The following is a 144,179-nucleotide window of genomic DNA, read 5'->3' as shown; positions in this document are numbered from 1 at the left end:
ATTGTTTCTATAAATATAATTTTGCCCCTCCATCACACTTTTGTTTCTCCTATGTCCCTGTTAACAGAAAGATTAACTCCAGCAGACCTTTGGTTTCATTCTGGCTCCAGTAAAGTCCCAAAATCCAGAACCTCCTCAAGCATAGCAGTCTATTTAAAGCAAGGTAGAGACTAAACACCTCTCCTCTCAAGACTGTTCTTTGTGATTCTCTAACTACCTATATTTTCAACCTTAGTGCTTATCTACATCCATCCTGACTACATTGTACTAATATGCAATTGTCTATACACTCTTGACTACATTTGAATACCTAGCTGATCTCTTCATCATGAATTCATCTTCTTACCTTCACAAAGAATCATCATTTCTATAAGCCAAAATTGGAACACAAAAACTATACAGGCAGAATGACCATTATCCCCCATCTCAGACCCCCCAACACACACACACACATACTCACAGAGGCACACATGCTTGAACAGATTTCCAATGATCTATACATGTTAGAATAGGGGAAAACAATAGTCCAGGAGGACTGGGATTCAACAAGATCCTATAATGGTGAATCAGCAGAGGCTAAGTGAGGTAGTGATGTCAAAGATGTAACTAGGCGGTAAAAGCAACACTACACTCATCAGCTTCCATCTGGGAGACTTGGCAAGCTAGAGAAAAAATGTCACTGAAGGACATTTTTTTCTGCCTGTTCTGAGTTATATAGACAGGCTTCCTTACTACCATGTCATTCAGTCTATACTAACCTCTATGCCTCCTTACTTCTGTCATCTACAGACTTCCATGTAACTCCCTCTCATTCACTGAAGCCTTTAGTGTCTGACTCATGGTTTTCATCTCAGCCTCAATTTTCTTTTTAAAATTGAAAAGAAATGTGGAGATCTCTTCTAGTGCTACACCTACTGCTTCCTTGGCTCTCTGCCTCCCATGACCTTTTCTTCCACTTAACTTCAGTCACAAGCTCCCAATGCCATATCCTGGGATTTATCATCACCTGACATTCCTCCATCTCTGAAATCTGGACTTGAAAGCCCCACTCTGAGCACAGTCTCACTCTCCCAGCTCTCTCAATCTGTTACTTTCCTTAAACATTAAGTTTTACTTCACAGTGACCTCTGTTCTCTTGAAACCACTTCTATGAACTCCTTTTGATATTCATTTCTTTTGTAACACTTTAGCTTCCAATGACTTTTTTTTTTTTTAATAGTACAAGTCCTACAAGTCTATCACTTAAATAGTTTGGGAATCTGCACTCCTCTTTCTATCCCACTTCACCACCTGTGCATTTCAAGTCACCATTACCTTTCATACAGATTAACTAACAGTATCCACATAGCTCTTCCTGGCCCTGGTGCTTCCAAATTTCCCTCCAGCCCATTCTCGAAACTGTAGCCAGAGTGATCTTTCTACAATACACATCTGATCATGTCAGTCCCCTCTTTAAACCACTGAATGAATTGTAGTTGCTTCAAGAATAAACTGTAGGAGCACCTGGGTGGCTCAGTGGTTGAGCGTCTGCCTTTGACTCAGGTCATGATACCAGGGTGCTGGGAGTCCCGCATTGGGCTCCCTGAGGGGAAGCCTGCTTTCTCCCTCTGCCTATGTCTTCTGCCTCTCTCTCTGTGTCTCTCATGAATATATATTTTTAAAAGAATAAACTACAAATTCCCAAGTATCACTTCTACATTTTTCATGATCTAGAAACTACTTTCTTCACACCTTTCTCTCTCTAATTAACTAACTTTCTCACTCCACCTTACTCCATATTTCAGGTGGACTGAGTTATTTTGGGTTTACTGAATTTGCCATGCCCTCTCCCATCTAGAGGCTTTTGCATGGCTGGCTTCTCTTCCTGGAGCATTCCTCTGTACTTTATTCCCTTCCTCTGTTAAGTCTCAAATCCTAACCATTCTTCAAGTTTCACCTTAGATATCACATTTCTCAGGAAGCTTTCCCTGACCTCCCACGTCTGAATTACATACCCTTTCCTATGTGCTTGTCATTCCTTATCACAGCACTTAACACAGTATCTCAGGACTCTAGTTTGGCACATCCCATTACATTGAGAGAGGTAAAGATGGGATAGTATCCCCATGGCCTAGCAGAGTATGAAATCCATTAGCTACTGAATAAATATTAAGTGAATGAAAAATAATCCCAACTCAAAGAATCAGAAATGGAGACATAGAGACACTAAATTAAGTAAACATGACCCTAAATCAGGATATTAAATTAAGAAACTAAAGGATTCCTATGAGATCATGTACCTGGAAATAGAGAGTCTTATCTGCCATCCTTGAAGGTTACTGGAAAGAAATCAGTACTTCCAAAATGATTATTAAAATTAAAGAAGGATTTATAATCCCAGAATTCTACCCTTTTTAAAATCCATGTTGAGAATTGCATATGTAATCTCCCTGTTCAGCATGTGTACATTATTACCATTATAAATCACTCTCATGATTTCAAATCAGTATATTTCCTGAAGAGATTCCTTTTACATTTTTGCCTCAACATGATGGAAGGTGACATCTCGGGCACAAAAAATGGGCTTATATCAAATCTCTGATGACTTGCCTGATGATATACTGCAGGTCCCATTGGACTGTCTAGGATTTCTTTCTTTCTGTTTTTTTTTAATAATAAATTTATTTTTTATTGGTGTTCAATTTGCCAACATACAGAATAACACCCAGTGCTCATCCCGTCAAGTGCCTCCCTCAGTGCCTGTCACCCAGTCACCCCAACCCCTGCCCACCTCCCCTTCCACCACCCCTTGTTCCTTTCCCACAGTTAGGAATCTTTCATGTTCTGTCTCCCTTTCTGATATTTCCCACACATTTCTTCTCCCTTCCCTTATATTCCCTTTCACTATTATTTATATTCCCCAAATGAATAAGAACATATAATGTTTGTCCTTCTCCGATTGACTTATTTCACTCAGCATAATATCCTCCAGTTCCATCCACGTTGAAGCAAATGGTGGGTATTTGTCATTTCTAATGGCTGAGTAATATTCCATTGTATACATAGACCACATCTTCTTTATCCATTCATCTTTCAATGGACACCGAGGCTCCTTCCACAGTTTGGCTATTGTGGACCTTGCTGCTAGAAACATCGGGGTGCAGGTGTCCCGGCGTTTCATTGCATCTGTATCTTTGGGGTAAATCCCCAACAGTGTCATTGCTGGGTCGTAGGGCAGGTCTATTTTTAACTCTTTGAGGAACCTCCACACAGTTTTCCAGAGTGGCTGCACCAGTTCACATTCCCACCAACAGTGTAAGAGGGTTCCCTTTTCTCCGCATCCTCTCCAACATTTGTGGTTTCCTGCCTTGTTAATTTTCCCCAATCTTACTGGTGTGAGGTGGTATCTCATTGTGGTTATGATTTGTATTTCCCTGATGGTAAGTGATGCAGAGCATTTTCTCATGTGCATGTTGGCCATGTCTATGTCTTCCTTGGTGAAATTTCTGTTCATGTCTTTTGCCCATTTCATGATTGGATTGTTTATTTCTTGGGTGTTGAGTTTAATCAGTTCTTTATAGATCTTGGAAACTAGCCCTTTATCTGATACGTCATTTGCAAATATCTTCTCCCATTCTGTAGGTTGTCTTTTGGTTTTGTTGACTGTATCCTTTGCTGTGCAAAAGCTTCTTATCTTGATGAAGTCCCAATAGTTCATTTTTGCTTTTGTTTCTTTTACCTTCATGGATGTATCTTGCAAGAAGTTACTGTGGTTGAGTTCAAAAAAGGTGTTGCCTGTGTTCTCCTCTAGGATTTTGATGGAATCTTGTCTCACATTTAGATCTTTCATCCATTTTGAGTTGATCTTTGTGTATGGTGAAAGAGAGTGGTCTAGTTTCATTCTTCTGCATGTGGATGTCCAATTTTCCCAGCACCGTTTACTGAAGAGACTGTCTTTCTTCCAATGGATAGTCTTTCCTCCTTTATCGAATATTAGTTGACCATAAAGTTCAGGGTTCACTTCTGGGTTCTCTATTCTGTTCCACTGATCTATGTGTCTGTTTTCGCGCCAGTACCACACTGTCTTGATGACCACAGCTTTGTAGTACAACCTGAAATCTGGCATTGTGATGCCCCCAGCTATGGTTTTCTTTTTTAAAATTCCCCTGGCTAACCGGGGTCTTTTCTGATTCCACACAAATCTTAAAATAATTTGTTCTAACTCTCTGAAGAAAGTCCATGGTATTTTGATAGGGATTGCATTAAACATGTAAATTGCCCTGGGGAACATTGACATTTTCACGATATTAATTCTTCCAATCCATGAGCATGGAATATTTTTCCATCTCTTTGTGTCTTCCTCATTTCTTTCAGAAGTGTTCTGTAGTTTTTAGGGTATAGATCCTTTACCTCTTTGGTTAGGTTTATTCCTAGGTATCTTATGCTTTTGGGTGCAATTGTAAATGGGATTGACTCCTTAATTTCTCTTTCTTCATTCTCATTGTTAGTGTATAGAAATGCCACTGACTTCTGGGCATTGATTTCGTATCCTGCAACACTGCCGAATTGCTGTATGAGTTCTAGCAATCTTGGGGTGGAGGCTTTTGGGTTTTCTATGTAGAGTATCATGTCATCGGTGAAGAGGGAGAGTTTGACATCTAGGATTTCTGACAGATTCTCAATCTTTCGCACAGTTTTGGTTTTATGTAAGTGTAGTAAGTGCCACAGTCTTGTCTCCGTAAAGCCTCAATGCCAACCTGCTCAGGCCATAAATGTGTGAGTTGACAGAGAACACTGATATTCCCTTGCAAGTCTCCTTTTCCTGCAAAAATGGAAGTGTCAGATTATGATAATTCTCTCTCCATCAAATGACTATAAAAGGAAGACAAATTGAGGGAAGATAAAAGTTAGCAAGCAGTATGTAAGAATAAAAGAGAAAATATCAAGCTGTTAAGCTCTCCAAGGCTGTCGCAACTGCTGTCATTTTGATAACATAGTTCTTGCAGACCATCAGGCCATATCCAGCTTCTTCCAGCTGACAAGTCTGAGGTTCCTGCTGCTCTTACAATTGAGAGATGTGTCTGCGTGGAGAGAATAGCCCAAAATGGCTTTGTCCTCTTATCATAATCACAAGTAGTTTGGGGAAGTCAATCGACATCAGTAGTTTCAAACACAAGAGATCATATTTGGGGGACGTGGGTATTATACAAGTTCCTGAATCCCACCCCCTAATTCTGAATCACTAGATCTATTTTTGTTCATTTTATTTTGTATTTCTCTAATGTTTTATTAAAGTAAAATTTTATATAAAATGAAATGCATAAATTTCTTTCTTGCCCTCCTTTGGGTTAATTATTAATTATCATTCTATTTTAAATCTTTTTGTCTTTTAGCTTCACCTGTTTTTATTTTTTCAGTAATTTATATATAATTACCATATAAATCTTTATCAGTTGACTTGAGTTAATATTTTTCCATTTGAATTAAAATGCTAGAGCCTAACAGCATGACTCCATTTATCTCCACTTTCTCTGTTATTGTTGACATGTATTTCAAACCCATATACATTATAAGCCCCACAATGTAACCTTATAATATCTGCATCAAAAGGCAGTGGTCTTTTATTTTTTTTAAAGGTTTTATTTATTTATTCATGAGAGACATGGAGAGAGAGGCAGAGACACAGGCAGAGGGAGAAGCAGGCTCCACGCAGGGAGCCCGATATGGAATTCGATCCCAGGACCCTGGGATCACGCCGTGGGCCAAAGGCAGATGCTCAACCGCTGAGCTACTCAGGCATCCCGGCAGTGGTCTTTTAATACAAAGAAGTTAAAGGAGGAAGAAAAAGATATTCTTTCACATATATGGACATATTTATCTTTTCTGCTGCTCTTCCATCCTTCCTGAAGATCTGAGTTTGCTAGTTACTATTTTTCTTGAAACTGAAGAAAATCCTTTACCACTTCATGTAGTGCCAGTCTGCTGGTAGGACGTTATCAGCTTTTACTTTGCCTTTATTTTTGAGAAATATTTTTTCTGAAGACAGAATTCTGAGTTGAGAGAATTCCCTTTCAGCACTTTAAAGATTTTTGTTGCATTGTCTTCTAGCCTCCACTATTTTTGGTGGTATTTTAATCATCTTTGGGTCATTGTTTCCTTTTATATAATATTCCACCACACACACACACACACACACACACACACACACTACTGACTTCTTTCAACATTTTCTCTTTATTTTTGTTCTCAGCAGTTTGATTATGATGTGTACACTTACAGTTTTCTATGTTTTAATTATACTAGGAATTCTTTAAAATTTTGAAAACTAAAGTATATGTTTTTTACCAAATTTGGAAAATTTCAGACATTATATTTTTCATACATATTCCTCCCCCTTATCTCTCTTCCTGTCAGCTGTGATTTCATGTATACATACAATAGATGACTTGATATTATCCCACATATGTCTGAATGTCTGTTTCTTGTCTTTAATCTTTTTTTTCTTTGTTCTTTAAACTGGATAATTTTTAGTGATCATCTGCCATCTTTACTGCTTAATCCATTGTGTGTCATTTTTATTTTAGATATTTTAGTTTTCAGCTCTAAAATTTACAGTACATTCTGTCTTAGGGTCAGCATTTTTTTGCTGAGATTCTCCACATGTTCACTCAGTATGCCTATATTTTTTGTTCAGCCCTTAAACACATTTATGAGAGGTTTTAAAGGTGCTTTTAAAGTTAATTAAAATTAAATTTTATTTAAATAAATTAAAATTATTAAAATAATTCCAGCATCTTATCTATCTCTGAGCCTGTTAGTCTGTTTCTATTGGCTGCTTTTCCTCTTGATTTAGTGTCATAATTTTATTTTGCATATATGGTTATATTTGTTATATTCTAAACATGGTGGATAACACATTGAGAAACTGGCTTCTATATTATTCTCTGAGTGCTACTTTTTACCCCCCCTAGCAGTCACATTATTGGTTGCTCACCTTGCACTTGTAAATGCTTGCTTTTACATATTGTTAAGGTAGGCCTAATTTTAGATTGTTTATGTATCAGGGAAAATCCCAAAGGGAAAATCCTACAAAATACAGTTTTTATTCTGCAAGTATGGTGCTTGAATAAAAAAACCCAAGGTATTTATTAAACCTTTTAATTTGCCACCTGATTCTCACTCCAAATATTTGTCTTCCCTGTGGTAGGCAGTAGCTAACATCTCCACTGAGCCTTTCAAACTTCCAAGCTATTGCTTACCACTCATCTCCTTGGACTTCCCTTATGCTTACACAGTTACCAAGAATTTTAGAAAAGTTTATATTTATAATGTGGTGCTCCCTCCTTTATAACTCTTTCCTTACTGGGGGGACATTCTCAGACACACAGGCAGCCCTACATCCTGTCTCTTGACACACAAATCAAGACTATTGCAGCTCTCTGCTTGAGAGCTGTCTCTTGCTACCCTGTACTATGCAAAGTAGCGGAAAAGAAGGACAAATACAGTCCCCTTATGTCAAGGGTCATATTCTGCTTTGGTCGTTCTCCAGTGGCTTCATCATTTTTCTTTAAGATTTTGTAATTTATAACTCTGTGAGGTGATAGATATTAAGCAAAACTTATGGTGGTAATCATTTCATAATATATACATATATCAAATCATTCTGCTGTACATCTTAAACTTATATAATGTATTTAAATTATATTTAAAAAAACAGGAAAAAAAGATTTTATAATTGTTACACAAAGTGCGGGGGGTGACTGTGAATCAAATACAACCTACTCTACCATTACCATATTCAATTGGTCAGTTGGCTGGTTGGCTTTTAAATAAAGCTTCTCTTTTCTTCATTCATCAAACGAATTTTTATTTGCTGGGCACATCTTACATGCTGGTCACTCTTCCTGATTCTGCCCATGCAGCAGTGAACAAAATAGATAAATTCCCCATTTTGAGAGTTGAAATTCTAGTGAAGAAGGGAGATGCTGTATTTTCATTTTACCTCAATTGCTCCATGTGTCACACATAAGTAAAACTGTGTGTACAAGAACCACTATGAGAATAAATATATAAATTTCTTAATTAGAGAATTCTTTTGTACTACCATAGTCCAAAATTATTCCCTATGGCTATTGCTAAAGTGCATGATGAAGCAGTAATGTCTGTTTTGTTTTTGTTTTTTCAAAAATAAGCTATGGAAAATAAGTCACTTTCTATATGGCTTGGTTTGTGTGACAGGATGCAATATTAGATCGATGAGACAACTGTTATTGATTTAAGCTCCGAGGGGCTCTGCCATTATTGCTGCATTCCTCCCTTTTGTGTCCCACAGGATGAGAACAGTGAGGGTTAGCTACTCACAGGAGAAGCAGCATGGGATACCCAGTGCAAATCCATCCCTACTTTTGGAAACAACTTGAATTGCATGCCCTTTGTGACTGCTCTGGTCATGTTTGCCCTTGTCCTTAGTTCTGCTTTGTATCCAGGGAGTCTGACCCCTGCAGTCTGCTTTTCCCAGGCTCCAAGACCAACTGCAGAAGGAAGGGAAAAACCAAGGAGCTCCACATATTGCTTGCCTAAATAAATTATGAGATTTTATATCAACATTCCTTCCTTTGTAGATTCAATCACACAATGCCTGCCACATAGTAGGTGCTAAAAGGTGTATTACTATAAGTGATCCAATACATGAACTGACATGGCCTGTCAGATACATGTTCTGCGTTCTCCTAAAATTGCTAGTAAAAACATTGCAAACAGTTCAGAATTGCAGTAAAACTTTGTAAGAGCTTCCAATAGCTTTCAAGTTAACCCAAATCCAAAACTGAGGTTATAAATAGGAAAAGAAACAATGAATGGACTCATACACCCACTCAAGCTTACTAATGAGAGATAAAGACAAGAAGGCCTCATTATTTCTTATCCATATTTTTAGCACATATTTGCCCTTGATTAAAGTATTAACTATAAGAAGCACAAGTTTTTATTTTTAAATTTGTAATTATTAAGGTAAAGTGAATATTATAGATAGTCGAACACATTTTTAAAAATCTATTCCTATTTTTGGGTGGATTTTTGGTGATCCTACAGGTCTTGAATGTTCAAGTAGTCCTATTAAGACGTGTTTTAGGAACAGATCAGAATTCATTAGGTAGAAAGCTCACACAGGCTTATTTTAAGAGCCCCTCTTAGGTCTTCAAAACCAGTGCATGAAAACTTGGCAGACAAGCCATTTTTGCTTCCTATTCAGTCAATGCTCCCCTGAGGAAATGAAATGCAGAACTTGGATTTACTTAAATTGTGGATGATCAGTCAGTGGGGGGGGGGGGGGGGGGGGGTAGGGGTGGCGGGCATAAATAAAAAAGAAACATAAATCATAACCTCAAAACATTATCCAGCTTCAAAAATATTTAAGAAAAGTAATGATTTGGGAATAATTAAATTTTGTTCTGCCGATTTACTGAGTTGTTTCCATTAGTTATAATAATTTTCCAGTTAATTCTTGGATTTTCTAATATAGAATTTTTTGTATGCATTTAAAAATTTTTTTTTAATTTTTATTTATTTATGATAGTCACAGAGAGAGAGAGAGAGAGAGAGAGGCAGAGGCATAGGCAGAGGGAGAAGCAGGCTCCATGCACTGGGAGCCCAACGTGGGATTCGATCCCGGGTCTCCAGGATCGCGCCCTGAGCCAAAGGCAGGCGCTAAACCGATGCGCCACCCAGGGATCCCGTGTATTTAAATTTTATATATTTTTTATAAATTTATTTTATTGGTGTTCAATTTGCCAACATATAGAATAACACCCAGTGCTCATCCGATCAAGTTTCCCCCTCAGTGCCCATCACCCAGTCACCCCCACCCCCCGCCCACCTCCCCTTCCACCACCCCTAGTTCGTTTCCCAGAGTTAGGAGATAAATTTTATATTTTATTTCTCTATGTTTATACTACTGGATCTGCTTCATAACTTAATATATCAGCCATAATCACCAGAATCCTAAAATGCTATAGAATGATTTCATATATTTTTCCTAAATAAAACAAAAAGATTTCCTATAATTCTCTATTGGTTATGATGTTTATGATGTTAACTATAGTTATGAAAGAGAGAGTCCTTATTATAAGAGATCAATAGAAAGGAATAGAAACTTTGGTTACAGACAATATACAGGATTTTATTTTTGTTTTGGTTCAGTTTTACATACGCTAGGGGTGGCATTCTAGTAAACTGGGAAAATTGCAGTCTTAACTCCGGTCTTACACCAAAATATAGTCTAGGTAGATCAAAGATATAAAAGGAAAGGATCAGACTATCAAAGTCCTTAAATAAAATTATGGGATAAATATGCTTTTCTTAGAAGTCTAAGAAATTTCTAGATATGATATAATAACAAGTTATTTAATCCTAAATAAGTATTGGAAAAGATTATACAATGTAGTTTCTCATAATGAATTTTAACCTGATTTATTTTTAAAATGTATTATTCTAATTCCAGTATTAACATACACTATTAGTTTCAGGTGTAAATACAATGATTTAACAATTCTACACAATTCTACACATTACTGAGTGCTCATCATGATAACTGTACTCTTAATCCTCTTCACCTATTTCACCCATCCCCCAGCAATCTCCCCTCTGGGAAGCACCAGTTTGTTTTCTATAGTTAAGAGTTGACTTTTTGTTTTGGTCCGTTGGAATTCCTTCTTTACTCCTCTCCCCTCCATATTTTAAGTATACAGTGTCATCTTTTACATCCTTTTGTTTTGTGAATTCCTTGATTTTTAAAGATTTATTTTTAGAGGTGGGGAAGAGCAGAGGGAGATGGAGATGGAGAGAAAATTTCTGGTGAACTCACCACTGAGTGAGGAGTGCAATGCAGGTTTCTATCCCATCACCCTGAGATCACTACTGGAGCTGAAATTGAAAGTTGGATGCTTAACAGATTGAGCCAATGAGGTGCCCCTTCCTTGATCCATTTTTATAGGTATACTTAATTTTACTGCTTTTGTGTTTCCTACTTTTCTTATTCCTGCTTATGGTCTTTCCAAAGAATCTCCCTTAAACATTCCTTGTGAGGCTGGTTTAGTGGTGATGAATTCCTTCAACTTTTGTTTATTTGAGACACTATATCTCTTCTTCTTTTCTGAATGAAACCTTGCTGGAGAGAGTATTTTTGGTTGTAGATTTCCTTTCAGCGCTTTGAACATTTTGTGCTGCTCCCTTCTGGCCTTCAGTTTGCTGAAAAATCAGCTGACGCCCTATGGGATTTCCCTTGTATGTAACTGCTGCTTTCTCTTGCTGCTTTTAAATTTTTCTTAATCATTCTTTTTTGCCATTTTAATTTCTACATGTCTTGGTGTGGACCTCCTTGGATTGATTTTGTTGAGGGCTCTCTGCCTCCTGGATCTGGATTTCTGTTTCCGTCCCCATTTTTGGATAGTTTTCAGCTATTGTGTCTTTAAATACATTTTCTGCTCCCTTTTCTCTCTCTTCTGGGATTCCTACAATGGGAATATTAAGCTTAATGGTGTCACTGAGTTCTATTTTCATTTATTATTATTTTTTCTCTCCTGTTCAGCCTGGTTGCTCTCCATTACTCTCTTTTCAAGGTTACTCATTCATTCTTCTGCTTCCTCTAGCCTATTGATTCCATCTAGTGTATTTTTAATTTCACTTGAGTTCTTCATCTTTTTTGTTTTCTTTTTGTTGAGGGTCTCACTGAGGTCCTCCACTCTTTTGTCAAGTCCAGTGAATTATCTTCATGACCAATACTTTAAATATTATCTGTGTTTTATTTAACTCTCATACTGTGATTCTTTCCTCTTTTTTCATTTGGTACATATTCCTCTGTCTCATTTTATTTAACCGTGTTTCTGTGTTAGGAGAGTCAGCTATGTCTCCTGATTTTGCAACTTAAGTGGCCTAATAAAGAATAGGCCCTATAGTGCCTTGCAGTGCAATGTCTCCTGATCATTAGAACCCGGTGATTCAGCGGTGTTTTATGTTCCTTGCTATTGAGGCTGATCTGTATTTGCCTTCAGCCCTGTCATCCAATGGTTCTGTTTGTTTATTGTGAGCAATAGTTTGGTCCCTGTGTTGTTAACAGGTCAATCTAGGGCCATCTTCGGCTTGAGTCAGATCAGGCACCTGCCCGAAATGCAGTACTACTGGATTTCAGGGAATTTTTCCTGTATTGCCCCTTGAGAAACTTTTGTTGGTGGGTGGGGTCTGCAGTCAGACCAGATGTCTGTCCCCAGCCCACTGCTATGGCCACAGTTGGACAACTGTCTATGATTATCTTTCCCTCTCCACAAGGTAGGAGTCACTTTGGAGTTATGCTGGCCCTGTTAGGGCTGCTTGCTTTCAGCCAGACTTGTGACACTCCTTTGGATGGGCTCCAGCCAACAGTGTATCAGAGTGTATCACTGCTGGAGAACACAGGGGCAGGGCACATGTTGTGAGCAAGTTTTGTGCAGGCCCGTTGTGAGATGGGACCTCAAGCTGCTTTAGAAAACTCCTGCCACAGGGTTGGAGGCAAGAGTCTTCAGGAGAATATGGGGGCAGGGCAGAGTGCTAGCGAAGTCCTTGCCAGTTTGCTGTGTGAGGAGAAAACTCCCACCAGGTGCTGGATCGGAGAAAGCATATCCACGGGGCACACTGTTAGCAAGCTAGGTGGAGAGTTGTGGCACTGAGCTGCTTCCCATAGGTGTCCATTGCTAGGCTGGGGGGAAGGGGAGGGATATGTGACCCACCAGCTCCTTTGTTCCTCAAGTTTCCTAAAGTTCCCTGTTCCTCTAGCACATGCTCTGAGATTAGTAAACAAATCTACCTTCCATATAGCCCAGTTATTTTTCAGACTTCTATGCTGTTTTTCTGGGGGGCTATTTGTTGTGCTATTTCTTTAAGAGTGGAAACTCCGTTTCCTCTCACCTTCTAGGCTCTCCCAGAGCAGAGCCTGCTCATTTTTAAAGCTCCATGTGTTAAGCCCCATAGATGGTGGGGCTGCTTTTCAAAACCAAATGTTATAGATTTGTCTTCCCTGTACCTGGGGTGTCTGGCTTGAGGATCTGTCCTCTCCCCTCTCCACGTCTGCAGCATCCCTCTGTTATTGACAGTCCCATGGGTCCCTTTTGCTCTTGACCACGTCTCCACCTTTCCTACACACTTTATGTGGCGTCTTCTCTACATTTAGCTGTGGAGTTTGTTCTGCCAGTCTTTTGCTTGTTTTCTGGGTTAATTACACTAATACAGGCGTCATCTAGTTGTATCCATGGGACGAGGTGAGATTAGGATCTTCCTATCCAACTTCTTCCCTGAAAGTTCCAATCTGATTCATTTTAATCAAATAATATCTCATTTCTAAGAAAAGGGCTGAAAGAAGAAAATAACATATTGGGGAGAATCAGAGTTTCAAATAAATACCTTGAGACAGGAGAGAGGTCTCATCAATTGTTATGTGTGGTGAGAAATACATAGAGTAATTGATATGATGAAGGTGTTAACTAATGCTATGGAAGTAATCATTTTGTAATCACACATCAACACATTGTACGCCTTAAATTTACACAATGTTATATGTCTGGACTTTAAAAAAGGATGATTAAAGAACAAATAGGCAACCATCAAACTAAATTAGACTATCTCTTCCTCTGCTCTTTTGAAATAGTCAGTATTAAACAAATTAACTTTAACACATTTTTTCTTATATGAAGGAACACATCTATAAAATATTTTGCTATTTTGTTCTATTACTACAGAAGACCAAAATACGGTATTTAGGACAAAGTTGCAAATCATTTTTGTTATTTTGATTTAATTTGTGTGGGAAATTTAAAGACCAAATATATTTGCATGTGGGATCAGAAAATGAAGATTTCTAAAACCTTAAGAAGGGTTTTCTGCTGACCTTAATTAAAATGGTTTGCGCTAATTTTATAACAGATACCCTGATCAGTTTTACAAAAGCATCTTTAATTCTTACAAAAGTTCACTGCAGAAGGCAGGTAGTTAATAATGCTTGAAAAGATGATAAATCTATTTATACCCGAACCTGGAAAAAAATGCAGCCCTATGGAATCAAAAGTTCCTAAACTTATTTAAATTCATGCCTCGTTTTCAAATTTTAGATGAGGGATCCCTGGGTGGCGCAGTGGTTTAGCGCCTGCCTTTGGCCCAGGGCGTGATCCTGGAGACCCGGGATCGAATCCCACGTCGGGCTCCCGGTGCATGGAGCCTGCTTCTCCCTCTGCCTATGTCTCTGCTTCTGTGTGTGTGTGTGTGTGTGTGTGTGTGTGTGTGTGACTATCATAAATAAATAAAAATTAAAAAAAACAAATTTTAGATGAATACTGGCTTTCCAATAGACACAGTTTGTTGTTTTAGACTACTTATCAGGAGAAGAATGGGAAAGAACAAGGACAATTTGGTTTGTGTTTAGTGCAAGACTAATCTCATAGAACTTTAGATACTTTTACTCAGATTTACTTGGGATCAAAAGGGGTTGCTCTCTAAAAAGATATGGAGAATGGCTATATAGAAAAACTGGTTAGTATTCTGACATTCTTCATCATACTCATGACTTGAATGTTATACATGTGATACAAAGTGCTTGCAGTCTAAAACATATCTCTGTTACATGTACAGTAAGTTTTTATTTGGCATCACAAGCCCAAATTCATCCCCTTTTCCTTGTGGAAAGCAATTTCAAATACATTTCATATGGAGGAATAAAGAAATCCAAAGTATACAACTCATATACATCTGCTCAGTATCAGTGAAACAGAAAAAGTTGAGTATTGCAGAAAAGATCTAATGGATTATTTTCTGCCTATCAAATTCAAAACTGCTAAAGTGAAGGCAATGACATATCAATTATCATAATTTTATGAGTAAGGCTTAAATGGCCTACTGCAAGCAAAAATTTGAATTTCTTTGGTTATTTCAAGTGTAAGTGTTATTTTCTCTGTAGCATGATTTTGATATCTATTTAAGGGTGTAGCAAAATTTAATCACTGAAATCATGGCCCAATTCACATAAAAAAGGCAGCAAAAATTCCTGTCAAATATCTTAAGATTAACTTGAACATCTATTCATCCACAAATTCCTAACAAAAATTAACCCTTTCACGACCAAGGACATAAGAAATAATAAATTCTGCTTAATGTTAATCTTATAAAAATGTGTTTCTTATTTTACACAATTTTAACTTAAAATCAGCAATGATTTCCTTGAATTATGCAGTACATATAGAAGCCCAGTGGAATCAAGAGTTTTTCTAATGATAATTGTGAATTGGTATTTCAACTATTTAATAACATCTTTAAATGGGATTTTCAGTATAATTAAAAATGATAGACCATACATAGTATTCTACTTTATTGAATAGATATTAAATTAGTGATCTTACATAAGTTCTGAAGAGCCAAAGCATTAGCAATATACTAGAGTTCTTCCATTTTCTTATCAATTCTCTCTGGAGACATTTGATTAATTTTAACATAATGCCTCTTGGTTGAAAAATGGAAATACCAAAAACCAGAGTGCTCTTTTTATTCATTTCTCTTTATCTTAGAGAGTAGCAATATGTGAAGACTACCACAAATGCTGATACATTGAGATTGCTTTTCTCAAGCTGCTTCAGAAAACTACTTTTATTCTGTTAGGGTCTCTTCTCAACTATGCATAAAGTCAGTAAAGTTACAATATGTTTATGCTTTAGTCTAAATATGAGTTGACACATGATCCTCCTAGGATTCTGAAAAAATATAAACAGGTTCAAAAAAGGAAACAGAGACCAAAATCCCAAACTGTTAGCATTCTGATTGGTTCTGCCTGTAATTTTTGGCATGTCTGTGATTTTGAGGGAAGAGACTGTTTTGTTTACTGCTGCATTCCCAATTTCCTTCTCATCACAGTGCTCTGAACAAAGTAAATCCTCAGTGAAATTTGCTCACTGAATAAATGCATTTGATTTACATACTGAGATGGGGCCAAACTCTTAATACACTTTTTTTTTCATGTAATGAGAAAGTTCTAAAACATGATCTTTGAAGGTTGTATTATATTCTTTTTTTTAATGCGATCAGTAATTTATCTAATCAGTATTCTGGGGACATCATAGTTGTTTCTATTTTTTTCAACATTATTTTTTGGACATTATAGCCATTCTCAATTTTTCATAGTTCATAAAAGAGGAAGAACTGACAGCAAAGGACAGTTTTTAAAAAGCTCTAAATTAGGACGTCTGGGTGGTTCAGCGGTTGAGCGTCTCCCTTTGGCTTAGGGCGTGATCCCATGGTCCCAGGATCCAGTCCCACATTGGCTTCCCTGCATGGTGCCTGCTTCTCCCTCTGCCTACATCTCTGTGTCTCTCATGAATAAATAAGTAAAATCTTAAAAAAAATAAAAAGCTTTAAATTTGTGCCACTTAATAACTTTACAGAAAAAGTTCAACTCCTAACAATATATGAAGGTGTTTTTTAAAGATATATCTTCAGAAAAAGAATTTCTAATACATACATGGGAACAAGTGAGCACAGTACTTTTTATCTATTGTCACTGGGTGAAGGGCCTTTTGAAGGTTTCCTCATGACCCCCTAAACTGGAAAGAGGTATATTCTAAATAAATATTGAAACATCATATTTATCTCATCTATTTAATTCATACCACCTACCACATACATAGAATCATACTTTTGAATTCTTTCTACAAACAGAGAAAATCAAATTAATTATTGTTCCAAGGCTAGACGAAGTACCTAAGAGAATCTGGAGCAGGTTAATATCACCATCTGGACACTATAGAAGTGCATTACAAATTGTAAAGGGTAATTCAAATGTACATTATTTATTTAAGACTGCAATTTTCCAGGGACGCCTGGGTGGCTCAGTGGTTGGGCATCTGCCTTCGGCTCAGGGTGTGATCCTGGGATCCAGTATTGGGTCCCTGTATCGGGCTCCCCGCAGGGAGCCTGCTTCTCCCTCTGCCTGTGTCTCTGCCTATCTCTCTTGCTGTGTCTCTCATGAATAAATAAATCTTTAAAAAAAAGAAGACTGCAATTTCCATTTAAAGTATTGCCTGCTTCTTAAATGAACTGCCAGGAACTTAAACTTAATGATTACATTTTGGTTGGCCAGAATACTAGTGTTTGACCTACTAAGATTGAAATCAATAGAAAAACAAAACAAAAAAACCCTCCATTCAGATGAAGAAAGAGCTAAGTAATTGATTGTCTTCTTTCTTAAAACTGAAATGACTGTGAACAATTTAAAGTTCTCCAAGAAAGATCTTTTGGATGTAAAGAGATATTCTCATTTTGGAAAAATAAATAAATAATCTTACAAATCATGATTGACTGGTTTACAATCTGAATTTCTGAACTATTGGAGGACTTTAGAAAAGCAACAGGTAGAACGTAAGGTTTTTAAATTATGTTCTACATTTCAAAAAGCTTTAAATATTGTACAATTACCCATGAGAAATCTGAGCTGACTCCTTGCTTTTGCTTAGGATTAGATGGATTTAATTAGTACTAGTTATATTAATCAGACCAAGAGGTACAAATCAGGTTACAAATGTTTGCAGGATTGGCTTCCCTTTATAAATGAAATAACTGGATTGTACCATGTAGTTTAACGTCCTCTGCCATGATCCTGCAGGCATGGTCCTGTTTGAAAGATTTGTCTTATCACAGTCTTAGGATAACCAAATGTATCATAAAGCCTGAGGAATACATGGAAGCCAGGTTTCAGTAAATTTGAAGTACCTACCATGTATCCTTATAAGAACCAAATCTTATTTTCTGAGGCAGATAAATTATGATATATGTGACATGCCCTTTCTGTGACCTTAGAGTAGAAAGTAATTTTGCACATTCAATATTGGAAATTCAGTGCTTTCAAATAGGTGTCAGTTATGGTCTGTAGAACCATAAAATAAGCATTAAAGTACTCACCAAATATCCTGGCATAAAAAATGCATCTTGATTTGCATTTAGATTTAACTAAAACCATAGGGATTCAACACTAGTAGTGTATTACATCATTATTCTTTGTTTAAATCTCTATTATAAGAAGAGACAGGTACACGGAGTCATATAAGCCTATTCTAAAATTAGATTCTACCAAATGTTAAGAAAAAACTTCCCTGATGCCTTTCTGAAAAACAAGTGATGGCTAGTAAATTACATTAAATATAATTGCTTTTGAATAATAAAAGCACTGGGAAATCCATAGCTTTATTTGTATTTTAGTTTTAAGCAACTCAAACAAAAATGAAGAGATTTTTATAAACTGACGATACTGCCAAAGAATTTCGACATAAAATTTACACGTGACATTTTCTTCCTTTTTTACCATTGTTTGAGTTGTTTTTTAATCAGAACAAAAATATTTTCATTCTTTTTTAGTGCTTGCACACTGCGCTATTTTCAGATTCTTCCACTTGTTACTCAGTCAAGCTATCCTCTACTTTAAAGTTAAGTACTGGCACACATGATGAATGTTTATCTTGAGTTTTTTTTTTTATTTCTCTTCCTTCCCACAGTAAGAATGAGATTTTGAGAAAATGGCATTTGGAAAAAAAAAAAAAACTATCCAAAATGACCACCTCAAGAGAGGATGCTTTGGTCAATTGGTCCAATGTTATTCACTCCATTCCATTCCCATTTTTGTAGCAGCTTCACTAGATTGGGCCTGAAATGACTCATGTATGTAGCCATTTCCCTTGTCACTGCAGCATCTAGGTTTGCTTGGACATTAAGAAATCAGCAAAATAGAATAAAATAAATCCCAAATCTTCTTTATAAGAGAGTAGCAGTAAAGATGATTTGTTTTTCTCACCGAAACTTAGTAATCCTATCTAAGCCTTTATGAGTGTCTCCTGTGTGCCAGATTCTAAGTGTTTTACACATATAATTTCATTTCATCTACCTTGGACCCTCTATGGTCTTCTGAGGTAGGCACTATGAGTATTCACAGTTTCCCAGAGAGGATAACCAACTTGCCTAAGGTCAAAAAGCTATTAAGAGTGTAGCCAGAGATTGAATCTGTGCAGTCTCAAGCAAGAGCTGAGGGTGACATACCAGGATCTACTACTTTGAAAGTTCCTTCTCTAGATGATTAGAATATGAAGCCAAGGTTAACGAACCACTGGCTGATCCAGATGCTACATCAAGGTACTTCAACTCAAATGCTTTCAGGATCAGGCAGGTTAATATAATGTTTGAAGCACGCAGATACAGAATTCATATTCTTAACTTCCAGAATAATGGTACTAAATCTTTTACCTGCCAAAGAACCACCTGAGGAGATTGTTAAAAATGCAAATTATTAAACCTCAGCCCCATAAAATCTTTTTTCAGTCTGCAACAAAATTACCTTGGTTTTATTTTTAAATGCAAATTTCTGGGTCTATGGTAACCACTGCTCTAAAATCACTTTACATGCGAATTACATTCTAGAATTCTCAGATTTTGATTCTGGGCTGTCTAATACGAGATGATCATTTTATTCATTCTAGAAATAGGTACTGGGTAATAGCAAGGAATAAATCCAACTCCTTTCCCAAGGAGTTCATATGCTGCTGGGGAAGGGAAAAAGTATGAGCAAATAAGTATGTATCACATGGGTAGGTGTAATGGAGAAAAGTAAGTCAGGGGTAGGTTTTCTGATAAGGTCACATTGGTACAAAGGATGTGAGAGAGTGAACCATCAACCCTGCAACAGCTCAACAATGTTCAGACTAAGGTAACAACAGAAAAGTCTGTGAAGGGAGAGTTTGCCTGGCATATTGCAAAAACAAGGAGACCAGTGTTTGGACAAGAGTAAGAAAGTAGAAAAGTAATAGTATAAGATGACGGAGAAGTAGTAAGGAAGTAGATCACATGGAGTGCTGAAGGCCATATAATTTCAATTCCATGTGACATTGGAAAACACTGAAAAATTATATTATCTGCTTTATGTTTTAACAGATCATCCTAGCTACAGTATAGAGGATATACTGTGTGAGGAAACTTTGTAGGAGCAGGAAGACCAATTGGGGAGCTATGGCTGTAGTTAAGGCAAGAAAAGATGGTAGTATGGCCAGCATGGTGGTAGAGGAAGTATTAAGAAGTAGTCAAATTCTGGATATATTTTAATGAGTGCACCATGACGATTTTTCAAATGGATTGGATATGGGCCATGTATAAGAGGGATCAAGGATGACTAGATCTAATGTTTGGGCATTCAGAGATTAATAAATTTGGCATAAGTAAAATACTCTCTCAGCAAATTCCTACCTGGGCACCAGTGTGAAGTTTGTTTTACGATTTAGGCAACACCTTCCATGGAGCACTGAAGGCAAAAGAGTATATTATCCTCTAAATAACCATGATTCATTAAAACATAAATTCTTCCTGACAAGAAACATTGAAAATAAGACAATTATTTCATTATCAGTAATTAGAATAGGACAAGGTAAGATTTTCTCAGTGATATTTATATGACTTTTAAATACATATTTTGCACTCTGTACTTATTCCTAACTTCCATTCAAGCTTTGATCATTGTGTAGAAATATTTGTCAATGATTCCAAAATTTAAGTGCAAATTTATTGCTCCTAACCTAATCTAATGGGAATAAACATACAGGATTTCCTATCCAGCCAAATAAAATCACAACCATGCCTATCCACTGCAAGCTATGCTTTCATGTGACTCACAAGTTAATACTTTTCTTTTCTTTTTTTTTTTTAATGCTTTTCATTTTAAAATATGTTGTCTTTCCTACTTCCTGTTCTGGAAGCTTGAGACAGAAAGTCATTTAAAGAAAGCTAACTTGGTACAAAATTTTAAATTCTAGGACTGTGCCCTCAAATGCAGGACAAAAATCTGCTGAGGGATAGAGTCATATGTAAAAACAAACTGGCTTTTATCTGCGAGTTCATATTTCAAAGAAGGGAAAAATCATTCTGAAGGTATAGGAGAAAAGAAAAAGAAAGTATATACCAGAGATTCAGGCTTGTATATAAAAACTCTTGTTTAGAAACTGTACAATATTTGATGGAATATATCGATAGATGATAAAGAGGTTTTTCAATGAACACATGCTCCAAATCTTCAGAATACTGTGAACAAATGAAATAAAAGAGAAGCTGAAAATGTCTCTTTGGTAGTTGTGGACTAGGTTGTCAGATAAATTCTAATATAATAACCTGCAAAGTGAACTCAAAGAAAATAAAAGCAAGCACTTGCACTCACATACACATATACACACGCACGCTATGCCAATGTGCCTTTACGACCTAGACTTCAAGGGGAAAAAGATAGACATTCATTAAGATGCTGCTACAGTCTAGAAATAGCAGAAGAGTCCCTGAACTATCCGTGTTTCACCAGCTGGCACATCTGAGGGAGAGCTCCCATATACATTAATGCATTATCCTTATCACTGTAATTGATACCTAACACTTCTCAACCCATCAAATGCAGTCCTGAATGGAAGGACATTTATCTCCATCTAAGATGACCATCACTTTGAAACCCTAAGTGATCTCAAATTTCTTAACAGCTTAAATCACAATACTGCAGAGAAAAATAATACATGGTGCTACTGATTCATTTCCCGGATGCCAAAGGAAGATGTGATCTCACATACCTGAGCACACTGGTGATGACTTCCTGTTTAGGGAGTTCTGATAACATTTCCAAGTACCAGAGGGAAGAGAAGAAAGATCACTAAGCCCAGACTTTACCTTCACAGACTACTACTAGCTCTTTTTCCTGGAGTGGGTAGGAAGCTTTGATGCCATCCAGTGATCTTGCAGGGCAAGCACAGGAAGAGATATCTTTATTTCCACTCAAATGATGTTTTACAACTTTAGGGTGACTCATCATGGCTGGTTCTATGATGTAATGAAAAGCATTACAGGACTCATTCTCCTTTCTTACATTAACATAAACTCATTTCTCTTACAATGAGTCCTTTGAAGCATGAAAGAACATTTCAAGATGATTGTGTCATGGTAGAGTCCTAATCTGTACCAGGAGTTGGATAGGTCTTCAAAATTCTGATCATCTAAGAACCTCCAGTAGATATAATGAAACCAGGTCCCAGGAGCTTCAGATTTACTTAAAGGGAAAATAACACCAGACAAAAGACAGACTAAAGTAATAATAATATTATTATGAATAATGATAAGGCAATAAAATCAACAAAACAAGTAATCTGAATGCATTCCTATAAAAATATAAAATTCCAAAATTGTTACAATAAGAAATAGAACACTTAAATATGCCAAAAACCACGATAAAAATAGAAATAAATAATCAGAGAATTCCTACTTATGCTGAATAATTACAAATAAGTTTGTCCTTCTCTGTGTATTTATATAAAATACAAAGTCTACTTTATAAAGTGACAAAAGCAAGTTGCAGAAATATATTTATAGCATGAGCTATTTTTAAAAGCATATATACATATATTTACCCATTCATAGGGAAAATAGTCCGCAAAATTATATACCAAACGCCCTCTGGGGTACTAGTTAGAGTAAGAATTAATGTTCAACTTCATATGCTTTATATTGTTTCAATTCATACCAATACAATTACTTTTATTTCAAGAAATTCTGGATACAAACAAAACTTAGTGAAATACATGGCCAAAATTCAAAACACTGAAAATAATCAGAAGAATCTAGCTATTTTCCCAGATATCAAGGAAAGGTGCCAGAAAGTGTAGAAGAGAATCATCTGGCTTGAGAGTCACAAGTCATGACAAACTCATGCTTTGACTTTGGAAACACAAAAGCACAGCTGGTTAGATTCTGGCCTATCTCTGGGACCTGCAAGTAGCTACAACATGGGAGCTACACGGACTCAAAAATTGTGCAGCCAGTACCCTATTGTGTGGAGATTGCTTTCTTAGGTAGACAGAGGTGTATTCAGCGTCTATTCCATTAACACCAGTCTTTCTATATTCATTCAGAAACAGTTCCCAACATGCAACATGACCAGGGGTTAAAAAAAGGGGTGGGGGGAAGAAGGAATGATGCATCTCATCTTGGCCTGTGTAGTTCCCTTAAATAGCAGTGTAATGGAGGGTAGGGAAAGAAAGAGCCTCGGTGTCCATTGAAAGATGAATGGATAAAGATGTGGTCTATGTATACAATGGAATATTACTCAGCCATTAGAAATGACAAATACCCACCATTTGCTTCGACGTGGATGGAACTGGAGGGTATTATGCTGAGTGAAATAAGTCAATCGGAGAAGGACAAACATTACATGGTCTCATTCATTTGGGGAATATAAAAAATAGTGAAAGGGAATAAACGGGAAAGGAGAAAAAATGAGTGGGAAATATCAGAAAGGGAGACAGAACATGAGAGACTCCTAACTCTGGGAAACGAACTAGGGGTGGTAGAAAGGGAGGTGGGCAGGAGGTGGGGGTGACTGGGTGATGGGCACTGAGGGGGGCACTTGATGGGATGACCACTGGGTGTTATTCTATATGTTGGAAAATTGAACATCAATAAAAAATAAATTTATTAAAAAAAAAAGCGTGTGAGCAGTGCATTTTTCATTATTGTGTAATTGACTACCTCAGATTTTCTAAGCTACGCCCTCTCTTCCTCATATAGAACAGTGCAGGGGTGACAAGAGACAATCCAGTAGTAGCTAATGGATGCTGCAGAGACTGGAAATTGAGCAAGAAGTTGTGCACAAACTACATTCTTAAATTTATGTAATTTTAAATCTGACATGAAGACTACTGGTATTCACATGAACAGGAAAGAGGACATGGCTCAAATCAGAGCACAGTGAACTACCATCTACTTGTTCCAGAAATAGAATTCTCCTAGCATTCTGCGTTCCTGCTTCATGGTAAGGTGCATACATCATCACTGTATAAGCACTAGGTGTTGAGAGACCAGTTCTTGTTACAAGCTGAAAGGTTAAAAAACAAACAAATGATGACAATGTGGGGGAGTTTATTAAAAAAAAAGAAAAGAAAAGAAAGGAGACAGCACTGTGACCTGCTGTACCTTCTGACCCCTCCTCTTCTAGACTGGGTGTTTCCTGAAGAGGAAATGGCTCTCTCGCCTTCAGATCCCCGCATACCACTGATACTGAAATCGATCTGTTCTTTTATACAGTTCCTAAAACTTTTCTCTGAAGATGTTTTGAACCAAAGTTTATATCCCCAAACCAGCAGCATCAGCCTCTTTTTCTACCATCTCCAACAAGCTGATAATTCAGTGATGAGAGACGGGTAATTAGGTCTGGGGATAGGCTAATGTACTCAGAAACTAGAATTTGGAGTTGTTATGAGCAGAGGAAATCAGATATTTGACCCTTTCTTGGCCAATAAAATGTTAAAAGCCTTTTGATAGTCTAAGAAAACATAACATGGACTCCTCTCATAATTTATTTCCAATGTTACTTCAAATATTTAAGGAAGGTCTCATTTGTAGAAAATCCCATGCTAGCTTTTGCCCCAGAATCCTGGAGTGGTTAATAGTGCAGCCTCTGAACACAGATTACCTGAATTCGAGTACTGACTAGCATTTAATAACTGTGTGAACTTAGTGAAGTCAGCTCATCAATCAAGCCTCAGTTTTATCAGGAAAATGATTGTTGTGAAACTCAAATATAGTTAAATGCTTTGCACAGTACCTAGTATATAGACAATCTTAAATATCTTCTATATGGACACTCCTGTGTGATTCTTTGCCTCTAATCATGCTTCAACTCAACACAGAGCAAATAAAGAAAACAGGTGTAATATGTGTATTAATTTATTCTTCACTAATATTGAACTAGGTAGATCTGTATGTCTCAGTATTTACCAAATAATATACGCAAGTCTATACATATATACAAATATTTGTATATTTGTATAAAACTGAATATTCACGATTCTAAATTTCACAACCACTGTCATATAAAAAGTAGACTACCATATAAATATCTCATTCTATGTTCAATCTGAAATATAGATATATATTACACAAGACAATTTTAAAAAAGGTAATATAAGTCACTAACACTGTAAAATCTGACTGCTTTATTAGATCAAGGTGGACTGCAATACCTTCTAATACCATGTAGAGACGCAAGCAATCAGAAGTACATAATTCAGGTCTTAAAAAAACAGATTTATCCTAAATTGGTTTACAGCACTGAAAGAAAGCAATCCTGCCACATACACTAAAGTGAATCAGTCCTGTAAGCGTGCTGTCATCAGTCAGAAGAGCACTGATGAGTGCTCTTTAAGCAGCAAGAGTACTTCTTTAAGCAGATCTGTTGTACAAAACCAAATCAAACCACTAGCCGCTACATGCCTCGCACTTAGTAAAAGCAGAATGAGTTAATGTAAGGACATTTTCTAACCCCATATCCATGCTAAAATCATTAACACTGCTGATATAAAAATCAGGGCAGGAAAAGAAGGTCAAGTATAGATAGAGGCTGGCAGATAAATCACTGGCTGACCCATGGAAAAACCAATAAGGAAAGTGATTTTTAGTGTAGAGTATCAGAACAATTTCTCTGAAAGGGCTACTAGGGGTAAACAAAGACAGTCCTACTTATTCTCCTTTCTCCTTTATACCCCTAGCAACCACCATACTGGAAATTTTGAGCCAAAGAAATATTTTTAACTTACTCACAAGAAGGCAGTAAGATAACATAATGTCTATTTGTGGAAAAAAAATTAAATGTGGTTAAAATGGAAAGATAAACTATACAGTTAAACTATGTGTTTGATAACAATCTCACAGAAAATTATGTTTTCTAAAATTATAATATTTTACATATGCTAAGCTAAATGACAATATTAGATTATATCTTCTGCAACTGTGGTGTCAAAAATCTGATAGCAAATTTGCTGCTCTGTTCCACTTGTGACATTATACGACTTGATGAAGCATTCCAACCATGGATATGCATCTACAAATGAGAAAAAAAAAAGTTATTTAACTGTTAACGTTAAACAAGTATCTCTGAAATATGTATCTAAGTATAATGCTTAGCTAGAAAAATTAACATTTAATTTAGCTTGAAAAGTAAATAAATACACTTTAAATTTAATATTATCTACTCTTCCATTATACACTGGGTTCTTGTTACTGTTTTGCAACAATCCTAACTAATTTGATTTTTTTTTTCCCAACAGAAAACAATAATTAAATGTGGGATTTTCCAAACATTTGACAGCAAAGGTAGCAGTCATCTCATTCTGAACTTTTCTTCCTGCTGCTTACTGACCTCCCCAGATTTTTGTTTTTTGCTTTTCCTTTTTTTTTCTTGGTTGACTGCAAAGAAACTGTGAGATTCACATCAGCTGCTCAGGCTCTTATACTTGTCTAGCTGAAACTCCCATCAGGTACCAGGCTCTGAGTTCAGACAATGTTGGCACCTGAGGTGCTATTTCTAACCTTTGGTCAAGACCACAATAAATCTATTTAAAACTTCTAGAAAAGTTTCTTAATGCTTCTTCATATTCAAGTTTGAAAGACACTTAATATAGTCAATACTGGCAAGAGTCAAGCAAGACAGGCATTCTCCTCTCCTTATATTTCTGGTAGAACTATAAATAGGTAAAATATTCTTGAAAAGCAACCTGGCAACATTTATCAAAAGCCTACCAAGCCCGTGCTCTTTGATATGAAAGTTTTATTTCCAGAAATTTATCTAAAAGAATTAAAACCAAAATTTAAAGCTGACATCAAATAAAAGTATGTAAGTTAAACCTAGCTACAGATTTATATAAAAGCTATCTTTTTGGAATTGTTATAAAATGCAGACTGACCAGGGGATAATAAAGTCTGATTAAAAATAACCTAAACAGGGCAGCCCCGGTAGCCCAGCGGTTTAGCGCCACCTTCAGCTCGGGGTGTGATCCTGGAGACCCAGGATCGAGTCCCACGTTGGGCTCCATGCATGGAGCCTGCTTCTCCCTCTGCCTGTGTCTCTGCCTCTCTCTTTCTCTCGGTGTCTATCGTGAATAAACAAATAAAATCTTTTTTAAAAAAATAACCTAATAAGTTAAAGTGACAGCAGCTAAATCTGCAGCTGGTGAAATTGGTTATTGATGAGAAATTGTTAGGGGAGTCAAGCTGTTTTTCTATGATGGAGGTCTGTAAATTTCTTTCTCCTTCCTTTCCTTCCTTCCTTCCTTCCTTTCTTCCTTCTTTCTTTCTTTCTTTCTTTCTTTCTTTCTTTCTTTCTTTCTTTCTTTCTTTCTCTCTTCTTTCTTTCTTTCTTTTTCTTTCTTTCTTTCTTTCTTTCTTTTTTCTTTTTTCTTTTCTTCCTTCCTTCCTTCCTTCCTTCCTTCCTTCCTTCCTTCCTTCCTTCCTTCCTTCCTTCCTTCCTTCCTTCCTTTCCTTCCTTCCTTCCTTCCTTCCTTCCTTCCTTCCTTCCTTCCTTCCTTCCTTCCTTCCTCCCCTCCCTTCCTTTTCTTTTTTCTTTTCTTTTTTTAAAGATTTTATTCATCTGTTTGAGAGAGAGAGAGAGAGAGAGAGAGAGAGGGAGAAGCAGATTCCCTAACTCAGCAGGAAGCCTGAAACCATGACCTGAGCAGAAGGCAGATGCTTAACTGACTGAGTCATCCAGGTACCCCTAAGGTCTGCAAATTTCAAATAAACAGAAATGATGGCCACAAAAGGAAGTCAGTGGCAGTAAATGTAATCAACATGCTTTGATCTGAAGATCTGTTTAATGCATAAGATGTTATCCAGAGAACAAGTAAAGCTGACAGAAAACAATTAATAAAATAAAAATGTATAAAATCTAAAACTAGTTACTACTAAGCAGAAATTCATGAATGAATTAAACTGGCTAAATGAAGTGTTATAGAAAATGTCTCTTGTCAAAATTTCATCTCTTGGTATAATCTCAACAAAAATATTTGTATGCATAAACACAGTATCAAATGTGCTTGTGATCAAAACTACCTCCCTTTTATTATATTTCAAAAGATTTTAAAAATCTTTTCATTTCATGAATTCTGATTCTTACCTATTTTCTCCCTGCTGTCTTCATCAAAAGGTAAACCAGACAATAGATTATTTAGATCCAGACTTCCAAGTTTTCATACCTCTATTTTCTTCTTTTTAAAGATTTTATTTATTTATTTATGAGAGACACAGGGGGAGAGAGAGAGAGAAGCAGAGACACAGACTGAGGGAGCAGCAGGCTCCATGCAGGGAGCCCGACATGGGACTTGGTCCCGGGACTCCAGGATCACACACCCTGTCCCGAAGGCAGACGCTCAACCGCTGAGCCACCCAGGCATCCCCTTTTCATGCCTCTAAATCTACATATTAGATACATGTCAAGTACTGTTTCAAAAAAAGAATGAATGTTAAAAATATTATTGCCTACCAATTTTTATTCCTGAAGGACAAAACATATCCATGATCGAATCCATACTCTGCTGAAGGTCATCATTGATGAGGATTTCTGATGCTGGGATCTGGAAGAATTTGTCCTTGAAAAAATTTAGAGGAAAAAAGGAAATTAATCTTTTTTATTTTTTTGAAGATTTTATTTATTTGAGATAGAGAGAGCACTGGGGTTGGGTGCAGGGAGAGGGAGAGGCAGGCTCTGCTGAGCAGGGAGCTGGACGAGGCCTTGATCCCAGGACCGAGATCATGATCTGAGCCAAAGGTAGAAGTTTAACCGACTCTGCTACCCAGATGCCCCAGAAGTTAATTTTTTAAAAAGTTATAATAAAAGTATTTCATTATTATCTAATTAAAATAATCGAGACTATTTTACTCTACCAATATTGTAGAATTCATAGAGTTCTTGTCTGAATTCTTAAAATCTGATTTACTACTGGAATCTAAAGACAGCATAGAGGTGTGTGTGTGTGTGTGTGTGTGTGTGTGTGTATAATCCAATTAAACTGCTTTGACTTAATGATAAGAATAATGGTATTTAGGAAAGAGTGGGGTCTATCATTCTCCTTGTGTATAGGAAAAAAATCTAGTGTTAAAGTTTAAAAGAGTATTACACATGATGAAGTGTATTCATTTTTCCCTCCTCTATCAGATTATAAGATTATACTTTCTTAAAAGAAAAGATTTTGTTTGCTTTGTTTTGTTCACTGCTATAACCTCATCACATACAACAGTACCTGGCACATAGCAAGTGCTCATTAAATATTCATTCAATAACTGGACAAATGAATTGTTTAAGTGGGAGGGAAAATTCTCTCAGCGTTACCCCAGACTGTTTCCCAATGTGTGCAGTAAAAATATTCAACCTTACTGCTAACAGAAATCTGGCCTCTGCTGTTGGCTTCTGGAAATAATCTCTCAGCCTTAGAAAATGCCTGTTAGGAATGTCCATGTTTGTTACACTAGAGGTTTAGGTTGTGAGTTTGGGGCATGTGGTATTTACTTGATCTCTGAGGGGCTGAAAACTGAGATCAGCCATATGGGCTAATTAACCATGAATGACAGAGTCCCAATAAAAACTCTAGACGCTAAGGCTCAGTGAGGCTTCCCTGCTGGCAAAACTCCATGTGTAACATTACACATCATATAAGGCTGGTAACACTGTCTGCTACTCCATGGGAAGAGAACCACTAGAAGCTTCATGTTTGGAACTTCCTGGACTCTGTCCTATGCACCTCTTCCCCTGGATGATTTTAATTTGTATCCTTTAGGTATAATAAACCATAATAGCACAGTAACTTACAGAAAGTTAACAGGAGTCTTTCTAGCACATTATCAAAACTTCAGGGTGGTCCTAGGAACCCCCAAACTTAGAACTGTTGTTAAAAATGAGGGAGGTTTGTGGATAGCTCCCTAGCTACACACAATATAACCATCTCCCTTCTGAAGTAATTTAGTTCTCTCTAATATGGACATATGGAGACTTAAAAAACCTCGTAAAATGGTGCTAGATAATGTCTAGAAGTTGTGGTCATACTTCTGCCTCTGGCTCCTGGAGTAAACCTTCTGAAGACTCTCTCTTCAAATTCCTATTCTTCAATTTTTCATGATTTGGATATTAAATTTACAGAGTCAAAGCAAGACAGGATAAATATATAGACACTTCAAGATTTATGTGCTTGTATTTTATTTTTTTAAGTTGCCTTAAATCCTCTCAGTAATAAAGTAGGTATGAATCCATACATTAGAATTTAAAAAAAATTTTTTTTTGTTATAAATACCTATACCAACTCTGTTACTTACAGAATCCATGAGATAAGCTTCCAATACTCCTGTTCCATCATCAAGAGTAAATGTCATTACAAACACATGTTGAAGGGGTACAATACCCAGTACTAGTGAAGGGAAAAAAAGATCAAACTATGTGAATCTTCTATTCCTTATAATCAAAGTGAAGTAAAAATTGTCTTATGCTGTTATGTTTTGTTTACTAAAATAATTTAAGATAAAAAGTTATATATGTGACTTTCGTTCTTTAATAACAGTATATTATATTCATTTAGCAGGTCCAATTTAGAACATTACATTATACCTATGTAGGGACAATGACTCATAAGCAATTGCTTCTATTTTTTTGATTAAATATTAGCATAATATATCATTAAAATGAGTTGCTAACTTGATAGAAAACATAAAAACTGATTCATGAACTACAATTCACTGTATGTCTGCCTCATGAAAGACAAAATTAAAATTCAGAATGTTCTAAAAAAATAGTATACAGTTTAATATTTATGATTCTGTAACATGTCTCTCCCCTCTGTATTATAAACATGGGGATCACTTATTTTTTAAGATATCATCTGGTTCAATGGACAAAAATATCAGAAGATGAGATTTCATAATTTGGTAAGATGAGGAAGAAGAAATTAAAGAGAGATACTAAATGATATGAAAATTCATAGGTTAAAATGGTACTTTGTATTTGGAGATAGGAGACATTTAAAATTTATAAAATGAAATACTGTCTTCCATTTGTGGAATCCATATTTAAAAGGAGTAATTAAGAATAAATTAGGATAGAGAGAAATGAATTATGGCATGCAGACATGACAAAAATTGTTACTATAGAAGAACTGATTTTTAGGATTCTAAAGGTCTCCATAGGTTAAAACTAAGCTAAAACCAAGAAGGGTGACCATAAAATCCACCCTGAGGGACCTACCTAAACAAAGAACTGCATTAAGAATGGGATAGGGAGACCACACTGTAAAGCAGGGAGCTCACATGAAAGTAACCTGGAATTGCATGGACCACAAACAAAATGTGAGGTAGCAATATCATATAGCTAGATTACAAAAGAAAGAAAATAAAACCAAGTATACAAATAAATATCTACACAATAAAATTTTCAGGCTAGTAGAAACAAAGTGTCCAATTTTAGAGAAATAAAGGTTTTCTTTATATGCTCAACTGGATAACATTTGCAGCCCTATTTGCAGCTTTAAATGATAAACTTTGAGAAGAACAGTGGTAAAGTGAAATGTTTACTAAGGAGGAGAAATGAAATAGTAAGGAATGTGAGAAAATACCAAATGAAGTGAGGGTATGTACCTAGCTGGAGAAATAAAAACTTGGTGAAGGCTTGATGGGGATCTTTAAATGCACAAAGCCGGTTAATCTTATTGAAGACATGTACTCTAATTATAGTTGACAGAACATGGTTTATATTAAAATTTTAAAGAGGCAGATTTTGCTTAAAAATTAAGGGCATATGTTGCTTTGCAATGTAATGAGTCCTCTGTCACTGAAAGAGTTTTACGCCGCAGCTGGATGATCACAGTTGAAGAATATGATATAAGAAGTTTTTGTTCCAGCTAAAAAATGTATATTGGGTAAAGAGCTGTGTAATAGCCATCATTAAAACTGTTTTTAATCCTAAAATACTGTGAACTGGAGAGATTTTTCAGAATCTGTATCTGTAATTAATAATTAAAACTGAAACAAATTATTGAAGATTAAAATGTAATGGTTAAAGATATTGGTAGATGCTTGAAAGCAAGTTTTCAAATATTTTAAACTTCACTTTATACTTTTATTATAACCACTGATAAAACTGGTTATAAAATCACCATAAAAATGGTTTTGCCTAAGTAAAGTTAAACTATAGCTCAGTCTTTGCTCCGGTTTTACTATACCCACAAACACTGAAATATAATCAGTGAGGTCACAGTTGCACGACACACAAATTTAGCTCACCTTCAGCCACAGAAGATGGAATCCATTGTGTTTTATCAACCAGGGAATTTAGATTTTGAATTGGTCTCAAAGTAGAACATTGTTTACATCTGAAATTAATGATAGAAAAAAACCACAGGCATTTAAAAATAATTATTATAACTCATTTATTATACTTTATTTTTGTTGTTCAAACAAGCAGTTTAAAAAGTTAAATAGTGTTGTACCTTCCCTACTGTAATGCACAGAGTATAAGCCAAATTATAAAAATATAAGCTTTTTACAGTAGAAGCAATTGAAAAGAAAGAATGGTTCAGAATAAGGAACTAGGTTGAGAATAAGAGAGAGGGTCCAGATCCAGATTGTTAATTTGGCTGATTTCTTTATTTGGTAAAATGAAAAAGTGTGAAAGAGACAATCTCTAAGGACTCTTTCATTTGATGGCTCTGTGATAATAGTTACGGTCTTAGGTAAATATAACCAATAGGAAAAAATCATTCTCACTAAAGAAGTCAATGAGACTTTGGATAATATATTCAGTGAGCACATACTTAGATTTAGAGGTTCACAGTTTCTAACACCTACTACAATACTTATCTTTCATAATAAAATCAATGTGAAACTACACAATCTACTAAAACTGCACATTATTTAGTAGAGGTATTTTGCTTTATTTATATACAAACATACTTTAAGTACAAATAATTGTTTTTTTTTTATTATATATCATCGTAAGATTAGGAGATGTTGATAAGAAAATATCCTTGAATAAAAATATAAAAATCAATGTCCAAAAGGTTCATGCAGACTCCTTTTTTTTTTTTTTTTTTTTTTTTCAGACTCCTTTTCACTTATAATCTAGGGAAAGATAGAGGGTACTTATATTAAATATTATCTCCTCCCACCCTTCAAATACATAGATATTTCTTCAACAGAAAAAGGGAATATTGAATGAAGGCATATTATTTCCTAAAAAACGGGCTGTGATAATAACTTTAGACATTGATAAAGTATGCAAATTAAAAATTAAATATACAGATTAAAATATAAGGGTAACATAAAAATTAAGTACAGAATTCATTACTTCCAAAGTAGCAAAAGAGGAAAAAGGGGAAAAATCAAGAACATTTTTATAAATAAATCTAACAGAATACTAGAGGGAAAAAAAAAGCTAAACAATAACAAAAAAAGGTGGGGAGGGGAAAGAGTAATAGTTTTTTTTTTATTTTTTTTTAAGAGTAATAGTTTAAATAGACAACATAAAATGTAGAAACAAAACCTAAATATATCAGTAATTAACATATTTTAAACTCATTTAAACATATTTTAAAATAACTAAAATCTAGTCCTAATTATTTATGAGACTTCCTAAAATATAACAAAGAAACATGAAAGCTAACCAGCAAAGAGCCCTGAAATCTACAAAAAAATCCTGATAAAAAAAAAAGATCATAAACCTACAACCACTGAGGATATTAAGCAATCACTCTCTCAGAAGTGATTAAATAGACAAAGTTACAAAGGAAAAAGAAGTTTTGAATATGATTAACAAGCTTGTCTACTGGACATAACACTATTAAATACTAAACACAATTACTAAAAAATACATGTTCTTTTTAAAATATAGGCAATATATACAAAATCTGAACAAATATCCTGGGATACAGCAAAGCTAAGTGAAGCTTATAGAATCATTATGAAATGTATCAAGCTATGTGGTTAAAAAGTAATCCAAATAAAATACAAAAAAACACAGCACCTAAAATGTGTGTGTGAAGATTTAAAAATACACAGCTAAATAATTAATGGGCCTAAGAAGAAATCACAATGAGAATTAGGAAACATTTAGAAGAGACAAAACACAACAAAAACACACAAAAAACTCACTACATATCAAATCCTGGGTTAAAGCTATGGCCATTTTCTCAGGGGAAATATTAGGGGCCTAAATGTAAATATTGAAAAATATACTAAAAATTAATGAGTTAACTGAGGTAAGCATTCAATTAAAAATGCTTGAAAAAGAAAAACTGAAGAAATCTTAAAAAAGTAAATGCAGAAAATAAAAATACAAACAATAATAAAACAATAGGGAGTGTTAACAAAACAAAAGCTATTTGCTTTGGCAAAAAAGGTCAAGAAAAAAAGGTGGCAATAATATTAAGTGGATTCAGGAACAAAGTGGAGATTTAAAAATCATCAAAAGCACTATGAACAAGTTTATGTCAACAAATTTAAATTTACATGAGACAAAAACTTTTCTGAAAAAAATTTCATTAGTAAAAGAGTCAAGAAATAAAAAACCATAAAAGATGTGTTACTATTAAAGAAACTGAAGCATTAGTTTTTTAAAAATATTTTTATTTATTTTTTAAAGATTTTATTTATTTGAGAGTGAGAGAGCACATGAAAGTGAGCAGGAGCGGGCTGAGGGGCAGCGGGAGGAGGAGATAATGGGCTTCACATGGGGCTCAATCCCTGGACTTCAAGATCATGACCTGAGCCAATGGCAGATGCTTAACCAACTGAGCAACCCAGATGACCATGAAGCAATTACTTTAAATTCTGCTTTTTAAAAAAGAATCAGGTCCAGAAATCTGAGTAAAGTAACTAAAACCTAAGTAAGTAAAACCTTTAAGGTTTCACAAGCATTTTGATAAACATAATATTTTAAATTTGTAAAACAGAAGAAACTATAAAGTTAAAAAGGTACAAGACAGACTACAAATTACTTGATATGCATGCCTGTTTCTAGTTCCTAATATATCCTGATTATCTTCCAGTTCCTCAGTGGCAACAAATCTGGTACAGAAATTTTGGAATTCAATCACTTAACTTCTAGTAGGATACAGCTCTAAACCATCTTTGCACGAGTATCTAAATCTTTGTGAAAGAAAACAAATGAATATTAGCCTCTGGGTGAGCCTTATACTTGGCACATTGTAGGTAATTGACACATATGCTATCAAAAGAATAAATATATACCAGAAAAATCTAGTACCTATAAGTTGGTATTCAAAGAGTATCCACTGAATATACAGCAACTAGTGGGATAAAGTAATAAAAGTTATTTCTATGCAGTTTTTAATTCTCAAAATTCTCAGATTTGAAAGCATACCCATAGTGATGAATTTTCCCTTGTATAAGGAATGGTGCTGAAAGATCAAGGACTTCCAGGTCTTCATGGCCAGATCTCACAGGAATTACACTATGAAACTTGTCTGCGAGTTTGCAGATTTCACTGAGTGTACCTCCTATTAACAAAGAATAAATAAATCCTTTAAGTAGTACAAATACAATGAAGGCAAAGTTGAGTGTCTATTAAGTAACACATGAGGTATAGCAAAAGACTAAGGGGATTGCAAGAAAAAGACAATGAAGGCATGAATTTAGATGATTAATACATTTATACATTGTAAAATACAGTAATTTGTAAACTTAGTATACTGCCCTGATCACAGAAACCAATGCACAAAAATGCCAGGACTTGAGCAAAACACAAGGCTTGTGAAATTTTAACCATTTCCCTAAATTTTTTTTTTATTTTTAAAATTTATTCGAGAGAGACAGAGAGAGAGAGAGAGAGAGAGAGAGAGAGAGGCAGAGAAACAGGTAGAGGGAGAAGCAGGCTCCATGCAGGGAGCCTGATGTGGAACTTGATCCCGGGACTCCAGGACCACGCCCCTGGGCCGAAGGCAGGCGCTAAACTGCTGAGCCACCCAGGGATCCCCCATTTCTCTAAATTTTTATACAAATTGCTCTTTTATGCCAGAACAGTTTGGTTCAAGTATTCAAAAGAAAATTGAGAGCCGAAGTTTAACAGGATTCTCATTATTAAATTTGCTATGTCTAAGTAAATCTAATATTGGGTTTGAAATAAATCTTTTAAACTTTTAGGTTATTATATTTAAATATAGATGCAAACAGTCTGTGTAATAAGGATTCAAATATAGTGTTTGTTTTTCCTGAAAAATCCTCAAACTTCCATTAAAGCCATCATGTTGGCAGAGAAGAGTGAGCATGCCCAGTGGTGTACTACCACAAGGCACCGATATCTATAATAACTCAAACCTACTGGTACCTTTTCTGGGTGCACTTTTCACCTAGATTGATAATTCTCCCTCTCCAGGGAAAGAGAATATGATTTAAAAAATATTTCTGTGTATTTCCTAAAATCTGTAATGTTAAATTCAATTTTGAGGGGGAAGCACTTCCCGCACAGCAGAGTAAGGACATCCAAAAATACACTTCTCCAGAATAGGAAAAAGAACAAAGGCAAAAACTGTCAAATTTGACTTTTTCAGAACCCCATTAATTAGCCAAATTCTTGAAACAATCCAAGAAGCGTTTATTCAGAGAAAAGAGATAAATCTTGGTAAGGACAGCAAGGTCTGTGGTGTTTTAATGTGCCCAGGTCCCATTCCTCTTTTCACAGCTTTGTGAGGCTGGAAATCACAGTTCTGCTATGTCATACTGCAGTTAGGTAGGCCTTAGCCTATGATTAGGGTTATAATACGATAAAATAAAAATAATTTTATTAAAGTGCTTTCAGATATATTTTCATTAGCATCTTATTAAAAAGCTCTGTAAGTGTTATTACTCTGGATTACCTATTTACTCAATATATATTTACTGAGAACCAGTTGCATATCTCTACTGTTATACCCTCGGAGCTAAAGATCCATAGATTAAAATAAACACATATCCTGTATTAGTTACATACTGATAAGCAAACAAGTCTATAAACAGATATAATGCAAATATAATACAAAAAGAAAAGTGATCCACTGAAAGTTCATACACCATGCAGTAAGAACCACTCAAATCTGCCTGGTGAATCAGAAGAGTGCTTGGTACGTGTAAGTGCTCATTAAATATTTCACATGAACTGCTGAGTAAAGGGAATTATTGCGTTACTTATGAACATGTACTGGAGCATGGAGAATAGCGATGGAATGGCAAAGAGGCACAGAGAAATATCCTGGGTTTAGGAATTGCTACCAGTTTGATATAGCTGGAGGGTGGAATGAGGATCGAGAAATTGTAGGAGTTGAGACTGATAGGTTGTGAGATGAGTGATAATTAAAGACAGGATCAGGAACTAAAGGTACTTCTTCATTCAAGCTTCCTTGGGACCCTCAAGTTTCATTTGGCTTCAGCACAGAATTGTGGGAGGCCATATAACATAGGAGAACTCTAAGACACAGGATATCCTTTTAGCCCTACAAGGAGAGTTCTTATAGAACCTGATAGATCCAGGGCTTTATTTTATTTTTAGGGCTTACAAATAGTCTTATCCATTTTATTGTGTGTGCATGTGTTTGTGTGTTTTGTTTTTATATCTATTTCCTGGTAGAGATTAAAATATTGCTAATGGAGTAAGATACCACATTTCAGTCACTAAAGTAGACAAATTTTCTTAAGTGCTAGTGTATGATGATGTGGATGGGGAAACAGATAATCTCATATACTACTAAATCATATGAACCAAGATAGCTTTATTGGAAAGTAACTAGGCAACATTTACTTTATTCCATGTGTCCTCCTAATTACACTTCACCCAGAGGGAAGATAAAGTTCATCATAGAGTTACTATGTCAAAAAACAGGAAACAATTCAGTTCCACTTACTACCTGTACTGGGAAAGATCTAAAACTTCTCTATGATTCAGTTTTCTCATATATAAAAAACAGCTTTTAATAGTACCAACTGAATAGGATTATTGTGATGATTAAGTACATAGAAATTAAAATTATTTCTGGTACACTATAAACGTGTTAAAAATGTCACAAAAATAATACCAATGGTAAAATTCATGTGTATTCATATATATATATGAATATATATATGAATATATATACTAACAATTTACATATTACTTTTATAAATAGAAAAATGTCAGTAACAAAAATGATCATAAGTAATAAAGATCAGTTCATTTATAAAATGAAACTAAAGATTTTCTGCAAATTAAAGATGATGTTTCCTTTTATTATAGAATATTCTCAAGGAAAATAATAAAACTTTAAATTTGGCATGGGAAAAGAATGTGGTGTGTGTGTGTGTGTGTGTGTATATATATATATATGAAATAAACATCAGATTAAAATTAGACAAAAGTGGAAAGGAAATGCAAAAATAAATGACTCGATTTCAGTCTTTTAAAACATGTCAAGTCTTCTTTACTCATTTCAAGGGTCCCTTCCTTGACTTACATATCAAGAGATGACTTTCTTCTACTTTTATGGAACAACAGTGACATCCAGAGGCTAAGACAGCAGCAACTGTACATAACAAGCAGCCTCTTGATTAACACTACTCAGCTTGAGAATGAGCTTGAATCTGTTTAAGATTATATCTAAAATCCAAGATGGACAAATGCAAACACTTGAGTTCAATGTATAATCTCAAAAGGTCATTCAGATTAATTTGTGTGTGTGTGTGTGTGTGTGTGTATGTGTATATATATATTTAAATCTACCTGTTATATATATTCCATTTTATCGAATTGTCCTAGGTTGCCCTAAAATATATTTAATGATCATTAATCAAAGAAAGACATAGACAAAAGCTGTATTCTAATAAAACAGTAATTTAAATACCTTCTATCAAAATCAGACAGTCACTTGAAAGTGGAAGAATACCATTATTTTTTACAAAATGAACAGCCACATTTCGTTCTCCTTGATCTGTAGTGGTCCACATTTTTGAATCATATAATGATGTATTTTGTAGTTTGGTATCTGGGGTCTTACTTGCACCCTCTTGTAAAATTATATCCATATCACCCTCATGTGGAACTTCTTGCCTAAAATCATCAATGACGAAATACAAACCAATTGGTATAAACTTAGAAATTCAAATTTAACAAATTATCCAATTAAAAAAATTTTGTTTATATGCTGATGAGCCAGCTACTTATTTTAAAATATGGAGATAATTCACTTTGCAGATTGAATGACTTATTCAACAAAAAAGATACATTTGATGATACTTCACGTCTGAGTAGATCTATCATAATTACATTAACCACCAGCAATTTCCTTATCTGGTTTAGTAATAACAAGGATCTTATAACTATTTCTAACACCAATTCATTCTCCTTTTGTAAAGAATGTTAAACTTCTCTGTGGGGGGAAAAAAGACAGTTGCCCATTAAATATCCACTTACCTAACCTAAGTAATCCCCCTTTCGTAGGGCACCTACTTTACAAACCGATATTCCCTTCGATTACATTTAACCTAGAATAATAATTTTAAAAAGCTGCATGCTAAAGTATGTATACGAAATAAATGACATGATCCAGAATCAAAAGGTCTATGTCCTCATCCTGGTTCTGTCCCCAACCTGTTGTGTAACTTAAGGTAAGTTTAAGGTAACACCTTTAGCCTTTCTGAGATGATTTTATTTGTTTAAAAAAATGCTCAGAGAGGATGGCTTTGTTTGGCAAAGCTATACAACTTTACAGAATTTGACAAGCTTTAACTTAATATTTCAATAATTACCTAAAATCTGTATTTTAATTCCAACTACCATTTCAAGCTCAAATGGGTAGCAAATGGCCCCCCCATTTTATATGAGGAAGTCTGATGATCAAAAATCTCTACAAATAGCACTATTTTGTAATGTAATTAGTATTAGTGTACACAGATGCACACAAATATATATACACACAAATATGTATTTTAAAATGGAAATGTACTTTATTTACACATTATATATTTAGAGGGAAGACAAATTGCATGAAAAAGGAAAAGAGATTAAATATAATTTCAGAATATGTCTTGACCTAATAAGTACATATTCATTCTAATGTCTTATAAAGTTACTTACATATGTATAATAATTGATGTTTGGAATAAAGTCTGCTGTACTGAGAAGTTCTCAATGATTAGTAAAAATTTAAGTTATGAATACTATATTGTAAGACAGAAATATTATCAACAAGGCTTTCTTTATCATTTATTTAGAAATTTCATCTAAACAGAATTCTTCTCTATTTAAGAGTTTTAGTTACTAAAGGTTTACTTTTAAGAAGTTCTTTTGTGAAAAATGAGAAAGTCTCCCCAAGTATTTTTATAGTTTGTTTGCATGAATCAGAAATACTAAATAGAATTTCAGATTTCAAAAAAGCACTCACTTTTATTTATAATTACTAAGAAATATCAGAAGGATTTACTTTTTAAAAATTTAGTATTTTTTCTTAAAAATGTTACCAGTGTTTCAAAATACAATACACAGTCACAATTTACTCATTGCCAGGACTTAAAGTGATATATAAGAAAGCATAAATATTATGAAATAAAAACTTTTGTTTTATTACAGAAAATACTTACAGTGCATGACATTTAGGACAATGGAGTTTAACAGACTGAAAGAGTCTTCTGGGCTTATATGACCTTAATTTGGCTCGGATACGATACTGCTGAGGAGCTTTTTGTTTCAAAATAGTACATATTGGGGTTTTCTCCAAATACTGATGATCTGTAAGTACTTAAAAGAATTTTTAGATTAAATTAGAATAATCTACAAGAATAAGAATATTCATAATATGAACTCCCCCCAAAACAGATACAAAAGTGAATTATTTAAGGCATATTGTCAGCCTTGTTAATATTTTACCACATTTATCATCTCCATCTGTCTTTAGCTCTCTCTTCATATATATATAACTCCTTATAGATTCATATATACACATATGGATCATTGTAGATTAATTTCCAGATATCATGCTCCTTTATCTCTAAATATTTCAGTGTATATTTCACAAGAAATTTCATTGACCTATCACAGTGCAATTTTCAACCTAAAAACATATAACATTGATGTAATATTATCACTGAATCAACAGATATTATTCAAATTTCTTCAACTGTCCCTATAATGTTGTTTAGAATTTTATTTTCAGGTCCAGAATCCAATCCTGAACCATGTATTGCATTTAATTTTCCTATCTCTTTGGACTTTTTTTTTTTTTTTAAGATTTTATTTATTTATTCATGAGAGACAGAGACAGAGACAGAGAGAGAGAGAGAAGCAGAGACACAAGCAGAGGGAGAAGTAGGCTCCATGCAGGGAGCCAGATGTGGGACTCGATCCCGCATCTCCAGGATCACGCCCTGGGCTGAAGGCAGCGCTAAGCCACTGGGCCACTGGGGCTGCCCCTCTTTGGAATTTTTTAATGTAGAAGGTCCCTCAGTTTTTCTTGGTCTTTCATGACACTGATAGATTTGAGGAGCAGAGGCCATTTATTTGGGTGTGTCTGATTCTGCTCATGATCAGATGCAGACCAGGCATTTTTGGCAGTATATTATACTGTAAGTAGTGATACAAACATCCTCTGAATTGTATCAAGAGATACATATATATTATTGATGTTTTCATTCCTGTGGATGTTAACTTGGCTCAGTTGGTTATGCTGGTGGTGTTCAACAGGTTTCTCCACTATAAATTCATTATTTTCCCCTTTATAATAAGAAAGTACTTGGGGAAGTATAAATATCCCATTCTTCAGTAAACATTTAGGATCCTGATAGTTTAGAATCCACTGATGATTTACAATTAAATCAATTATTACCATCATGGTTGCAAAATGATTTTTCCCCCCAACTTCATCAGTCCTTTTACATTTATTAGTCGTCATTCTATTATAAGTAAGAGCTTTCCATTCAATCTCATTTAATTGTTCATTTGTTCTTTTATTTAACTATCCACATGGACTAATGGATTCCTACTTTATTCAGTTTTATTCAATTACTAGTATTTTTTATTTTGATGCTCCAATTGTATCAGATTTGACATGCTCCATCATTACCTGAGAACTTCTTTACCTTCTGGCACAAGATGTTCCAGACTCATAATTCTCCTGCCCCAATCCTGGAGTCTGCTATTTCTATAAGCAGCCCTGACTCCTTTTAAGGGAGAATATTATTTATCAGCCAAGATTCATGCACTAGGTACATTCATTGCTACTGGGCCATGCCATTACTTTGAAGCCCTTTAGCTGGACAGAATTGGGTGTATATGCACATGTGTTCATACCTATACTTACACACATGCACCTGTATATATATGAATATATATGTAAAAAGACACATTTACATCTACTTCTATATCTATAAAACCATGAATACATACTAACACTTCCTATTCCAATAACACCACCATAAGCTTCTTTCTTCTAGCTTTCCCCTGTTTCATAGCTGTATGTTCTTTCTCCAGTAATGAGAAACTCATATTTCTTAAGAGTATATTATACAGAATTTCACTTAATAGGCTTGTGCTTAAAAATATTTTTTTCTTAAATTATTTTATCTTAGCTAAAGTAACAGAAAGAGGTATCTGACAGATTTACTATCATTGCTAACATTAAAGTTTTGGGGTATATTGTAAGGAGCTCCTTTATAGGCAGATGGCTAAATGAACAGCGTGAAAAGATAAAAATTATGTCATATTTTACATTCTCAAAATAAAATAAGCCCCACTCTACTGTTAAATGGAATATGTTTTATAAACCTTACAGATATATGACTTAAAACATATAGTCAATGTAAAACCATGTATCTTTCTGGGTTCCCATTTTATGCCACTTAGGATGAAGTAGGGAAATAAAATATAAATAGGGATACATTTTTGCCCTCATGGATCTCTGTTCTCAATATCAGATAGGAACAAATTAGTTGGTAAGACAATTTTATTATGCACACTATCACACTCATATTTTAAAAATGAACTGATCTTACTTGTAGCTGATAGTTGCTGACATCTTTCTATTTCATACAGTGATACTGATCCAGAGCCTACACGAAGGAGAAGGGAAAAAGAATTAAACAATTTTAAAATCCGTTAAAAATTCCATGTAGCACTGAAAAATTGCTGACAGGAACTGAAGAAAATCTAAACAAGAGTAAAATATGCTATGTTCATGGACTGGAAGGCTCAAAACTGTTAAGACATCAATTCTCCCCAAATTGATCTATAGATTCAATACAATCCTAATCAAAATTGCAGAGACTGTATTGCAGAAAAAGACAAGAGATTCTATCACTCAGGTATAAATGGGAAGAATCTAAAATATAAAATATAATCCTGAAAAAGAACAAAACTGAAGGACTTATTCTACTTGAATTCAAGACTTATTATAAAGCCATAGTAATCAAGGTAATATGATACTGGCATGAAGACTCACAAACCTATCAAGAGAATTACAAAGGAAGCCTAGAAATAAACCTGCATTTCATTTTTGATAAAGGCAGCAAAGCAATCCAAAGGGAGAGCAAAACTCTGGTACTGCAACAACTGGAAATTAGTATGAGGGAAACAAATGTTTACTCACACCATACTACTGAGAACTTCTGACTGGAAAGCCCAGAAATAAATCCACATTTACACTCATTTGATTTTTGACAAAGACACCCAAGGCATTTTACAGAAAAAAAGGAAATTAATGGTGCTATAATGATTGGAAATTCATCTTTAAAAAAAAGTCTACCTCTAATACATGCGATGTGGATGAATTTCAAAAACATATAGTACATAAAAGAGTATGTAACATATTATTCCATTTATTTGAAATTCTGGAAGAAGCACAATTATCTATGGTGGAAAAAAATCAGAACTTATGGGGTTGTAATGGGGATGACGATTGACTGGGAAGGAGCATGAGGGAACTTTCTGCAACAAGGGTGATGTTTTAGATTTTTAAAGGGATTTATTTTATTTTATTTTTTAAAGATTTATTTATTTATTCACGAGACAGGCAGAGACATAGGCAGAGGGAGAAGCAGGCTCCATGCAGGGAGCCCAATGTGGGGCTCGATCCCAGATCCCAGAATCACTCCCTGAGCTGAAGGCAGACGCTTAACAGCTGAGCCACCCAGGCGTCCCTAAGGGGATTCAAGTTACACCACGAATTGGCCAAAGCTCATGGACTGGTACACTCAGGTTGTCCATTTCACTGCATATAACTTTACACCAAAAATAAAAAGGGTCAACAAATATTGAATTCTAGTTAACGATATTCATTGGAAAATGTTTAGGAGGTGTATTTATGCCTGCAACTTTGAATTGTATCAGAATATAAGACAGACTGATGGATTAAAAGACAGAAGGATAGAACAGAGGAAAGAGAATCCAGATAGAATGTATATGAGTATTCACTGTACAACTGTTTTGGTTTTTCTGTATGTTTGAAAATTTTTATTATTTTGGAAAAACACACTGTGAAAGAAATGAAAACAGAAATGGATAAGATAATAAACTTACTCTATTGAACAGGATGACTGGATGAAGACCGTAAGATAGGATTTTACTTTAACAAGAAAGTAGAAGTAATGAATGTAGCAATAGGTTTTAATAGTGCTTTCTAAAATGAAGAATTTGAGACTAAAAAGTACTCATATTTTGCAATTACTTTAGCTTACATTCTATTATATAGAACAGCATAGTATGTTTCTATAATTTATGTGGCATCATATACAAACATATGCATTAATTGTCCTTCTTTCTCAACATCACTAATAAATGGCATAAGAATCAATGACAAGAGAACCTGAATGGAATCTTAAGCTGGCAAAATATAATTTCAATGAATCTGATTACTTAGCATCAGCTGTTCTGCATGAAGTGAAAATAATGGCAAAAACTTTAAAACTTTCAAATAATATGAAAATTAGTGTAAAATATATATTCATGGTCTCCCACAAACTGATAAGATGGTTAAAAAAAACCAACAGAAAAATCAGATAAAGAATAAGAACAGATAAACCAAAAAAGAGGAAGTAAAATGGCCGATGAATATATAGTATTTTCAAGTTTCCAAGTACTCAAGGAAACTAAATAAGATATCGCCTTATACCTGCCAAACTGTCAAAATTTACATACACTGCTGACCTCCAATACCACTTGAGAATGTAAGGAAAGGACATTTTCCTACAAGTGCTATTTGCATATGAATCCTATGACATTCTGTCATATAATCTGACAGCATCTCTTAAAATACAAAGATGTGCTTACCCCTTGATCTATCAATCCCTCTTTTAGGAGTTTATTATAGAGAAAGAAAAGCAGGAATGTACAATTGTTCAAGGATGGTTTCTAAAGCATTGTTTGTAAGAGCAAAAAATTGCAAACAACTTGAATGTCCATGAAATGAAAAACAGCTGAATTTATAAAGTTAGATTCACATTATAAAATATGTAATTATTAAAAGAATGAGTTTGAGGAACATGGACTAGCCCATAGGTCTATGGTGTGTACTAATAAAGAAAGCAACTGTATAGTATGTACATTTTTGTAAAAAAAAAAAAAATTTTTTTTAAAGCATGGAGCCCAACACAGGACTTGACTCACAACCCTGAGATCAAGGCCTGATATGAAATCAAGAGTCATACGCTAAAACAACTGAGCCATCAGGCACCTCATTCTTTTTTTTTTTTTTTTTAAAGATTTTATTTATTTATTCATGAGAGATACAGAAAGAGAGAGAGAGAGAAGCAGAGACACAGGCAGAGGGAGAAGCAGGCTCCATGCAGGGAGCTTGATGTGGAACTCGATCCCAGGACTCTAGGACCACGCCCCTGGGCTGAAGGCAGGCACTAAACCGCTGAGGCACACAGGGATCCCCTGGGCACCTCATTTTGATATTTTAAAGAGGGGAAAGTCATGTTTGTTTATGTACAAGTGTATATATATTTGTATAAGCATGAAAGTGTTGAAGAAACTACACTACACTAAACTGTTAACGTGACCTCAGGAGTGGACACAAGGGCATGGGGAAGCTGTGTAACTTGATATCACGACACGTATTAACTTTATAATTTAAAAAAGATTTAAAAATCTTTGTAAAAGGAGAAAAGGGATTTCATAAAGGATAATTACAAATTATGCTGTCCCCACATGACTGTCAGGTAAAGTAAATTAGCCTGCTAGTGGGAGTTTAAGTAATCACAGATCAGGCTAAAATGCCATCACCAAGGCACTAAGAAATGTGGAGTTTTAAGGCAGGATAAAGAAATAAATTTAAAATATGTACAAAAAATTAAATAACCTGTAGTTGAATCTGACTTTGCCATCAGTTAATAGCTAAGTAACTCTGGGAAAATTACATGATCCCTATCACTCAAAGCCTCAGGTACCTTTCTGTAAAAGGGACAAAATAATTTCAAGCTGAAAGGAATGCTGTTAGGATTAAATAATAATGCACGTAGGCACCAAGCAATACAGGTTAATTTTAATGCTTGTCATTACTGGTATAGAAAGAGAAAATACTCATAAAATAGTTTATATCATAATAGGGAAGGAGTTAGATTGAAAAAAAATATGGGATAAAAATATGAGATAGATTCTAGGTCCCAGAATGTACAAGAAGATATTAAAGCAAAATGGTAAAGGAGAAAATCTTACAGATTTTTAAAATTTAGACTTGAACTGTCACCTTTCAGGTAGACAATAATATAAATACAGAACCAAATATTTAAGATCTTGCAACTAGGTACCTGATGAACTTGATAAAGATTGGGAATCAGGGTTACCTGGGTGGCTCAGTGTTGAGCATCTGCCTTCAGCTCAGGGCGTGATCCCAGAGTCCTGGGACTGAGTCCCACATTAGGTTCCCCACAGGGAGCCTGCATCTCCCTTTTGTCTCTGTCTCTGCCTCTCTCTGTCTTTCGTGAATAAATAAAATTAAAAAAAAAAAAAAAAAAAGACCGGGAACCATGTGTATATCTAAAATATGTGTGATCAAAAAATAATCTAGCTTTTTGAAATAAAATAGCAAAAACAATCACCGTTCATTTTAGAAACTGACAAAGTGGTTGCCTAGGAAATACAGAATTTTAATGAATATACAAACACACATATGTATCACACATATGTATACATATATACACACATATAAACATATATACATAAATACTACATATACCACCAATCAGTATATATCATCCCAATTTGAAAATGCAATTAAATAATTAAGGGAGAAATAATGTTAACCTCTGCACAGGATACAGATAATAGATTTAGCCTGTTCCTTTACAATGAATACGGATTTAACAAAAAAAGCTAGGCAGAGATAGGAAAGTATTAAAAAAGAGAATACTGATAAAGCCATTTTACTTAGCAAAGATTAAACCGTTAACATTAAACACTGTCCTTACTCGAAAGAGTCCGAAGGCTGTCCTCCTGTTCTGAATGACATATAGCATCGGAACACTGACTGGCTGTCAAATCTGCAGATTCTAAAACCCTGTAATTGAAAGAACATAATTTCACATCAAATTGCATAAAATAGTCAATATGACTAGTTTAATTCTATTCTTAGAAAACAAGAAATCACTAAAATTGTGTAAAAGATTATGTGTGTGTGTATCTTCTTCAGTAGAAGGTCTACAGCTTTCCTCAGACTATCTGAGGTTCTAAGGTCCCCCACGTTTAAAAAATCTGATCCTCGAAATATAGGAGTAAAACAACATGATGATGAAATGCTGCAAACAAAAATTAACTGGGAATTTAATGATGGCATTCTGTCAAAACAATCTCATTCCAGAATCAAAAAGTGAAATATTGTGCTCTATATATGGCAATATGAGAAATAAAGAAGTAAAACTGATACAGGATTATAAAAATAGCTTATTGGTTTTAAAAGTCATACTGATTTCAACATATTAAAACTTAGAAATATTCCTTCATTTCAACTTACCAAATGGGTTTACTTAGTTACTTATCCAGAATATTGTACACAGTGAGCAGTAGAGATACTTTACAAAAATGAGAGCTGCATGTATAGCAGGACTTAAGATACAATTCACTTCCTGGGCACATCTGTAAGTTTTTAAAATAGGATACTCCAAAACATTTCTGTCACCTGTTTTATCAGTCATAAGCACTTTAAAAAGGTAATATTCTTTCATGGCAGGATTAAGTATGTCTGGAATTCTAGATATGTATCAAGTTTTCCAAACTTTAGCTAAGCTCCAATTTCAACTGTTTGTTGGTATGCTTGGGAAATGTGCCAAATGGTGGAAAAAGAGCATAAGCACACTGTAGATATAAGTGCACAAGTCACTACTGGAAACCATACACAATACCCTGCCGGGCTCTGCTACTACTTATCTATTTGAACTTACAATCATTTAACTTCTGTTTCATTTGGTTCATCTATTGAAACAAATGGATAACTGGCACAGTAGATTATGAGGATCAATTACAAAGAACTCATTGGATCCATCTGCCCCAATCTAGAACAACAGCATCTTGGAAATCAGCTTAATTAATACCTTATTTGAAATTTCTAAATAGGCATATGATATGCTTACTTTTTCAGTTGATCCACATCAGAGTTACTCTCTGGCAAGACTCTGATTCCCCGGCCGTAACTGGTACCCCCATGGAGATGAAACTCTAGAGCTAACAACGTTGCCTGGTTCTCTGAATTCAGTGACTGAAGTTTGGTATGGAGGCTATAAATTCTAAGAAAGCTTCCAACCTAAAAATACATTATTTATTATTTAGAAAATGAAGAAAAATCAAACAATTTCTGATATATAAAATACTTAGCCAAAATGGGGCATAAGACCAATAATCAGGAGTGCAGAAAGAATCCTGGTATGTTATCCTGGTGTGTACAGAGTATCACCCCAAGGACACTGTATCAAAACTAAAACGTGTTCGTTCGTGTGTGATGTGCACACGCACATGTATATATACAAATGTACGCGCGCGTGTGTGTATATATATATGCATGTATATATGTATACCTAGACCCATGGATATACATCTACATTAAATATGTAAGTGCATATATATATATATTCATATATATCCATCTATATATGTTTTTTTCAAATGGAAGACATATATCCATGTCTGAGATATTCAAGTGTGACATAAGATTGAGTCTTAGCATTGATAAAATACAATAGTTAAGAAACCCACTATGTAAATCAAACTCAAGCCCTCTATTTAATTTAGAAAACTGAGTCTTCTGAAAATAACTTGTTTTAGCTACTTAAAGGTAAGATTTAATTAAATACGATTGCTAAAATACTCTCATTATGCAAATACTAGAAAAATTTTTAATGTAATATAAAAATATCCCCCTATTCCACAAGTAATAATAAATATCCCCCTAGTCCACAAGTTTTATGGAAAGAAAACTTTTGTAATAAGCACTGTGTCTTTACACCATAACGTGAAACACATTCTAAAATGAGTTCAAATACAAGATTAAACCATTATAATTTTGAACTAAATGTTCCGTAATTTTAGGTCTTGTTTAGTCTTAAAAATGTCTTTATAGAGTATTTGATATTCTTTTAATGTAGAAGACTTAAAATGACAGATGCAGAATGTTTATCAAAGAAATTGACACCTACTCAAAGGAAGAAGCTATATAACTTTTTTTCCTCTCAGTCATGTTTTTGTGAGGAGGAGGTAGGGATTTAGGTCTTTTTGTCTCTGATTCTTCCACTGACATCTACCCTGCAGGGGAGCAGGGTAAAAAGTCAGAGAAGGAAAATACAGAAAGCAAAAAATAAAAGAGAAAACTGATTTTCCTCATGGTCTCCAAAGTATGATACTGGAAAAAAAAAAATCAGTCTACTTCTATTCACTCTTTCCAACGTTTATTATTCTATGATTCTTTTTAAATATAGGTTATACACTAATACAGGACATGTTTATACAAAGCACTGAAAATGGGCCGAAACACATGCGGGTATGTGGCTGGCTCAGTCAGTATAGCTTGTGACTCTTAATCTTGGGGTCATGAGTTCCAGACCCAAGTTTTGGGAAGATATACTTAAAAAAAAAAAAAAAAATTAAAAACCACCTCCCTCTAAATAAAATGCTCTGTATAGATATAAAAAAAAGTTTAGGGGCGCCTGGGTGGCTCAGTCTGTTAAGCGTCTGCCTTCAGCTCAGGTTATGATCCTGGGGTCCTGGGATCCGAGCCCTGCTTCCAACTTTCTGCTCAGCAGGGAGCCTGCTTCTTCCTGTCCCTGCCACTCCACCTGCTTGTGCTTTCTTTCTCTCTGTCAAATAAATAAAATCCCTAAACACGTGGAGAAAGATATCATATTCATAAATGAAAAGTTTCAACATTATAAAGATAGCAATCCTCCCCCAATGAATTAATCTTTAAAATCAGTGTAATTTCAATCAAAATCTCCACGGTCTTTAATGGAATTTGAAAAGCTGATCTGAAAATGTATATGGATATGAAGCACAAGTCAAGTTTGAAGACTAAACTGGGGTGGGGAGGAAGTTTGCTTGATCTACAGAATATCATTTAAAGACTAAGCTATAAAAAATAAAAATAAAGCTGTAATAATTAAGACCCTGTGGTATTAATGCAAACACATATATGAACACGGATAGATCTTAAAAGTATAACATCAAAGAAAGAAAGCAAATTACAGAATAATACATATTCCATATGCATTTTTCAGAGATGAATACATAAAAGTATAATAAACATGTGTACATACCTACATATTAGGATAAAAAGAAAGAAGATACTAGGGAGCAAAATTTAGAATGAACAGACGTACAAAGAAGATTCAAAATGTAGAGATTTATGTCCTAAAAATTAAAAGTACCTGAAATTAGTGTGGCAAAAACATTTAAAAATGTTAAGTTTAGATGACATGCACATGGGTATTTATTGCATTAACTTTTCTACTACTGTCTTTCATAATAAAACAGTAAAGATTAAGAAAGAATTTATTTATATAAATAGCCTATCAAGATGACAAACTGTTATTTCCAGAAATTCCTTCTGGAGGCAGCATTGTATTTTTTTTAAGCTTGCTAAATATACTATGAAATGTGCCAGATGCTCTACTATAATAGATACATATTGCCTCATCTTGTCAGTAATGTGGTAAGATTCTAAAAATGTGAGTCATAATCAAAAATTATAAAAATATACTTTCAAAAATTGTGATAAAAGTCCATTTCAGTAAACATAAAAAATAAAGCAAATATAGCTATCAAGAAATTGCTATCCCTTTAGAAATAATTTTAATCTTCCACAAACTCTCAAGAAATTCCGTTTAAGTTTAACGTTTTAATTACTTGTGTATGTCTGAAAACAATCAGTTGAACTGAGAGTCAGCTCTTGGGACACTGAAGGCTAAAAAATAATTAAGACTATATATTTTTTATAATTACTTTTAAATTGTGTCAGGATAAGACTAATGATTGGGAATACACTGCTTTAATTTCTAGACAAAAACTTTGAATTGGAAGTTTGTGTGTGTGTGTGTGTGCGCGCGCGCATGCATGTGTGCCCATATATATGTGGGTTTGTGCATGTATGCTTGTGTAACACTTTTAAAAAGCAAAATTTAGGAGAAATGTTAAAGGCAATTTCAATTATAAAATGTATTATATATAAAAGACAATTATTCTTTAAGATTGCCTTAACTATTTTATTAAAAAATATTTTTTCCCTGTTCCTATTCAATAAAAATCTGTTCCATGTATTTCAGTATCAATTTCAAACAGTTGTCACCAAGTGCTGATAAGAATTCATTTATATCAAGGTCATCTAACTCTGGGGATTTCTTAAATTAATATCAAATGGTTGTCTTAGAACAAATAAAATGGGATGTCAATATACATTTAATAAAAGCCAACAGATGCATTACTTACACAGAGAAAATCCTTTTCATTTTCCTATTACATTGCAGATAAATAATATGATATCTTTTGAAAAAGATGAAGTGTACTATATTTCTAATAATGTGTGCTCAGAGCACCCTCTAGTGGGTGAGATAAAGCAGACAAAAAGGGAGCTGAATAAAAATTTGAAAATTCAGTGCTCACTGATTCATTCACTACTAGCAGATATTATTCACTTCATCCTTACTAAAAGGAAAACACTGTGCTAGGCGGTATTCAATAACTTAGACAAGGAAATCAGGACAAGCAAGGGGGGATAACAGAAAGACCTATAAAAGCAGCATAAAGAGAGAAGGGAATTACATTGTGAAAGTAGAATTTAACAGAAAATGTAAACCTTTTTCATTCATAAGAACTCGATATATTTTTTTTAAGATTTTATTTATTTTATTTGAGACAGAGTGAGAACGAGGCGGTGGGTGGGGCGTAAGCAGAGGGAGAAACAGACTCCCTACTGAGCAGGGATCTACTGCAGGACCCTGAGATCATGACCTGAGCCCAAGACAGATGTTTAACCAACTGAGCCGCCCAGGTGCCCCAGAACTCTATCTGCATTTAAAAGACTTTGAGTTAGCTTTATCATTACATTTATTTTTAAAATAAAGTAATCCGTGTAGAGAAAATCAGGGAAAAGCATCAAAACATGTATTTTCAAAAGCCAATTTTCTCTTGATATTTAGGTATGAAAACATGTACACACACACACAAAGGACAAGAAAGTTCAGTTATCACTTTCCTCACTTTAACCTAAATTTATTGACTTGAGTTGGATGGGCTTATTTGTAATGCAGTGTAGGAGGAACTATTTCCTTTTCCAAGAACATTTATTTACAAGGGAAAACAGGGCATAAAATTCAGATCTAAAACAACTGCAATTCACTTTTACTGTTTTCGTCCGATAAGCGGGCCATATAACTTTCTATAAGTAGGTTGTATAATTCCCTAAAGGTAGAATGGAAACTATTTGCAATAAACAGAAATCATTTCTTTATACTGCTTTAAAAGGACTGGCTTTGGATGCAACAACTAGATTCAAATACTGGCTTCATCCACATAGCCATGAAATCTTGGGCTTAAGATTACCTTAACTATTCTTTATTAAAAAAACTTGCTCGGTTTTCTAATTTGTAAAATAGGAATGGTGACAATGGTGACCAACTACACAGGATAGTGCTAAATATATATGATGTGCTTACCAAACATTACTATTGTTATTAATGATGCCATTTGTTGCTAGAAAAGATATCTGCATTAAAAAAAATAAAATATTCCCAATAGTAATAATCAAGAAGTGCCATATCTGAAGTTCACTTTTACCTAAAAAATAACTCAGAAGCAGTGAGCAAATTCTAAAAAACTGTACAGTACAAAAATATAATTTATGATATATATTAGAAGTGGATTAACAATTTATTAAAATAATGAGTACAAAGTTGTAGGCTAGATTTTGAAAAACCAATTAATAAAGCTTAACATTTAAGCTTACAAGTTTTTTATACAATTTCGTACAATAAAATTTTTCCTATTTTTATAGTAAAACTGTGTACAGCTTTAAAATATTCAAGAAATATTCTTTATAATTTCAATAAGTTAAGACACTATAACTTAATGCATCTTCTAATTATTTTTTTTAAAAGATTTTATTTATTTATTCATAGAGACACAGCTAGAGAGAGAGAGGCAGAGACACAGGCAGAGGGAGAAGCAGGCACCATGCAGAGAGCCCGATGTGGGACTCGATCCCAGGTCTCCAGGATCACACCCTGGGCTGCAGGCGGTGCTAAACCGCTGCGCCACCGGGGCTGCCCTAATAATTTATTTTCAATATATTTTACACATTAAAAATTAAAGTTAATTTCTAGACCTCAAATATCTGTAAATGTGATTTACCCATCTGTAAAAACAAAAAGAGCAAACATGGGATCCCTGGGTGGCGCAGCGGTTTAGCGCCTGCCTTTGGCCCGGGGCGCGATCCTGGAGACCCGGGATCGAATCCCACGTCGGGCTCCCGGTGCATGGAACCTGCTTCTCCCTCTGCCTGTGTCTCTGCCTCTCTCTCTCTCACTGTGTGCCTATCATAAATAAAATAAAATAAAATAAAATAAAAAAAAAAAGAGCAAACATTTGCTACCAACATCACCTTTAGAGATTTTGCCACTTGAACATGATTATCATAGACTAAAATGTCCACTGTCAGATTCTGCAGCCGATGGATATGACTTAAATCTCCTTCAAGTACAAGGTCTTGTATTAAGACTCTCCATGATGGGAACGGGGTCCTGGTGCCATCCCATACCTGCCATAACAGAGTAGAGCAAAGTTTAAGGATCTTTTTGTGTAACTGTGGAGACTTTTAGAAGAATTTTATTTGCTGATAACATAACTTAAAAGTAATTAAATGTATTCTTTCAAATATCTGCTAAACCTTAAATATGGTGTATGTTCTGATAACATGTATATAAAAGGACTATCTATGTAAAAGGACTACATAGATATAGGACATGTAGAAAATACAAAGAAGAAAGAAATTCATACTGCTTAGAAAAAAGTATTAACATATTGTTGAATTTATCTTTTTACCATCTTACATACAAACCTTTATGACTATATCTGCTCATTTTCTTAAGTATGAATCCCTAACTTTTAGGAATGTTTCCTAAACTTCGCTCATTTTTTCACTTTGTTCTATTTTGGAAAAGGCCTTTAAAAGTACAGATAGGAACATTCTGTTTATATCAGAGATTATGAATACAAATGAATGAAACTCATGGGTGCTGGAAAAGGAAAAGATATACTGAACTGCTATGTAAGCTATGTTGAGATAAGGATGCAACAGGGCACAGGATGAGTAAATATGCACCATGCCATCCTTAAGATGCAAGCTAGCCTGTGCTGTGCTAGGCCCTTTGTTATAGAAGGGCATGACAAAAGACATCTGGCATGAGGTAAGAATCCCTCTGTATGTAAGAAATTTGGCTAGGCAAGAGAAACAGGCTCGCTAAACAGAAAACACTACATTTCTACAGAGTTCTTGTCTGCCCGTGTCCACTTACAGAGGAAGTATTCAATAACGCTGGTGACTAGGCCAAGTTTCAAATAAACAATCATTGAGTCTGGGTCACTCACTGTTCCCTAGATTATTCAAAGAACTAGGACAAACACTTTGGAACACTTATATGTCACAAACATTTGTCTCCACTTGGAATTTGTTCTTTCATTTTGTGTTACTGTTTTTATGACTTTAAAATAGCTTTACAGACAAATCTACCAGTCTTTTGGGGGAGGAGCTGAGAGAGCAGTGTAGCTACATTGCTTTTATGCTTCAGTTTTAATCACTTACAACCCAGTCTTGCTTTGTTTTTTAATGACTTCTGGAACTTTTGTAATTTTGTATCAAAACTTAATCTGTTAGAAATTATGTATTATATATAGATCTGATTCTTTTTTCAAAACAGGTAATAATCACTATTTAACAACCTATCAATTTGAAATGATTTTTAATGTTATTTTTATCATGCATATATTATACGTATAGTGTAAGATTGTTTCTGAGGTTCCCAATCTTTTCATCAGTTTTACTATAAACTTAATTAATGTAATTGAACAATATGCTTTGATATCTGATATGGTAGAAAACGACCGAGTTTTCTTTGTCAAGTTTTTCTTGTCTTATTCTTGATCATTTAGTGTTTCTAGTAAATTTCAGAACCACTGTCAATTCAATAAATACAGTTATAACAAAAAGAGCACCTCATTAAAAAAAAACAAACACTTTAAAAAAGAATAAAAAATCTTTTAGTAGTCCTAACTTTTCTTTTATGCTCCTCAGTAAATCTTTCTAGTTTTCTTCACAGACGTTCAGGGCTTTCTTGCTATAACTGTCTTGTTTTACAGTCACTGCGATGTTGAAAGAACTTTTGCTCAATTATATGTTCTATTTGTTATTAATATGGAGCAAAGCTGTATTTCACTAATGTTTTAAATCAGCTATGTCAATGAATAATTTTATTAATCCAAAAAGCTTTTCAGTTCATTGTTTGGGTTTTTACATCTTAAAAGTACTGATTTTTTTTTTCATTCTTTTAAAGAGAGTTATAACTCCATTTTTTTTTAATCTTAGTGAATTCTTGAGATTTCCTGAACAATGTAACAGAGAAATAGTGGGTATTTTTGTCTTGTTCCTGGCATTACTGACAGAATTTTACCACTAAACATTTTGATTAATTTACAGGAGAAATTGTTTATCAAGTTAAGGAGGCATACTTCTATTTTGCTAAACATTTTCACAAATATATTTAACATTCACAAAGAGGATTATAGTTTTCTTTAAAAATAATCATTTCTGATTTCTAAAAATAAACTGGATTACAGTGTATAATTGTTTTAATGTGTTACTGGTAAAACATGTCTATAAGAATAATTAAATTAGTATCATAGTTACTAATAAAGGAAACTGTACTACTATCATATCCAGGATGAGACAGGAAATAATTGTTACATTTCATGCTTTCCATACCTCACCTTGGAGTAATGTCTGGCTCTTTTTGTGTTTAAAACATAATTTAAAAAGTTATTTCTGGTATGTGATAGGAAAATCAATTTCAGAAAAAAAAAAATCACTCAAAATTTGACTTCCTAGAGATAACATGAGTAAAAATATTGCTATATATTCTTCTTAATGTATTTTTACTATGCATATAATACATTTTAGTATGTAAATAAAATTGCATTAATTGCCAAGTAAAATTATGAATATCCATATTAATAACTATGTCTACAATGTCATTTTATTGAAAGAGTATTACATAATACATTACTTCACATAATTCTATTGTTAATGAATTTTTCCAATTTTTATTACTGTAAGAAATATAAGAATATTCTTTTAAATGCAATTTTCCATATTTACAAAATAAACTTAGAAAACTTACAAAAATAAATTTAGAGAAAGAAAATTGTTGAGTCAAAGAGTATACAGACTTCTGAGATTTATTTTAAATTGTCCTCAAGAAATTTTTACATTCACTTCTGAATGCTGTATTCTAAAATAACATCGACATGAAAGCTGTTTTCACTTATGTGAAATGGCTATCTATAAAAATGGGATGCAGGCATATGTTTTGTTGCTTTAGAGTGAATGCAGATTCAGCCATGTCAGCTAAAAGGCTGCAGATTATATCTCAGAATTTAAGAATTTTCTAACCCAGCAGTCAAAAGATGGGGGTATACTCTGCACAATAGATTACTTGTCATCAGAAACATTCAGTGATTAACAAAAGCTCATTTGTTAAGAATGTCACTTTGGGCAGAAACTATAACTGGCTGACCTATGATTCCTTCTAACTTTGGATGATTTTACTTTGCTTTAACTTCAGATGTCATACTTGACTTAACTTTTTTATAGCACGCAATTAATTTTTTTCAGAGTACTTACAACTTTAAAAAACTTCATCTTTTATTCAGGGATTTCTATCTTCCCCATTCCTTAATAAGAGCAAGTTATAAATGATAATTAAGGTAAACCCAATACTTGTCCAATACTTGTGCCTCTGTATTGTTTCTTGTCCTATTGTTTCAAAGAGTCAGAAGCTAAAGAAATAACCATAGGAGCAGAGGTGAAGCAGTGTTTGTTTAAATGCATCCTGCCTAGGATGAGTAGGTGAGGATTAACATCAGACAACTGTCTTTTTCAGAAGCCATTCATGAGTAAATTGGGGTATGTAAACAAAGATTATATGGTCTTATGTTACTTTTTAAAAATCATGATGATTTAAAAACAAAAGAGAACAAGAATAAAAATAAATACTTCAAAATCATCTGTGAATGAAAAAAAAAAATCATCTGTGATCTACCCAATGAAACAAGCAGTGAAATGACATGGGAAGAAAACCCAACATCCATGAGCCAAGAAAATAAATGAGAAGGAAGGATACCTTGACAGGGAAGCAAAAACATGCATATGTAGAACTGTAACTAAACTAAAACAGTAGAAAATAACTATATTTTATTAATTCTAAAATAAAAATAAAGCATAAACTATGAACTATTGTAATACTATTTTTCTCTGGAAGTATAAAGAAATTCAAGAGTAGAGTTGCATGAATATCTCAGCTCATCATAAATGGTTAAGCTGGATTTAAAGCTCTTAATATAATAACACAGTATGCATACTTATCCCATCAAAATGAAACATAAACTCATATGCAGGTGGTGTTAACTTACAACTTAAAGCATTTAAAATACCTACCTTTAAAAGAAATGATGCTCCATCCACTTCTGCTTTGCCCAAGAGCTGACAAGTCAGGTCAAAATACTGCAATGGTTGAACATCACACAATTTTACTAATGTTGAAGAAGGTGAAATATGAGTAGATGCCCAAACACGTAAAGCTTCTACCATTTTCTGGTCCTCAGCAGTGAAGTTAAAATACTTGCTTGAAGTACGAGGTATGACAGGAGCTCCCAAAGTCCCCTCAAATGTCAAAGATGCAAAGCCAGAGCTGGTGATACCTTGAGTTTCATTTTTATATACTTGGATCTAAGAAAGTTGGGCAGAGCAGAAAACAAAACAGCTTACCTATGCAGAACCCAAGAACTGAAGAAATTTGAGAGATTATAAATTCTGCCAGCATAGTTGAGAGGATATAATTATTTAATATGTTCATTTAATTAATATACAAAATGATAAAATCAACCGGCTGTATCAAGATCCACAAGCACCATACAAACCATAAAACACTATGTAATATTTATTGGTCTTTTTTAAAGATCTAGGTGATCCACTCCCTGACCCTATCAGGTTTGCACTTTTACATTTGTTACTTTTCTTACTAAGGTATAATTTACAAAAGGAAAAAAGATGCTAAGTGACCATTACTTATGACTGTTACAAGGAAAACTAGAACACTTAAAGTACAAGACTTCAACTTGACTAAGATGCAGTGAGGCTATGATTTCAATGCAGTGAGGCTATGATTTCAGCAGACTGAGAGCCAAGATCATCAACAAAGACTCTGGCTTTCCAATTCTGAAGCTCAGCTAGTGGATTCATGTGTATGTCCATTTACCATGGTTGTATCTTCTTCACAAAGAAACCTTTTTGTCCTTATGAGATGCATCCCTTTTTAATCTCCTGTAATACTGTGATATTAAAATAGTGTTTTCATTTTCTTTATGCTATTGTTTGCTTGGTATAACTTTTCTACAGTTTTACTCACAACTTGTTTGTGTCTTCATTTCTTGTAGGGAGTGATATTTGTTTTAGCTTTTTTTTATTCAGTCTACTTATCCCATACAAAAGAGCTGTTTAGTCCATTTACATAAAAGTTATTGATATGGTTATATTTTACTATCTTATTTGTTTTCCTTTTGTGTCTCCGTTTTTGCTTTTTAAAAATTTTGCTTTTCTATTTTTCCTTTTGTCTTATTTTGAACTTATTAGTATTCTGTTTACTTCCTCTGAGCTATGAAAGAATCCTTATCTCAAAGTCTACTTGGAATCAATATAGTTCTACTACATAATCCCTACTTTCCATATCACATTCCCCACATGTCCATATCTGTTTTACACTTTCTACCGAAAGTGTAATAACCTCTAAAGGTACTAACCTTTCAATAGTATGATTCCATTTAACTATACTAACCATCCTTTGAGCTATCGTTCATATTCTTTTACATATTTTATAAACTCCATCTTCCTAAATGTTTTTCTTTTTCTTTTAAGCAGCCATTTATCTTTTAGTGAAATTATGGGAAGAACTACAAAACAGTATCTTTTACCATTTACTCACCATTTCCTTTTTTTGTTTGTTTTTAATCATTTCCTAACCATGAAGTTTCTGGTTAGTAGCATTCTTTTTTGTCCTGAATACCATCCTTTAGCATTTACTTGTAGTGAAGACACTGGCCATGGATTCTCTCATTTTTGAAAAACATTTTCTCTGGATACAAAATTCCAGGTGAATAAATTATCTATCACCACTCTAAATTTATCATTGTTTTGTTCCTCTCAAGATGGCTGGTATTACGGTTTCCTATATGGAATGTCTTATTTCTCTGCCAGCCCATATGAGGATCTTTTTTTCAGATCTTTTTCAGTGGTTTCACAGTGATTTGGTTAAGTGTTTTTCTTTGTGGTGCCATGCATGGGGTGCACTGAGTTTCTAAAATCTCTAGGTCCATGTTTTCTATCAAATTTGGAAAAATTCTGGTTGTTTCTATTTATTTCTATAAAGACTTTTGTTTCCCATTCACATGGAATTCTTGTGCATCTCAAATGACATGTTTCACCATTTAACATTATTTCACAGGTCCCTAAGGCTCTGTCAATCTTTTATTTATCCTTATTCTTCAGAGCAGATAAATTCTATTGATCTATCTTCAAGTAAACATGATATAGCTAATCTATGTAGTCTATCCAGTAAATTTTCCATTAATAAATAAAATTAATATTAACATATATATTCACTAAAAACCATGTATTAGACTATTTATAAGCAGCATAATATCCTCATACTTACTGAATGTCCCAGATTATATAAATTCTGATGCATTCACACAATGGAATACCACTTACCAATGAAAATGAACAAAGTGAAACTATATGCAGTAATATGGTTGAATCACACAAGCATAAGCCAGACATTAGAAAACAAAACCTAGAGTCTATTCTCTTTAGAACAAATAGAACTGAGATGTATATTCTACTTCAATTAATAGCAAGAACAACTAAAAACATTAGTAGGGAAGAGTATACTGTCTGAAAAAAGTGTGTGTAGGAAATAAGTTATTTTTTGAAGTTGGAATAAACCTGAAATATAGTGCTACAATGACAATACTTCTATTTCCTTTTTAACTTTTCACAAATATTCTCTACTGTTCTCCTATTCTCGGGGAAAGGCATAGAGATTAAGAAAGGTAATTCCCACCAAAGCCAAGAATAGAACACTTCCAGAATATTTTGCTCGCTTATGAGCATCGCACTGACCATGAGAGACACGATAAACTGAAGCATTACAAAAAAAAAAAAAAAAGACAACCAAGATAATAAAAGAGCTTCATGGAAACCCATGTAACAAGAGGAAAAGATGAAGGGATTAAAATGCTTAAAACCTAAAGGCCTGAAAATATTAAAGTAATTTCTTTTTAAATTACATACTATTTAATAGCTCTACCTTCATATTAAAGGTTTCCTTACATATAATTGTTTGACAGCTAGCATAATTTTAAAAGTACCAAAATATCTGTTCATGCTTTAATACATTTTTCATAAAAGAAGATGAACTTACTGATTTTATACTTCTCAATGCTTTCACTGTACTTGAATTAATACAACAAACAGGGAAAATAGAACTTCTCAATTGTTTATATACATACATTATATATGTATGTGTGTATGTGTGTATATGTATATGTTTGGTTTTTTTTTTTTAACCCAGCTCTACATGGAAAACCTCTAAAAGTATCAATCTATACTCAGAAGTGAGAAGACAATGCAACTAGTCTTAATCTTGGCATCTAACACATTTTTGGTAGAAGGAGGGCAGGAAATTTGTCCAAATGAAAAGGCTTCCTAATATTAATTATTTGAAGTCTGGTATTATTTACATTTCTTCTTATCTCTTGAAATGCTTGATGTCATGTTCTACCACAGTAACCACATAATTAGTGCTAACTAGTATTAGTGAAAAATAGAGTTCTCTTCAAACAGATAAGTTCTAGATAGTATGAACTATACCTTCAGCCTGTGAAAGCGAACAATATCTCCATTTTTATAAATTATTGGAAGGGCTTCATAATTTCCACTAAAGAGCATGCAGGTTAGCTTTACATTTGTCTGGTCCACAATTGTTACAACCGAGCAATAATCTGGAAAACACAAAAATATTTTACCGTTTAGTATTTCAAACCATTTGACAAAATAAGAATATAGTTGAATTCAAGACACCAAACAAATTCTTATCCCTCCTTTTAATTAAGCTTTGAACAGGATCAAAACAGAGACAATTTCTTGGCTCTTAAAATGCCCTGCCAAATTATTCTGCAAGAGTGTTTCACAGAAATTAATTTTAGAAAGTTTAGTAAAACAAAAATAAAAGTCCTAATTAACATAAATTGTCTGGGGAGGTAGTAACTTTATTATTTCAAAGTTTAGAAATCATGAAGCAGATAAGCATGTTCAAATAAAAATAACTGATAAAATAAACATAATTAAAATTAGGGTGAAAAGAAAAGACTAGGAGATATTTGAAGCAAATGTACTAAAGACTCAATGTACTGCATAAAGATCCTATGAAAACTGCTTATGAGACCCAGGACTTCACAGTAACTATGTAATTCAAAGTAATCAATAATTCATAGAAAATTATATTAACAACAAACTCAAAAGAAAAAAATGAGAATTTGCTAATTTCTTATAGAAGATTACACATTAGAAAAAGAAACACACTTTAGCTGGCAAAAAAATTTAATAGTTGGGCTGCTATGAAAATGAAAATTTCAAATACTAGTGGTAGTAAAAACTCTGATAGATGCTGCTTTTTGATATGCATGTTCCAGAAAGTTGCACACTGAGAAAATGTGTTCACTTCTAGTACTCCCTAGTACCCTAGTACTTATAGTACCGAGACAGAAAAGCCTAAACCCACAACAGTGAAGGAAGAGAGGAGAGGAGAGTGAAGGAGCAGGAGAGAAGATAGCAACATGTTTCAAGAAGGGAAAATAAAGAGTTAGGAATAAAATTAACAGAGGAGACAACCCAGAAGACAGTATAAAGTGGTTACACTGAAGATGGGAGTCACTGAGATTAAGGGTGGCAGTGAAAAGTAGAGCCAAAATCAAGGTTGATTAAAGGTTTACAAACAGAACAACTGTTGCAATAACCACCCATCATGATCTGTATTGCCCAGGAAAATGGTTTCAGGTTGGGAGGCAGAGTATTTAAACCTACCACTTCCATGAATACAGGCTGTTTTCCAAGAATATTTCACTGAATAACGGAAGTGCTAAGGCTTCCGGTGTGGGTGTTACCACCCAGAATGAATCCCTCCTCATTAACACATTAGGGAGCCCAGAGCCAGTTGGGCAGCTCTTTCCACCCACCCAACAGTGACAATGTCAGTTAACATGCCCTATCTCTATCAAATTTCCCATTCAAGGAGAAAATCAAAACAGAAAAGCAATCATGAAAAAGAACAAAGCTGGAGGTATCACAGTCACAGACGTCAAGATGTATTACAAAGCTGTAGTAATCAAAACAGTATGGAAAAACAAAGTACTTACATAAAAAGCAAACAAGACAAATGTTTATAACCTAAAATAAACCATACCTAGTTTTAAATATAAAGATGATAAACAATTACCAGATACAGAGCAAAATTAGAAGGAAGGAGGGAAGAAAGGTAGGAAGGAAAAAAGGACTGGTGGACAATGGAAAGAGGGGAAGAGTGGAGAAGAGAGCAGGAGTGAAGGGACAGGGAAAAGGAATAGGAGGGAAAGGGAGGAAGAAGGGCAAGGAGAGAGTTAAGGAAGGAGGGAGGAAAAGAAATCTGATTCTATGAGGAAAGGGAAACAACTAAGAGAATATTAAAAAAAAACAACCTTAAAAATAAAACCTTGATAAGCATCTTCAAAAAGTAAAATATATTACATTCTCATTCTTAATACATCAGCAGAATCTACTGGATCCAAATTTATATTCTGAAGTTTTTTTTCAGTAGCTCTCTTTGTGAGGAATATTGTTTCATGACATTTTTTTCTCTTAGCAGTCTTATAAAATATCAAAGGTCAATTTTATTTATCTTTTTAAAATATTTTATTTATTCATGAAAGACCAGAGAGAGAGAGAGAGAGAGAGAGAGAGAAAGGCAGAGACACAGGCAGAGGGAAAAGCAGGCTCCATGCAGGAAGCCCGATGTGGGACTCAATCCCGGGTCTCTAGGATCACACTTTGGGCTGAAGACGGAGCTTAACCGCTGACCCACCCGGGCTGCCCAATTTTACTTATTTTTAATAGAATCAAACACACAGCCTTTTTTTTCCCCAGTTATCATATGGCTTTCTTGTACCCTTCTATAAATCTAAGATGAATTATGGGATCTTAATCATCTGTATTCCTGTATCTTGAAATATTTTGCTATTTCATTACCCTAGTAATTATTTTGTCATTATTCCTATCTATGTTGTAAAGGACTAAATTGATTTTTAAAATGGAAAAATGAGACCTTGCTTAGAAGACAGATACAAGAGTAAAATGAAGCTTCACTAGTGCACTGGATTGCTCAAGTATTGTAAAAAGAAGATAAAGAACTTTGGAGACACTATCTTCGAGTTTCTTCTTTAGCTTTATGTAAACACTGTTAAGAATTAAGAACTGAGAAGTTTTTGCAGATAGTCACTGAGAAAAATTGAAAGAGCAGTCCCTTCACCCTGATTAGATGAAATCAAAAGCTAAATGCAAAGACAGCCACACTTTAGATTCTATTGAAAATTCTACTGAAATCTGTTCAAAGTACAAATAAATGCTTTGAATAAAACACAAATGCTCTGAAGGTTTTCAGTTTCATAAAATTTCATGACAAACAAAACACAGGGCAAATAAATTACTAGTCTATCAAAATCCGATTCAGGTATGCATCGTCAAACTTGACTTTTTCACATTTTTGTTTCTTGATAGCTTCTGCAAAATTACATATTGCAGATTCATTTGTAATAGAATGTGCAAACTTACACATCATATTTGTACTGGAGAACTATTTACTACTTATATTCATAATGTTATTTTAAGTTTTAGTAATCCTTTATTATTCTTCTCACTTTATATGGCTCGAAATGAGCCACTCTTATAAATTGGGGCTACAACACAAAAACAAAACTGCAAATTTAGCAGACATAAATAATAATAGCTAAATTTAAATCTTAGCTAAGGTGAAGTGACACAGTTGAGTCCTGTAGCACATATATAATATTAAAGAATAAGTGAAAAAAAATCACACTGGGATTTTGGCTTTAAAAAAAAAAGGTTTAATCTGAATTTCAAAATATTGAAAACTATTTTGTTTTTCCTAAGAAAAGTGTCAGCTTTCCAAAAAATGACTCAATGGACAGCAAAGGATGCCAGGGGACACTGAAAATAGTCCTACTATCTACAGGGCCTTTACTAGCTTTTGCAGTGCCTTTCTATAAATTAGAAAAAAGGTGCCCCTTTTTCAAATAGGAATATTGACAACCTGAAGAGCTTTCCAGAGGAACTTCACTGAGTCCAAGAGAGTAGCAGTCATGGCTGCACACATACATGCATCTACATTCTGGCCTTTTCATATAAACCATCAGTAAGAGGGACATACGTGCTACTTGCAATGTACACATTCCTTCCTGGGCCCTTCCACTCCCTCCCCCACAGAAGTATCTGTGTCAGGTTCAGAGTTAGGACGGTTAGGGTCTTTGTCAGGTTCAGAGTTGAAGCAAGAATGGATCACCGAGAGACAACAGTAACCTCAGGGGATGGCTAAAGATACACATAGCAGGTATGTATCTGCCAAGTGGTTCAGTATGTGCTCAGAACTGAGTCGGTAAATGGGATGGCTCCATGTGCTGGTACAGATTTATGCAGAAGAGGGCACTCCCCAGCTGCTTCGGGATGTGACTGCAAGGCCTGAAATCTACACATTTGTATGTTTTCATGTAAGTGACTCTATGTAGATGAAAATGGCATATCCTTAGATGGAGCATATTTGCACACCACATATGTGAGCTATCATATGCTAGTAAGTCATTGTTCCTTACTCTTTTTCTCTTGACTTATATTTTCTCCTTTGAAAGCATTATCCATGACTTCTATCAAGTTTAAACCAAACAGACCCACCTGTGTTCAAATCCTTTTGTATAATAAGATTTTATTAACAAAGAAAGAAGGAAACAAAAATTCAGATTCAGGAAAACAAGTGGCATTAAAAAGAAACAAAACAAAAGAAAAAACAAAAAAACTGTCCAGGGGCACCTGGGTGCATCCAACTCTTGATTTCTGCACAGGTCATGGGGTTATGAGATCAGGCCCCATGTCAGGATCCTCCCTGCTCAGTGGGGAGTCTGCTTGGCATTCTCTCCCTCTGCTCCTCTCCCCCTGCTCATGCATGTGCATGCTCTAAAATAAATAAATAAAATCTTAAAAAAAATCTTGTCTAATAATTCACTCTCAATAACAAAAACAAGTAACAATCTAAATGAAATATTAAGTAGCTTTCAGGTTCTTTCAACTAATATGATTCATGACCAGAAACTAAGCTACTCATTTTAACAAATACTAACAAGGTAAACTGCTAAATGTTTTACTGCTTCAAGGAAGTGAAATGTCTTACCAAATAAACAGTCCATCAAAAATGACTACATAAAATAATAAATATACTTACTTTCCCCATGCCTCATTTTTAACTCATTCCCAAATGGAGGAAAAATAACTTGTGAAATTACAAACAACTTCATATTTTAACAATGAAGTTACAAAGCTAAAAGATAATAGTCCATTTTCTTGATAGCTAACACCAGTAGGAAAATTAGGAAGAGTAGAAAGAGCTTTCATAAATCAGTATTTTTACCTTACCTACCTAAATAGTACATTTAGGTGCTAATGTAATATAAAAATAAATATAAATTACTTTAAATACATTTTAAAATATATATTTAAACTTGATTAAAGTCTTGACTTTAATGCTTTAATAAAACTTCATATGTAAACTGCTGACAAAGCATTTAGACTAACTCCTCATGTAATCTCATACAAATCTGGAAAAGATAACAAATGATAAATTAAGTCCTATATTCTGCAATCTTGAGTAATTCACCTAATTTCATCAGCATGATTAAGTGTAAATTGCCTTGGAGTTTTACTGTAAGGGAAAGCTGGTAATTCATCTAATCAAAGAAGCATGCATGTATAAATTATACAATCCACAAAAAATTCCTTCACAAACGTTGTTTCACCTCCTTTTTTTATCTATTACAGCACTGTCTATAAACCAATCAGCATTTCAATAAATTTCCATTTGTATAAAAGTTTATTACTGAAACACCCAACTAAAGTTATGAAGGCAACTCACTGAATCAAGGCAATATTATCTTACTAATTTTATAAGAAAACTTTACTACATATAGTAGCATTCCTTTTATTATGCTGGTGTAAAATTAGGTAAATTTCTCCTCATGTTTTAATCATATTGAAAAAAGTAATGAGGGATGCCTGGATGGTTCAGTGGTTAAGCATCTGCCTTCAGTGCAGAGTGTGATCCTGGGGTCCGGGATCAAGTCCTGCATTGGGCTCCTTGAGGGGAGCCTGCTTCTCCCTCTGCCTATGTCTCTCATGAATGAATAAATAAAATCTTTTTTTAAAAAAAGAAAAAAAGTAATGAAAGGCAGGAAAGAAAGCATAAATATTATGCTAGAGATGTATACATGAACATATATATTAGTATATATACAGATTAAACACAAATTAGAAAGGTGCATGCGTGGCTCGGTCAGTTAAATGTCCAACTTGTGATTTTGGCTCCAGTCATGTATGATCTCATGGGTCATGAGATCGAGCCCTGTGTCTAGCTCCACATTCCGAGGGAAGTCTGCTTAAGATCTCTCTCTCTGTCACTCCCCTCACTCATACTTGCATTCTAAAATAAATAAATCTTAAAAAAAAAAAACAAAAAAAAAAACAAAACACAGGACAGGTATGAAGGCTAATATTCTGTGACTTCATAAATGTTATTCTGGAATTCTGTCTGGATTTAACATTTTACTCCACATACTAAGCAATCACAGTAGATGGTATTCCTAGATTTAAGGATTTATACTAAGCAATGATCTCTATCTTCAGAGAATTTGTATTGAAAGTAAGAAAGACAAAACAATTAGAATAATTTGTTAAATAACTATAAAAGTATATTGATATTCAGCAATAAACATGAACACATGCTATACCATGACTATACATTTTGATACATGCTACATGAATAAACCTCAAAATCATTATGTTAAAGTGAAATAAGCCAGAAGCAAAAAGACCATGTTATATGACACTATGTGAAGTGTCCAAAAGGGTATAGAGCCAGAAAGCAAAGTAGTATGAATATTGCATATACATGCAACATATTCCTGCAACTCTTAAAAAATACTAAAATGATAAACTAAAAAGCCTGAGATTAACAATAAGACTGTATTATATGAAAAATTAAAATTGAGATAAAGAATCTTATCAACCCATTATCTCCAAAAAGCTCATGTGGAGATTGTAGCAAATACTCTGCCTAATGATTAAAAATTGGACTACATCTGAATAGGCCTCCTCTTAACAAAGGAGAACTATCACAGGGTCACATACGGGAAGAAGAAAATTCATCTCAGGCTCTCTGTTAAGTGTTGCTCCATAGATCTTTATATACAGGTATGACTTTTACATCACATGATTTAATAAACGATTTTCAAATAAGTGAGTTAACAACAAAAAGATTATTTCACACTACATACAAAACAAAATTCCAGGTAGTATATACAATATGTTTTTAAAAATATAAAAGAATTTTAAGAAAATACAGACTAATATTTTTCAGATCTTGTAATGAATGGGTAAACCTTTCCAAACAAAATTATGACTCCAAAGGTATGTTAAACATTTGTATTTCAAAAACCATCAGCACTAAAATGCTAGAAAAGCATCTAAACACTTATGACAAAAAAGAGATTATCATTAATATATGAGAAGCTTCCAGAAATAGCTGAAAAAAGTCAACCAAACTGATAAAGAGAATATATTTTGATTTTCTAAATCAGTAATGTGTAAAGTGGAGGAAAAGCAGTCCACTGAAAGAGAGGACCTTAAAAATGCAAATGGAAATCAAAGCAATTTGTAACCTGAAAGTAATTTTTGTGAACCTAAATATTAGAATACATTTGACCTGAGAAGTAATGTAGCAAGCCATTCCATTGATAGCTGCTTAAAACATTTTATCTGTAATAATTCTGAGTACATCATCTTTCAAAGACCAACTGCTAACTATATTACAGTTCTATCATATAAACTTACTGATTACATACATATTAGAAAATCAGTTTTACCATATATAGAAACTATAAATTAAATATAAAAAATACTTTAAAATTATGGTCTAGAATATAAACAAAGTGTACACCACAAAGTATCAGAAGTCTTTAATAATGATCTCTGAAAAAGACTGCTTCAAGAGCATAAAATTATGCATCAATATCCTGCAGACATTTCATTGCTTAAAATTATACCTAAGTCAACTTCTCCAGCAGTTAGCTTTTGAAATTAAAAAGTTCACATTTTCATTATAAAAATCTCAACTTTTGTTGCAATTCCAAAGTCTGGAATGTTAGCCTCTTCTTCCTCATCTATCAAAATCCAATTTATCCTCAAAAGTTTAGCTCAAATGCAGTATCTCTTAGAAGTCCTTCCCCTGTTAGCATTAATCTCTCCATTCTCACTCCCAAAGCACTCTGCTTGTTTCTGTAGTTATAGTATACAACTGTGCCTTAGCTAGTTGATTAAATGTAGGTCTTCCTCATCTCCCTCATGATAAACTCTCTGAGAGTCTATCACTTTATCACCATCGACAACTACTAAAGTCCAGTACAATGCCATACGAGACTAGCAACGAAATTTTTTAATTGAATGAATAAAAGCACATAAGTTTTAAGAAAGAATGAGGAAACAGTACCGATTTTTATGATCCATTAAAGTAATTGAAATTATAAACTAATGAAACCTAAGGGTAATCTCTAAATTAGCAGGTAAATAATTTCTTAGAGGAAAAGGTCATAAAATACACAGTCAATCCTAGGATATGGATAGAAAGCCAGATGGAGATCTCAGGCATCATCACAGTCATTCCTGAATGTAAGCAACCAAAGTAATACAAAGGTTCAGTGACGGGAAGGATGATCTTTCTCCACCTTCATTTTCTAAGTGGAAATCAACTTCTTACTGGCATGGACAAAAGAGAAGAAAATAATAATGAAGAGAGGCTTAGTTCATCTCTCCAAAGCCTTAAGGAGACACATGATGATTAACCATGCACCGCTAGGTGTTTTCCATTCCTGAAATATAGCCGAACACTCTTACCTGAGTCAACTAGACATAATTTTTTAGCTCTTGGTAAATGGAAAACTCCATGCCTACCCAATCCACAACCTCCAGCCTTTAGAATAGGTAAAGCTATTGTTCAACTTTATTTTTTTTTATTGTTCAACTTTAATAAACTCAAAAGGACAGTGTGTTTTACAATGAAAAGTCTATCTTACATAGCTGACAATAAGAGGACAAATAAAAGTGGAGTCTTATAAATTGAGGAAAGACTAAAAACAGTAAAATCACAAATAAATATATTCATTGTATCATAGTCTATCTGTCTTAACTATTTCTTGAGAATAGAAACAATGACATATATCTTTGAATTTCCTACATCTAATATAACACCTGGCATACAGAAAGTACTTAATGCTTATTGAATAAATGAATAAATGAGTGAATGAAAAAAAAACTCTATATATTTATTTATTTTAAAAACCACACATTAAACCAAAAATGTATGTGTGGCTTTGATATTAACTGAATATTCAGATTACATATGTACATACCATTGATTAGTACTTTGCAATCTGGTGTTCACAGGGTGGGGCACGAACTTTTGGTATGTTTAAGTCTTTAGGCACGTATGTGCATCCTGTGCAGCAAGCTCTATAACATTAACTATCATCACATTTTCTTACGGATAAAGGACTGCTAAAGGGTTAAAACTTCTAAAGATGCAAAATTCCAGACTTCAACCTCTATTACAAAGCTGTAATCATCAAGACTGTATGGTTCTGGCACAAAAACAGACACAAAGATGATTGGAATAGAACAGAAACCCAGAAATGGACCCTCACCTCTATGGTCAACTAGTCTTCAACAAAGAAAGGAAAAAACATCCAACAGAAAAAAAAGTCCCTTTAACATATGGTGTTGGGAAAACCAGACAGAAGAATGAAATATGGCTCACTTTCTTACACATACACAAAAATAAATTTAAAATGGATGAAAAACTGAAATGTGAGACAGGAGTCCATCAAAATCCTAGAGGAGAACACAGGCAGCAACCTCTGTGACCTCAACCCCAGGAACTTCTTACTAGACATGTCTCCAGAGGCAAGGGAAACAAAAGCAAAACTGAACTATTGGGAAACTTCAAGATAAAAAGTTTCTGCACAGCAAAAGAAACAACCAACAAAACTAAAAGGCAACCTATGGAATGGGAGAAGATATTTGCAAATGACATATCAGATAAAGGATTAGTATCTAAAATTTATAAAGAACTTATCAAACTCCACACCCAAAAAACGAAAAATAATGGGCAGAAGACATAAACACACATTTTTTCCAAAAAAGACGTACAGATGGCCAACAGACACATGAAAAAATGCTCCACATCACTTGGCATCAGAGAAATACAAATCAAAACCACAATGAGATACCATCTCCTACCAGTCAGGATGACTAAAAAATTAACAAGTCAGGAAACAACAGATGTTGGGGAGGATGCAGAGAAAGTGGAACCCTCTTATACTGTTAGTGAGAACTCAAGCTGATGCAGCCACTCTGGAAAACAGTATAAAGGTTCTTCAAAAAGTTAAAAATGGAACATTCTACAACCCAGCAATTGCACTACTAGATATTTATCCAACGGATACAAAAACAGTGATTTGAAGGGCACATGCACCCTCTTGTTTACAGAGGCATTATCAACAATAACTAAATTATGGAAAAAGCCCAAATGTCCATCAACTGATGAATGGAGAAAGAAGCAACACACACACACACACACACACACACACAGAAACATTATTCAGCCCTCAAAAGAATGGAATCTTGCCATTTGCAAGGATGTGGATAGAGCTAGAATACTATGCTGAGCAAAATAAGTCAGCCAGAGAAAGACAAATACCATATGATTTCGCTCATATGTAAAATTTAAGAAGCAAAACAGATGAACATAGAGGAAAGAAGGAAAAAAAATACAGAGAGGCAAACCATAAGAAACTCATAGCTACAGAGAACAAACTGAGGGTTGCTGGAGGGACAGAGAGTGGGAAGATGGGGAAACTGGTGATGGGCATTAAGGAAGGTACTTGAACACTGGGTGTTATATTAAACTTGATGAATCACTAAATTCTATCCCCAAAACTAATAATACACACTATATATTAACTAACTTGGATTTAAATAAAATCTTAAAAAACCCAAATAAGCCCAAACAAAAAAATCAAAGCAAACTTCCAAAGATGCATTATCAATTTTAAAATATTAAAACATATATTTTAATATACATGTAATTTTACATTATAGTAAATGCTTTAATCTCTCTTTGATGAATCAGAAGTGTCATGGATCTTATGGAACGCCAATGAGTTATGAATTATTCAGTAATTAATGAGTTCTCTTTTTTTTACCATTTTAATATGGAGTTTGTTAACACTTTAAAAAATTATAAGACACTACATAATCATTTAATATGCAACTAACATTACCCATGCAAAATGAAATATTCAAACAAGAAAGCTATGTATATTAATGTACAAATGTCAAATCATTCTCCTAAGTGAATATATTTTTACACAGCCAAAAATAGCATTCTAGTGTTAGATGGGATGTTATATAGACAGGAAAAGAAAAACTCCTAGGGAGGGCCCTATATCCTAGCATCCTACTCCAAGAACTAAAAGAAAACAAAATAGATAGGGGCTCTCAGAAGTCCAATGTTTGGATACTGCTCTAAGAAATTTGATTATAATGCTCAGTTCATGGCTAAAATAGATATCCTTTTATGATAATGAACAACAAACGATCTGCTTCTAGAAATACTCTAACATCCAGAACTGTTCAAGTTTAATCAAACTGCTTTCCAAAAATGGAGAATCTTAATGGGAGACAAGTATGGAAACCAAATAATTTCAGAACATAAAGCATTCCTGAGATAAGACTAGGGACCCACAGGTGATGTACCACATTATGTGGCACAAAAAGGCTGAGACCTATAGGGCCCCAAAGTTTGAGGAAAGGAAAAAAAAAATGGGGGGAGACGTGGACAGTCAAAAAATGATATATCAAGTATTTTGGCTATCCTCTCCCTTCTTCCACACTCAAATATTAGAAAAGTAAGCACCTCTACTCCTCCCGTTTGCTTCAAGAGCGAGCAGGCATTATGATATTAATAACAGCAAGTATGAGCCACATACTATTAAGTCTGCAAGTGTTTGATGGCCTGCATACATTTATCTTTACTTACCAAGAACAGACAATAAGGACAGAGTAAATGTGTCTCAAGCTTAAAGAAACTGTAGGCTATTTCTTAAAATCTGAGACAAAGTAAAATTAAACTTTTCATAGGCATTATCTAAAGAAAATATGATCAATGGTACCTGTGTAAGGCAAAAAGCTTATACACCAGTCTAACCAGCTCTCTGAAGCAAAAGTAAATGTGAGGCTTTCAAAAATAAATGCTATAAAGTCTCAAAATCCTAAGAAGGCAGCAATGACCTTGTCTTCCTATATAAAAGAGGACATATTATGTACCCCGGATGAATCAATATCAAAAATCAATTTTGATGATACAATGATCTTTTAATAAATGTTGTTTCCATAATCTTTGAGAAATTCTCAGTTTTCATGATGAATCTTATCACAATTAAGAATGTAACTATCTATTTCCTTTAAACAACGGGACTGATAGACTTCTGCAAGAATAAAAAGCTACAGCTTCTCCAAGACTGAATATAAAGCTTGGGAAATAAAGCATTTGCTACCAGAAGTGAGACGGCAGCATGCTACAGGTCATATGCAATCACTATTACTGTGGAGAGAAAAGTCTTTAAGAAAAATTTTAGTCAAGAAATACAAGTGCTAGAGTATACCAGTAGCCTCAGTAGCACTGAATTTAACATTTATAAAATAAATTTTAATGAAAAATCCCAGCTAATGATATATATAAGAGAAGAAACTTTTTTCCATTTACCTAAATTTGAGCTGCATAAAGGTAATCTTCCTCCACATAACTAGTTATGTACATCTGGATGTAATATTTAAGATGGTGGTCTCATATTTGCAAAATAATATTGCTTTATGTAATATAAAAAAGGCACAGCTGTGGATTGTTCCTGTACATTTGTTCTGGTACATGTCAGTGGTAACACTAATGAAGTTGATCCTTTCCTCAACACAAAAAGTGTTATTTGTCTGACTCTCCTACAGCATGTTAAAGGATGAGTTCTATCAATAGAAATAAAAAGTATAACTAAAGTTATGTAACAGATAATTTTAAAATTTACCATCTTGCTAGTAGTAGAGACATCTCACTATATTTTAAAATATACTTCAGAGTTTCAATGAATATGTTGTGATAAAATTTATGACATTCATTTTAATTTAGTATCTCAGAAAAAATAGAGAAACATATTATCATTGTAATAACAGATGGTTTATCACTACTCATGAATTTTTTTATTAAGGGACTGGATCCAACTAAACATATCTGATAGAGATATAAAATACATATGAATATATAATAAATATTACAGTTCCCCAAGGCTTTCATTATATACACATGATTTAGTAACACTGTCAGAAGAAAACATAATTATGCTGTCTAATAACAGCTTAAAATTAATACTGAGTCATCAATGTTTTAAAATCAGCTATCAGGGAGCCCGGGTGGCTCAGTGGTTTAGCGCCACCTTCAGCCCAGGGCCTGATCCTGGACACCCGGGATCGAGTCCCACATCAGGCTCCCTGCATGGAACCTGCTTCTCCCTCTGCCTGTGTCTCTGCCTCTCTCTCTCTTTCTCTGTGTCTCTCATAAATAAATAAATAAAATCTTAAAAACAAAAACAAAAACACGGGATCCCTGGGTAGCTTAGCGGTTTAGCGCCTGCCTTTGGCCCAGGGCGTGATCCCGGAGTTCTGGGATGGAGTCCCACATCAGGCTCCTTGCATGGAGCCTGCTTCTCCCTCTGCCTGTATCTCTGCTTCTCTCTCTCTGTCTCTCATGAATAAATCTTAAAAAAAAAAAAAAAAAGCTATCAATTTATTCTATATTACTAACATGTTATTTTTGAATACATTTGTTGATTTAGTAAAAACGTACAGTGACAAGAATTAGCAACATATCAAGTGTGAAAAGTTTTTAAATTTTATCTTCTATCAAGTCAGATAGACATAACTGACAGTAATGTAGTTTATTCCTAAATTCAGCAGGCCAATTAGAGCTACCAGGTAACACTCGCAACTGGAAGAGGATCATAGTGATCACACCTTTACAGTAAATTCACAGAATGTTAAGATTCAGAGAGGAGTAAACCTGATGATGAAAACAAACCACCAAGGTAAATATCCAAGTGTATTTTGAACAGTATTATGGAGTGGGGAATGTAGACTGTGGGAGAAAGTAAAGTCAAATGAAAATATTTGAGAAATAAATACTTAAACAAAAACTTCTCTGCTTCAACCTGTTTAACATTCCCTTTCTGCTAAAACAGAAATCATCAGTTTTTAATAGAACATCCCTCTGCAACCTCCAGACTTAGTTACCACCTATTTCAAATTTCTCTGGATTTCTTAGTTTTCATGCAGTCACTTTCATGAGTAAGTCTTTATATTCTGCATTAACAAAATCCTCTGACCACATGAAAATAAGATGTTCTTCTCATCCTGCACTAAAGAGTACATTTCAAGTTCACTCAATAATAAAATTTGCATATGTATAATTTAATAAAGTATTTTTTAAAATATGAACTCAATGAGAACATTGAGTTGTGTTTCTAGCAGGAACCACAGCAGCTGGCATGTAACAGATAAAGACTATTTCACCAACAACACTGTTTTGCGTTAACATATCTAAAACATGGCTACATCTTAAAATTTACAGTGAAGCATAACTTAATTGGCAGAGCTTTTCCCGATGATACATACATAATGGTGCCTTTTACAAACCTTGTTTCAGGTCAGATTAAATAGATTAGTAACTATTAAATTTAGTTGAACTGAATTAAACCAAAGTAAAGGTATATGGATTATTTACTATCAGAAAACTGAAATTCCTGTGTTCTGATTCTTTTCCACATCAGTCTGTTTAAAAGCTGGCATTATTATATAGAATTAGTATGTTATATGTTAATTACCTTTAAAAAAACCAAAGTACTATGCCTTTTGACTGAGGTTTAATTTATTCTTTCTTTTTTTTTTTAAAGATTTTATTTATTTATCCATGAGAGACAGAGGCAGAAACACAGGCAGAGGGAGAAGCAGGCTCCCTACAGGGAGCCCAATGCGGAACTTGATCCCAGGACCCTGGGATCACGCCCTTAGCCAAAGGCAGATGCTCAACTACTGAGCCACGCAGGCATCCCTAATTTTTCTACATCTGAAGTCGTTATTGATAGGAAAGTACTTACTACTGCCACTTGGTTAACTGTTTTCTGTCTTTTAGCAGTTTTGTTCTTCATATTTTGTCGATTTTTTTTATGTAGTGACATACTCTGATTCCTTTCTCATTTCCTTTCGTATATATTCTGTAGGTATTTTCTTTGGTCTACCATGGAGTTTACGTAAAGTTATAACAACTTATTTTATGCTGATAAACATTATACAAAAACTATACTCCTACTCCTCATACACACTTGATGTTGTTATAATTTGTATCTTTATATTGTGTATTCATTAACATGTGTTCACAGATATTTTTTATACTTTAGTCATTTCATTTTCAAGTTCTATACCAGAAGTAAAAGCGATTTATATATCACTGTTATAGTATTATTCTGTATTTGTCTATATATTAACCTTTTCTAGCCTATTTCATATTTTCACAGGCTATCATGTTGCAGTTTAGCAACCCTTCCTTAATTTAGTCTTTGGAATATAAAGACCATACTTACTTTATAAATGAAAATAGCCAAAAAATATGCATCAGCATTGTTTGACAATTATAAATCAGAATTGAGGGGCATCTGGGTGGCTCAGTCAGTTATATGGCTAACTCTGGCTTTCAGCTCAGGTCATGATCTTTGGGTCCTGGGATAGAGCCCTTCCTTGTGCTCTGTGCTCAGCAGGGAGTCTACTTGGGGAATCTCTCTCTCTGCAACCTCCTCTCCCCACTCACAGGCAACCATGCATGCATGCATGCACTCTCTCTCTTTCTAAAACAAAGTTTCTAAAAAATTTAATTAATCAAAATTGAGCCTCTAAGATTTACAGTATTGAAAGAGTATGTTTCTGAAACCAATAAATCAGTTCCAGCCCATCAAAATCTTTACCAATTTTAATACCTACCAGTTCCTTTGCTTAGATATGGAGGCTTAAAGAACTTCACAACACCATAGACATTGACGACTGTGCCACCCTTAAGTTGATTCAGGGGTGTATATATATAGTGTGTTGTTGGAACCTAAGAAAGAGAAGCCAGTGAATATATCAATACTAAGTATTTACATTTTAGAATAATGTTATGATTAAATTTTTAAATTATCAATCTAATTGCATTTTTTTCCCTGTTAAGTGTCTAAAAAGAGGCTGTAGCCTGAAAAAAAAAAGGAAATACACAACCTATAAAGGTTACTATACAAACCAGTTTTTCTGAGAAAGGATTTTGATTATAAATACTATAATTTGTATACAATACTAAGAAATGCAATTTAAGAGATTTTGGTTCTGGATTTTAACCTTAAGTAATACCACTTCAAAACTTGTGGTATATATTTTTTTTTTTTTCCGATATTACTATAAAGATTTTACTTAGGCCTAAAAAGCCAGATTTTGATTATAAATGGTATAAAGACACTAAAAATGGTAAAAATAGAAAAGTTTTCTGAAATTATTGTACATAAGTTTGGAAAGAAAGGGAAAAGTGATTTATAAGGACATGTCTGCATATTAGTCAAATAGACCTTAAAAGGGTTTAGACATCTGGCCCCAATACCCATCCATCCCATCCACATCGAAAATAAGGTTACTACCTACCACACTATGAGCTAAAATTTTAAAAAATCAAACCAAAATGAGTTAATTGGCTTTTTCAAGGAGTCTGATCCTTTAGTTCAAATGCAAGAAAAGTAGAGCTTAGAAATCTCATCAATCCTTGATATAAAAAGTTGTAGCTCATAAATGATGAAAGAAAAATAATGGTCAGCATTATGGGACAGAAAAGAAAGATGTGTGATCAACTGACAAAATAACTAGATCCAAGATATTATAGTTATCTCTCTAATGTATAGGTAAATGGGGCAGAAAAGCACAGTTCAATGACACTATTATGGTATTCCATGTAGATGAACAACAAACAACTTTTGATTCTAATTTGACTTTCCATGTAAATAACCCAGTATATAATGTGCACAGCATTTAAGTTATATTCTAATAGTTCAGAATACCCCCTGGGCTCTCTGAAAAGACATTTTTGCCAATTTCATAGGCTTTGTTTACTTCTTCCTTAAATACAGGTTCATAAATGTATCAAATATTTGAAGCTGAGAATCTAAGAAAATTTTGAGAAAAACTAATACCTGGGGCTAATTCATGCTTTTAAAGTTTATCAATCCTTTTATTGGTTACAGTTTCTATAGACAAACATGAATTATACTACCATATAGTATTATTCAGAATTTAAAATCAATATCCCATAGTCACTGTTAACTAAAACAAAGTTCCTGGACTCTGTCCATTAGAAACAAAAGGGTTAAGAATATAGGCAGAAGGAGGATGCCTGGGTGGCTCAGTGGTTGAGCATCTGCCTTTGGCTCAGGGTGTGATTCCAGAGCCTGGGATCCAGTCCCACATCAGGCTCCCTTTGAGGAGCCTGCTTCTCCCTCTATGTCTCTGTTTCTGTGTCTCTCAGGAATAAATAAATAAAATCTTAAAAAAAAAAAAAGAATATAGGCAGAAGGTAAACTTTATATTAAACTTCATCATATATATTACCTTTTTCCAATTCCACTCAGTTACATGTAGCTCACCTATAAAAATGGGAACCTTCCTATCGCTATAACAAAATCTTAAAAAATATTGAAAAAAAGATTTAAAAAATGAAAAATGTATCACAAATATAATAAACTTCTTAGGATCAAATAATTTGTCAAATCACAATCTGGCACATGATAATGTTTATAAATACAGCTGATGAAGAAACAAAAGTATCTGCTAGATGTTTAAATATAGTACTAATCCCAGTACCTTCACACAATTAAAACTTTTTTTCCCTTTTAATTTTCTTGATATATAACTTATACAAAATATCAGCAGATATTCCAGGCAATAGAACAACCAGGTTTTAATTACTAGGTAAACATATGACTCAAATTTAACATTTTTAGATATAAAAAAGTTAGAGACTTTGTTTTCCCATTGTATTGATAGTATTTTAAAATGAGTCTATAAAGCGGATCAAATATATATGTATGTACATACATGTGTGTATCTTTACGTGTGCGCGTGTGTGCATATTTCCAATTAAAATTGAGTATCATCTTACCAAAGACATTGATTCTGCAGAAAAATCTCTTACAGATTTAACATAAACCTGAAAACAAATAAAGAGCATTAACTTGTATATAAACAACCTCCACTGTGATTACAGACGTTTAATTGCACCTAAACAATTTGAATATTCAAATTCAAGAGAATGTCATAGAAGTATGGCTTATAAATTAAGATTGACATGTTTAAAGTTGTCTAAGTTAAATTTCAGTCTAATCCATAAATTTAATATCACAGGACCATCCCCAGCACATATAATTCCCTTTCGGATACCACAGAAAAACAGGCAGAAAGTGGTCTTAGAAGCACATGGCTTAGCCCAACTCTACTTGTCTGACAGCCTAGACCAAACAAGTAGTCTCCACATGTGCGCATGTGCACACACACAGACACACACGCACAGGGGCTGTGGGGGAAGGGGTTAAGACAGAGGCAGAGAATGAACATCTTTATAAAAAATAAAATAGAAGGAAATCAATTTTATGTAATAATGGGCACTTAATCAATTTAAAGTGAAATCAAGTAGACCATCAAAAGAGAGTGCTGGTTTAAGTGCAAAGAATAAGATCAGGTCTAAAAATTCCATTAGTAATTATCTTTAAGGGATCTTTTAAAAATTCCGTTATTTAAATAATTATCTGTGAGGGATCTTTTTTACCTGGAGTCATTCTAAACATAAAGCCAAAAAAAGAATTACGTTTTAAACTTAAAATATTTAATTAATTCAGTCAGACTAGTTTATCTGCAGCTTTACAGAAATACTATTCTATCCCCTTAACTCATTAAAACCATATGATTGGACTAAAAGTTACATACTTACATAAACAGTTGATTTGAAGTCCTCAAATGCTTTCAAAAATAAACAATGTTTACCATCTCTGCTTGTAGATGAAGATGCTGACAAGACAGCAAATCCAGCCACTGCAATGGTGTCCTACATAGGAAAAAGTGGTTTTAAATCATCAAAATATTTGTAATTCTGAATGTATATAAATTCTTATTTTTATTATTATTTAAAAACAGGAGTAATTCTACAAAATGGAAAACTGGTTACCCTAAATTTGTTTAATGCTTCCTGAACATAAGATTGAGACTCCTACTTCCTCTAAAAGGTATCAACAATGTAGTCCTAGACAGGTATAATGTGTCATGTCATGAACCAGGAAAACATTAAATCACTCAAAAAATTTTATTTATTTAGTTGGAGTTCAAAAATCAATGTTTATCTCCATTTATATGAATAGGTTTGCAGAAATAAACAATGGAGACATAACAGATGATTCAATAGTATTAAGAATGAAATTTAAATGAAACTAAATGTCACAGTTGACAGACTACAGTGAGAAAGACATGTCATTAGTATAAAAACTCCATATTGTCACAAAGCTAATATATGTGCATATAAATCCAGGCTATGAGACATAAATAAGAAATTTCCATTTACATACTAATAAGAAAAAAATTGTCTTTCTACTTAGGTTTATAATATTAATAAGAAGCCAGTCCCCATTTATTCCTGCTTCTCTCATTCTTTCGTTAAATCTCATTCTCCAAATACTGGATCATACGCATTCAGAAAATCTGGTCTTGCTGCACTCTACATATATAACATGTGTGAGATTTTATATATATATATATATATATATATATATATATTACATATATGAAATTATTACCCTATTCTCCTAATTTTAACACCAAAATCTTAAGATGCATAAAAATTCCTGGGCTTTAGGCAGCTTCCTTCAATAATCTTACTTCCTAACAAATGGAAGTCTTCTGCATTATTGACTTCTGCTTTGCACATACAAGGAAGGAAGGGTCTGGTCTCAATGCCTGGAATTCTCTGTTTAGATCCATTAAAAAAAACTGTAAACACCTTAACAACAGGGGTCATGTCTTATTCTGCTCTGTATTTATAAGGTTTGGCACAAAGTGGGCCTTTTGTTAACAAACTGTGAACAAAATACGGATCTTACATCGCCTTTCTAAAATCTCTAGCCCTATTCAGAAATTTTAGCTCTGCAAATTTCTGCATTTTTTTCTTTCTTTATGGGAGACTGAAAACATAATTGTGTCTGTGCTGATAATGCTAAATAACCACAACTCTTCAAAGATAAACAGGAGACAATATTCCTTCTCACTGAATATTCTCTGTTTTTACCATGTTTTTAGGCAGTTTTAAGGGGGAATAAAATAAACAGTAAGATCGCCTCTGGAATAAATAAATTACTCTTATAAACTGAAAAATACACAATGCTTTCAACTTACCTCAGACTAAAAATTCTGATTTAAATGAAAACTTGAGATTTTAGTCAAAGATTTAAAGTTGTTTAATCAAACTAACACAGGAAGATAAACAGAAGTAAGGTAGTCAATGGTTTATCAGTTCTAAATCCTCTTAAAAGTACACAAAAAAATAACCTATCTCATGTTATTTTCTATTTTACTTAAAAATGTCTTAAATATTATATGGAAAGAAATACACAAAATACAGGTGGTTAGTCATAGAGATGAACATTTTTCCATTTTTCTGTATAATCTAAATAATGAGTATTTTATGATGGAGAAAACATTTTAAATAGAAAAGATCACTGAAAGCAGGACATCAGCATTCATAAGAAAAAAATTTTTCAAAAGTCTGATTCTATTATAACACTAGCAATACAATTCAGTAGAAGGTTACAGTAAAACTTTTTCTCCAACACAAATTCAACAATATAGAAATACCAAATATATTTAAGAAAACTATTGTGTTTATTATATTTATAAACCTGAACTTATATTTGAATACACATCTATAAACTGCATTAAAGGCTCTCAGTGATTCCATCCCCATCAACCTGGCCTGTTTTACTACCATATACATCTATTCAATACTTTACAAATCAGATTCTCTTATATGCCTAGTGCTTTTCCACATACATTTTTTGCTTATTCTGAGCCCCTGCTAACAGTACCATTTTTCTCTTTTACATATATCTGATCCAATCTATCTTAAAACCTGGACTGGAAATGCTTCTTTCTTATGAGGTCTATTTAGATTGCTCTCTCTGAGAAAAATAATTCTTCCTTCCTCTGAACTCTTCTTTGTAGTATTTTAATATTTTTCCCTTGTGTGAAAAATGCTTCTTAATGTTTTTAATGCTCTTGAAAGTCTGTAAGATCCCTAGGACCAAGAATGTCTTATCTATCTTTATACTACATACAAGTGACTGGAAGGGGCCTCTGTTCATAGTCAGTGCTCAACAAATATGTAGAATAAATTAATACTGGAAAATAAAATACATCTCTAAACAGGAGAGGGGAAAAATGAATGGCTCTTAGAATCTAGTTCCCATGAATTTACAAATCATAATAGTTTTTAAATTAATTCAAATGCACAGAGGATAAGATAAACATTTAATAAGCAGTATTAGTCTGTATAAACACTCATTAGACTGAGTTGAAAATGTGATTTAATATGCATTGTTCTAAGTTCTAAGCTTCTGAACAGAGCATACTGAAGCCATTTAAATAAGAACAGGAATGACACAATTCAGTGCTAAGACTCCATTCTGATATACAGAACAGGTATTTATCTCAATCTGCTGAAAAAAAGTATTAGGAAACCAGCCTGAGAAGAACACCACATTACTGAAAGTGATAAGGCTTTATACCTTAATGTCTGTGTATGAAAGTTCTAAAAAAAATTGACACATTTGGTATATCTTAAATCTTTGAACTCAGGATACTCAGATATCAGTAATGGGTCATTTTCCTTTTGTGTCCAACCTACACTTTCACAGTGTTTTTTAGAAGAAATGAAACTTTGTCATTAAACAATTTACTTTTTTTTGTTGTTGTTTAGCCAACAGGAATATTTCTGTCACAAACCAGTTTCAGAGAAATATCATTGAAAACTGTATAGGTCTTTTTTAACATAAACAAGTGTTCTTGGGCAGCCCAGGTGGCTCAGCGGTTTAGCACCGCCTTCAGCCCAGGGCGTGATCCTGGAGACCCTGGATCCAGTCCCACGTGGGGCTCCCTGTATAGAGCCTGCTTCTCCCTCTGCCTGTGTCTCTGCCTCTCTTTCTCTGTGTCTCTCATGAATAAAAAAAAAAAATATTAAAACAAAACAAAACAAAGTGTTCTTAAAAATTAACAATAAACCTAAAAAGAAAAAAAAGACCAGACAACTTATTTGCATATTAACAAATATGATTTTTACATGCTAATATCTCACAGTGTAGAATACAATCAGTGATGGAATAAGAAAAAAATCAATGTGACTAAGAAAAATGTAAACTACAAATATTAGTGTATTAACTTGCTAATTTTTAATCGATAGTGCATCCAAAATTCTCAAGTTGTTACACTTTTAGTAAGCAGATAAAGGACTCAGAAAATATGAAAAAAAATGATAATCCAAAAAGGGAAACACCTCACTTTAACAGGCATGTTAAAGTCTTGTTATCATATTTTAAAACAAGTCTTGCAAGTCTTGTTATCATATTTTAAAACACTGTTAAAGAGCGAAAGAGGACAAGAAGAAGCCAGGAATCTGATGTCACTGGTAATGTAGAGATTGATAGAAAATGTTTTTCCATTATACAAAAAGTATTTTATGAATATTAACATCTATTCGGTCTTGTAATATCAAGAACTTAACTGGAGGTATTATAGGTAATATTAGCATAAAATCTAAAATTTTGAAATCACTATACGATCTGATGTCCACCATCTCACCAGCCACCTACTGTGTGACACTGTCAGGAATCCTGCTTCTCTATAATTTTTTAGCATTCCAGGTTCTCTAGTCAGGGCCTCCGTGTATGTTGTTCTCTTTTACTAATTCACTGTCCCAGTACCCATCCTCATTCTTTCTGCTACTTTTCTCATTCTACTACTCAATCTTAGTCATATCATATATGGATATAATAATTAAATAACAGCCATTTAATACCCTCTGTTCCATTGAACATTGTCCAATGATGGCAAGGTCCATCACTCTCTCTTATTCAGTTAAGAAGTATCTGACATCCAACACAGAAGACCAAAAACATTCAACAAGTGTTTGGACAACTAAACAAATAACCAAATATGTGAATCATACAATATATATATAATGCCTTCATTAAATCTTAAATACTGTACAAGTACTACAAAACTTACTTCATAGAATCTTAGCATTTCAAATCTGAGAACAGGACTTCAGAGATCATGTAATCAAACAATTTCATTTTTCACATAAGAAAATAAGGACGAGAGAGGGTAAATGAACAGTGTAAGGTCACATTCAGCTAACTAGTTGTAGATCAAGACAAGAATAAAGATCTCCTAATTTCCAAGACAGGCATTTTCTACATCATCTCTCAGAACTAAATCTCACAGGAAGGGAAAACAATGTATTAATAAACATCTATAATTCTGATGGTTTTGTGACAAAATGCTTTTTTAAACTTTCAAAAACCTTGAAAAAGTCTTTCCCCATATTGTATGTCCATATAGTAAATGTTAAATCTCCCTTTAAAGGAAAGCTAAAACTGAAAAATGTATCTCATACAGAGAGAGGTTCAATTACAGCATGTGTATTCCTGCAAGTCTAGCAAAGCAAGGACTAAAATTTTATTAAAATTCATTTTAATGTTAGGATTTTATTTATTTATTTTTTGTAATCAAATGTGGAGCTAACCTTAAGGGAATAAGCCAGTCACAAATAAGAAAGATTTAAGAATTGAATTAGAAAATCCATTCTTGGGCAGCCCATGTGGCCCAGCGGTTTAGCACCGCCTTCAGCCCAGGATGTGATCCTGGAGACCCAGGATCAATTCCCACATTGGGCTCCCTGCGTGGAGCCTGCTTCTCCCTCTGCCTGTGTTTCTGCCCCTCTCTCTCTCTCTCTCTCGAATAAATAATAAAATATTAAAAAAAAAAAAAAAAGAAAATCCATTCTCTTATACAAAAAGTTTTACCTCTGATTTTCAATAATTAACTTTACTTCTATAAACCCTAAAAAAATAGGCTAATTAGACCTCCCCTATGATCAGCATTCATGGATTTTAAACCCAGAAAGATTTTAAAGTAAATTGTGACCTCAGTCTTTTACCATTATATTTTTAAAAAGGAAAAACTTTGACTTACCATTATTAACATTCTCTGTTACCTGACAAGTACTAATTAGCCAGAGTAGTTCTATTCTGTTTTAATGAATACCTATTTAAAATATATTTCAAATGCAGAAAACACCTTTCATATGGCAGTTAGGTAAAATATTAATATCTCATATATTGTGTATGTTTTATAGATGCATTGCACATGTTTTGGTAATTCACTGTATTGTAATCCTTTTATTTTGTTTCCAAGTAAGAATTTTATATAAGAATCTTAAAGGGAAACGATAAAAATGTATTTAAAATATGAGCATCACTAATATTTAATACCATGTATTTATTTTTAAAACCCTTTTCTTGGGCAGCCCGGGTGGCTCAGCAGTTTAGTGCCGCCTTCAGCCCAGGGCCTGATCCTGGGGACCCGGGATTGAGTTTCACATCAGGCTCCCTGCATGGAGCCTGCTTCTCCCCTCTGCCTGTCTCTGCCTCCCTCCCTCCCTCCCTCCCTTCCTCCCTCTCTCTCTCTCTGTGTGTATCTCTCATGAATAAATAAAATCTTTAAAAAAAATAAAACCCTTCTTCTCTTAAGATGTGCAAGATATGGTATAAAATGAAGCAATTTACAAAACATGAGTAGTATTGTCATATGATGGAAAATGTGCATATGAGCTTACCTACATGCATACATAGATACATACATACATATGTAAGTATATATAGATGCACATACATAAAAGCTGGAAAAATGCAAGGAAAAGAAATATAGCAGTGATTTTATCCAATAAAGGGACTAGGCTATGTGTGGCTTCTGAGGGAAAGGGGCAGCTTCCACTTTTCTGGTTACACCCTTCTATACCCCTTGAATGTTTTTTTTTAAACCAAGACCAAGCAAGAAGATCTTCTGGGATCCCTGGGTGGCGCAGCGGTTTGGTGCCTGCCTTTGGCCCAGGGCGCGATCCTGGAGACCCGGGATCGGATCCCACGTCGGGCTCCTGGTGCATGGAGCCTGCTTCTCCCTCTGCCTGTGTCTCTGCCTCTCTCTCTCTCTCTGTGTGACTATCATAAATAAAAAAATAAAAAAAAAAAGAAGAAGATCTTCTAAACCAAATTATTTACAAGATCTAATCTAAGTCCACACTATCTTCCTGAGTCAGGAAAAGAATACAGCTGTGGAGATAGAGTAGTATATCCACTTACTACAAGTTCTGTAACAATACTTAGAATAGTATATTTGTAGGGAATTTTACAGATTATGTAATGCTTCTACACGTTTATCATTTGAGCCTTTAGGAACCCTCCGCAGTGACGGTCATTTGTAATTTTATGAAGATAGCCACTGTAAAGTTAAGGTTTGTTACAGGACTTCTCACTAAAAATAATACAAGATTTTTAGAAGATACTAATTTCTAATATCAAGTCATTATTATTTCTATGTAACACCTGAACTATATACCATAATAGAACCATATAAAATCTGGCTCTTAAAAAGTAGTTCTTAATGATCATGGGTTCACAGATCTTTCTGAGAATGAGGCAAGAATTACAAATGGCCTTCTCAGAGATGAAAAAATATACATTTACATACACATTTAATTGATTCAAGAATCTCTTTTGATGATCTGTACACTGCTGGGGTTCACTGGAGATCCCTGTACCCTAGGATACACCTAGAGCTACCGATTCCTACCCTGAGTGGCCTAAAGCAGACCGTCAGGTTACACCTATTTTTTTGTCTATTTGCTTCTGGAACTTTGCTGAGCCATACCAACTAGATTAGAACTACATATCTCTAATTTAAAAATTTGTACCTAAAATTCCTCTAGTTATCATTTTGAGAGAAAGTCTGATGAAATGTTATAGGAGTTTTAGGAAATGAATCACAGAGCAAACATCTTATTTCCTTAATCCTAAAGTAAAATTTTAAAATATACCAATATTTAATAAACTTTTCACATTAAGGAAAAATCACTACACTGATTCTCCTTTCCTTTATTCAAATTACAAATTAGGAAAAAATTAACTGGTTTACTGCTTCTTCACAGAAGCTTTAGCAAAAAAAAAAAAAAACAAAACTTGAGTTTGGCAATCTATCCCCAAAATGCTTGTTAGAAGGAAAAAAAGGTAGATGTTCTGACAGTTTCCATGAAATAAATCTTTATTCTAGACTCCGCAAGACAGGTTTTATAAAAATAGTATCATTTCTCAAGTCCACTGAATTATTTATAAATGATCAGTTTCTGAAACCACTGTATGCCAGAATTATTCATAATTCTCAGCTAATCCAACATTCTTACTTTATATCTGATTAAATTTACATCTGGAGATTATCAATGGTTACTCAAAATCCAGTAATTAACTGGAAGCCACACTCCTGGGCTCAAACCCAGTTGCCCTTTCTCTACCCTGCTTTTTCTGATTGGGGTTGCATCTAATTACAGTAAGATAAAAAGAATCCTAACAATAACAACAGTTGCCAGATACTGAGTTCCCATGTAGTACCAGGAGTAAGTACATTTATCGTTAATCCTGACAACAATCCAGAAAAGGAGGTATTACTACTCCTATCTTACACTTTTTAAAAAGATTTTTAAAATTAATTTTTATTGATTTTAATCTAAAGTTTAATTTTTTAATCATTAAAAATTTTTTAAAGAATCTTTTAATCTTTAAAGATTAAAATTTTAAAAAGGCTGAACGGAGTCAAGCATTTTGTCCCAGTTACATCTGCTGGGATTTAGACACTGACCCCCTGCTGTGTCTGGAGCATGCACTCATACTTCAGAGGCTTTGTACTTGCAAATTCGTGTTCTAGAACACTTTTACTTCACATACCTAAGGATCACTTTACTTCTTTCAAGTTTCTGCTCAAATGGCACCTTATCAGAGTCCTTCCTTCATCAGCTTAAAATATACCCTCATATCTCTCTCTTCCACTACTTTCTCTTCTCCACAGCATTGTCTGCCACTTGAAAAATTACATGTTTATCTGTTTACTGTCTATCTTTCTCCAACAGAAAGTATACTGTATAAGGACAAGAACTTTGAAGGACTCATGTTCTATTACATACCTGTAATGCCTAAATGTTACATTGAAGACATGTAAAACGTGCCATTTTTAACCATTTTTAAGTACATAACTCAGTGGTATTAATTACAATCACAGTATGTGCAACCATCACTACTATTGTCGAAATCTTTTCTTTACCCCAAGTAGAAATTCCTTAACCATTAAGCAAAAACTCCCTATTTCCTCCCACCAACTCCAGCCCTTGGTAACCTCTAATCTACTTTTGGTCTCCATGAATTTGTCTGTTCCACATATTCACAGAGGTGGAATCATACAATAGTTGTCCTTTTGTGTTTGGCTTCTTTCACTTAGTATAACGTTTCCATGGTTCATCCATGATATAGCACGTATCAAAACTTCATTCTTTTTTAAGGCTGAATAATATTCCATTATAGGAGTATATCACATTCTTTATCCATTCATCTGCTAACGGACACTTGGGTTGTTGCCACCTTTTGACTGTTATAAATGAAGTAGTCCTCCCTCATTCATGGCTTTGCTTTCCAGTTTCAGTTCTCCACTGTCAACTGTGGGCCAGAAGCAGATGATCCTCCTGATGTACTGTCAGAGGGTCAATAGTAGCCTAACTCTACATCACAGTGCCTAAGCCATTCACCTCACTTTATCTCATCATGTATGCATTTTATCATTTCACATCATCAAAAGAAGAGTGCTATACAGTATTTTGAAAGAGAAAATACATTCATATTAATTATAGTATATTGCTATAAATGTTCTAATGATTGTTGTCAATCTCCTACTGTGCCCAATTCATAAATTATATTTTATTATAAGCATATATGTAGAGGAAAAAACAGTGTATATAGGGTTCAGTACTATCTATGTTTTCAGGATTCCAGTGGGGGTCCTGGAACCTGTTCCCACATATAAAAAGGGGAACTACTATAATGCTGCAATGAACACTGGTATAATAATATCTGTTTAAGTGCTTGTTTACAATTATTTTGTCTATATACCTAGTGGTGGGTTGCTGGGTCATTACCACGATTCTATAAAGAAATGCCAAACTGTTTTCCACAGTGGCTGTATCATTTTACCCTGAGTGGACGTGGCACCTTTGTCAAAAATCAATTGCCCATAGATAAATGGGTTTATTTCTTGACCCTTAATTCTATTCTGTTGGTATTCATGTCTATCCTTGTAACAGAACAGTTCCACACCACTGATTACAGTATCTTTGTGGTGAGTTTCGAAATCATTAAGTGTGAGTCCTCTAACTGTTATTCTTTTCCTAGATGGTTTTCCTAGATTGTTCAGGGCCCCTTGAAACTCTTATGTGAATTGAGGGTCAACCATTCCATTTCTAAAAATTGTTAGAATTTTGACAGGCATTACACTGAATCTATAGATCACTTTGGTTGATATTGATAGCTTAACAATAACAATACTCTTACTACCCAAGAACATGGATGCCTTTCCATTTATTTAGGTCTTAATTAATTTAACTTTCAGTGTAGAAATCTTTTACCTCATTGGTTACATATATTCATAGGATTATTATTCCTTCAAATGCTAACACATATTAAAAACTGTTTTCAGTTTCCTTTCCAGATCACTCATTGTGGGTTTTATAGTAACAACAGATTTTTATGTGTCCATTTTGTATGCTGCATGTTGCTGAATTCATTTATTAATTTTAGTAGCTTTCTTTTGATTTTTGGGATTTTCAGATACAGAATCATGTCATCTGAGGATAGAGACAGTCATTCTCCTTTATAATTAGGCATTTTTTATTTCATTTTCTTATTTAACTACGCTGGTTAGAACTTTCAGTAGAATGTTGAAAAGCAGTGGTAAAGTAAGCATCTTTGTCTTGCTCCTAATCTCGGGGAGAAGCTTTCAGTCTTTCACCACTGAGTCTGATGTTACCTGTGGGTTTCCCATAATTGCCCTATATTGTGTTGAGCAAGTTCCCCTCTATTCCTAGTTTCTCCAGTGTTTTGATTACAAGAGTATAGGATTTTATCAAGTGCCTTTTGTGTATCAATGAAAAGGGCCACCTTTTTTTTTTCCTTTTTCTATTAATAAGATATATAACAAGGATTGATTTTTTTTTTTTTTTTTTTTTTTTTAATGCTGAACCAAACTATCCCAAACTCGGATAAATCTCACTTGGTCATAGTGTCTCCTATTTTAATATGCTATTGGGTTCATTTTGGTAGTATTTTGTTGGATTTAACAGGCATGCATTTTGAAACAATTATCAGAAAATAATACAAAAATAGTTATAGCCTATATTATTTTTAGTAAGAATTATTTTAATTAAGTGAGGAGAAAATATACATACCTTTAAGACTTTCTGTTAAATACTAAGCATTAAAATGATGTGAGAGGAAAAATTGTCCCTTTCTATGTCAGTGATAAGTTTTACAACCTCTTAGGAATGTTGCAATTTTAAACCTGTAGCTTAAGTATCTTTTTTACATAGCTGCAAATATATAATGAATCTGTAAAAAAAAAAAAAAACCCAAAAAACAAAAAGCAAAAAACAAACCAAACAAAAAAAGATCTATAGGATGAATATAGCATCTATAATTTTAAATATATTCCTAAAACAAAGTAACATGAAAGTAATTTACCCCTTCATAGAAAACTTTTGCACAGTCCTTTGCTAATTTTCCAAAAAATAGTACATTGACTGTGTTGGTGTCTGAATTTGAATTTTCTTGTTCTAGGAGAAAAAACACACATACAGAAAAACACTAATTAGATTCAGTTTAAGACACACAAAAGCACTGATGACAACTACATTCTAAAAACTATAGTTACTTCAAAATGTAATTATGAAGAATAATTAAAATTTTTATTATAGTTCACTTTTAGTTTAATGTCTTAAGTATTGCAAAGATAATGCAATTATCTATTAGGTACTAAAACCAAAATTTTAACAAGCTTCAACTAGAATATATTGTATAAATTTCTATAAATATCACATTAACAGCACAAAATAACCATGTCTATTTATTTTCCGTGTTTATAATCAAAAGAAGTTGCATAATTATTGAATTTTTAGACTATATATCACTCCCAAAGTAGTTCACCATTACTGAACTTCTAGTAATTTACAGCATTCATACATTGTTTTAATGTATGTAAGTGGGATTTTTCTGCTCCAACGTGCACAAATTGAAGAGTAAAAGAACAGAGTGTGTGTAAAGACCAAACTACCTATGATTTTGAAAATGAAATTTAATTGGAGGGGGAAAAAAGAATGTCCACAATCTTCACTCTCTAGAGGTCACCTACTATAACCAATGCAGCAGGGCCAAATGCTAAGAATTATATCATCTGAAGAAAGCCTCAATCGTATCAGCTTTCAAATACTCAACTACTCCAAGAAACTGCCATTATATCAGATTTTTATGCATCTATAGAGTATATGAAAGATCTTTCCCAAACTGACAGTCTTTTTTTGTGTGTGACTTAGAACTCTTGAATCTGCTACTGTCAGGTCAGGTGGTACTCAGCAGTGAAACAACTACCACGTAACTGCCAACTGCCTCCTTTCATTTATCTCTTCAACTACTCAAAACAAGTATATACATAAAATGAAACATTAATGTTTCTCAAATCAAAAACATAGTAGTTTCTAATCAAAATATAACACACTGTTAATTTCTTAAATGATCTATCAGAAATCTATGTCTGGCTGTGATGGACTATTACAGACTAGGTTTATTCTCCAGTCTTAAAATGACTAGAAAACTAAGAAAAAATATATGAAACAACAGTTGTCAGATATCAGACCACAGGAAGTGCAGGAAAATGATCTCTTTGAGAAGGAAAACAAGGCAATACCCCTAGCTTACTTCCTGGAGACCTTCTAGGCAGCAAAAAATGGAGCTAAAATCCAAACAAAACTCAGCAGCCTTCATTTAATTCAGAAGAGTTCAGATATGAGGATACCAAGGTGGCTAGAATTTGCAGGGCAGAGTGCCAAAAGGAGAACAGTAGCACAGGGAGTGCTCTGGTGATCTGAAGATGGGTGCCTTCAGGTCTTTGGCTGAATGGTGATCTCCAAGTGCACGGAAGTCAAGTACCTCATGAAGATGAAGAACCACTTGAAAGGAATAGGCAAAAACAATTCTGAAATGCACACAGGGCTAGGAATTGTTCTGGTTCCAACCAGACAGAATGGAATCCTCACACACAAGCCTCAAGAGTACAACTGTCAGAAAGGTATTTCCTCAGTGAGAAGGCCAAACTAGCCTGAAAATAAAGGCTGTTCTATACCCATCCCAACAACACTCGTCAAACTGATTCCAAGATAATTACATGTATCCCCAAATAAAGACAAATAATATTTAAAGAATGGATAATAAATAAAGACAACATTTGCTAATATAAAATTATAAATGTTTGGTATCCAGTAAAAAAATTACCAGGAATGAACACAATGAGAAGAAATGGAAGATACTAAAAAAATCTCATAATGAACTTTCAGAGTTGAAAAATATAATATTAGAAGTTATAAAATAATGTTATAAAAATATATATTAGAATAGTACACCAAATATACATCAAATAACAACATATTAATAGAAGAATCAATGAAAAGAAAAGCTGATTTTAAAGATCAATAAAATAAATATCTAGCCAGAATGATCAGGAGAAATGAGGCAGAGAATAGCCACAAATTATTAAATCAATGAAACAGGACATCCCTATAGATCCTACCAACATTAAAAGTATATCAAAGATACATTATGAGTAACTTTTTGCCAATATGTTTGCCAACTAAGATGAAATAAATTCCTTTGGAAACACAAACTGAAGCTTACTCAAGGAAAGAGATAAAAAAAGAAAAGTTCTATAACAAATGAAGACATTGAACTTATGGTTTGAAACTTTGGAACTTTCCCATAAAGAAATTTCCAGGCACAGTTGGCTTCACTGATGAATTCTACAAACATTTCAGGAAGAAATAAAAGCAACTGTAGGTAAACTTTTCCAGAAAATAGAAGAGAAGGAGGCACTTAACAACCTCTTTTCAGGAGGACAGCATTACAGATACCAAAATCACTCAAAATCATTACAAAAAAAGAAAGATGGGAACAACAACAAAAAAAAAAAAATTAAAAAAAAAAGAAAGATGGGAACAACATTCTTCATAAATCTTAGATGTAAGAATCCTTAACCAAATATTTGTAAATCAAACCTAACAATATATCAAAAGGATGATTCGTCAGGCCTACTACCTTATCATGCTTTATTTTTCTTCAGATCACATTTCTACCTAATGTTACTTACATAATTACTTACTGAATTTATTTACCCCCCTAAAATGTAAACTTCATGAAGTCAGGGGCTTTGTTTTGGTCACTGCTATATCTCTCATACCTAATGGTGTCTAATATGTAACCGGTTTTCAGTAGTTACAGAATGTTGTATTCAAAGTCTATTTCCCATTCACTGCTGCAGGCCATTCTTCAATCCAATTTCAAGCTTCAGAGGAGATCTATTTTGGTCCTCAAATACATCATGGTAGCTCTTCCTAGCTTACCAGGATTATTTGAGGGTTACTAGGAAAAAGGAATAATCTCATATAACTATACCTAGGTAACAAATAACATGCTAAAGGAATGCTTTAATAAAGTTAAGTTTGCTAAGCTGTTTAGGTCACACTAGTGTAACTAGAAGTAGGGGGATCAGTTACCTATTATGAGAGTCTAGATGTGATATTAAAGGAATCTGAAGTAAAATAAAAGAAATGAGTGAGGGGGAAAAAGCACAGATGGTGTGGGAAAATTTAGTAAAAAAATTTATTTCATTCTGTAGTTTTTTACACTATGATGTGTGTATTACCCACCAGAAATCATTTTTGTGCTTACGGGTACATATACATATTAAGTTATCCATCTGTAGATTATAAGCAAAAGGTGAAGCAGAAATGGTCTTATTATATTGTATACCTTGTAGTGCAATCTTCAAAACAGCTGTTCTGTTTCCACCATAAGTTAAAGAAGAAATAAGTGAAAGTTTTCCCTAAAATGAGAGAAAAATGGTTATACAGAAAACCCAAAAGAGCTTCTCACAACACCAAGAGATAAGTTAAAATTGGAATAACTATTTTAAAAGCAATAAACTTTGATTAGTACTGTGTTCAAGTCACCATGTTTAAGAGACAAAAGTAATTTTACTGAAGAAATTTCAGAAGACTTAATTATATAAATTCATAATTTAATTTTTAAACAATCATTAAATATTATCCAATTCCTCATTTTACAGATAAAGATGAGCTGGCTCAACTTCAGTTTGATTTTAACCTATACAGTTCTCCACTAAAGAAAAATGAAGAGTTTGCTCCTAGAAAAAACAAATGCTAATTTAAAGAATAATTAAAAAACACAAAGTGGTAATCTCATAAATAAGGGCAGTGGAGACAAAGAAATGAACTACAGCATACATAAAGTCTTGTCCTCATTCTTCTGTAACTAACCAGGCTCTATCAACTTAAAAAAGCTATTTAATCAGAGTCTCTCAGATAAAAATGAAGTATTTAATCTAGGTAGTTTCTATAATTTTTGCTGGTGCTAAAATTTAATAATCCTATGAATAAGTACATTATAGGTCTCTTTGAAAACTCCACATAGAAATAAAATGTACTTAATAAAATTTAAACATGGATCTGTAATACACATCTTCCACACTAATATTCCAGACTTTGATATAGCCAACAACAACAAAAAGCTATGTTTATATACCAATTTTACTTTTAAGATAGGAATCAAGAAAATTAAAATAAGGCTATCAGTCGTGCGTGATTCCATCAAAAGTAATAGTTTTGCTTAGGAGGTAGAAAGCTGGAAAGAACAAAAGGTTGGTTAATGTACACATTTCAACCTTTTCTTTTTCTTTTTTTTTGACCTTCCAGAGAATTGAAGTCAGAAAATAACCAACTAACCAGAAATCTAGGAAAAGAGAAGCACCTCCAGTAAGAGAGGGACAACAGTGAGATGAGGTCTCTCAGAAATATAAAGAAAAGGAAGATCTGTTACAGAGAGATGGGCAGTAAGTACTTGCTTACCTAATGTAAATGGCAAATGCTGCCTGACATCTGTCAGAAAATTCATCTAACATTTTTAATGAGTTACTAAAGGCCAACTGTAGGCTAGAAGACAGGGAACTTGTGGGAACTGCAAACACAAATGGAATTCACAACTACTTACAAGCTCTTCTCCAAAAAGCTGACAAAGTTCAGGCCAGGAGTGAGGGCAAAGGTAGTAGCAGTTACTGTAGAAAACCCTGCCTAGACCTTCCCCATCTTTCTTTCAATACAAAGTCCTTAAACTGCTGGGAGAAGGGCAACAAACCGATGAATCTCATTAGAGCTTTGGTGAAAACCCACTGCAGAAAAAAAAAAAATGTTCTCCAGCTTTTCAAGGGATAAGGGAAAATAGGTATACAGGGATGAGGGCCAGGACAGCTAGTGACAAGACAGAATCACGGGGAAGACCTCACCCACAAGACCCAGGCCACTCAGTCTGACAAGACTGAGGCTAAGCCCGAACAAAGAACATCCACTTACCAAAAGACTAATGAGTGTCCAGTAGAAATTAATATGACCTATTGCTAGGACAGAGGATCAAGAGCTGGGAGAGAAACTTATTCACTAGAGACACAGAGAGAGGTAGGGACATAAGCAGGCTCCATGCCAAGAGCTGGATGTGGGACTCGATCCAGAAACCCGGGAATCCGGCCCTGGGCCAAAGGCAGGCGCTCAACCGCTGAGCCACTCAGGTGTCCCATAAGAGCTAGGAGAGAAACTTGAACTGAAGGTAAACACAAAGACCTAAAACTATAGGCAATGAGAAAAAGCCCTCTGGCCAACCAGCCAGCCTGCATTCTAAATACAATGTAACTCTAAAGGATTTAAAGCTTATAATACTGAAGTAACCAGAACAACAACAAATCCCAAATCTCAACTTCTAACTATATTAACTCAATATACCACACCAAATGCCTACCAGAAAGACCCACACATTTCCAGGTACAATCAAACAGGTGCTTTTGTTACTCCTGCACTTGATCCAACTGGATGAAAGCTCAAAGGAGAGTCTAGAATGATGGGAAAATGTGACATTATGGTTTCTGGAATGGGACACACAGATTTTAATAACAGAGTCAAAAACTCTGGCATCTAGGGAAAGATGCCTAGAACCTGGGGAGAAGTCCCTAAACCAGGGAAAGGAACTCCTTAAACATCAGGAAGTACAGGGGAAGGAAGGGATTTTAATCTTTGTCTTTTATAACGATTCCAGAAGCCCTCCCCACCCCTCACTCCAAAGGAAAAGGCACTAGAGCTGCTCTCACAAACTACAAGGGGCTCTGAAAGTTAACTAACTGCACCACACCCACCCCCAACCAGATGGCTCTAACCATGAGCCAAGCAGGACATGGCCCAGCTCCTGTACCTTCCACGTAAGATACTTTCAAATGTTTCCACAATTTACAGAGTAAATGAAATGGCCAAGGCCAGATTTAACTGACTGCCCTCAAGTGGTCTCCCTGAAAACAAGGACTAAACTAAAGTACTAGGACTGAACCAGGGGCCTTAAGGCTGGCAGACCATCAATCTGTGCTGCCTGACTCATCTATATCCTTTCTTGAGGGTCCTCAACAACTGTAAACTGTTTCCAAAGGGAGTATGTATGCCTTTAGTATGGAGGAGAACTAGAGACATTCCTTTACACTGTAAATGACGTATTTACATTCAGGAGATGAGGCTTCTCTCCATCTCTCAGGAGGGGAGGGTGAAATTGGAGAGGTATCTTATATAAACTCCCAGATTCATAATTTCAAGGTTCCTTTTCTATAGTGCGAGAAATCCCCCCTTACACACATGGGAAGACTTTTGATCCTCACTGTATTGCCTTGAAGGAGGAGATGGGGGATAGAAAACTGATGCAGTCATTGCTGACAGTAAAAATAATAGTTGGCCTATACTCCAGAAACTTCATGTTAGCTTTCAGGATAAAACTGAATTAATATTAGATATTAAAAATGTATCATCTCCACTCTAAGAGTGGAGTTTTTCTAAAGTCAGTGCCTCTCAGATGGGATACAAATGCTTTTGTGCACAGTATGAACCTAACTTTTTGGCTCCTTCTGACCAGCCAAATCTACTGAACTGCAGCACCCCAACCTACAGGTTGGATTATACACTGTTGCTTGAGAACTATTTGACCACTTGACATTTACCCAAATAAATACCTATGTTTACATAAAAAATTTGTACATTAAAGTTTATAGCTTCTTTACTCATCATTATAAAAAACTGGGAAAAATCCAAATGCTGATACACTGAGGAATGAAGAAATGGACTGTGATGGAATTCTAGTCACCAATAAAAAGGAATAGTACTGACCAACATAACAACCTGGAAGAATCTCAAATGCATCATACTAAGTGAAAGAAGCCAGACTCAAAAGGCTTCTTAGTGTAGGATTCCACTCACATGGTGTTCTTACAAGGCAAAAGCATACGGTCAGAAAATTGGTAAAAAGTGTTTGCCAGAGCCCGGGTGGCTCAGCGGTTTAGCACCTGCCTTCAGCCCAGGGTGTGATACTGGAGACCCGGGATCGAGTCCCACGTCAGGCTCCCTGCATGGAGCCTGCTTCTCCCTCTGCCTGCGTCTCTGCCTCTCTCTCTCTCTCTCTCTTTCTCTCTGTGTGTCTCTCATGAATAAATGAAGAAAATCTTAAAAAAAAAAAAAAAAAAAAAAAAGTGTTTGCCAGAGGTTGGAATTGGAGAAGCAGCTGACTATAACATTTGGGGGGTGGGGGACCACGGGCTGTTCTACAGCCTAATTATGTTTGTGGTTATATGTTCTTATACATATGCCACATCTTACAGAATTGTACACTAAAAACAGTGAATTAAACAGTAAAATGCATTTAACAAAATTCAAGAAACACAAATAAGAGGTATCTGCAGGTTAAAAAAGGATATGCAATTCAAATTGAGATCTGTAAAATAAGAGACTCACTCAGATATATGAAAGGACAGAAATCATATACTTTGACATAACATTTTTTTAAAAAAGTGAGGATTGTTCATGAAAATGTGATAATCATGAGAAATAAGTAAAAGGTATCTCCTAGTTTTAACCCTACTGAATACTAACATGTTCACTTACAGCTAAAAGGAATTATTGCAATAAAAGGACTAAAACTGAAAAATATTTCACTAATATAAGTAGGAACAAAAATTAAAAAAAAAAACAAAAATAGGAAAATACAGTTAGTAGACTGCATAATCAGGAGAAAAGTAAAAAATTAGCAAACAATTGCATTATTTAAATGCCTCTATATCAAGCACACAAAATAAAACTGCTACAATAGTACAACTCAGTAATAACTTGTATTAATGATGTTAGAAAGAAAACTGAATCACAGCACTTTATTAATAAAGTACATAAAAAACATCACACTAATCAGCCAAATGCAAAATAACTTTGACAATGCTAAGTAGCTGATAAGACTTTAAATGCAATGAGGTAGAAAATCAACTGTAATCCCTAAAACTATTTCACATAAAAAAAAAAAAAAAAAAACACCAGGGAAATGGAGAATAAACAGAAGAATAAAATATGTAACAAATGTCTAAATGAAGAATATTGATTAGAAAAGTAACACTAGGGGATTCCTGCATGGCTCAGTGGTTTAGTGCCTGCCTTTGGCTCATAGAGCGATTCTGGAGTCCTTCCTGGGATTGAGTCCCACATCAGGCTCCCTGCGTGGAGCCTGCTTCTCCCTCTGCCTGTGTCTCTGCCTCTCTCTCTCTCTCTCTCTCTCCTGCTTCTCCCTCTGCCTGTGTCTCTGCCTCTCCCTCTCTCTCTCTCTCTCTGCGTTTCTCATGAATGAAAAAATAAATTCTTTAAAAAGGAAAAGAAAAGAAAGAAAAAAGAAAAGAAAAGAAAAAAAAGAAAAGAAAAGAAAAGAAAAGAAAAACTGAAATGTAGCAATATTCTCTTTCTTTCACTATCAGACCCATTTCACTAATAAAGCCCCCACCTCCCTCATGTTACATTCTCTCCTTAGTCCCTAATTTAGGTACAACAACTAAAATGAAAATTTCACTATCTATAACAGAATATTGGATATGGCAGAAAAAACATTCAATGAACTTGAAGGCAGATCAATAGAAATTAATTAGAAAATTTCACTCAGCCAAAAACCAAAATAAAATTGAAGAAAATGGAACAATACCTCAGAGACCTATGGGACAATATCAAAAAGCTTAACATACAAATATACATGTAACTGATATCCTGAAAGGAGAAAATAATCATGTGGTAGAAAAAAAAATTCCAAGAAACACATCCAATAATTTCCTTAATTTGATGAAAAACATTGACTCATAGATACAAGAAGTTCAGTTATATACATAAGGAAAAATTCAAAGAAAAGTCATACACAGGCACAGGACAGTCCAGTCCAGTAATTGATAGAACAAGGAGAAATAAAATCAGTACGAACACAGAAGACCTGAAAACACAATCATACAAGTTTAAACCATTAACATTGACAGACTGCCAGATCTGACAATTACTAAAAACACATTTCTGTCAAGTACACATGGAAGGTTCAGGAAAGGAAACCACATGGTGACCTAGTAAGTCCTAATAAATCTCAAAAAAACTGCAATCTTGCAGAAATCACAAATCAGTAACAACATATTTAGACATATCCCTGTTATTAACTCTCCCCAATGTTAATTCTTTAATCTTACATTTAAATGCATCCCTCCTCTTCATTCCTTTACAACAAATGTATTATTTTATTATAAAATGGAATATTTTTAAAAATCACAATTACTTTTGTTATTGATAGTTTACAGCAATTGTATTTACCTTCGCCACTCATTATTAATAGCCTCATGTAAATTTTTAGGACTGTGGTCAAGTTTGAAAAATTTCTATTAAGTTTCTTTCTTATATATAAGATACAAGATTTGTAACAATTGTCCTTGAAGTAGCTTCAGATTTCTAGTTTTAGTACCTATTTTCATCCACTAAGTATATACACCCCATGCTCGGTGTTGACAGTATATATTCATGCCCTGGTACAACTTTTGACTCCATACTTTTCTTCCATGCTACCCAGTGAGTTGGAATGTCCCTGCAAACACTTCTACAGAACTGGCATATCCCAGCTATAAATGGCAGTAACTGCAAATCACACAAATATATCCCACTAAACCTATGGTACAAGTCAACTACCCCTTAACTACATATTGCAAAAATGTTCTCAGCCATTCCAATGCCACTTGATGAGACAGGAAATGTGATGGAGGGGGGATGTCAAAATGGAAAGAGACAGCAATCTTTAACCATGTTAGGTTAAAACATCCCACTTGTGTAAATTTTACAAATATGAAAATGTAAATTCATTTCTAAAACTCCAAACATGGTCTTAGGCTTGGTCAAGTAAAGTCTTTGAAGCTTGAGTTTCACTAACTGCAAAATAATTCTATCTTTGGTCAATGAGATTATGGTACATTATTTTCACTGAAAACTATGACACTAGGTAAATTCCTTGTCCAAAAACATGCTGTTAATGATAGCAATATCTTTACCACAATAACCAGCATTTACTGAAGGCTTAAAATTCATTAAGTAAGTGCTTTACATTTAATCTTCATTGCATTTTTATGAAGTAGGTTCTATTATAATTCCTAGCTTATAAATGAAAAAAATAAGGCATAGGCAGGTAAAATCACTTCCCCAATCACATAGCTAGTAAATGGTGGATCTGTGCTTCAATCCAGCCAGCCTGTCTCCAGGGCTTCCATTCCTTTTCAGGATGCTAAACTGCTATTGAAGAAAGTTTGCGACCATGGCCTGTGATTTTGAGTTTAAGTGTACTGGGGAAAGGGGGACAGAGTGAGAGCAGAGTAGAAGAAAGAAAATGCAGATTAAATAAAAAAATAACTGAATTTATTTCACTTTAGTGCAGTAGTTGTGAAATTGATTTTAGGTAGTATGAAAGTCAGTCACTGTTAACCAAATGCAAAACTGACTAGGCTAAAATTAAAAACCTTCTACTCCTATTTCAGGACTATGACTTCCATAAGCAAAATATCAAAATGCCACAACATACTCCTTGAAAAACATTTTTTTCTCACCCAACTTTCAATCCTCAAACCACTAAAAAAGTCGACCCAGCAACCCTAGTCTTTCCAAGTGACCAATACTTTCTTGGTTATTAAATCTAACAGATAATTTTTCAGACCTTAGACTGGGGATCTAGCAGCAACATAATGCTCTGGTTAAGAGCCAAGCCAATGAAAATTCAAATGTCAGCTCAGCCACTACAAGTAAAAGAGGGAACATATGTAAAGCACTTAGGAGAGTGCTTACCAAAGAGAGCAACTTATGTAAGAGTTACTGATACTACTCCTTGAAACTTACCTTACTAAATATACAGACACCACTCTCTCCTGTTTTATCTCCTACACCTCTGGATCATCTATCTCTTATTCATGCTACCTTCTTGACATCCTTCAACAAATCTCATTTTATTCTTTGGCCCAAATGTCCCTGAGTAGGAACTCTTTTGACTTCCAGAACCCCAAATCTATTTGCCTATGGGACACTGGCACCTGGATCCCTCCAAAAACCTCTGAAAGATATCCAAAACAGAACTCATCATCTTTCTTCCTAAACACATGCTTATTATCTTCCCAGGGTTGTTAGGACTTAAAACATGTAAATTTCCTGAACTCTTTACCTCTTTAATCTAATTGTTTTCCAAGACCTGCTGCTTCTTATATTCTATCAGTTCCAAGCAGAATGTCTAGATTCTAACACCAGGTCAACTACTTATTAACTGTATCTCAGGCCACTTAACCTTTTGGAAATGCAGGATCCTCACAGTCAAAGAACAACAGGACCCAAGTTACAGGGTTTTGTGATGATTAAATGAGTTGATATATGTAAAGCACTTAAAATACTACCTAACTCATAGAAAGAGCTCAATGTTAACTTTTGTTATTATTATTACATTACTATTTTGTCTGTCTCCTTCCCATCATCTCCTCTGACTCTGGTTCAGACCAGCATCACCTCTAAACTAGATTACTGCAACTATCTTTTACCTAATTAAACATACTTCCTCTAATCTTGCCCTTTCTGATATGTTCTTCACCCAGAAGGCAGAGTAATTTGAACACAGAGTGAATCATGTCTTCATCCTGCTTAAAATCTATGGTCTCCCGTAGTGTTTAGGATAACATCCAAATTCTTCAACATGCACATGATGATTGCTTATACCCAAATTGGAAGGTATAATCTTAGTTATCTTTTAAGTTCCAGCTCCACTTTCCTGACCTAACTAGTCAGAACCAAAGTGTTCACATACCACAATTCTAAAACCAATTCATTAATTATAATTAGAGAAGGTAACCTGTCCACCTAAAAGAATTCAGTCCCCTTTAGCTCAAGGACCATATTATCTTTGTACCCTCAAAACTTACTACAGTGTATCACAAAAGAATCCAATGTTTGCTAAATGAATGCTAAATAAGAATAACAGCATCAAAATAGTCACAAACAGGGCAGCCCGGGTGGCTCAGCGATTTAGTGCCACCTTCAGCCCAGGGCCTGATCCTGGAGACCTGGGATCGAGTCCCACGCCAGGCTCCCTGCATGGAGCCTGCTTCTCCCTCTGCCTCTCTCTCTCTCTCTCTCTCTGTCTCATGAATAAATAAAAAATCTTAAAAAAAAATAGTCACAAACATTATGACACATGTAAAACTATACCTAAAACAACTCCTACAAATAAGCTCAACCTAAAAAATGAGCATTTCTTTTGGAAGAAAAAAAAAGCATTCGGAGTTATGAAAATTCTTACCTGGATGTATTTCTTGCTATAATCACAACCTGGTTGTAGAGACCTGAACTCTACTTTGTTTAATTCACCTAGCAGCTCAACCTCAGGTACTCCATTCACTTCTTTTATTAATTCAAGTGGCATATCAGATCTGCTTCAAAATATTGTCGAAAGCAAATTCAATTAGGAAGTTGACAGCCTGCTGCTGAAAACACAAAGACCAGTGCTTTACCCAAAGTGTAGTCAATAATTTTAAGCTTTTTTGACTTCGTTTTGCTTTTTCCTTTCCTTTAAATTCATTAGCAATCCCCGTTGGGATGGAGTGGATTATTCTACAATTTTATTATAAGGATCAATACACGTATTTCCCCTAAGACATCGAAACTCAGGCCTTTTCTATTTAGTTTCTTTTTAAAGAAATCCCTCTAAAAGCCAGTTTTAGAATCTGTGAAAACTACACTAACAATGTCTTTTTTACCAAAACCGTGCTTTAAAGTGTACAAGTTACTGGGGAAGGGAAGGGGGACAGAAACGTATAGGTTTTCTTTTTTAATCTCTTTGGCAGTCGTAATACTGTGTACTCAAATTGGGCACCAGAAGCTTATTACCCCAAAATATACCCGGGGCCTCCTCCCTCCAGCCTCTATACAATCGAAAGGACTACTGAACTGATACTAACCTGTGCTTTGCAGGTTCAGTCTTCTCAAACCTTTTGGGCGGGACACGCACTAGTGTCGAAATTAAAATTTAACGTGCGCGCATCAACCTTCCGCAAGACAGCTGAGCTCCACGAGGGCGGGGACTTGGACCAACTCAAGTCAGCTGCTCCCAAAGCACCAAGCAGGCTCACGCTAAAGACAGGGTCTTTCTGCAATTACTACACATTTTGACGTTGGCTAAACCAGTCTCCTTATCATACCTGTTCACAACCCGAATCACTTTGCACCCCTGCAACGAACTCCAAACCGACTTAGAGATTCACTTACCCCCGCTCTAGAGAAAAACAAGGAAGTTTGGAAGGGCACGCCCGTGACGTCACACGCACGCTGGCGGCCCAGGCCCCGCGCATGCGTACACGGTCTCCAGGGCGAAATTTACCGCTCCCGGGCCCGCGGAGGGCGACCTGCATGCTGATTCCTAGGCCTAAGGTAACCTGGAAGGTCCACGCCGTACGGAGACGGTGCAGGCCAGGAGCGGGACCCGCCGTGGTACAGCCGCGGTCGGAACCTGCGCTGCTCCCCTTAGCCCCGCCTCCTGTCAGTCTCCCGCCGTCCCGGCTGTAGACGCGGGCCGGGAAGCTGGGACGGTCCGCTGGGAGATTCATAAATCCTGCAACCAGTAAAAAGCCTTTTTGAAAACCCCGGCGGAATCTGAGATTAGAGGCGCCTGTGGGCAGGGCCCTTCCGGTGACTCCGGGTTTTCTGCCTCAGAAGCAATCACCCCAACAAAGGTTTCACAAAGAAATAATTCCATCAATGAGTAATGCTATTTTTAGATAGGTTGGATTAACCTCGTTGGTCTACAGGGCTATGGCTTGGGGGTGTAATTAATAAGACGTATTAGTAAATGAATCTTTGGCTAATTTCTGTTTCTGATCATTTGATGAAGGTGAAACCACCTCAATGCACAGACAGGATGTAATAATTACATAAAGATTTCCAGGGCTAATTTGGACTAAATATCTGCTGTGGATACTTATTTGCAGGAGGAAATAGCTATGTTTGAAGTAACTACCTTTTTTTTTTTTTTTTTTTTTTTTTTAGCAGGAAACCTTCTGTGACCCGCCTTCTCTTTCCCCTCACCCCTCTGTATGCACAGGCCATGCACAAACCAGCGGGGACCGGAGGCGAGCTGAGCTGAGCTGAGCTGAGCTGTCCACTTCAAGGAAACAGTCCCAAGTAGGGCTTAGACCTCTTGTTCTTTACCCTGGCCTCGCCCGACTCAGAAATACTACGCCTTCTCCCTAAGTGAAGTCCACGTTGGCTCTGGATTCTGGCCACTTTCATTTCCCCACCTATCATTAGTTATGTATCTTCTCTCACCATATTTTCAGCTTCTCTTTATACTTTCCCGTTGGCATTTAAATGTTTCTTCCACAGCCTACGCTTAAGGGCAGGAAGAACTGTTCACTGCTAAATGCTTAGAGCCTGCGCAGTGGCAGGCATATTGCAGGAGCTAATAGGAGCTATGTATTTGTTGAATGAATAAATGCTCGGGAGAATATGTTCCTCTTTGCTCACCTTTGGCTTCCACCTCTCCATCTTGGCGCCATCCCCACACCATTATTACACTGGAACTGCCTTTACCAAGATCACTGAAGACTTCTTTGTTGCTAAGCCAAAAGGGCACTCTTCACTCTCTTTATTATTTCTTGTTCATTTTTCTAAAACGCATTTTCATTTTGTTGCCACGTGTTTAGTTTGCTTCTTTTCCTATATCAACAGAATCTTTTAAAGTTTTTCTCCTCCTCTAGTTAGGCTATAAATGTCCATATTCTATTCTGATGAAGATATTGTAACTGCTTTTTTGGTTGTGATTTTCTGTTTCTCTACAACCTAAATGCTTCATGTACATCCAAGTAACTTACAATCTTGTTTCTCGCTCACTATTTCCCACTTAGTGGCAGAGCTGGGTGGATGCCTATGACTCCAGAGCTGATACTGCTTTCTCTCACATTAGTGACTAGTTGTTCTATAAACAAAGAAAATTGAATGTGACTATCCGATACAACTTAAGTTCAATCAGAGAAAAAAGAGTGGATCAACTAGATAAGGCCCTGAAGTCATATATTAAAACAATTATTACTGTTTTTCTATGTGTTGTATTAAAACAGCATAAAGAGCTCCAAGACTGAAAAAATAAAATCCAAGACTAATAATGTATTATTACAAGATGCCATTTTTTAAAGTGCAGTGAAGAAATTTTTTATACAAAAACTACTGTTAACTTGAAAATAACCACAGTGAGAGGCAAATAAGTGTTTTATTTGGGGATCAAAGAATTGCAATTCACAGAGCACAGAACCAGGTAGAAACTCAAAAAGTGTCCAGTTTGTAGGGTGAAAGCAAAGGTTTTGATGAGGAAATGAAAGGGAGCCCATTACATGAGTTGAAAAGGGAAAAAATGTTTTCTGTAGGTGTTAACAAGTTATTCTAGGTTATACATTGACTACTAATTCTATCTTCAGGAAAGTTCAGGTCTTGTAATCAGGATATCTGTTCTCAAGCAGTTGCTTAGAACAATTGCTGTTTTGCCCAGTCCAAAGTTTATGGCCCAGTTCAAAGATAGATAAAGCAGTTTCTCTGCAGTGGCCACTCTGGCTCTATTTCAAAATGGCTACAGTCATGTCAGTTTTTCATACTACAATATGAAATCCTCGATTTTTAAAAAGTTAAAATGACAGTCTCAGTAAAAAGTGGGTATTTTTATTAATAAAAGCATATACATAAAGATATAGTGCTGTTTATAAGTAATTGTGCAGAGATAAAAGGAATTAAACTGCAAATGTCTGGGACTTCTGTAATGGAGACCAAACTCCTGTTCACCACACAGTAGGCCAATAAGTTGAGAGGCAAGATGTTGGGGTAAGGAAAGCAACTTTATTTGGAAGGCCAGCAAACAGAGGAGATGTTGGACTGTGATCCCAAACAACCATCTCCCCTGGCATGAAATTCAGACTTCTTTTGTGTTAGCAAAAGGAGAAAGTAGGGAAGGAATTTGGAGTCAAAAGGTAACGGACCTCTGTAGACATCCCAGGAAGGTTGTGTAACTTCTGTCTTTGGTCTCTTGATCTTTGCATACAGGAATCTCATGATGCCATTTCTTAAACATAGCATAGTCCTTTCTATTACGTTTACTTATCTCCTTGGATGAGGTAGATTTGGGGTAAAAAAGCAGTTTTTACAAATCTTAGCTGTAACATGCCCATATGCAGGGCTAAGCAGAAATTCTCAGCTTTAGGTCACAGCAGCAAAAGAAACAGAAGCACTATGGAGTCAGATATGCTAAGTTTCTCTCTGATACATTTCTCTCTTGTTAGCATTTTCACATTGCTCTTTACTATTTAGATTTTAACCGGAAACTTTGAATTGAATTTCCTGGTCACCCAGCACTTCAAATTTATTATCTTGGCAATAATTGCTGCATCATTAACCTCTTCCTATTGCGATTTACTGTCTTTCTCCAAGCTGTTGTCACCATGTTACATCCCTATAGTTTGACAATATCATCTTCTATTGTTTTCTGAGATTCCGTAGCAGATTTCCTATCTCTGCTACACTGGTTAGAGTTCATTTCCTTGTAATCTAAGAGCATTTTGGTCCAATCCTATTGAATGTCTAGATCAATTTATAAAATCCTATTTCAATGAAGCATCAAATTTTTATATTGTTATATATTTGAAACAAAATAATTCAAACACAAATTTATAGCAAATTTATGTTTAAATTATAAATTTAAATGATGAGGTTTGTAATCACTTAGTGCATATTAGGAAGGTAGCATAACAGGGAATTCAAGTGTGCAAAGCAAGGTCTGAACTAAGCAAGAAGGGCCAAGATTTTCACATGAAGAGAAAAGGGTCATTCATCTGTTTTGGATCATGCCATGTGGCATCTAGTGACTTATAGTACATAAAAGGGTTAAGATAGGCTGACTCAACAGGGATAGCCTTCTGTTGAGTTATACTAATGATATATGTTGACTTGGAAAAAACCTTGCATTTACAAAAATTAACATAAGTATTAATTCAGAAAAAGATTCTCTGAGAAGCAGGCTTATAGAATAAAACCAAGACTTGCAGGTGCCAATGTAGGGGAAGAATGATGCCTAAGAATATGGTTGGTTTTTCAGGTTTCTCTGTAGAGGTAGGAAAGAGAAAATGAAGAGAAGCTATCAAAAAGCTAGAAGGTGTGTATGCTTCTGTCTGATGCTTGTTCTGTCTTCCATTCACCGATTCCAAAAAAATAAATAAATAAATAAAAGAAAAGTCTTTACTAAAGTTCCTGAGCTCACAGTAAGGAAGCAAAGAACTTGGTTTATGTTCAGATTGATTCAAGTATAATTGAGGCAGAACACACAGAAGGGAGATGAAGAAAAATAAGAGAAAAAGACCTGCTGGAAATTAACAGACATGAGGATAAATAAGATCTTTCAACTTCTTAACGCTATAAAAGTAGGGGTCTTCTAGAGTTTAGAGTATCTCTTTTATACATACCCTTTATTGTATACCATGAGGATATGTCCTGGAAAATCCTGCAATAACACTCACATGTAGAACCTTATTTCTATGTAATCTTAGAATAAAAAATTGCATTGATGACTTGTTCATTTTGGAAAGTCAGTGGTCTTGAAGTTGGAAAGCACCATAGCAGGTAGATACTTATTAGCCTGATATTTTTCTCTTTTTTGAGTGACCCAAAATAGGCACACTTTTAAAACCTTTATAACGAAAGATTTTAAGTAATGGAAAATTGATAAGGACGTTGCCTATTTTTTAAATTCATCATGGTTATTTGAAATAATTGAGAACCATTTGCTTTAGATTCAAAATGCATTTTTAACACAAAAAGACATTTTGTAACTTTGTCAGATCCCCTATTAAATAGAATCTGCACTTATTCATTACACTCATACAGTTTTTTCAGGAATGGAAAAGTCAACATCACAGAGTTCTCTTGATAATACTGAGGGTATTTTATTCATTTTTCACCTGTGTACAACAGCGAGACTTTCTATGGCTAAATGACAGTGTATCCTTTCTTCCCACAACTTGCTCATCAAAGATTATGTGTTAGAATGATAGGGTTGTAGCTACTGTATTAATTAGAGGATAAAATATCATTTGTGTTGGCCCTGCTTTTATCTAGTTCTCAATAGTAAAAAAATAGTCCAAGACATCTTTCCTATGATTAGAGCAGAATAGAAATGATTACCATATAATCACATTTGAAAAACTTCAGCTTAATTAGGGTACATTCAACCCAGAGTGCAGTGTCAGGGTCTGGCACAGCCAAAGCAATAAAACAGATGGAGAAAAACAAATACTCTGCCATTCCTACTTATTTTCTTATTAAGATGGTATAAATGTGTCCAAGGTCTAGAGGCATGTTTGTTTAACAGTCTTGTAAGTATGTTAGAATTTTTTTAAAAAGATAAAAAGGAAATACATGGGTTTTTTTTGTTTTGTCATTTATATCTATTAAGAGTTTTTTATGTGCTTCAAGTAATCTGATAATTCTATTCCTATTAGACTTCCAAATGCTAAAATATTAACCTTGATCAGTCTCATCCCTCATTTTTCCTTATCTTATAAAAGCCTCTTTTTTTCCATTTATGCCTGATTTTCTTTATGTCAAATTGTCTATTCCTCCATCAGAAAAAAATCCTATCTTCTCTACTACAGTTATAGATTCAGGAAGGAGCATGTAACCCAAAGCAACCCAAGGAGAGATGAAGGGATATTTGCTGGGGACTACTGGGAGAGGGTTTTTTTTTTTTTTTTTTTTCTTTTTTTTTTCTGTTTCTCCATGGAGATAACGTAGCCTCCTGTCTTCCTGGACCAAGTGAGGACACCTGTAGACCAGTAACTCCTGGCATCCATTCCATGACCAAAAAAAAACCAAATTCAAGGTGAAGCCAGTCTATGGTGACTCTGCAGAATGTCAGATTTTTTTTTTTTTTAATACAGACTGGATGGTAGTGTTAAGCCCTTGAATATACAACTCTGAAACCTGACATATCTCTGAATTTCTAGTCATATGAGCTAGCACATTTCCTTATTTAAATTGTTTTGAATTTTCAGTTTTCTGTTACTAGCTGTCAAAAGCAGCCTTGTTTCAGGTGAAAGGAGGGAATTCATAGGTACAAGACATCTAACATCACCAGCAATCTTCACTTAGCAAAATCCAATACTAAATGAGAGAATGAGAAAATAGACTCTAAGAATTCTGATTTTAACTTCTTATCCACCCACCATCCTACAACACCTTGACATTCTATCAGTGAATCACTCCCTTCCCACTCTCAAAGCATATAGTTATATGTTTATGGTTTCCCAATTTATATCTTCAACTCTTGATATGTTTCCAAAATTTATATTCCCCATGAATTCTAGACTTGTGTTTTTTTTTTTAAGATTTTATTTATTTATTTGATAGAGTGAGAGAGATCCCAGAAGGAGAGGAACAAGAAGGAACAGGCTTCCCACTGAACAGAAAGCCCAACCCCAGGGAGGTCATTCCAGGACCTTGAGACCATGACCCCAGCCAAAGTCAGACACTTAACAGCCACCCAGTGCCTCTTTTTAAATGTGTGTGTGTGTGTGTGTGTGTGTGTGTGTGTGTGTGTGTGTTAACCGCAGAAAAAATAATCTGCCTTCCACCACCTTAACCTTTGTATTTAAATATCCTCCTCAAACTCTCTGCTAAACAGAGATTGCCTTGAGCACATATGTGACCTTCAGAGTAGGAGAGCAGCTGGCTTCAGGCCACCCCACAGATCTACTACCAGGGCTACCATTGGCTGAAGCCAACCAGAAGCCAAAGGATATGGGATAGCAAGAATGTCTGTACATGTCAGCCTTCTCAAGCAGAGAGCAGGTCAAAGAAAGATGGCAAGAAGGTCTAGAAGGGCAAAGAGGATATATGGCATGCCCTTCTGGGAATTTTTATTCTACTTTTTGAAGACTAATTAAAACTATCTATTTTCAGGATATGGATTAGGATGTAAAGCATTTACCATTTAGGGATTACTGAATAAAAAAGAACAAGTCAAAAAAAAAAAAAAGAACAAGTCCAGACAGTGAATGCTTCAAGGCAAAGCAAGCCTAATTCAAACTATTTGTTTTTTGAGGATAAATAAGCAATCTGGGAGAAAACAGGAACCAAGACACTTTTCAGGACATAACTGGGATTTGTGATAAATTGTTAATTTAATTCCAGTTTCATAGGATCCTTTGGTAAATAACAGTTACCTATTACAAAAATTTAGCACTATTGTAAATCCTGGAAAGCCTGTTTTAAAAAGTCATAAAATATTAATGTAAGGTTAAAATATTAAAATTATAAGACTCTTACCAAAAATTTTACATGAGATAATTTCTATAAGCCTATATAAACTTCACAATTTTCTAGCTTTCCCCAGAATAAAATAGTAAAATACACACTATAGCTATAGTAACAATTGTAGATTGGTGGTTTAAGCATTTTCCAATTATAATTGTGTAATATTCAGATTATATATTATATTCAAATAGCTCCAAGTTTTAATAGGACTTTCCAAGTTATCTTTGGCATATTCCCCATTTTTTAATGTAAGCAAATGGAGGGGAGCAAAATTTGCCACTCCAAAATGTGTCTCTTTGGCATGTGGTTATTTGGCTGCTTATTTTTAAGAAACAGAAAGCTCAGGAAAAAACTTCCTCCTCTCTAATTGCCTAAAAGAGTTCAGATAGAGGACCTGTTCCAAGAAATGAGATATTACCATAAATAACCACAGTATAATATGAACTAGGTGTGATAGAGAGGAATTTAGCAAAATCTGTTAAAATCCCTTTGTATGTCCCATTCTTTCAGAATGGCCCAGCAAACATTTGATTACCAAACAGTACTCTTTTTCATCTTCCTCTAATTGCTTTCCTTCCCTTTGAAGTCCTGAACCCCTACACCTTGTCCTTAGTTTAGAAAGACACTGGTCATCTGGGTGGCTCAATTAGTTAAGCATCTGCCTTTGGCCTAGGTCATGATCCTGGGGTCCTGGGATCAAGCCCCAATATCAGGCTCTTTGCTCAGTGGGGAGCCTGCTTCTCCCCTTGCCTGTAGTTCCTTCTACTTATGCTTACTCTCTCTCTCTCTCTCTCTGTCAAATAAATAAAATCTTTGAAAAAAGAAAAAAGAGACATATATACCTCACTTTGCCTTACTGTCTTTGGAATCGCTCATGTTTATGTGTATCATCATACATTCATAATTAAATTTTATTTTCTCCTGTTAATCTGTCTTTTGTCAATTTAATTCTTAGACCAGTCAAAAGAATCTTGAATGGTAGAGGAAAATTTTTCCTCTCCAACACAAACATAAAAACAACAGCCATTTAAGTTGGAGTGTAAATATCCACTTTTTTCGTGGAATCATCTGTACTATGTCTGCACCTTGATATTTGCATTCTGTGGCGATGACTACCACAGAGATGAAAAACATGGGTACTACCAAATATGTAAAATCCCCCAAGTAACCTAAATCAAAAGTTTAAAAAGGTCCCCTTTGAATTAGGACTATTAGATAATAAAATATCTAATGATATTCTTCAGATCTTTGTACCATGAATTATGTATAAGGTGTAATCAGGTCACTCTTCTATTATGGCCTTTATAAGCTGCCTCATCTTTTTTTAAAAATTTTTTTTATTTACTTATTTGAAAGAGAGAGAGAGAGAGAGAGAGAGAGCACGAGCAGGGGAAGCAGCAGAAGGAGGACAAGCAGGCTCTCCACTGAGCAGAGAGACTGAAATGGAGTTCAGTTCCAGGACCTTGAGATAATGATCTGAGCTGAAAGCTGATGCTTAACCCACTGAGCCATCCAGGTACCCCCCTCCCCATTTTTTTTTAAAGATGCTGCCTTATCTTTTAAATACATATGGGAAAAAAATTCTGCAAGTGATAAATTCCTTCACAAAATAATACCACTAAGACAAACCTCCAAATTTCTAAAAAAGATAAATCTATAAGATACTACATTATCTTCTTAGAAAGGTTTAATCTAGGCCACAGAAAAAAACAGGTTTCAAATCAGTAATTGCAGAAGTTCTGAGCAAGGACATTGGATGAAGGTGGCTAACAAAACATAACTCTCTCCAACCCAAATCACTTTTAAATGGCCATATATATTACAAAATAATAAATCTAAAGTAGTGATGGAAACATAGAATATCTTTTATCAATCAGTCATGTAATTTGAGGAATCCATTAAATGCAGAAAACAGAAAAAAGAGGCTCATGTAAACCACAGCCCCAAAGACTTAAGACAAGGATTGAGCAGCAGATGTGAAATGGTACCAAAGGATGCTTCAAGCCCAGAGCAACACATTCAAACAGTTGGAGAGGCCTCCAGAGAAGGGATTATTTGGGTGAATTCATGTGGAATAGTTGGACAGAGTCCTCTCCTTCCCTGGCCATCAGCTACATTTGCCCTTGGAGCAAAGTGGCAAGGGTGAATGCCTACATCATTGAAGCCAGACATAATCTAGAAATTTCTGGCATAGTCAACCAGCATTTTGCTCCCACAGTCTCCTAAGGCCAGCTCTTATGTTAGAATGTACATCCACAGTTAGGCAAAACAAATCAAACAAAAATATGAGGAGATAGCAAAAATATCACCAAAATTTTGAGGAAAATATGCTTTATTAATATGTCACTAAATCCAATTTTATAAGAAATTAATATTTTAGAGAACAAATAGACTTTAAAAGAAGTGTAGTTAACATCATCAAAGTGAGTCAAGATGTTACAAAAATTTCAGAAATAATAAAGGGACTTATAGATCTAGAATATTAGAAGTTATATTATAATTTATAATTGGTAATTTATATTACCAATATAAAATAATTGGTATAGCAATATTTGGTAAATATGAAATACTTAATGTGTAAATATTAGCACATTGCAAGGGCAATGAGCCAAATATAAAAATATAAAATCAAAATATGTCTCAAAAGAAAAAGAAAACACAATATTCCAAAATATATGGGATGCAGCAAAAGCAGATGTTAGAGTGAAATTTATGCTATAAATGCTTGTATTGAGAAAAAAGTTCAAATAACACTGCAAAAATTTGCACCAATAAAATTTAAAGGCTAAATGAAATGGATAATTAGGAGGGAATAAATTACCCAAATTCACTCTAGAGTGTTAGGAACTGAATTAATGAACAACTATAGATGAAATGAAGAGATAGTAAAAAATCCACTCTTAAAAAATACACAATGGAGACATTTCATTTTAAGCTGGAGGAGAAACAAAATCTCTGTCCATTTCTAACAAAGAAAATGACAAATGGAAGTAAGTAGAGATTTTATATTAGATGATATTAGTACAGATAATCCCAAACTTTAAAACACTTTGATAAAGTATACCATATGTATTGAACAGGGGACCATTTTGAGAGAGAAGTCTAGGAGATAGATCACTGACCATGTCAAATCATAAGCAAATCTATCAGCAGCAAGTTTCCAAAGTGGTTGGAGTCAACTAGTGGAAAATTAACTCCTGTGTTACACATAAGGCCCTAGTGTGTGGGCCGAAGCCTTTCTAATCCTTCTTTGTCCTCATGGAATGACAAGGGAGTAAGAGTTGAAGGAAAAAACCCTACATATATTCCATGTTTGAAACAAAGCAGTTTTCCATACTCTTCTTTTTTATTTTTATTTAAATTCATCATAGAAAACCCAAAAGCCTCCACCCCCAAGATTGCTAGAACTCATACAGCAATTTGGTAGCGTGGCAGGATACAAAATCAATGCCCAGAAGTCAGTGGCATTTCTATACATCCCTATCAAAATACCATGGACTTTCTTCAGAGAGTTAGAACAAATTATTTTAAGATTTGTGTGGAATCAGAAAAGACCCCGAAGAGCCAGGAGAATTTTAAAAAAGAAAACCATAGCTGGGGGCATCACAATGCCAGATTTCAGGTTGGACTACAAAGCTGTGGTCATCAAGACAGTGTGGTACTGGCACAAAAACAGACACATAGATCAATGGAACAGAATAGAGAACCCAGAAGTGGACCCTGAACTTTATGGTCAACTAATATTTGATAAAGGAGGAAAGACTATCCACTGGAAGAAAGACAATTTCTTCAATAAATGGTGCTGGGAAAATTGGACATCCACTTGCAGAAGAATGAAACTAGACCACTCTCTTTCACCATACACAAAGATAAACTCAAAATGGATGAAAGATCTAAATGTGAGACAAGATTCCATCAAAATCCTAGAGGAGAACACAGGCAACACCCTTTTTGAACTCAACCACAGTAACTTCTTGCAAGATACATCCACATCCACGAAGGCAAAAGAAACAAAAACAAATATGAACTATTGGGACTTCATCAAGATAAGAAGCTTTTGCACAGCAAAGGATACAGTCAACAAAACTAAAAGACAACCTACAGAATGGGAGAAGATATTTGCAAATGACGTATCAGATAAAGGGCTAGTTTCCAAGATCTATAAAGAATTTATTAAACTCAACAACAAAGAAACAAACAATCCAATCATGAAATGGGCAAAGACATGAACAGAAATCTCACAGAGGAAGACATAGACATGGCCAACATGCACATGAGGAAATGCTCTGCGTCACTTGCCATCAGTGAAATACAAATCATAACCACAATGAGAAACCACCTCACACCAGTGAGAATGGGGAAAATTAACAAGGCAGGAAACCACAAATGTTGGAGAGGATGTGGAGAAAGGGGAATCCTCTTTCACTGTTGGTGGGAATGTGAACTGGTGCAGCCACTCTGGAAAACTGTGTGGAGGTTCCTCAAAGAGGTAAAAATAGACCTGCCCTACCACCCAGCAATTGCACTGTTGGGGATTTACCCCAAAGATACAGATGCAATGAAACGCCGGGACACCTGCACCCCGATGTTTCTAGGAGCAATGCCCACAATAGCCAAACTGTGGAAGGAGCCTCGGTGTCCATCGAAAGATGAATGGATAAAGAAGCTGTGGTCTATGTATACAATGGAATATTACTCAGCCATTAGAAATGACAAATACCCACCATTTGCTTCGAGGTGGATGGAACTGGAGAGTATTATGCTGAGTGAAATAAGTCAATCGGGGAAGGACAAACATTACATGTTCTCATTCATTTGGGGAATATAAATAATAGTGAAAGGGAATATAAGGGAAGGGAGAAGAAATGTGTGGGAAATATCAGAAAGGGAGACAGAACATGAGAGATTCCTAACTCTGGGAAACGAACTAGGGGTGGTGAAAGGGGAAGCGGGTGTGGGGTGGGGGTGAATGGGTGACGGGCACTGAGGGGGGCACTTGACGGGATGAGAACTGGGTGTTATTCTGTATGTTGGCAAATTGAACACCAATAAAAAATAAATTTATTATTAAAAAAACAGAAAGAGAGAAATCCTAGACAGTCCAATGGGACCTGCAGTATATCATCAGGCAAGTCATGAGAGATGTGATATAAGCCCATTTTTTGTGCCCTAGATGTCACCTTCCATCATGTTGAGGCAAAAATGTAAAAGAAATCTCTTCAGGAAATATACTGATTTGAAATCATGAGAGTGATTTATAATGGTAATAATGTACACATGCTGAACAGGGAGATTACATATGCAATTCTCAACATGGATTTTAAAAAGGGTAGAATTCTGGGATTATAAATGCTTCTTTAATTTTAATAATCATTTTGGAAGTACTGATTTCTTTCCAGTAACCTTCAAGGATGGCAGATAAGACTCTCTATTTCCAGGTACATGATCTCATAGGAATCCTTTAGTTTCTTAATTTAATATCCTGATTTAGAGTCATGTTTACTTAATTTAATGTCTCTATGTCTCCATTTCTGATTCTTTGAGTTGGGATTATTTTTCATTCACTTAATATTTATTCAGTAGTTAATGGATTTCATACTCTGCTAGGCCATGGGGATACTATCCCATCTTTACCTCTCTCAATGTAATGGGATGTGCCAAACTAGAGTCCTGAGATACTGTGTTAAGTGCTGTGATAAGGAAGGACAAGCACATAGGAAAGGGTATGTAATTCAGACGTGGGAGGTCAGGGAAAGCTTCCTGAGAAATGTGATATCTAAGGTGAAACTTGAAGAATGGTTAGGATTTGAGACTTAACAGAGGAAGGGAATAAAGTACAGAGGAATGCTCCAGGAAGAGAAGCCAGCCATGCAAAAGCCTTTAGATGGGAGAGGGCATGGCAAATTCAGTAAACCCAAAATAACTCAGTCCACCTGAAATATGGAGTAAGGTGGAGTGAGAAAGTTAGTTAATTAGAGAGAGAAAGGTGTGAAGAAAGTAGTTTCTAGATCATGAAAAATGTAGAAGTGATACTTGGGAATTTGTAGTTTATTCTTTTAAAAATATATATTCATGAGAGACACAGAGAGAGAGGCAGAGACATAGGCAGAGGGGGAAAGCAGGCTTCCCCTCAGGGAGCCCAAGGCGGGACTCCCAGCACCCTGGTATCATGACCTGAGTCAAAGGCAGACGCTCAACCACTGAGCCACCCAGGTGCCCCTACAGTTTATTCTTGAAGCAACTACAATTCATTCAGTGGTTTAAAGAGGGGACTGACATGATCAGATGTGTATTGTAGAAAGATCACTCTGGCTACAGTTTCGAGAATGGGCTGGAGGGAAATTTGGAAGCACCAGGGCCAGGAAGAGCTATGTGGATACTGTTAGTTAATCTGTGTGAAAGGTAATGGTGACTTGAAATGCACAGGTGGTGAAGTGGGATGGAAAGAGGAGTGCAGATTCCCAAACTATTTAAGTGATAGACTTGTAGGACTTGTACTATTAAAAAAAAAAAAAAGTCATTGGAAGCTAAAGTGTTACAAAAGAAATGAATATCAAAAGGAGTTCATAGAAGTGGTTTCAAGAGAACAGAGGTCACTATGAAGTAAAACTTAATGTTTAAGGAAAGTAACAGATTGAGAGAGCTGGGAGAGTGAGACTGTGCTCAGAGTGGGGCTTTCAAGTCCAGATTTCAGAGATGGAGGAATGTCAGGTGATGATAAATCCCAGGATATGGCATTGGGAGCTTGTGACTGAAGTTAAGTGGAAGAGAAGGTCATGGGAGGCAGAGAGCCAAGGAAGCAGTAGGTGTAGCACTAGAAGAGATCTCCACATTTCTTTTCAATTTAAAAAAGAAAATTGAGGCTGAGATGAAAACCATGAGTCAGACACTAAAGGCTTCAGTGAATGAGAGGGAGTTACATGGAAGTCTGTAGATGACAGAAGTAAGGAGGCATAGAGGTTAGTATAGACTGAATGACATGGTAGTAAGGAAGCCTGTCTATGTAACTCAGAACAGGCAGAAAAAAATGTCCTTCAGTGACATTTTTTCTCTAGCTTGCCAAGTCTCCCAGATGGAAGCTGATGAGTGCAGTGTTGCTTTTACCACCTAGTTACATCTTTGACATCACTACCTCACTTAGCCTCTGCTGATTCACCATTATATGATCTTGTTGAATCCCAGTCCTCCTGGAATCCTACTCTATTGTTTTCCCCTATTCTAACATGTATAGATCATTGGAAATCTGTTCAAGCATGTGTGCCTCTGTGAGTGTGTGTGTGTGTGTGTGTGTGTTGGGGGGTCTGAGATGGGGGATAATGGTCATTCTGCCTGTATAGTTTTTGTGTTCCAATTTTGGCTTATAGAAATGATGATTCTTTGTGAAGGTAAGAAGATGAATTCATGATGAAGAGATCAGCTAGGTATTCAAATGTAGTCAAGAGTGTATAGACAATTGCATATTAGTACAATGTAGTCAGGATGGATGTAGATAAGCACTAAGGTTGAAAATATAGGTAGTTAGAGAATCACAAAGAACAGTCTTGAGAGGAGAGGTGTTTAGTCTCTACCTTGCTTTAAATAGACTGCTATGCTTGAGGAGGTTCTGGATTTTGGGACTTTACTGGAGCCAGAATGAAACCAAAGGTCTGCTGGAGTTAATCTTTCTGTTAACAGGGACATAGGAGAAACAAAAGTGTGATGGAGGGGCAAAATTATATTTATAGAAACAATTATCATGACGGCCTCTCATTCCAAAAATAAATGCTATAAAACAGGGAAGACAGGACCTTTTACATGTCTCTAAACAATGAGATCATGGAAAATAAAAATTGTGCCTTACTATCTTTACTTTGCCTTTAGAGGTCCTTGCAATGTTGTTATAAAATTTAGAGATGTCAGTTTATCATTTTCTGCTTGGGATTCATTGAACAATTCATCTGCCATATAATCCTTTTATTGGGTTTCTTTAATATTTGCTTTTTCAATTTCTTAAAGTTCTATTTTTTAAATTAAACCCAGAAGTGCTTCAAATGAAAATTATCCCATTCAGACTTTCTTCAGACAGCAAAAGTGATAACTTGGACTAGAGGCTCAGGTGAAAGCTTGCTAATGGTTATAAATCCTCAATGAAGACATGAAGTTCTTTGTTTTTGTCTTCTAAAGAGAGAATATAGTTCTCATTCTTCTTTACTTCAAGTGTTTAGTATACTGGGGTCTATACACTGTTTAGGCAGCATGCTTTACTTCCCATTTCCTTCTACTCAGGCCTATGGAGGGGTTGTCAGAAACCACTGATAATAAAGCTAACTTTGTCACTTATGTCCTCATGTTCTTGCTTTCACTTCAGATTTTGACTCTATTCCTCAATTTTGTGCCAGGTCAGGTAGGCATTGAAAGGTCCATTCAAGGTATAGAACTTGAAAGCCCTCTGAGTTCACCATGAAGCCGGAGGATGCCAAATTCTGAGAGAGACAAGATGTGAGGACTTCCTCAGAGTAAACAGTAAAAGTTCCCAGGAGTAAGGTCAGCCCAGAGTGATACTGGGGCTGCTAGAGCCATGAAGGATGAGACAGGAATCTAGTCTGATGAGCATGGAGGTACGATCAAGAGCTAAGACAATAGTGTAAGAAGGTTGGCTTGTGTGAAGGAAACATAATATGTGCCTCCCAGGAAGAGTGCAGTTTATATTATAACAAAAAAACTGCTTCCCATCAGCAATTTACTTGGAGATCCACTCGGGAACATATAAATTGAATGCATGTTATATGGTCAAATAAAGTATTGTTCTTTTATTGAAAATCAGGGGGAAATGCCAAGATAATTAATATGAAAGCAAATGATAAATCTTCCCTGTGAATTCAATGTTTATTCCTTTTTATTCCTTGGAAAGAAAATAGAACTATAAAAGCAAAAGAAACTAGAGTAGAGCACGAGGTGTTATTCTGTATGTTGGCAAATTGAACACCAATAAAAAATAAATTTATTATTAAAAAATAAATTCATCATTAGTTTCAGATGTAGTGCTCAATAGTTTATCAGTTGCATATAACTCCTAGTGCTCATCACATCATGTGCTCTCCTTAATGCCCATCACCCAGTCTTCTTTATGTTAGCCCAAAGTGCGAATCTGGTCTCTTCCCACATCAAATTCTGTTAATTACTGGGGCCAGAAAGAACTCCAGTTCACAGGTGTGCAGCATTGTAGAAGGAACATATAAAGCCAAAAGTCATAAAAAAAAAGAAAAGCTAAAAACAAAGATAACCAACAAAATATTTTAACACAGAGGAAATAAAAACTTTGATGAAATATTTTTCTGCGGAATCAAATAGCTTGATTAAAGAAAAAAGTTCTCTATGTGTGAAGATGTCAAGACATAAATACAGGAACTCAAGGGGGAAATAATAACAAAACTAAAGAAATGGGAACAAAGATAAAACCATCTGAGTGATGCAACAGTTGAAGCATCCCCACCATTGAAAAGAAATCTACCTAAATGAAGGACAAATTTCAGTATATTAAATTGTGTAATTAAAAAAAAAAGCGTTTAAATAATTAGGAAGAAAGAGATGTGAAAACTTGCAAAAAAGTTTATACATGTTCTGGGGTCCAAGTAAAAAGAAAAGAACAATTAGAACAGAAAGTAGACTTAAAAATATAAATAAAAAAAAAGCTATATATCAAGAACACAAATCCTAAAATTAAGAAAACACTTGACTCAACAAATTGAAGATGGATATTGTATTCTAATTAAAAGGACTCAGTCTTATTATTATTTATTTTCACATAAATTTCCTGGACAAAACTAAAAAAAAGGTCTCTAAGGCATATACACCATTAAGTAAAATAAAAGGTAAACTCACTTTGAGGCGGTCATAAGATTGGTTTTAACCTTGTCTACAGCATTTTCCAATGTGAGAGGAAAGTAAAGTAATTCTAGGAAATCTTCAAGTATAAGTGTGACTCAAATATTTTGTACTGCTCTGAATTTTTGTTTATCTGTAAAGGCAACACAACTGATAGTGGCTGACTCTCTGGTATATCCAGATCTAAAAAAATAGGCTGTTTGCTCTCATTGGGTAGCCTATGTTATTTATACAAAATTTTAAAGGACTTTTTAAAAGCTTCTTAGAAGCTTTAATATTGAAATATGCTTTGTGAACCTCCAATACGAGAAGGTAAAAGAAATGTTTCTCCTACTTATTCTCTTCTTATTCTATGCATTCTTCTTTTCTCAGAGCATATTCCTAAGAATGGGTTTGTGGTAATGTTGTACAAGTGTTCCCTATACAATTCTTTTTAGCTTGTCTGTTGCCTTTCTGGGAAAATAAATAATGAAGGCTGGACACAGATGAAAAAAGTTTTCTTTTCTCCCCCTGACATTTGTAAGCATAATTTTACTGGGCTGAACTTATATTAGATATAAATGGTAAATATTTCTAATAATTTCAAATTATATTACAATATATATCTCTATTCTTTTTTTTTCAGTTTTTAATTTTAATTTCAGTATAGCAAACATAGTGTTATGTTAGTTTCAGGTGTACAATATAGTAGTTCAAAAACTCTATACAGTACTCAGTGCTCATCATGATAAGTGTACTCTTAATCCTCAAAACCTATTTAACTAATCCTCCCACTCTCCTACCCTCTGGTAACCATCAGATTGTTCCCTATAATTAAGAATCTGTTTCTCTCACTCTCTTTAATTTTTCCCTTTACTTGTGTGTTTTGTTTCTTAAATTCTACATGTATGTGAAATCATATGGTATTTGTCTTTCTCTGACTTATTTCGGTTAGAATTATACTCTCTAGCTCTATCTGTTACAGATGGCATGATTTCATTCTTTTTTATGGCTGAATAGTTTTCTTTTTTTTTTTTTTTTTTAAAGATTTTTTTTTATTGGTGTTCAATTTACTAACATACAGAATAACACCCAGTGCCCGTCACCCATTCACTCCCACCCCCCGCCCTCCTCCCCTTCTACCACCCCTAGTTCGTTTCCCAGAGTTAGCAGTCTTTACGTTCTGTCTCCCTTTCTGATATTTCCCACACATTTCTTCTCCCTTCCCTTATTTTCCCTTTCACTATTATTTATATTCCCCAAATGAATGAGAACATATAATATCTCTATTCTTAATGAATGGAAATGCCTTCATATCAATCATTTTTTATAAGTAGTTAAAAAACAAATATCTTTGATTTCTTTCTTTAGCGAATTATATTTTCTGCCTCTTAAATCTAATGATATATGGAAGAGACTCTCTCTGCCTTTTCTCTTCATTTCAAATTTCTCTCTTCTACAGCAAAGGCAAACGTAAATTAAAAATAAGAGACTTAATTCTCCATGTTGAAAATAAGAGACTCTGCCTCAACCATTTCTTAGAGAACTTTAGAAAACGTGTAAGTTCTTTCTCTCTTTTGAAAAGTATGTAAATCTTTTTAGAAGGAAAATAGATCTCTTACCAGCTTTATTACCCAAGTATATCTCTTTCAAGTATCTGTGAACCATCTCTTTGAAATATAATTATCAAGAGAGATAGCGTCCTGATCTCTTCCCATTTCTGAAGCTTCACTTAAGTGGCTGCCTTTTTCCAAGTTGCAAAACAGCCTCCTATCATAAAGATATAAGAAGTTTGTCTTTCCATTGGATAAAGCCAATTAACTAACACAGATGGTCATGTCAGTTACCAGGAAATTTAATGAACTATGTGTGGTGACAAATAGTGCTGTCAAGCTCTCTTTCTTGGTAAACTAAATTCCTCTATTCTAGACTTGGTATTTAATTTTAAAATTCTAAACATAGAATTATATATTTTTTTGCTTCAACTTTATCTGGCTATAATAAGCTCATTTTTTTCTAGTAGGTTTTTTTGAATGTCAATGTGTTCTTCAAAGTATTACAGATTTGATAAGTTTATCTTTTATTTTCCATTAGGTGAGAAATTTACTAGTATTAATTATTTTCTAGAACGATCCAATATCCAGAGAGATAATAGACCCCACAGAATTGAAAATGCATGTCATCCAACACATGGTATTTTAATGACACACTATTAGACTGAGTATGTCTTGAACTCATCTATAATGTTTACATATGCCAGGCACTGTTCTAAGAAGAAATATGAACCCAGTTCATCTGTATCACAGCTCTGTAAGGTAGTACCATTATCATTCCATTTACAGATGACTAAACTGAGGTACATAGTGGTTATATTATTTACCCCCAAAATTGGCTTAGGTAGTAAATAGTAGAGCCAAGATCTTAAACCAGAAAAATCTTATCCAGACTCATTGTTTTAAAACGAAGCTCAATTCTTGTTCAATGCCAATGTATTACTCTGTAGTAACATTGCAGTTTTATCACATGATAGATAAAATCACTGTTATTTTTATTATTGATAAAATCTTTGGCAGTATTGTAAAATGCTTTTTGTGTTTATGCTCAGAAATTTATTTTACCATTTTTTTCTTTAGTTCTAAGAACCCTTTTTGAAATAGTAGTAGTTAAATAGCAGAACCTAAGAAAGACACTAGGAAATGAAGTTATTTAATTAAGTTTCCACAACTGAATCTGAGCATTTTTATTTTGGAATATAACTGAAAGTACTGAAATACTCTGAAGTTAACACTTTATTAAGATAAATAGAGGAAATTCACACCTCTCTTGGTGTTAAATTGTTCCAGGCTGTCTGGCTTCATAGCAGTTTACAAGAAGCTAGTGCATTGATTTATAGCATGAAGGCTATCTCTGCAGCCAGAGAGGCTAACTGTTTATTATTTGGTAACTGGAACCTTAGATTGTGAAAACACAGCAAAATCCTTAGTGAGAAGAGTATGCTCTAACAATCTGTTGTTTGTATATAGAGCTCATGTGAAACCTAAAGTAAATCATCTGAAAAATAAAGGTATTTTAAAATGGAAACAGTCATATTTCCTCTTAATTCGTATGGTTAGCTATTATCTTATACTGATCTTCAAAATCTTTCTATGAACACATATATCAAGAAACTACTAGGTGAACTATAACACCAATGAGAATCTCTATAGAAAATTTAAATATAACAAATGACAAAAACTTATTCATTATATTTATACTTGACATTATTTTTGTAGTTCTGCTAGTTTGTTCAAAATATTTAAGAATTATTTTAGGACTAATTTTTAATGTCTAGGAAATGAAGTCATAATTTTCAAATTCTCTATTGGGATGGGCCAGAAATTTCACTTTTACTGTGAATTTTTATCTATCAAATATGAGTAATGCAGGCAGTCATATCTTTTCTCTTCAATGAGGCTTTTCTTCCTAGTATTTTGGGGCGGATGAAGTTTTTATTTATCAATAACTCAATAACGAATTGAGGGACTCTTAGATCTTATATATATTTAATAAAAAACTCTATATTTATTTTATTGAACTATTATTATTTGACATCAAACAACCAGACAGAAACATTTATTTTTTAAAATATTTTATTTATTTATTTTAGAGAGAGAGCATGAGCAGGGGGGAGGGATAGATGGAGAGAGAGAGAGAGAGAGAGAGAGAGAATCTCAAGCAGACTCTGTGCTGAGTGGGAGCCCAATATGGAGCTCAATCTCATGATCCTGAGATCATGACCTGAGATAAACGAAGAGTGGGTCACTTAACCAATTGAGTCATGCAGGTGCCCCCTCAAGGGATACTTTTAAATAATGAGTGATATAAAAGCAAATAAGCTACAAAAATAGATATGCTAAAAATAAAGATCTTATACTTTTACCTGAAAGTGAGTAGATTATTTCTATAGGGGAAGAAATATTCTTTAGAAATTAATTAACATAATCATAAAATAGCACTTCTATAGATTTTAAAAGATTAAATTATGAGAAAATGAGATTGGCATCAAGTGGGAAATGCAACTGAGCAAAACAGTTATTTATGAAGTAAATTCACATAGCTAATGCAAAATCATATTGAGAAAGCATATTCAAAGCTTCATTCTACATCAAACATATAGAAAGCCAAATATCTATTTTAATAAATAGGAAGTGTGCTTAAATTAGATTAATTTTCATCCAAAGCACAAGTTCAAAAATATGTGAAATAATTTTAGCATGTGTATAAAATCAGCTTAACATTCTGTAGACCTGTCCATCTGCTCCTGTAAAATCTGTGTTGTAGCTAAGAAAAATTATGGTTATACAATGTGTGCATACAGTTATGAAGTGTACAGCTTAGCAATTGTTTTAATTGATGGAGGAAGCCATATTGGCAAATTTACACATCCTAAGTACATTTTATGTCTTTGTTTTTGCTCATCTTTCCTGAATAAACTAGTAGAAATTTAATGCAGATACTGAACTTACTAGCTCTTCAACCAGGTTAAGATAGAAGTAGTCAAAGTTGTATGACTAGAAAATATTTTGGGGGGCTATGGGAATTCACTTGTGTTTTATAAGAAAACCTCTGGTTTGCAATTAATGTATTATTAAATTTTTATTAGGAAAAAATAAGTGTTGGTAAAATGCTGATTTATTACTTCTTGAAATGTATTTGACAACATACAACACAGGAATAGCTTTCCTAAAACAAAGACATTTTGACAAAAAACACTTCACTGTTTAAAATCTTAGTTTAAAAATATATTTCATAGATGACTTTAGAATAACATCAGTATGAATAAAATCAGAAGTAAAAATATTTGAAGTAAAAATATTGAAGTAAAATATTAGAAATAAGTTTATTTTATTATCCCTTTACTAGAAATGAAAGATGAATAGTCCATCATAAGAATTATAGGTAAATGTTCTCAAGATTATTGTGGCTTGTTATATCATTTCTATGTATTAATAATTAAGTTAGAAAGTTTCCCATAACTAATTTTTTTTTCAGTAAAATAGTTAAAATTTTCTCTGGAACCTGTGTTCTGAGACCTTAAAAATCAATTATTCAAATCATGCATCTCCCTGAATGTTTCACTGCAGTGAGGGAGAAGCAACATTTAGAAATTATATACTTCACTACAATATAATCTACCTTTATATTTGACTAAATGATTCCAACTTCAAGTAAATACGGTCATACATAATGTAGAATGACAGACACCAATTTCTTTGTTTTTCAAAATCAGTTTGTAAATTAGTTATTTGAAACTCAGAATGAATGTTTTCCTATGAAGAAAGAAATATTACAATATTAAGTCCCAAGGTAAATCAGACACACATGTAATCCACTGTATAACTAAATAATAATAACAAAAAATTAATCTAATAATTCCATTTATTGAGTGGTAACTGACTTATTCTAATTACTAATACATTGCTGAGCTCAGATTATCTCATTTAACCTGATAATAGCTTAATTTATTCAATATATAAATAATTTAGAGTATTCATGTTAATAGAATTTAAAATGCTTATTTTTTTGTTTGTTTCCACAGGAGAATATAATCCATATTTGAACTTTTTCAACTATATTTGAAATTTTAGTGTGGACCCTTGAAGTTGTCAAACAAAAATAATATATTTGAATTCTACTTCCAGTAAATATTTTAATCAAAATATCTCTGCTCTCATAAATACTTAGAAGACATAATAAGTTGTAACTCAAAGTGATATATATATCATATATATATATAAAATATATAAGCATATATCTATATGTATATTTGCAATGAATGAATGCAAATCTTGAAGTGTTAAAAATAAAGATCAATTAAGAACAGAAGTTGCTATACATCTAGGAGGTGATTATCAAATTCAGAGATCAGTTACAATGACCAAAGTCTTGAGTTTAATAGCCATGTAGAAACAAAAAGTAAGACTTTGGGAGGCAATTAAGACATGAAATTGGAGTGAAGGGACCTGCACAGATCTGGAGTCCTCTGATTTTTTTTTAACCTTTCATGATAAAGGGAAACAAAATGTTTCCAGTGATCCAATATGAATCATGTGTGTGTTCAGTTCTCTGGGGAGAAAATAGAAATATCTCAGAAGAATTCAAAACCAAGTGTTTGCCATGTATGGGTTTGAAATATGATCCTAAACTACCATTTATATGCATGAATCCTATATGTGTGAATCCTGAAATAGAAACATAAGTATTAAAATTGGTAGTTCCATGGAAGACTCCTAACTCTGAGAAACGAACTAGGGGTGGTAGAAGGGGAGGTGGGCGGGGGGTGGGGTGACTGGGTGGCAGGCACTGAGGTGGGCGCTTGACGAGATGAGAACTGGGTGTTATTCTGTATGTTGGCAAATTGAACACCAATAAAAAATAAATTATTAAAAAATAAATAAATAAATAAAATAAAATTGGTAGTTCCACTTATAAGGATAGACTTATAGATAAATGGAATAGAAGGAAGTAAATTGAAAATCCAGAAATAAATCTTTAAAATTAAAGCCAATTGAGTTGTGACAATGATGCTGTAATAGGGTTTTCAGGTGCTCCAGAGAAATAGGCCCAATAAGATGGATGTGTGTGTGTAGATACATAGATATCTATAGATACATCCATAGGTAGATAGATTTTAAAGAATTCACTTACACTGTTGTAGAGGCATGGCAAGTCCAAAATCTTTAAGGTAGGCTTGCGGACTGGAAATCCATGAAAAAGTTGCAATTTGAGTCCAAAGCAGTCTGTTAGAGTCCTCTTCTTGCTAGGGGGATATCTTGGTTCTATTAAGGCCTTCAACTGATTGGGTGAGGTTACCCCACATTATGGAGGATAATCTGCTTTGCTCAAAGTCTACCATTTTAAATGCTAATCTCATTTATCTTATTTTTTTTAAGATTTATTTATTTATTCATGAGAGATACACACAGAGAGAGAGAGAGAGAGAGAGAGAGGCAGAGAAACAGGCAGAGGGAGAAGCAGTCTCCTCGCAGGGAGCCGGATGCAGAACTCGATTCTGGATCCTGGGATCACCACCTGAGCCGAAGGCAGGTGCTCAACCGCTGAGCCACCTAGGCATCCCTAAATGTTAATCTCATTTAAAAACTCTTTCACAGGGATCCCTGGGTGGTGTAGCGGTTTGGCGCCTGCCTTTGGCCCAGGGCGCGATCCTGGAGACCCTGGATCGAATCCCACGTCGGGCTCCCAGTGCATGGAACCTGCTTCTCCCTCTGCCTATGTCTCTGCTTCTCTTTCTCTCTCTGTGTGACTATCATAAAAAAAAAAAAAAGGAAACTCTTTCACAGAAAAATTAAAAATGTTTGACCAAATATCTGGCTACTGTGGTCCAGCCAAGTGGACATGTAGAATTCACCATCACAAGTGCCAAGACAAGAGCAAAGATTATCTTTTCACGAAATTGTGCTAAAAAACCTCAGATATCCACAGGCAAAAGAATGAAATGGGACCCCTTCCTTAAACCATACATAAAAATAAACTCAAAGTGGATCATAGATTTAAAAGTAAGAGTTAACTGTAAAATTCCTAAATGAAAGCATGAGAGTAAAGACATAAATCTTCATGAACTTGGGTTAAGTAAGAATTTATTAGATTTGACACCAAAAATAACGTGGACAAAGGAAAAACAATAGGTAAATTGGACTACATCAAAATTAAATTGCTTTTGCTGAAAGTAATACCATCAAGAAAGTGAAAGGACAACTCACTGAATGGGAGAAGACATTTGCAAATCATTTATCTGATAAGGGACTGGCATCCAGAATATACAAACACTATAACTCAATAATAAAAAGACAACATACTAAAAAAAAATGGGAAAAACCATCTAAATAGACACACCTCTAGAAAATATATACAAAATTCCAATAGGTGCATAAAAAGATGCTCAATATCATTAGCCATTAAAGAAATTCAAATCAAAATTATAATGAGATACCACTTCATAATGAATGGTTTATAAAAAAACACTAGATCATAACAAATGTTGATGAGGATGTGGAGAAATCAGACACTGCTGGTGGATATGTACAATGCTGTAAACATGATAGCAAACATTTTGGCAATTCCTTAACATGCGAAACATAGAGTTACTGTATGGCATAGTAATAATACTCTGGGGATATACTCAAAGAGAAATGAAAACATACATCCATGCTAAAACTTATATATGAATATTCATAAAAACATTATTCATAATCAAAAAATGAAAACTACCCAGATGTCATTAACTAATGAATGAATAAGCAACATGTAGTATAGCTATACTATGGGATATTATTTGCCAATAAAAAAGAATAAAGTAGTGATACATGATTCTACATAGATGGACTTTGAAAATACTATGCTCAATGAAAGGAGTCAAAACACCACATATTACATGATTCTATTTATATGAAAAAAATTCCAGAATGGGCAAATCCTTAGGGACAGACAGTATTTTAGCAGTTGCTTGGAGAAGGGGAAGAGATGACCAACTTCCAATGGGTACATCTTTCTTTTTGGAGTGATAACTTTTTCTAAATTTGGATTGTGATGATGGTTGCAGAATTCTGTAAATATGCTGAAGCCATTGGTTTGTGAGCTTTAAACTCATGAATTTTATGATACGTGAACTGTATCTCAATAAAGATGCTTAAAAAAATGATTTCTGGGTGAGTGTTTCTCCTGACACACTTGGAAATAATAAATGTTAAATTACTTTGAAGAGATATTTTTATAATTTATGCTGCACAATATGCCAATGGGATAAATAATTGATTTGCAGGGTAAGATCACAATCAAATAATTAAAAAAAATCACAAGGAAATGATCTACCTGAGACCCAGCATATATATAAGAAATATGTTTAAAATATATAAAAGAATAACAAAACAGTTTGAGACAGAAAATAAAATAAGTTTATTTAATATAATTAAAGCCATATATGGATGGAAACCATAAGAAAATAATTAGGCACTAGAAAAAAATACAGACTGATTTGAGAAATCATCACTTAAAACTTTTAAAAATTAAAAAATTTTAAAGATTCTTGAAATAAAAATGATCACCGAGTGGGCCAAGTAGTAGATGAAATAAAGTGAAGAGAAAATATTGAATTGGTTGGCTGGTGAAATTTCTCAGGGTGTAACCCAGAGAGGTACAAAGATTAAACAAATGAAAAAGACTAAGACATATAGGAAACCAACATTTATATTAATCTAAATTAAAGAAGTAGAATAGGAGAAGGGCAATATTTGAAATGATAATGATTAAAAGTTTTTCCATGTTTAGGAAAAATAAGAATCCTTACAGTCCAGAAGTAAAATGATTTCTAACCAGGATAAATGAAAATAAAGTTATATCAGTAATATCTAGTTGAAACTGTTGGACAGCAGAGACAATAAAAAAAAAAAATAAAGATGGTCAGGAGAAAGATGATTACCAGGAAAGAAAAGGTGAGAGAAAGGAAGAGATTAACTACACAGCAATAACATTTTGACTGCAGCAGATATCTCAAAAACAATAAGAAAGCTTAGAAAATGAAGAATAAATAATAGTTTCACAATGCTTGGAGAAAATAACTACCAGTTTAGAGTTCTATACCCCACTAAATAATTCTTCAAGAGTTGTGGGTGGAGAGTGGAGATATTTTCAGACAGAGGACTTTTTGTTTGCTGGATTTTTTTTTTTTTAAGTCACTAGAGACTTTATATCACTTAAAGTATCACTCAGTAATTTACTGTTGGAAGAAGAAAATTATACCCAAAAGGTAGGAGCAGGATTCATAAATGGGTGATAAGGATGGATGTTGATAAATATGAGGTAAATCTAAATGAAAATTAATGAAAAAATAAAGACTAATTATTGTGGTTTAAAAATAAGACAATGAAAACACTAGACATGAATGATAGGGAAGATGTTAGAAGTTTACTTATATCATAGGTGCGGAGTATAAGGATATTGATTAATGTTACTTTGTCAGATTAGGTTACACATAATAGAAATTTAAGGGGAACCACTAAATTAACAGAAAAATAATGTATAACTTCCAATTGTTTAGAGAAAAAAATGGAATAAAGAAGTTGGTCAGCGCAATTGGAGACTATAAAGAAGGAAAAAAAGAACATAAAAATGCAAAATACAAAGTAAGTTGGCAGAAATAAAATACTAAGAAACATGGTAAAGGAAAATGTAATAAACCTGACAAAAGGTGAAAACTTGGGACTCCTGTGTGGCTCAGCGGTTGAGCATCTGCCTTTGGCTTGGGTCCTGATCCTGTGGTCCCGGAATCGAGCCCCACGTCGGGTTCTCTGTGTGAAGCCTGCTTCTCCCTCTGCCTCTGTCTCTGCTTTTCTTTCTCTGTGTCTCTCATGAATAAATCAATAAACTCTTTTTAAAAAAATAAATAAAAGGTGAAAACTTGATAGCTGAATTCCAAATTCAACTATATGCTATTTTTGGTGGGGGAGGACAAAGGGAGAGGAAGAGAGAATCTTAAGCAAGTTCCACACCCAGCATGGAGCCCCACATGGGGCTCCCTCTCACAAGCCTGAGAGCATGACCCAAGTTGAAATCAAGAGTCCAACACTTAACCAACTGAGCCACCCAGGCGCCCTAGCTATATGCTGTTTTAAAAGGCACATCTTAAACATAGTAACTTGGTAAAATTAAAAGTAAGAGGAACAAAAATTATATACCTGGCAAATATTAACCATAAGAAGCTGGTGTAGCTATACAATTCCCAGGGAAAACAGTTTAAGGTGGAAAACATTAGTAAGGTTAAAGAGTGTCATTGTAAAATGATAACTTTGAAAAAAACTTCTCTAAGACGATGTAATAAGAAAAAAAGATATAAAAATCCATTTTCCTATTACTTATGCATGTATAATTCTCAAAGGGCTTAAAACTAGATTAGTCCTACTTGAACACACTTCCTTTTATTCCTTGACATCTCTCCTTGAAAGCTTAGAACACATTTCTTTCACTAGGCCTTCCAGTATTGATTTTTTTCCAACCTTTTCTGTCTCCCCTTTTGCTCTTGCATAGCGTATTGTATATCGAGTTAGCTGGGAAACCTCACAGGAGCTTTGTCTTTTATGTGTTTGTAAGTGCCATGTACCCTTACAACTATTATAAATAAATCATCATCATCATCTTGGGATAAAAATGAAACATAAAAGTGTCAACCTTTCAAACAAAATGAGTTACCTTTCTCTCTTTAACTATACCTTAGAGATGCATTCTTGTAAAATTCTAAAAACTCTTTCAAGTATATTACTAAGTTAAAAAATATTATTTCAGTCTAGGTTGAATAACCATCCTGTTTTGCCTGATTTTAGCAAAGTCTTATAACTCAGGAAACTCTTTGGGCACCTGGGATACTTGGTTGCTGAATAATATCACTATTCTTTTAAGAAAGCCAAAGCACATACATCTTATACCTTTTATTGAAAATTTATCTAAATAAATATTTAGGCAAAAAGACTGAAAGTAAATATCTATAATGAAGAAAAATATTAAGTTTTCCTTAATATGAGTCTTCTATTCTCAAAACAAAGTCCACACTTTTGTAGCCTCTTTCTAATTTGATTAAATGTAGGGCATCTTATTCACTGAAAAGTTTACAAAGCAGTGGAAAATGACTTTTCGTTTAAACTAACATCTGTTGTAAAGAAGTCTCTGGTATTCTTGGAATTTTTATTTTAAAATAATTGACTAGAGAAAGTCAATTATTTTCGAGCATCACAGCATCTAATAAGTTGGAGAAGGTGAAGGAATATAAGGCTAGTAACCAGTTCTTAAAAAATAATACATCAGAAATGTTTCTTAGCCTTGCATTTGCCTATTTTGAATAGATTTTGTGTGTTTGTTTTTGTTTGTTTGTTGTAGCCAACGAAGTGGATGAAATTGACCAGAATTTACAGGCAAGGAGAAAATGCAGAGTTAGATTATGATGCATTTCCATAAGCAAATAATATAAACCTTTCTACTATCTGAATTACAAAAAAAAAAAACTATATTTTATCCACATCTGATAACTTAACAAAATTTAAACTTTCTCATGTGGTCATAATGGCTTTGGAAACCTAATAATATTTTCTCAAAAGTGTTTATCCACTTACAAAACTATATACTAAGTGGTTGGGAGTTCCAATAGGAATAATACATGACCCAATCTTTAGGGCACTTATATTTTATTAGATACCAAAAGTAAACAATGAGTTTATTAAAGTAGAATACAACTGTATAAGGGGGTGCCATCATTATAACAAGAAAGGAATTACTGAGGTGTATAGCAAAAAATTCACAAAGGATGTTATACTTGAAATGGATCTTGAATTCATTCATTCATTCATCCATTTGTGCATGCATGCAATTTATCAAAATCATTAAGCATCAATTTTGTGTCAGGCACTGTGCTCAGGGCTGGCTCTCATTGTGTGTTTATTTTTCTTTCAAGATTTTATTTAAATTCAAGTTAGTTAACATAAGTGTGGTATTGGTTTCAGAAGTAGAATTTAATGATTTTTTTAAAGATTTTTTTTTTATATGAGAGAGGGAGAGCACAGAGAGAGAGTGAACGGGAGAAGCAGACCCCAAACTGAACAGAGAGACTGATGTGGAGTTCGATCCCAGGACCCTGGGATTGTGACCTGAGTCAAAGGCAGATGCTTAATTGAGCCACCAAGGTGCTCCAAATTTAGTGATTCATCACTTGAATATAACACCCAGTGCTCATCACAACACATGGCCTCCTTAATGAGTTCTGGCTATAGCTGTAAACAAGAAGAAAGGTTCCTAATATCACATAGCATACACTTTATTAGAAAAGAGAGATGATAAACATATTCACATATTAATAAAATACATTAATTTCAGATGGCAGCAAACGTTAACAAAGAAATAAGCTGATGATATGAGAGACACTGCTGGAGAAAGCTGAGAAACGGATAGTTGTTCAGGCAGATGGGGTGGGGGTAAACAAGGACATTTCCAGGGACAGGTCCTTTTAAGTTGTCTGGCACCTCTCTACAACATAAAGTTGGCATCTCACATAAGTGGACACCAACATCCTTTTCTTGGTATCTCTTAACGAGTAAATCCTAACATTACATCCATCACATTCTAATTTGTCTTTAATCTTTCACTCTTTGACCTCACATCTTTTTTCTCTCTTTATTGCCTTACCAGACTGTGATTTAACACCATTTTCTTGCTTGCAAACTTTTCATGATTCTGATTCCTGTTCTTTCCCTGACATGGCCAGAGGTAATGGGAGTTGGAGAACAAGAGAAGAATACTAAACCAGAAAGCCATTATCTTCTGTAATTTCCAGGGCAAGACATGTAAGATCAGGAAGAGCCAAATAAAATCAAGAATATATCCATAGGGAGTGGAATGATGTAGAAAAAAAGAAAAGGAGGTCCCGATATTTTGCCATTAACGGGGATGAAAGAACTAAAATTCTACCTCATTAGATACAAGTATGAGAGTGAACCAGTGTCAGATGTAAGTCCAGGGTTTTTAGAAACCTGCCAACCTTTTGGCACCAACTGATACTGTTACGAACTTAGGGACCAATTCCTGGCTATATAATGAACTGTAGGGTTGATGAACCAAAGCAACATATACCACTAGAAATGCTCAATCACTGTAGGTATGCACCTCCTTGCTAACTAGTCTTCTGTCCCCCAAGACATTTATGACCTGTTCCAACACTAAAAACTGGAGAGTTAGAGTACACAGTATATGAGGGCTTGTATTCCTTCTGCCATAAGTGTCTACTTTAGAACCAAGATCTGAAGAGAATAATTATCTTTCACTTCTACCCAGCTTGGGTCTACTTTGGCCCTATATTGAGCAAATTCCATTGATAACAGTCACTTTGATGGAAGACTGTAGCAGTTTACAACAATAATTAGACAATTATTATGTTTATGTCTTAAGTTATTAAAAAATTAATAATTAATTATGTCAAGTTATTAAAAAATGGCCTTACAATCAGAAAAACACAGCAACTTAAACAGAAATGCTAAAAGATCCATGATCTCACTGATACTTGCAATCCTTCTTTACTGTTTTCACTGTTAGTGTCTTAACTTACAAGGTAGGTGAGAAATTCATTTGGAGATTGTAATTTCCTTTACATACTTTAAAAGAAGGCAGAAGAGTCTGTTTAAAATGAGATATTTTGGTTTAGCACCCAACTATGACTTCTTTTCATTTAGTGTTACACTAATTAGTTCAGCACTACCATCCAACTGTCAGATCACAGTTACCTCAGTCAATTTCATTTACACCCAATGCTTTTCCATGAAAGTGAACAATAGCTTATTGTTTGTTTCCATCAATAATTTGTCATAGTGACTCGACTGTATTCAGGTATAATATTCCTTACCTTGGAAGATAAAAATTCTGTACACATACACAGAGATGTAAATACCAGTTTGCTGATAAATTCCAACAAAAAAAATGGACTTACTCTCCTAATGAACTACTTCATAAACAAGGAGTTTTTGTTGTGTAACTTTGTATGTGTCTTCAGGGAGATTTCATTTTAATTTTCTAAGTGTCCTATACGGAGGACAGTATAGGCACATGGCTTTTTAAAATACAAACCTAAAATTATTTTTAATACATTTTCACTAAGCTTTTAACATTATAATATTTGCCCTGAATATTTCTTTATAAGATACTTAAAAATTACATGTGGCTGTATAATCTGTGACATGACAGGCAAGTAGCAAATTAAATTTTAAAAGTTGGTCTTCTTTTAAAAGTGAAAAAACAGACACAAAATAAACATTCTGTACTGAGCAATTATGAGTAGGATGTTTTTAAGGATGCAAAAAGTTATTTTTGTAAATGCAATTTTACTTCCAACTGCTGGCAGAATTATTTGTGTATCTGTCTATGTAAAAAAGAGATTCATATTTGAAAATATTATCAGATATTTCCCTATATGGTACAAATTTGTTCCCAAATGTGTCCTAATTCTCTCAGTGCATCTGGATTTGCCAAGAAGATAAGCAGACATGACTCTTCAGATGACTAACTTTTGGTCCAGAGAGCAATGAGGTTTGTTAATCTCCCAGCCACTTTTTCTTTGCGTGAATTCTTGTTTCTTCTTGGTTGATATAAACATGCACTCAGGATTGGCTTCACTTGAAGGGAATGTGTAAATCTCCCTAGTCTGTATGATTTCAAGGCATTATCTCTGGTCTAGATTTAAATTTCAAGGATTGGGAAAGCAGTCCTTTGTGTCTTCCTGAGAAGGAAGGCGAACTCCAGGACAATGGGATTGGCAGTACAGCTTCAATGGGAGGTGAGGAGCACCAGGACACCTAAGATAGAGGGGCAGGTTGACCATAGAGGAGGAACTTAAGATTTGCTATAGATTTTTATTTTTATATATTTTTAAAAATTTTTAAAAAGATTTTATTTATTTATTCATGAGAGACACAGGGAGAGAGACGCAGGGAGCCTGATGTGGGACTCAATCCTGGGTCTCCAGGATCACAACCCAGGCTGAAGGCAGCGCTAAACTGCTGAGCCACCTGGGCTGCCCATTATTTTTAGAATTAATGTTTAACTTTTACAAATTTTGACAAGATTTCCTATATCTTAGTATTCATTGGGGTAAAAGTACATTCATAAAGAACACTTCAGATCTTAATGCCATAAGAAGTAAAATATAACTTTGAAAGATAAATTGCAGCTTTTGCTTTGAATGATTTACCATGTTCCATTCCAATATGCTCTCATTGTTAGGGGAGTTGGGGGGAAAAAAAAGTGTGATTAGTAGTTTGTGCTGGTAGGAAAGAGCAAGTCTAAGGTGAATGTTATTAAATATTTCTAATGTTCATAATTCATGGTATAATTATTCATAAGAGTAAAATAATGAATATAACTCAAATGCTCAGCTATGAAATACCTGTTGTAGGTATCATGAGTATTAGAAATTAAGAAATATGCAGGCCTTTGGGAAATGTTCAAAATACTTTGTATGAAAAAATGAAGTTATAAAAGAATAACCCATAAATAATATCTTAAATACACTATGTAGGTGACATGGACATGCCCCACAGATCCCCCCTTCAAGGATAGATTTCTTGCTCAGCCACAGGAAGTGTGGTAGGCTGATAATTCCTTTTGGGTCAGCCACAGCTTCAGAGAACTGCTTTGCCTGACCTCACTCCCTCCTGGGGCAACCCACACCCAGCAATTGATGCAGTTTGGGGTATAAAGATTTGACAATTTGGACCTGACATAAACCACTCTGAAAGGTCAGACTTGTTCTAGAATTCTTCCTTGAGTTGGCTGCGGTTTTCAGACTTGACAAAGTTTGATTTCTTCCTCCATCCAAGCCTGTTTTTCCCTTCCCTTTCACAGATGAAATCCAGAAAAACATCTTCCATTCAAAACTCTGTCTCAGCATCTGTTTCTGGAGAACCCATTTGTGGAAGAATTTCCCCCCAGAGATATCCAAGTTATAATTCCAGAATCCTGTGAATATGTTACCCTACATGGCAGAGGGGACTTTGCAGGTAGAAGTAAATTGAGAATCTTGCAATGAGTAGAGCTTATTTGGTGGTCCCACCAAATGTGTGTAAACACAGTGGTAAGAAGGAATAGCAGACTCAGAGGAGGAGATGTGATTAAACCAAGATGCTAGTTTGCTGGCTTTGAAAATAAAGAAAAGAGACAAGAGCCAAGGAGACTAGGCAGTCTATAGACACTGGAAAATGTGAGGAGATGGATTCTTCCTCAGGGCCTCTAGAAGGAGCAGACAATTTGATTTCAACTTAGTGAAATCCATCTGAGATTTCTGACTTTCAGAACCATGAAATTGGAAATTTGTCTTAAGCCTCTATTTGTGATAATTTGTTACAACAGCAATAAAAACTAATTTGTCACCCAACATCTCTTTTGTATGAAATCACTTTAGTGAAAAATATTTTTCAAAGGAAAATATCCTGGACAATATATACTGAAAGGTATATAATATTTATCAATGAGTAAGATTTTCCTTATTTGGCTTATACCATTTCCTAGATTTCCTATAATAAATGTGTTTCTTCTGTATGTAATAAATGAGTTTTAAGGGGAGAAAAAGAATTGTCTTCAAGATTGTTCTGCAAACATGCTACAATTTAAATTTTTACTAGAAATACATAGGCACTACTCATTCCCCAGAGTGCTCTTTTAGATTTTTTCAAACTCAGACACAAATTACATGGCTGGGCTTAGGAAGCAGGCAGAACCTGGAGTAAAAGTGATCTGAAACTTAACTCAAGGTTTTTGACTGGGAAATATTTATATATCTCTTATTTCTAATAGAGATTGGTCCTGAGAGCAGAAGGCTGAACTGTTGCTATTGGCAACTAGCTTGGGTCATACATGGCCCACCTTTCCAGTCTCATCTCTGGTTAGTTCCCTTAGCTCTAATCCAAGCACACTGAGATTTACTCTCCTTGCCCTCCTTTCATTATTTACAGTTTGATTTTCTTCTGCCTGGAATGTTGCCCATTACCAATCTATTTTCATATTTGTGAAATGATGGAATCAAAGAAGTTCAGAATTTGGTGGGGCAAGATCTACACATTTCCATCTAATCCAGTATTCATTGCTCTTCTTCTAATTTATCATTTAACATCTAAACCTAAAACTGTGCTAGTGGGAACTTTCCTTCATTCCCTCAGCTGATGTCATCTTCACCTCCATTGGAATCTTTATGATATTTAGTTTGTACTTTTTTTAGACATTTAATACAGTAAGTACCTTGAAATTTAAATAGTCTTCTTCTAAATTAAAATTTAGGTAGTCTTCTTCTAAATTAACACATCCCTGAAGGAATGAGATGCCCTTATATTTTCTTATAAATCCCTCTTGCTCCTAAAACAGTATCTTATAATGAGTAGAAATATAAATACTTATTGAATAAAATGTATGCATATTTATAGTACAGATGTGAAACTGTTTGCAGTTATGGCAAATAAAATAAACAAGAACAAAATCCCTAAATCCCACTAATATGCATAAGACAAAGACTTTGGGAAGTTTTCTTCTCAAAGAAAACCATATCTGAGGCAGAGAAACCATACCTGTAGAAGCTAGGATATATTCATCTGTAGTCAGAAATTTTAATAATTTGGAACAGTCCTAAATTTCTGCTAACAAATGTCACCAGGCAGCCTATTGTCATTTGTTGTGGATTTATTTATTTATTTATTTATTTATTTATTTATTTATTTATTTATTTATTTTTTTGTTGTGGATTTAAAATAACATGTTGAAAATTCTACTCCACTATCTCAGAATGTGACTTTATTTGGACAAAGAGTTGTTGCAGATGTAATTAGTTGAGATGTGGTCATACTAGTGAAGGGTGGGCTCTTAATCCAGTATAAATAGTGTCTTTATAAGAAGAAGAGAGGAGACATAGAGACAAAGGCACAAAGGGAGAACACCATGTAATGATAAAAGCAGAAGTTGCATCTATAAACCAGGATCACCGAGGATTGTCAGCAATCGCCAAAGGCTAAGAGAGAAATGTGGAGCAGTGTCTCCTTCAGAGTCCCCAGTTGGAACCAACCTTGTCAAGAACTTGGTTTTGGACTTCTAACCTCCACATTGTGGGAGAGTAAAAAAAAAAAAAAAATTTTTTTTGAGATCCTTCAGTTTGTGGTAATTTGTTATGCAGCCCTAGAAAACTAATATACCATTCTTCTCATCCTTTCCTCCCAGTAAAAATTTAAATCCAATGTTTTTGACAAGCTGATGGCCACCTGGTGTTTGAGAAAAGCTGAGAAGGTGATAACTGTTATTTATTATTACCTCTTCAGGCAGTGGGCAGAGAAGCCCCTGGAAGAACTGTAATGAGGGAAGCCAAACACAGATGGACATGCTATGTCTAGGCAAAGGAAGTATCCAAGGGCCAGGTAGTGGATTGAGACAAAGCAGAGCAGGAGGTCAAAGGTGCATGTATTAAATCAGCATCAGGGAGATCTGAAGAAACTGAAGCAACAGTAGGAGATGGGTTAGTTCCACACTGATGGATCAGAAGGCTTCATCAACTGAAGGAAGAAGGGCAATGTAACTGGAGAACAGAGACATGGAACCAGCGGAAGGAGAAAGAAAAGGAATAATTCTAAAGCTGAGGCTGTTTGTTTCCCCAAACCTCAACTTCCTTTTTTCTTGTCTCACAAAGCCAAGTTTCAGTGTTAAGGAACTCTCGCCTGGACGCCTATAGAGGTTTTACAGTCTAAAAACAAATAGCTGAGTACTGCAGGATTGCCAGAGCAGGGGTGGAGACACGATGTTGCCGGCGGAGGTAGTTCTTACATTGATCATTTCATCCAGTCTCTTCATAAAATATTAACATTACAAGGCTTAGTTAGAAGGTGTTAACTGCTGAGAGCTCTGGTGAGGTCTGAGTTTATGTTGGACTGTAACTCCAACATAACATTTTTCTTTTAAATCAGTAAACACAAAGACAGGTTTCCTTTTCGTTACAGAGGAAACCTCAGAATGTCACTGTGGCACGTCGGGCATTTATTGCACCGTGAAGAAATGGTCCTCATTGTCGTCCAGCATCGGAAACTCCACATAGATATAAAAGTACATACAAATGATTGTCAACATCTCAGGCCTCCAAATCTAATTTTCAGCCTTCAGAGTACAGTCAGCGTGATGCTTTGCCTGTAGACTGTTGGTATCCCAAATGAGAAGGAATGTGTGAGGTACTATTATAAATGAATACGTCAAGCTATAGTCAGGCATTAGGAGATAAATAAGGTAAATATGAAATTTTTCTATGAAATTTTTCAAAGATATTTCATTGCTCTAGAATAATACTTGGGCACTCAAATGGCAAAGGAGACATGTGGCAGAGGACCCCAGAGGATTTTTCCCCCCGTTTATGTAAAATGGCAAATCAAGATCTGTGAAGACCTTTTGAGGTTTTTTTTTGTTTGTTTGTTTTTGTTTTGTTTTGTTTTGTTTTAAATACAGAATATTTAAATGAAACGTTTGTGATCTTTTAATCTGCCATTTAATTCATTGACAACCCTTGAACAACATGGTGATTAGAGGTGCTGATGCCCCCCACACAGTCAAAAATCCTCTTATAACTTGATTCCCCCAAAGCTATTAATAGCCTACTGTTGAGTGGAAGAAGCATTACTAATAGCATAGACGATTAACACATATTTTTCATGTTCTATGTTTTACACACTGTATTCTTACAATAAAATAAAATAAGAGAAATGTTATTGAGAAAATACATTTACAGTACTGTACTGTATTTATACATTTAAAAAATCTACCTATAAGTGGACCCCTACAGTACAAACACATCTTGTTCAAGAGTCAACTGTAGTCAAATTCCACAAAATCTTCCAAATATAAATGGGATACAAAGTGACTAATATAGTTCCTGTTCTCTAGCACTATATATAGGGAAGAGACAGATGTATAAAATTAACCATAATTTATGGCAGAGTGTGATGAATCAATTATAGAGTCAAATCAAAGTCTGTATGTACACAAGAGAGCATAATTCTCACCAGGAAATCAGAGGAATTTTCTTGGAAGATAGGAGATTTGAGTATTTGAACAGAATTTTACAAGTTAGGTAGGGTTTCAGTAGTCAGAGGTAGAGAGAATGGAATTCAGACAGACTATCAGTGAAGGCTTGTAGGCAGTAAATGTAGAGATCAGGTAAGAGGTCTAGTGCAGCTGGAATGTAGGAAATGAGGACCATCACGTGACATTGAGATCAGAGAGGGCCTAGAATGCCAAAGTTAAAGTAGTTGCATGATATTTCCTGAGAAATGGGAAGTCATAAAAATATTTTAATGAGTTATAGTTATTTTTTTTAAAATCACCTTCCACTCAACATTTCTACTATACAAATCTTTCTTGATCTCATTACCTGGATGACAGATTGCAGGTTTTAATTTGTTTTCAGAGAATTATCCTCCTTTTCCTATACCCTGACAGCTTTTCTCTTCAGATTCTAACTTTTGACATTTAATACATAAGCCTCTGAATTTCAGTGTGTGTTGAATTATTTGATCAAGCCATAAGTTTGTATTTGTATATTATCAATATTTGTTTTAAGTATTGGTAAAGCTGAACTTACCTTGTAACAAAATTTTGGCATGAATGTTAACATTAGCTAAATGCTTCAAAATCAGTCTGACTCACTTTACTTTAACCTGAGATCCACAGAGATTACTCATCTAACATCAAAATATGATGTAGAAATAAGATAACTGAATTGACATGTATTCCTTAGAGCAACTCTATCCACTCTTTCTCCAAAAGAGTTTTGGCAGCTTGTCAAACATTTTCTTACAAAGAGTCATCATATGACTACCTTTATCAAACTACCCGTCAGTTCACACCCATTCAGGCTTAAAACAGAATCAGTGCACACCCGTTTGTTTCTAGCATTGTGAATAAGAATTGCTCAATTCAACACGTCCTGAGAGATAACATGGTCTAATGGATTGAGCAACAGAGAGAAAGTTTAAAGTTTAGGTATCTATTTCTGGTGGGTTTTTATTTTGATTTATTTTTTTAAATGAATTTGTCATATATTTGAGAGGAGTTTACTTTGCTTCTGTCTATATTCTCTTGTCCAGCTCCTAAACTTCCTTGGTGGTATTTGTCATCTGTCATTAAGGAGATGATGCTGATCTACAAGATATAATCTGTAGTAGAGAGCATTATTTCTACAAGCTCTTGGGAAGATATTTATTAAGGAAACACTGTTCTCCTATCCAGTTATAAGTTTTTGCATCCTGATTCAATGTGCAGCTCCAAATTAAAAAGAGTTCTCATTCACTTGTTACAATTCCTGTCACATTTTGCCTTTGTTTTTAAGAGTTAGTTCTGTCAGAATGAAATGTTCCATATTACACTTCTACTTCTTTGGGACAAAGATGAAATCTAAGCTATTTCCAAGGGAAAAAAAAATAATTAGTTCCACTGGATGCTTGTGCTCTCTCTCTCTCCCCCTACTTCTTTCTCTGATTCTCTCTTTTATTCTTGAGAATGATTACAAAAAAGTGTACTTTCATGAAATACCCTTACCCATTTTGGGGGCTTGTATTTTTTTAATATTAATTTTTGTTTTGAAAAACTTGTTTAGCAGTTCAATTTAATTTTACTTTTTGAGTAGGTGTGAAAAGTGGAAGATGCTCCACTTAATCTGAACACAACTTAGTCCTCACTACGATGAAAGCTACTTCATTTAAGTTCTAAATGCATCTCAGCCTATCTTTAAGAAACAAAAATAGTGTATCAATAAAGACTTTAACAGGATATCTGAAAATAAAATGTTCAGTGCAATATTATTTTTCAATTGCATGATGCCATACATGTTTTCATTATTAACTATTATTTTAAATTATTTTCTTGCAAGTTGTTAAGGTCCATGTCTGAAAGATTGCTGCCTATGTTCTCCTTGAGGAAACCTTGGTGGTTTCCTGTGTCACATTAAGATCTTTCATCTATTTTTATTTTATTTCTGTGTATGGTGTAAAAAAGTGGCCCAGTTTAATTCTTCTGCACGTGGCTGTCCAGTTTTCCCAACACTATTTGTTGGAGAGACTATCTTTTTTCCATTGGATATTTTTTCCTGCTTTGTTGAAGTTTAGTTGACCCTAATATGTGGGTCCATTTCTGGGTTTTCTGATCTGTTCCATTGATCTATGTGTCTGTTTTTGTGCCAGTACCATACTGTCTTGATGACTACAGCTTTGTAATATAACTTGAAGTCAGAATTATGATGCCTTCAGCTTTGCTTTTTCTCTTTCAGGATTGCTTTAGCTATTTAGGGCCTTTTGTGGTTCCAT

At 34.5% G+C, this 144,179-nt stretch overlaps 1 protein-coding gene across 5 annotated transcripts; it reads right to left on the bottom strand.

Moving 5' to 3' along the window:
- Positions 1–24,752: 24,752 nt before the first annotated feature.
- Positions 24,753–104,492, bottom strand: POT1 (protection of telomeres 1). 5 transcript variants are annotated; one of them, XM_025471531.3, is made up of 20 exons: positions 104,362–104,492; positions 103,397–103,580; positions 94,454–94,526; positions 91,121–91,212; positions 80,182–80,295; positions 79,357–79,404; positions 77,163–77,277; positions 61,536–61,666; positions 58,047–58,337; positions 53,940–54,095; positions 48,430–48,599; positions 47,272–47,360; positions 42,859–42,915; positions 40,453–40,609; positions 38,718–38,923; positions 35,234–35,369; positions 32,137–32,225; positions 30,181–30,272; positions 28,358–28,463; positions 24,753–25,921 (listed from the first exon to the last, which is right to left on the bottom strand). In XM_025471531.3, the coding sequence occupies exons 2-20, from the start codon at positions 103,517–103,519 to the stop codon at positions 25,809–25,811; spliced, it is 2,358 nt and encodes a 785-aa protein (XP_025327316.1). In that variant the 5' UTR covers positions 103,520–103,580; positions 104,362–104,492; the 3' UTR covers positions 24,753–25,808. The 5 variants fall into 5 exon arrangements, with proteins under 5 accessions (XP_025327316.1, XP_025327315.1, XP_025327317.1 ...); XM_025471530.3 differs by having other exon boundaries at positions 103,397–103,577; positions 104,055–104,418; XM_025471532.3 differs by having other exon boundaries at positions 103,397–103,577; positions 104,362–104,418.
- Between the last annotated feature and the right edge of the window lie 39,687 nt (positions 104,493–144,179).

This window comes from Canis lupus, chromosome 14, assembly GCF_003254725.2.
Source record: "Canis lupus dingo isolate Sandy chromosome 14, ASM325472v2, whole genome shotgun sequence".
NCBI classification, from domain to species: Eukaryota; Metazoa; Chordata; class Mammalia; order Carnivora; family Canidae; genus Canis; species Canis lupus.
This window is presented reverse-complemented; position numbering and strand designations above follow the sequence as displayed.

Coding starts and splice junctions, on each gene's coding strand:
- POT1 (XM_025471531.3), bottom strand. CDS start 103,519: ATGCCACTTGAATTAATAAAAGAAGTGAATGGAGTACCTGAGGTTGAG. Junction 91,213..94,453: donor TTTGAAGATTGCACTACAAG/GTATACAATATA, acceptor TTTTTCTCCTAG/AACAAGAAAATTCAAATTCA. Junction 30,273..32,136: donor TCCATCTTCTGTGGCTGAAG/GTGAGCTAAATT, acceptor TCCCTTCACTAG/TACTGGGTATTGTACCCCTT.